General features: G+C 43.2%; 2 protein-coding genes across 2 annotated transcripts; both read left to right on the top strand.

The window, feature by feature from the left end:
• Positions 1 to 38,936: 38,936 nt before the first annotated feature.
• Gpbp1 (GC-rich promoter binding protein 1) lies at positions 38,937 to 87,667 on the top strand. The gene is made up of 12 exons (XM_051183050.1): positions 38,937 to 39,901; positions 53,176 to 53,295; positions 63,897 to 64,020; positions 64,147 to 64,370; positions 68,388 to 68,454; positions 69,436 to 69,495; positions 75,569 to 75,753; positions 76,834 to 76,974; positions 78,275 to 78,442; positions 79,160 to 79,347; positions 81,988 to 82,090; positions 87,181 to 87,667. Exons 2-12 carry the CDS (start codon positions 53,233 to 53,235, stop codon positions 87,337 to 87,339), a joined length of 1,482 nt encoding a protein of 493 aa, XP_051039007.1. The 5' UTR covers positions 38,937 to 39,901; positions 53,176 to 53,232; the 3' UTR covers positions 87,340 to 87,667.
• A 46,816-nt stretch (positions 87,668 to 134,483) lies between these two features.
• On the top strand, positions 134,484 to 134,810 carry LOC127221132 (ATP synthase subunit f, mitochondrial-like). The gene has a single exon (XM_051183049.1). It carries the CDS (start codon positions 134,513 to 134,515, stop codon positions 134,777 to 134,779), a length of 267 nt encoding a protein of 88 aa, XP_051039006.1. The 5' UTR covers positions 134,484 to 134,512; the 3' UTR covers positions 134,780 to 134,810.
• Positions 134,811 to 144,179: the final 9,369 nt, after the last annotated feature.

Here is a 144,179-nt window from a genome sequence, read left to right as displayed (position 1 = left end):
AAAGTCTATGTTAGCATTCAGGCATGCTGACCTGCTCAGGGTCCTGACAATGTCATTAACATTAGCTACACATCAGCTACATTGCTATAGCTACCTCCCCTTTAACAAATGGGGCCCTGCAGCCCGCCTTCTCATCTCCCCTCCCCGCTCTGCCTCTCTCTGTCTGTCTCTCTGTCTCTGCCTCCCTGTCTCTGCATCTCTGTATCTCTTCCCATGAGACCGCACCCCCCTACCCCCAGCACTTCCTGCCCGGCTTTTGGTCTCTCCAGCTGCTGTATAACCCCGTGGACATATTGAAAGGGGCACTGTTAGGAAAGTGCTTTGGAGCTTTGCTGCTTTTCCAGGAAGCCTGAGTTTGATTCCAGTACCTGGGTTGGGCAGCTCATAACACGGTCAGTCCGGCTCCAAGGGATCTGCCGCCCTCTTCTGGCCACTATGGGCACCTACATATGACATATACTCAAAACATTAAAAAATAAAAGTTAGCTGGGCGGTAGTGGTGCACACCTTTAATCCCAGCATTTGGGAGGCAGAGTTCCAGGCCAGCCTGGTCCAGGACATCCAGAGCTACACAGAGAAACCTTGTCTCCAAAAACAACAAAACAACAACAACAATAATAAAGTAACTCTTATTTCTGTATCGTGGCAATGATAAAGTTGCAGCTGTGGGGAAACCCACACACATAAATGTAACATGTGTGACATGTGTGTAACATGTGTGCTTGAGGAAACTGTCCTTGAAGCCTGAACCTGATCTGCACTCTTCAATGCTAACAACAAGCAACTTCCAAGCCTAGCCTGTGTCTTTAATTCATCCCAGCACTGGGGGGGGGGGGGGGGGGCAGAGGCAGAAAGAGCTCTTGAGTTCGAGGCCAGCCTGGTCTACAGCGTGAGTTCCAGGGCTATACAGAGAAACGCTGTCTTGAAAACCCACAAAGAGAGAGAGAGACAGAGAGAGAGAAAGGAAGTTGGCAGTCATCCGCCCTGCGGAGGCTCCGCCACCTTCCCTTCAGGGCCGGGCGCACCTTCCTGCTCACTGTTAGCATGGCCCCCAACTTGTCCTTAGTCCTTCTTGAAAAGTTTCTGCACTCTGATAAGTCTCTCCGCCGATGCAGCAATCCAAATCAGACCAAAGCAAACTGAATTAGAAAAGCCCACGTTTAATGGGTACAGTGCTCCCAAATGGCCTCCCAGCCCCCACCCAGGAAAGAGACTGGAAAACCACTTGTCTGGTTTCTGGGGGACAGTTTGAATAGTTGAGCATCTCTGGGGGAGGGGTCATCATTTGCTGGGGCTTTCTGAGATGCAGCAGCAGAGTTTGGAGAGAGATAAGGTGGGGGGGGGGGGAATGGGACTTCTACCAGAACATTCCAGCCTTTGGGTATAAGGGGCTGGGGTGAAGCTTACACCAAAAACACTTCTGTCTGGGATGTGCTTTCTATTAAAAGCGAAAAGAAGAGAAAATACCCTGCCCACTCCATGTGGGTTGTCTGCTTGCTGGGCAGGGAGGTCTCACCCCATGATCCCCTTATCTCCCTCAGACACATTTAGAGATGAAGACGCTGAAAGGGAGGTTACTCTGCCCACCTCACAGGAGGCATTTGACCTGGCACCCTCTGAGAGCCAGCCCAAGCCCACAGGCATGGCTTGAGATGGAGTATGGACTCGGCCTGTGTGAGGTTCCCTGTTCCAAGTCGGTACCAAAAGTACGCAAACTAACAAATAAATGCACGTAACAAACACCAGACCAGTTTGCAAACCTTCCCCAGCACCACGTTAATTTACTGAAATCCTCACAAGTGCACCAGGTTATTTATTGTAACCAGAATAGAATGAACTCGATTTTAAATTCGTGGCACAAATTTATATTCCTTCGCAATTTAGTAATTACTACCTATTTTCCCACCCCGCACAACCACGGGCCCCTCCTCATTCCTTCACTGAATTTATATTACAAAATAAACATAATTAATGTGTTTTTGACACACTTCTTCTGTTGTTTGAATGAACAGCTGTAAATGTAGACAAAAATGGTAGTTAATTCATGTAAAACCCTTTCCAGGCTGCGTTTTCCAAGAATAACCCCCTGACAGAAGTTAGCAGCAGGGTCTTTGTTGTGGAGTGTTCTCAGGACTCACACCTGAGGGAGACAGGGCTGGGAAGCAGGAGACTAAGACCTGCCATTCAGACCCAGCCGGGGCCTCAGCTGACACCAGGAGCTGTCCTTCAGGTAGATGACTCCAGAGCTGTCCAAGGAGCCTGGGCTTTATCTTCCAACGTTTGTCAGTGACTGGCTGCAGGCCAGCCCCCAAAGGACAGGGACTTAGGAGAGGCAGTTTTGTCCAGTCCCGAGGTCACAAAGAGATGGGCCCTCACAGTTCCTGGCAGTCAGGGGATTGGAGAGGCGGCTAAGATCTTCATTCCTGATCCGGGATCTAGGCAGAACATGACTGTTCCCATAGCAGCTCCCAGCAGAACATGACTGTCCCTGATAGCGGCCCTTTAAATGCAACTCATTTAGTTTCCAAAGTCTAAGAAAGGTCCCATCTCTGCCTCTCCTAATCCCTACACATTTCACTCTTCAAGTCAAGGGACCCCCACCCCAGTCCCTGTTAAATTATTCTGAGATTCTGGGGCCGGGGGACAAATGCTAAGAAGCAGCTCATCCCTGAAGCAGAAGGAAACATATTTAATTGTTGGGTTTAGTGCAGGCCTCTGCAAGGAGAGCCATAGAAGAGTGGACCAAAGCACAGGGGACAGACGGTCTGACAGGACTGGACAGAGCTGCCCCAGTTAGCTCAGGCTGCTCCAGCAAAGGAGAACTGCATTCTGGGAAGAAGCTGAGTCCACCCTGAAGCCCTGGCAGATAGAGTAGGACATTAGCAGGACACCAAGGCTGTAGAGCAGTGGTTCTCAACCTTCCTAGTGCTGTGACCCTTTAATACCATTTTCTTCCTTTCCTTTTTTTTTGGGGGGGGAGGAGAGGGGGAGACAGGGTCTCACTATGTAGCTCTGACTGTCCTGAAAGAGTGTGTGTGCACGCGCGCACGTGTCCACACACACACACACATACATACCCTAATGCGCACGCACGCACCTTGTCTGGGTGTGTTAACCCTTGGCCTCCTAAGGAAGACAAGTGTCCTGCTCTATCACACGTCACCCTAGTCCCTTGAGACAGGCTCTTTCATTAACCCTAGAGCTTCAGTTAAGTTGACTGGCCACCGGAGCTTACTGTGCCTTCTCCCTCCACACCATGCCCCGCACAGCACTGGGGATACAGACACTACAGGCCATGCTTGGCTTTGTTTGTCTGTTTTGTTTTGTTTTTTTTCGAGACAGGGTTTCTTCGTACATAGTATAATAGCCATGGCTCTCCTGGATTTCACTCTGTAGACCAGGCTGGCCTCAAACTCATAGAGATCTGCCTGCCTCTGCCTCCCGAATACTGGGATTAAAGGTGTGAGTCACCACTGCCCGGCCAAGCCTGCCTTTTTTGACACAAGCTCTGGAAATTCTAACTCAGATCCTAGTGTTTGCCCAGCAAGTGGCCACTTCTCAGTAGGCCAGAGAAAGCAAATGGAAAGAAGACCCTGGAGGAAGGGGATGGAACTGAGCAGAGCCTGGTCTAAATCCTCCGGCTGCCTACCCCTGAGGCCATCTGCGATCTTCCTCCTCAAACACCTGGGCCTTCCAGTCTGCAGAAGTGCAGAAGCGAGCAACACTGGGCGTAAGAATGTGTGTACAGGCGTGAGTGACCCCCTAGTGTTTAGAAGCTGACTAGAAGCAGGGGCAATGGTGCTTTCCGAGGTCCTCAGCGAGGGTCCATCTGCAGGGGTCAGCATTGATGTTTTTTTCCAGGAGCCTGGTCCTTGCTCTTATCTGGGAGGTTGTTATCTCCTTCCCAGCTGCAAACCTAGTGTTTATCTCCCTGTGTTCCCAACCTTTAACACTAAAAACTCAGACAACAGAGCATGACTCCTCCCAGTTCTGGATGCCAGAAGGCTGAGCTCAGCAAGGTGAGCGTCTCCCAGAGATGCCTGTCTCTTGTCTTGCAGACAGCCTTTTTTTTTTTTTTTTTTTTTTTTTCTGTCTTCATATCACCTCTACATCTGTTCCTTGTCAAAGAAGGACATCGGCCATGTTAGATGAGAACCTGTCCTGGTGACTTCACATGATCACTGCTTTAAAAATCAGATCTCCACAATCGTGCTCCAAGATATTAGCAGCTCACACTTCAATTTACAAGTTTTATTTATTTGTGTGTTTTATTTTTTTATATTGAGACAGGGTCTCAAACTGACCAGAACTCTCAATAAATAGCTCAGGGTTACCTAGAACTTTTTTTCTTTAATTTTTTATTATTCTTTTTGTGTGTGTATTTTGGTTTTCCAAGACAGGGTTTCTTCTTGTAGTCTTGGCTGTCCTGGAACTAGTTCTGTAGACCAGGCTGGCCTCGAACTCACAGAGATCCACTTGTCTCTGCCTCCCCAGTGCTGGGACTAAAGGTGTGCGCCACCACACATGATTTATCAGTTGCTAGCATGGAACCCAGGGCTTTGTGCATGCTTGGCAAACATTCTACATACCTACATTGCCAGCCCTAGTTTGGGGGTTTTGTTTTAAAACAAGGTTTTGAGTAGCTCAGGCTGCCCTCAAACTTGATATGTAGCTGGACTAGCCTTGAAGTCCTAACCCTAATCCTCCAGCCTCTACTTCAAAGCTGGAATTACAGGCTAGTGCCAGCACACCCAGATATGTAAGTTTTGTGGGATGGAAATTCTCTCCATAGGTTTCTTCAAATGTGACTTAGGGATGCTGAGGCAGAGAAGTGAGTCTTAGGATGGAGGGCTAGCGGACCTCTATCCTCTTCCCATGTCCCTCCGCGTCTTTCTCTCCACGTATACAGAGAGAATATACACGCAAATATATGTGTTCAAATACAAAAGCGGTGTCCCCTACCTATTTCTTCTTCTGCCTCTCTTTTGAACACAAGCTCTTACACAGTAGCCAAGGCTAGCCTTACCAGTGTGGAGTGTGGCCCATCATACTGCTTTTTCCCGCTTTTATGCCTAAGGAGTGGATCCGTCAGAGAAAACACTGTCCGTGACCTATGTCAGAAGACTGAGAAATCTCACCATGCCTGACAGACTCCTCTGAGTTTCCAGTTCGTCGGAACACCATGATAAACGTACAGCAGTAGTAATTATGGCTACTGTCTGTCCCCTTGTGGTCTTTTCCCTCAACACCACTGAAATCCCTTAAAACAACGGCCTACTTGTAGGCTTGGCGCTTCACATCGAATACTGCCCTTACAGAGTTCAGTTGCAGCACCCGCATTCATGTGCTCATAACTGCCTGGGACCCACCAGAGGGGATCTGACACCCTCTTCTAGACCCCTCCACACATACACACACACAAACATAAACACACGCTCTAAAAATCTAAGCAAATCTAATTTTAAAAGCCTGCCTACATTTCACCAACCCTGCCGCATTAAGAAGAGTATACGGGTGAACACACACCCGTATACCGAGTGTAATTTTCTTCTTATTAATTTTGTCTATTGTCATCACAGTGACTTTTCAGAAGGAGAAAGGCAAGTTGTCCCTTTGCCTTTAGAGCGGAACAAGCTTACCTACTGTCAGGTGAGTGTTAGATGACAGACACACAAAAGTCCAAGTAAATTGCCATTTAAAGGTTGGGAAAAGCCCAAGACGATTTGAGTTCTCAACCCACAACATTCTCTTTCTTCAGAATCGTGATGCTCTGGGCAACCAAGGACAGTAACCTGCAGGCTCCTTACCACAAGTGCAGCTTCTCCAGAGACCTTTCGATCACAGCAGACTTCCAAGGCACCTATTTTATTTTTTTAAGATTTAATTTCATTATTTTTAAATATGTGTGTGTGTGTGTCTGCATGTGGCTATGTGCACTTGAGTGTCTTTAAAGTCAGATCTGTGAAGCTGGAGTTACACACAGAGGTGAGCCATCTGATGTGGGTGCTGGGCGTCAAATTCAGGACCTTTGGAAGCTCAGATGCGCTCTTCACTGCTGAGCCATCTCTCCAGCCCAAAGTGCCTAACTTCTGTGACAAATATAACTTCCAAATGGAGAAGGCATTAACACTGCCTGTCAGAGTACATTGGATCTTGAAAAAAATACATGCAGCAGGACGGTGGTGGTGTACACCTTTAATCCTAGCACTAACAAGGCAGAGGCAGACAGATCTCTGTGAGTTCAAGGCCAGCCTGGTCTACAGAATGAGTGCCAAGATAGGCTCCAAAGCTACATAGAGACACCCTGTCTCAAAAAAAAAAAAAAAAAAAAAAGAAAAAAAGGAAAAAAATACATGTGTATGTATAAGTAAAATCAGAAATTAGCCACAGAGTGAATGTGGAATTAGAACAAGAGACATTAGATGGTTTTAAGACCCGTGTCAGGCGTTGGTGGTACACACCTTTCAGATCTCTGAGTTCAAGGCCAGCCTGGTCTACAGAGTGATTTCCAGGACAGACTCCAAAACCACAAAGAAACCCTGTCTTGAAAAACCATAAAAGAAGAAAGGAAGAAAGAAACAAAGAAAGAAAAGAAAGAAAAAGACACGTATCTATCAAAGGCACAGGCATCTATCTGTGCCGTTTATGCTGCTCAGATGTGATAACACAGTACCCAAAGTTAGTCCCTGGGAAGACAGGTATGTCTGCACCCTAGCCTCAGCCTCATGGGTTCAGGGTCTGAGCAGCTTTTTCCATTAAGGCAATTAGCAGTTACTTGTCAAACATTTCAGCCCATTCTGGTATTAGCTACCTGGCTTTTGTTTGGCTTTTTGTTTGTTTGTTTGTTTTTGATTTTTGAGACAGGATTTCTCCGTGTAGCTTTGGAGATTGTCCTGGAACTTGCTCTTGTAGACCAGGCTGGCCTTGAACTCACAGAGATCTGCCTGCCTCTGAGTCCTGAATGCTGGGACTAAAGGCATGCACCACCAGGCTGCTACCTGGCTTTTTACTTGGGTTCTGGTGATCTAGACTTGGGTCCTCTGCTTATATGCCAGACACTTTGCCCTTGGAACGGTCTCCCTCACCTTTATTTTTCATTTGTTTATGGTATGAATTTTGCCTGTAGGCATGTACGTGTACCACATGCCTTCCTGGTGCCTGCAGAGGTCAGGAGTTATCAGATCCCCTGCAGCTAGAGTTACACATGGTTTTGAGTCATCGTGTGGGTGTTGGGAACCAAAGCTGGGTTCTCTGCAAGGCAAACAAGTGCTCTTTAACCCCTTCCCAGCCCCCCTTTTTATTATACTAATGCCACTACGCAGAAGAGGAGGAGTAGATGAGGAACGGGTACTATCACCCAGCCTCCGTTAGTTAGCAACGTTTTACTCATCTTTACATAATTTATTTTAAAAATCTGAGTTTTAAAATGCAGTGTGCGCGTGCGTGCGTGCACGTGCGTGTGTCCATGTCTTGGTGCGTGTACATTAACACCGTGGTGGCTCTGGTATGGAGGTCAGAGGGCAGCTTCACAGGGTCAAGAGCAGCCACCTTCACCCTGCGAGCCATCTTGCCAGCCTGCACTAAGTATTTTAAATATTCGTGTTAATTACTAATAATTAAACGTCAGGAAAGTTTAAAGAAATTTCACATTTAAGAAGATATAGGTAACTGTTCAAAGCGATGAGGATAAGCGGCAGTTTGAACACTCAGCCGTAAGTGGGACATGGGTATCATCCCCTCGGAGCTCAGGGGGCGGCATCAAAGAGCAGAGGGGCTGTAAGAGAGTGCTTTGAGATACTGCCTTCTGGCTGTGCTTACCCATGTAAGGACTGCACCTGCACAGATGCTGCCCGTTGACACTCCATCATGGAGTGAACGGGTTCAAGAGACCCAGTCTGTGCCTGCTGTCTTCAGTGAAGGCTTGGCCGTGGAAGGAGGGTATTTTCTTCAGTGGTGTAGCAACTGAAAATGCCCAGACTGCTGCGGACAACACATCACCCATGACATGCGAACAACCTTAACGAAGCCAACGGGGCAATTAAAAAAAAAAAAGACATGGAACTAGAACGATGGTTATCAGGGAAAAGATGAAGGGGACAAACAGTAATGGGAAGGTACTGTGAAAAAAATAAACACACATGCTAGGTAGTGGTGGCACACGCCTTTCATCCCAGCACCTGGGAGGCAGAGGCTGGAGGATCTCTGTGAGTTCAAGGCCAGCCCGGTCTACAGAGCTAATTCCAGGACGGCTAGGGGGCTAGGGATGTTACACAGAGAAACCCTGTCTGGGGGAGAGGGTAGCTCAGAACACTGAGCAGGACTGAATGGCAATCACTGGCGAAACTAAGAAACTAAGAAGCTTCCAGCAGCTCAGCTAGTTCTAAAATACAGACTAACTACTCTCTGAGTTCTCGAAGCATGGATTCAGTTATCAGGGATCTGGGTCGCATGTCTACAAAAGAAATAAAAGTAAGTAAGGGCTCGCACAGAGTTTCTAAAGAGCAAGTTCATTTTTTTCAGAGCAGAATGAAAGGCCACGGAAGGATGTGCTGTCAGAAAGACAGTAGCTGTCTTAGTTACCGTTTCTATTGTGTCGGAACACCATGACCAAAAAGCAAGTTGAGTAGGGAAAAGTTCATTTGGCTCACACTTCTCCATCTCTGTTCATCACTGAAGGAAGTCAGGGCAGGATCCTGGAGGCAGGAGCTGATGCAGAGGCCATGGAGGGAGCTGCTCACTGGCTTGCTCTTCATGGCTTGCTCAGCCTGCTTTCCCAGCAATGGCATCACCCACAATGGGCTGGGCCCTCTCCCATCAATCACTAATTAAGAATACATCATACAGGCTTGCTTACAACATGATCTTGTGGAGGTGTTTTCTTAATTGAGATCTCTGTCCCTGAACTTGGGGTGACATTTTCTCAGCTAAGCCAGGGAGTCCGGGTCATCCGCCTGTCCCTGCCCCTCTCTGAAAGAGCATTACAGTCATTTGTGGGATGCCCAGTCCTGGTGTCTGAACTCTCAGATCCTCATAATTGTGTAGCAACTGCAGGCAGAGTTAAATGCACAGTAGGAAACAGGCCATGAGCTAATAGAGCTGTTCTATGTGTTTGACTCTGCCTTTTCTGTTCAGAATGAACATGGTAGGGCGTCTACTTTCTGGAAGCCACAGATGAATGCATCCCATACAGCACTGAGCTATGGAGCAATATATTTAAAACACAGCAGGGAACCAAGAATAATTTAAAATGATAATACAAGAAAGCAACCAAATGGGTCTCCTAAGACATACTGGGGCTGTCTCTTTTAATTGTAACAACAAAGGCATGTAAACTTTGGGTCACTAAAAAGTATCGGTCTTTAAAACGAAATCCCAGCTCTCAAACTTAACCATCTCTTCTCTCTTGGGGAGGGGGGCGGATGGGAGGGAAGATGGTTAGATACCATCTCACCACATGCATTCAAGGTTGAGTTCAAATGAAGTTCTTAGGGCCCCTAAGAGCCTCCATGGGTCTCCAGGAAAGCCATACTCCTCCTCAGGGAGAGGCCAGACTTTGAAATGCTCACTTTAGGGTGGCTGGTGGTTCTCTTCATTAAACAGTAAACTCACTCATCAGCATGCCATAGGGACCACATTTTGACACTGGAGATGCTGAAGATGTCCTTTGATAGTCAGGACCTGTCAACACTTAAAATAGGCAGAGACAGAAAAATAGACAGACAGACAGACAGACAAAGCCAAGTGTTCTGGCACAGGCCATTAACTCCAGCACTCTGGAGGCAAAGGAGGTGGATCCTCTTGAGTTCCAGGCCAGCATGGTTTACATTATGCAGACCCTGCCTCAAACAAAACAAACCAGCTGGGCAGTGGTGGCGCATGCCTTTAGTCCCAGCACTTGGGAGGCAGAGGCAGGTGAGTTCAAGGCCAGCCTGGTCTACAAGAGCTAGTTCCAGGACAGCTTCCAAAGCCACAGAGAACCCCTGTTTGGAAAAACAAAACCAAACAAACAAAAGTCAGGAAAACGTACATGTGATTTAATACTCTTACATTTGAGTAACAGTATTACTCCCCCGAAAAGCATAAATGCATGCATACATCCCCTTTCAGATTCTGTTAAGCAATATGAAATCACAAATTTAGGCATGTTTCTGACATGTCTTCTGGAGACTTGAATCTCTTAGAAGCATCATGGGATTCTTTTCTACCAACCAATGCATTCTGGATGGAAAATGGGTATGAGTTGCATTTTCAGAGCCAAATGGCTTCTTAGAGTTGAGGGCTAATCATCTAAAGTAAGACACAGCTGGATTCAAATCCTGCCCTGTAACCTGGGCATGGTACTTAACTAGTGTGAAGCTTGGTACCTTCTCCGCCTCACAGATTCATGAGCAGAATTTTAATTATAGATGACTACATGAAAAATTTCCTGCAAACCTAGTGACTCAAATGGTTTATTTACTCACAAATCAGTGCTCTGGGCTGGCCTAGGTTGGGTGGTTCCTAGGCAGCTGCAGTCATGAGCAGATTCGGCAGTTATGGATGGCTTGAGGATTCTGGCTTACTCACAGCTGGACTGGCCAGAGTACTTGGGCACTGGCTGGGTCAACCTCTTCCCAACTGGTTTTTCCGGTGGGGGTAGCTAGATCGCCTACCCAGAAGATTAGGGTTTTTCCAGTGGGGTAGTACATTGCTTACCCAGAAGATTAGGGCTCCCTTGAGCTGAAGCTGCTGGGCCCTTGAGGGCTGAGCTCTGGAATCTACATGTAATTTTGCTATAATTTGTTGGTCTTTGGGTCATAGTTTTGTCTGACTTCCTGTTTGTGAAAATGACTGAATGTGGCAGCGGCCACAGCGGTGCAGTCATCTGTAGTGTCTCTACTCTGCCTGGCACTGTCAGACCTCAAACTTATGGGTTAAAAATAGTTTTTGAGCCACCATGTTGATGCTGGGAATTGAACTCAGGACCTCTTGCTCTTAACCACTGAGCCATCTCTCCAGCCCAAGTTAAAAATATTTTTTTTTCTCTATAAAGTTGTGTGTGTGTGTGTGTGTGTGTGTGTGTGTGTGTGTGTGTGTGTGTTCTCTGACTGTAGATCAGGCTGGCCTCCTGAGTTTAAAGGAGTGTGCCAACATGTCTGGGAAGTTTTCTGTTTTGTTTTGTTTTTCATTCTTAAGCATCAGGCCAAGTCCAGAAGAAAGAGCCCATGTATTATTATTATGTATTTATTATTATTTTAAGAATTCATGTTATTTTAAATTCTGTGTTACATTTGTTTATGCTGTAGAACATTTGTTTAATGATACGAAGATACATTGCATTCTTTTATGTTACATTTGTTTAACTCCGTGAAGCTGTGTTACTTTGCCTGTCTAAGAGTGGTCTAATAAAGAGCTGAATGGCCAATAGCAAGACAGGAGAAAAGACAGTCGGGGCTGACAGGCAGAGAGAATAAATAGATGGAGAAAGGGGAGGGGAGGTGGGGGGCGGGGAGGACTCCAGGGGTCACCCCGCTACACAGCCAGCCATGGAGAAAGAAGGAAAGACAGATACACAGAACAGAGAAAGACAAAAGCCCAGAGGCAAAAGGTAGAGTGGATAACATAAGAAAAGCTGGCTAGAAACAAGCCAAGCTAAGGCCAGGCACTTATAAGAAAGGGTAAGTCTCTGGGTCATGATTTGGGAGCTGGGTGGCGGAGCCCCCAGAGTAAAGAGTAAAAGCCAAATAACAACATTTTGGCCTTCCGAGTGGGGGTGGAGGAGGTTATAACAAAAGAAAACCCAGCTACAGCTGGAGTTAGCAGTGGCTGTGAGCTGCCTGACCTCAATGCTGGAAACCAGCTCAAGCCCTCTACAAGAGCTCTCAACCTCTGAGCCATCTCTCATGTCCAAGATGGCCTCCCTGCTGTATCACTGAGAGTAACCTTGAGCTGCTGGTCCTGCTACCTCAGCCTCCCAAGTGCCGGAGCTGCTGGCACGTGGAGCTGCTGGCGCATGACCCACCATGCCCAACTCCTTTGTTTCCGTTTGGTTTGGTTTTGCAGTATTGCCACAATTCCTGTTACTTTGGTCAGCTTTGACCTCCATGCATGCTCTGTGGCCCAGGCCTCGAACTCACGGACATCCTCCTGTCTCTGCCTCCCCAACGCTGGCGTTAAGGTGTGCGCCACCAATGCCTGACTTAGATGCTATTTCTAATCACGTGCCCATGTGTGGGAGTGAGGTATATGTGAGTGTCAGTGCTGCTGTCAGTGAAGTCCAGGCCAAGGCACCACACCTCATGTTGCTGGAGTTGTGAGCCACAGTGAGCCACCTAACACGCTTAGGCCCTCTGCAAGAGCAATGTGCTCCCCGAATCAGAGCCACCTCTTCATTAAAAAGGGCCTTGAACACATTGTGCTAACTCACTGGCCCCAAACTCCCTTTTCGTTATTATTAGTTTTCTTTGTTTGTTTTTGTGTGTGTGGTTCTGGGGATCAAACCTAAGGCCTTGGGTATGCTGGGTCCTTGTTCTGCCACTGAGTCAAGTCCTTCAAATACAAATTCTTATTCCTTATATAAAACATAAGTAGCTCTTATTGGAGCCCATTTCCAACTTAAAGTCCAGATCCAAGTTTGCATATTCAAATCCATCCAAATGTTCAACAAGACCAAAAAAAAAAAAAAAGTCTCTATACACAACACACTCTTTCAAATGCCATTGTGACTGAAAAGCTTCCTGATTGACACCTTCCTTTGGGCTGATGGGCTGAGGGTAGGGCTCAATAATAAAGTATTTGTGAAGGCCTAGGTTGGATTCCCAACACTCGTGTACACACACACACACACACACACACACACACACTCACACACCTCCCTCTGCAGTGTACAAAATAGGCAAAGTGAGATTTATAGGAAGCTACCATGTAGGGGCATCCTAGGGCATGGGTTTTATATTTGTAGATCGAGAGTCTGGAGTAGCATGGTAGTTTCCATCTGGGGGCTTCAAACTTAGACAAATCCGGTTTGTAAGGAGTGCTGCGTACCCCACCCAAACACTGGGACAGAGAGTGTGCTGATGCTTCTGTGCTGTGACCAAGTGTAAAGACAAAGGGTTCATGTTGGATTACTGTCTCAGAGGCTCGGGCCCATGGTGGCTTGGCCCCATCTCTCTAGGCCTGTGGTGACAGTACATCGCAGCTATCTGTGTTACAGTAAGGAATGCGATCCGCCTCTAGGTGACACGCCATTGTCTCCTCTCTTAAGAGTTAATCCAGGTGTCCCCTAGGGCCACCTGTCAGGAAGTCAGGTTCACCTTAAGCTATGTTAGAGAGACGGAGCAACAGTTAGCCTTCTAATGAGATAATGTGCCTTTCCCCCAGAATTCCCACCCCCTAGTGCAATCTCTCCAAAGCCATCATGGGCCTCTGCTCTGTCTGTCTGTCTGTCTGTCTGTCTGTCTGTCTGTCTTTTTGGGTCCTGACAAATACCACCTTTCCCTGTTTCTTTTGTCCTTTTCTTCCAGATGTTGGCCAGAGCTTAAGTGTGCTCTCCCTAACACTGGGCATCTTTATTCCAGACTCCCCTCCCCACCACCCATCTGCCTGTCTCCCCATGGCTGACCCCCATCCCTGATTAATGCAAACACTGTGCCAATTTCTCTTTATTTCCAGCTTCCTCCTTTGAGCAGCTGCTGAGATTTACAGCTTATTGCCCTGGGGGCTTTCTTTTTAATTTAAATTTAATTTTATTTTATGTGTATGGGTGTTTTATCCTGCATGTGTGTCTGTGCAGCACTGTATGCCTAGTCCCCATGGAAGCCAAAGGAAGGCACTGGATCCCGTGAAATTGGAGTTACAGGCATTGCTTGCTTGCTTGCTTCCTTCCTTCCTTTCTTTCTTGTTTGTTTTTTGAGACAGGGTTTCTCTGTAGCTTTGGAGGCTGTCCTGGAACTCATTCTGTAGACCAGGCTGGCCTCAAACTCAGAGATCCTCCTGCCTCTGCCTCCCAAGTGCTGGGACTAAAGGCGTGTGTCACTAACGCCCGGCTCTTTTTCAAACTGTTTTTTTTTTTTTTTTTTTTTTTTTTTTTAACATTTTATTTGTATAAGTATGACTGTGTACTGGTTTGTTGCCTGATGCCTGCACAGGCCAGAGCAGAGCACTGGATCCTCAGGTACTGGAGTTATAGACAGATGTCAGCCACCATTTGGGAGCGGAGGGTTGAACCCTGTTCCTCTGGAAGAGCAGCCTCTTAACTGTTAAATCACCTTTCCAGTAGCCACACACAGACACATACCACACACAGATACACATACACAGAGACACACACACACAGACACACACCACACCCACAGACACGCAGACACAAACACACATACATACACACACACACAGACACACACCACACCCACAGACACGCAGACACAAACACACATACATACACACACACACACAGACACACACCACACCCACAGACACGCAGACACAAACACACATACATACACACACACACACCCTCACCTTGGCACTTCTCGTGGTTTAGCATCCTGAGCTTCCCCTTAATCTCACAGGAGACTGGCCTGGTTGCTCACTGGGTTGCCACCAGCTTCCTCTGCTAACTTTCATTCCCCCCTAGCCAAGCCTGATTTCTTCAGTCCCCAAACTGGTCTCTGTGGGACTGTCCCTCATGGGCAAGCAGCCTTCCCATAACCGGGACTGACTGGCCCGCGGCTTTTCTCAGCAGTACAGGAAGCTCTTGGTTGCCCTCTTCTGGGGTTGGGTCCCCAAGGCAGTCATCCAGCTGACCAGCCGCCACCCCTGAGTTCCAAGGACCCAGTGTTTAAGGCTGGAGTCTAGGGGTTGTTCCTTACTTTATTGCATCTGTGGGACCCAGGCGTGGCTCTTTTACCCATGTCTATTGTTTTGTAACCAAGACCAGACAAACCCTGGATCGTCCTGTCTCGGACTCGGAAGGCTGGGATTACAGGCATTCACCATCATGCCAGATTTGTTTTATTTTAATCTTAAAAATTTTGTAGTTATTTTTACTACATTTGAGGACCATTTGAGGAGGGAAGTAATGCTAAGGCCTCTCAGATAATAAAACTTGAAGTGGATTCAATTAAAAAAAAAAGATAACAGCCAGGTGTACACATCAGTGGACCCAGGGAATTCAAGGCTGAGGCAGAAAGAGGCTAAGGATGTGAAGCCAGGCTTGGCTACAAAGTCAATGCAACAGCCTGGGAAGAGACCTTATCATAAAAACAGAAACAGAAACCGCGGAACAGCAGCCACAACTAAGAAACAGATAAGAGTCCGCACTGCCCGTTAAATTGCCTTTCCTCAAAATGTGAAGAAATTAAGTGAGCTAGGTACAGCCCAGGAAGACCAGGGGATAAAGTGTATCATTATTAGGGCTTTGTTTTGTTTTCAGACAGGGCCTCTCTACATAGCCCTGGATGGTCTAGGATTTACTGTGTAAACCAGGCTGGCCTCAAACTCATGGACATCTACCTGCCTGTGCCTCCTAGTGTTGAGATTAAAAGAGTGTACCTACGTGCCTGGCCTTGACATCATTAATAAAAGAATAACAGGCTCAGGAGGAAGCAATCTTATTAGAGCTTTAATAGTAGGCAAGCTTCACATCCCGGCAGCTGCCAGGAGGAGGAAGGTAGAAGAGGCAGAGAGAAAAAGTTGTGATGCTCCGGGTACCAGCATGCAGGTCAGCCACCAGGCAGACAAACAGCCACACAGGGAGAGCATTGGAGGAGTAGTATTTAAAAAACAAACAAGCAAGCAAGCAAACGAGATACAGCCTATGAAAGAAAAAGACGAGAGAGAAGGGAACGGAACGTTTACCCTTCCTGAGCTGACCCCTAGGAAGGTGGGCAGAAGCAACAGACCCTCCTGGCATAGAGAAGCAGGAATCATGAGCCCGGGATGCACATGATCTCATTTCGAGGCTAATTATTGCTCCTGGTTCTTCAGTGTGGCACACTAACCGGTGGTCCCTGAGCCAGGGCATTGACCTGCCCAACTAGACTGTTAGGTCCCCAGCTTAAACCAGGTCCGGTGAAACCACCAAACTGGACCACTCTAGGAGTAAAATGAAAGTTTATTTTATTGGGGGTCAAACTGCCAAGGCTATGAGAGAGGAACACGGAGAAGATCAAAATGGCGGGCGAGCAAATGGATTTTTATGACAGACAACAGGATGGAGGTCTCTGAGCTGATTCAGGAATTTTGGATTGACCTGGGGCTAGAAATTCTTGCCCAAGGTAGCTGACCTTTGAGTTTGGATTAAGGAAGACTCGTAGTAAACAGAAACCCACCTTAGGCCTCCGTTTGTCCAATAACAGTCCTTTTGTTTGCCTAGCCAAAGTCCTTCTGTTTAGGACTTTATCACCAGCACAGTCTTGAGGGGGGAGGTTTGGACCCAGCACCAGCCCTGCCAGAGAGAGATTGCATCTCCTTGACCAGAGGAATTCTGCCATAGTAGGCCTTTACAGCTACCTTCTTCAAAACAGAAAGAAAAATTAAAATAAAAACACCCCATATAGGCTGCATTCCTTAACCATTAATACATATATCAAACAGTTTGTCTAGGGATTGGAGAGCTGGCTCAGCAGTTCAGAGCACTTGCTGCTCTTGGAGAGGACTGGAGTTCAATTCCTACCATCCATGTCAGCCGGCTCTGACATGTTCTTCCAGCCTCCATAGATACCCACATGCATCTGCATGTGGCACATGCACACACACACAGTTACAAATAAAGTGGATTAATAAAACCACAATTAACATATTTTCCAAAAGAAACCTTGTGTTCGCAAAAAAAAACATTTTCTTTGTATTAATTTTCCCACCATAACATCTTCACCCCAAAGCAATGGTTCTTTTATTACTTATTAACAACGTTTTAAGCGAGCCAAGTATATTCCAGCCAGTTCCAGGCGGCTGTTTGCAGTTTCAGTGGCCTAGCTCACTGTCTGTTTTTCTTTACACACAATAGGGTTGTTTACTTTCTCTTCACAGCTTTGTTTTTTCAGGGTGCAAACTGAAATCTGTGATGAATTCTGTAAGTTTACATGACCAAAGACTCAGGCCTAACCTTGGGTGTAGGGACGTGATTGCTTCCTTTGATCATCAGCCTGTTTCTCCACAGGCAGAATCCATGCATTTATAATTCATGAAACTTCCTTGTTCTCATTCTCCATCTTCTGCAAATCTTACATCTAACTAAGGGGAAGGTAGCTTCTAGATTATTTTTGCCTGTTTTTTTTTTTTTTAATCTGTCTCTTTTTGGGGGGGTGGGAGCTTTCAAGAGATTCTCTGTAACAGCTCTGGCTGTCCCGGCACTCACTCTGTAGATCAGGCTGGCCTCGAACTCACTGAGATCTGCCTGCCTCTGCCTCCCTAGTGCTGGGATTACAGGTGTGCGCCATCACCGCTCGGCGTTTGTATCTCTTATTGGAGTAATTGGCAGAATAACCTAAACCATTTTCCCTAATCATCTTTACTGTCTTAACCACCTGTATCTTTTAGGCTAAGTCAGAAAGTTCAATTAAATCACAAACCTAACTAATCACCATTGCTCTATAAAAATCCTCTTCATTATGATGGGCAAGTAAATTGCCCAGTGAGGAGTGGGATTTGTCAAACCATCCTAGACCCTTTCACAGAGTAATCAGGGACGGCCAAACACAGCGGGGCAACAGCAGTAGCCAGCAGAGGAAGCAGGGACGAAGCCCTCGGTGGTGGGCGTTCTGGAGGCAATGCCCCTCAGGCTCGGGCTTTGCCTCTCCAGGGTTTAGCCTTTCTGTTCAGTGAATTGAACTCCATAAACTCCATGGCTGGCTGCAGCTCCCGGGACGGACGTGGCCACCGACACTGACTTGACTGGAAAGGATTGCCTGAGGCAGAAGAGCACAAGGAGATGAGGAATCAACAAAACCATTTCGTGTGGAAACCAACCACAAAGAAACCCGTTGCAAAGAGAAGGAAAGAAAGAAAAGAAAGAAACCTACCCCTTCGTACTAACTAAAAAGAGAAAGACTTGAGTGTGGGGTGAGCGCCTTTTGTTTTTGTTATTTGGAGCCTGTCCTGGAACCCGCTCTGGAGACCAGGCTGGCACAGGGATGGACATTGCAGCAGCAGGAATCTGGGATCAGACCTCAACCAGCTTAGGAGGCAGAGAGGAGAAAGCCATAGATAGGCACTCAAACACTGACCCGGGCAACATGTATCCTCCAGCAAGGTTCTGCAACAGAAAAGTTCCATGACCTCCTCAAACAGCACCAGCAACAGGGGACCAAGCGTCTGAAGATGTGAGCCTAAGGGAGGGTGTCTCTCTCTCTAGTTGCCATGATTTAATTTTTTTGAATTTTTATTTAAATTAGAAACAATCTTATTTAATCTTATTTCCCATACCGATCCCCCTTCCTTTGCCCTCCCATCCTCCCATGACCCCTACCAACCTCCCCATTCCAACCTCCATCCACTTCTCAGGGAGGATGAGGCCTTCCATAAGGGCTCATCAAAGTGTATCACATCATTCGGGGCAGGGCCTAGGCGCTCCCCACACACACACACACACACACACACACACACACACCATGTATCTAGGCTAACAGAGTTTCCGTCCATGTGGAATGGGCTCCCAAAGTCCATTGGTGCACTAGGGATAAATACTGATTCCACTGCCAGAGGCCCCATAGACTGCCCAGGCCTATGGGAGACATTTCTCATCCAAACCATCATCAGAGTACTATTGTAGATATTTAATAGTCACCTCTCTTTTCACCCCTAGAAGCAGACTTTTACTTTCATAAATATTGATGGAGATGTAAATATCTTTAACTCCTTGTTGAATTCCCAGTATTTAGTCTGGCTGCTAGGTCAGAGTAGGCCATCAGTCAGTGTAACGGGTAGATTACCAAATGAGCCATCTGTATATTAAGTTAAAGCAAAAAACAACACAGAGAATCCAAAGAAGATTCTAGGAGTTTAGGTTTCTCTTCCTAACCCTCCCATTTTAATTTCTCAACCTTGCTCTCCTCTCAATCTTTAACCCGAAACTTCTTTTGCCATCAAAGTGATTGTCGTTTTCACCGATTCATTTCCCACTTCTACAAGTTCAGCTGAATTTGTCCTGAGCGGCAGAGAAGGAGACAAGGTACAGGGAGATTTCCAGGGGTCTACTCAGATTCCCTCCACTCTGCTAAAATGAAAGAGCTTATGCCCTGGAAGACGGGACAATTGCGGAGGAGTCATTGTTCCTTTTTCAATTTACTTTCCACAAAAGGCACCCTGCTTCGAGGGGAAACTTCTCCACACACAGAAAGGCGAATTGGCAGATAGCCATGCAGCTAACCCAGAGGGGGAGAAATTCCAGAGGTGTTGCACACACCTTCCGTTGTCTCAGGTGGCCAGATCCTATACCAAAAGCTCAAGGTCTTCCTGGATTCACGTTGGATGTCACAGAGGAAAGAAAACATTGCACAGTGTCAGTCCTTCAAACAAACAGAGGCTCTGTGTCCACAGGCACTCCCTAGAACGAGGGTGACAGAGACTCAGCACAAACAGCAAAGGCTGAGCAGACTTTGTTTGCTTGGATCGCTGTGAAGTCCAGAGGGCCCGGCTTCAGAAGGGATTCCATCCAGTTGCTCAAAAGATGCTAAGGCTCTGATTGTCTCTCAAAATTGTACAACGGCAGGAAAATTTCCCACTGGAATTTCCAGATTTTTTTTTTTTTTCTACTTTAGTGACAATTTCTTTTGGTAGCAAAAGGATGGCTCCTCTATGGTCAATATATGAAAGCAATAGGGAAAGTTTTGATTGGTATAGCCCAAGTCATGTGCCTCCAAACCAAGAGTAGTGCTGTGGAGATGTCCTGTTTTGGTTAGCTGCTCTAATGTCCCTTTCTGCACCTGGATCAGGGTGGATACCGGGGAAACGGTCAGTCAGATGTGGTAAGTCCCACTTACAACTCTCAAAATGAACTCCTCAAGAAACTGGCATGCTAGGGCCTGGGGAGGTGGCTCAGTGGTCAAGAGACCTTTCTGTCCTTCCAGAGGTCCTGGGTTCTGTTCCTAGCACCCAGTCAAACAGTACACAACTGCCTGCAGCTCCAACATAGCCAGCCAGCCATGTGTATTTATGTGCACACACACACACACACACACACACACACACACGCACATGCACACACTTGCACACTGACACGCATACATACACAGTTGAAAAATAAAATAGGGGCAGTGATGGCACTCGCCTTTAGTCCCAGCATTCGGGAGGCAGAGGTAGGCGGATCTCTGTGAGTTCGAGACCAGCCTGGTCTATAAGAGCTAGTTCCAGGACAGCCTCCAAAACCACAGAGAAACCCTATCTCAAAAAACCAAAATATAAAAGAAAAAGAAATCTTTGGAAACATTTAAAAGCCAGGCACTTGGTACACACATAACCACAGAACACGAGAGGCCGAGGCTCCCAGCAAATCACCTCCAGCTGTACAGAGGACACAGCTTAGTGGTAGAGAGCTTGCTTAACATATTAGAAGCCCTCAGTGGGTGGGAAAAGAGGATGAAAGAAGAGAGAGGGGAGAAGAAAGAGAGAGGGGAGAAGAGGAGGAAGGGGCAGAGCGTTTATATTTTTTACTTCGAAGAGAATCTCGAATGTAATTCCTTTAGTGGGAATCTTGACAGGGTTGTAGAGGCGCCAGACTATCTGCTCTGTGATACAAATGTTAGATTTTGCTTTAATAATGGTATAACTACAGGAGTAAGATCAGGTGATAATGAAAAGCTTTGGCTAAAGTGGGTCTGATCTATAGGTTATCTGACGTAATTAGATAGTGGTGTTGCACGTCAGGCATATATGAGGATGTATACCACAGTATCAGCTTTTGCTTTTTTACATTCTGTTTTGTGTGGGGGAGATGGGGTGGGACTGTCTGAAGATGGATATACCAGGTATGTGAATACAGGACGACTTGTGAGGCTGTTCTCTCCTTCCACTGTTCGGGTCCTGAGGTCTTCCGGCTTGGTGGCAAGCACCTTTACTCACTGAGCCATTTCACTGGCCCCTAATTAGCTTTAATAAGAGAATATGGAAGACAATCCTAAAAAACTAATTGATAGCATCAATTATTTAAGTAAACACAGAACACAACTGTACCATGAACAAGTGGCTTTTGTGTGTAATGCAGATCTGCCACGATCATCCAGAAAAGGCAATCGAAAGTGCTAAGTCAAAAAAAGAGAAAAGAAAGAAAAATTAGGCAGTGGAACATGAGTGTAAAGACCTGAGTTTGAGTCCCCAGAACCCAAATAAAAGCTGGATGGGAATCGGGAGTAAGCAGCTGTAATCCCAGATGGGACTCTGGGATGGGAGCGGCCTCAGCAGCTCAGGACCAGCTAGCCTGGAGTACACAGAGGAAAAATAATGAGGAGAGATGCCCAAAGCTGTCATCTGACCTCCACACCTGCTCATGTGTGTTAATCACACACAGGAACACACACACACACACACACACACACGACCCTAACCGCAATTTTATAAGATATCGGCATATATAAAAGGACTTTTGTAGCGCCCGAGCTACGATCTGTTCCACGAATCCGGCGAAGGCCTAGAGATTGAAATAAAGAGACAAGAAAGACAGCAGGTCATTCGTTCAGTGGCAATGTTGGAACACCGGATGCCGAGTGTGTTTATTGAGGGGATGGACCGGGCTTAAATACTGATTTACAGCACAGTGGAAAATAACAGGAATTTTAGGTGTAGCTCATCCCCACGAGGTGTGAGTTGTCACCAGGTGTGTGTTATCAAAACAGGAAGAGTACCAATAACAGCCTTGGGGCAAGGAGTTCCCGCCAACAGCTTCAGGCTTGCTCAAGGTGCCTGGTGGTGGTGGTCCATGCAGGGCCATACAGATTTTCTCTTTGTTATCTTTAGCCAGATTTCCACCACCACCACCCCCCTCAGATGAGAGAAAGTTACTGTGTCCTGGCAAGATGCTAAAGGCACTTGCTGCCAAGCCTTTGACCCGGGACCCATGTGATAGGAGAGAACCAATTCCTAAAAGTTGTCCTTTGACCTTCACACAGGTGCTGTAGCATGAGTGCCCATCCCAAAATACTGTGGTTTCTGTAGTGTAATGGTTACATGCTGGCCTAACACACTAGATAAATAAATAAGCAAATAAATGCAGTGACTTTTTGTAAGATTAATAAACAAACTTGCTCTGTAGCAGAGGATGGTCTGGAACTTCTGATCTTCCTGTTCACATGTCAATTTCTGGGTTTTTTCAGCGCTGGAACCAACCCAAAACTCCTTACAGACTAGGCAAGCATTCAGCTTCCCCCTACTCCAAGTCTCTAGACTTCCTTAAAACTACCTCTCAACTTCCAGGCTCAGTCTTTTTCAACTTCCTTGCGCATCTATATCCAGTGTATTTTATTAAATATTTAAGTTTGATCATGCCTCTTTCCTGTTTATCTACTAAAGCATCTTGTCCTTCCTATTTAAATTAACTGAAGGTCCTTTCCTCACTCAGGGACAGGTCCGAGCTGCTTACAGGTCAGAGTCTTGTCTATCTGTTTTCCTTTCCTTTTTCTGATCACCATTCATGGAGAACCTTCCTCTTCGGATCTTTGTTCTTTCTTCTGAGGCAGGGTCTATGTAGTCTTGGCTGTTCTGGAACTCACAGAGACCCACCTGTGTCTGCCTCCTGAGTGCTGGGATTAATGGCGCTTGCCACCACGCCTGGTTTCTCTCTTTCTTGCTTCATCAGCCTCTCACTGGGCATCTCCTCCAAAACGGTGGTTTCTGGGACATGAGTCACTTAGGGATGACTCAGCTGCATAACTTTCATGGCCAGTGATTGGCATCAAAACAGAGGAAGATTCTAGCAGGTTCCAAAATCAGTAGGTGAGTCAAAACCAGTCCTTTCCTAAACTGTGAGAGCTGGATAGCAGGGAACAGCTTTAGGGCAGCTCCTAAACTGACAGGTTTACTGGCACTTGGGATTTATTGTGGGACTTAGGTTGAATTCTGTTTCCTGTCCCTTTGACTTTGGAATTCAAACTCACTGCATGTTCAAAACTGGACTCTAGATTTCTATAACCCGTTTCAGATTCCTAACTCAAGGGCTTCATTTAGAAACCATTTGTTAGGGACTTTTTTCTTTTTTAAAAAATTATGTTTTTAGTTTCATGAACATTTAAATATAACTTTTTTTTTTTTTTGGTGGGGGTGGGTGGCTGGCAATCAAGGGCCTTACAAATGTCCAGTAAGCAGTCTATCTTTTTTTTTTTTTTTTTGAGAGTAACAGTGTCTTTTACTATGTATCCCAGGCTGGCCCTAAACTCACAAGAGTTCTACCTGATTCTTCCTCCCATGTGCTGGGATTACAGATAGGAGCAAATCTGCCTGGACTTTTTGTTTTAAATTTTATTTATGTTATTGTGTTTGCATGTACATTCTGAGTGTGTGTGTATGCGCTTCCCCCATATCACACCAAGCATACACACTACAGTAAGTAATTGATAATTTAAAAAGAAAGGAAGAAAGAGAATGTATGGTACCGTTCTTCAAGGAGAATTATGGTTTTTAGGAGAAATGGAGATACGGTCCCAGCTTGGATTGTTTTCCACCTTGCTGACGGAAACGCTTACATTCTTTCTCCTTGTTATCTCTTTTGAGAGGGTCACAAGGAAGCCCTTCCTAAAGTAGGAATCCAAGGCACAGCAGCTAATCTACCCAGCAGCAGCAGTGTCAGGGTATGAGCTCTGCCCTCCTGTCTTGGTTCAGGGAGGCCGAAACCTTGGTGTGGACCATCGCTTCTCCTTCATCGGGGAGGCCTTTGGTCTAGCTTGTTTTTATCTCTGCTTCCTTAGTTGTGCAACAGCCGGTAATGGGAAGGCTCTTCCTCCTGGAATTCTTCTCAAACTGCCAGCCTCGACTTTATTGGCTTCCTCTTAACAACTCTGATAGCCCTTTCCGTATAGCACCGTTACAAACCCTTCACATCCCTTTACTCAGAAAATGTGGTATTAATTGAATGGTCCCTATATGTGGGTATGAGAAGATACAGTAGTGAACAGAGTAGATGTTATGTCCGTTCGCTTCTTGGGCTTACTCTAGTCATTTGGAGGATGGGACCTGTGTCTTCATCATTTCTGTAACCCCAACAGCTAGCACAGCAACAGCATCTAAGTCTGGACTGAAGTGAGCTAAAACTCAAGCTCAGGTCTTTCTGCTTCGAAGCTCATGCTCTTTCTACAGCTGTGTGTATTTAAATTAAGATGAGTCCATTAACGTGAAAAAATGGTAACCTATGAGTTGGGCAAAGGAGGCACATTCTTGTAATCCATCCTTACAGTGGCTGGAGTGGGGTTCAGGGTTGTAGGCCAGCCTGGGCCACATTGTGAGGCCTTGTCCAGAATAACAAAGGTAAGCCAGTAGCTTGGCATGGTGGCCACCAACAGTATTCCAGAGGCGGAGGGAGGTAGAAGCTCAAGGTTATACTCTGCTATGCAGGCAGGTGGAGCCCAGCCTGACATACCACATGTGCGCAAACAAGCTAGGTGCCTGGCTCATGGCTGTAATCCCAGCGCCAAGGTGAGAGAGAAAGGCAGTTTGCCAAGGCCAGGAGGCCAGCCTCAGCTACACAATGAGTTCTAGATCTGTCTGGGCTACAGAGTGAGAATCTATCTCACGGAATCAAATAAAAACAAAACAGGAAGGCTGGGAGGGAGGAAGGAATTATTCAGAAAAATGACAGCTTGGAAACAACTTCATTCCTAACTACTATAAAGCAAAACAAAACCGTACAATAAAGGGAGGGCACAACTGCCCCAAGATGTGGGCGAGGAGAAGGTTTCCACTGTGGGGGGGGGAGAGCATCCAGGCTTAGGTTTGGGCAGGGGGCCCGCGTGCGGGACTTAGAGGAGGGTTATGGGAGTCACTTTCCTGTTTCCAAAATGTGAAAACAGTGAGCCATCTCATCCCCTTCAAAGCAATCTCTATCCAAATGGCATCACACACACGCGCACACACACACACACGTGCACACACACACACGCGCACACACACTCACACACGCACACGCACACACTCACACGCACACACGCACACTCGCACACACACACACACACACGCACACTCACACGCCTTCCTAAAGTGTGTATATAATCACAGGGACTGACTAGCAAGAGCAAAATGAACAAAGCTTACTAGCACAGTGGAGCACATCTTTAATCCCAGCTCTGCGGAGGCAGAGGCCCTTTGAGTTGTTTTAGGACAGCCAAGGCTATATGGAGAGACTCTGGATGAGACAAAACAAAACAAAAGGTACTGCTCTGAATGTATAAAAATAGCTTATTTCCAAGACAAAACAACAACAGTAATGAAATATAATTCCCAACTTTAAAACAAACTGCAGAAGTAAACCTGGGCTGGAGTCATTTAACTTTGTGGTTGGGTGTATGCTTAACATGTGTGAGGGCCTAGGTTTGATCTCCACACACGGGTACATACATACACACATACACGTAGGTACATACAGACATATACACATACGTACACACAGAGACAGGGAACTGGGATAGTGGGGCTTGGGTGAGTTAGCACTAGGAAAATAGGGAATAGGAGCTTGTCAATCCAATCAGTTTTGTTTCTGTGACCCACGAGATAAAAGGAGAGGTCCTCTGACCTCTATATGTGATATGTGTGTCCCCCAATAGATAAATGTAATGAAAATTTGACACCTGAAATCACATGGCATAAAAATACATGGCAGAGACTGAGGGAACAGAGCAGAAAACCCCAAAACAAATCCATTTATTTACAGCCAAACCCTTTAGAGAGGATGACCCCTCCCATAAACGGTACTGGGGATGGGCCGTGTGTAAGGGGTAAGGTTTTTCCGCCTGCCGCCGGTCTGGCCCCACAGCCGCGCCAGCCCCAATTAACACACAGAGACTCTGTATTTGATATAATGTTGTTAGCCCGGTACTAGTTTCTTATCGGCTAGCTCTGTCTTAAGTATTAACCCATTTCTGCTGATCTATGTATTTTCACGTGTTCTTCTCTTATCGGGGAGCCGGCCGGCATTCTGCTCTCTCCAGACTCTCCATCTTCACTCTTCCTTACTCCTTCCTCTCTCCTCCTTGTCTCTTATCTTGCTTTCCTATTGGCCAACAGTGCTTTATTCATTAACCAGTATGAGAAACATATACAGAATGACATCTCCCATCATCTCCTCTTTTTTGTCTAAATAAAAGGAAGGGTTTTAACCTTAACAAAGCAAAAATATATAACACAACACTTATCAAGTAAGACTCACAGTTAACAATATTTAGTCCATTAACATTTAGTAAGACTTAAAGAAAACATTCTATCATCTATCCTATCTTTGTGAGTCTAAAGTCTTTGTAACTTATCTTTAATCCTAACTAAGGAAAACTATAACCATAACTATCTGTCTTCAACTCCTTCAAAGACCACAGAAGGATAGTATATAAACTCTAGAAATGACAGAGGCATGTTGCCTTGTCAGTCACCTGAAATTCTTCTGTAATCTTCCATCTTCAGCCCATAGGCCATAGTGTGTCTGGCAGATTCTTCAGCAAAGCAGGAAACTTTAAACTGTCTTCTTGTATTGGCAGTTTGTCAGTCACTTTTCTCTGTGTCCTGTAGACTGTCTGGCAGACTCTTACATGAAGCAGGAACCCTACAGCATTGTCCATCTTGAATCAGCAGTCATTTTTCTGTGGGTCCTGCATGTCCAGTTTATACAGCATAAAGTCAAACAGTCCAGACAAGAGCAGTTTCTTGTCCAAATGGCTTGTCTTTCCATATTAGAAGTAAACTTTATAACAGTTTCTTCAATGTCCATCTTCCTTTCTCCTTTCTGGTGCAGGTGGTGTTGCCAGGAGCATTTATGTCTCACTGTCAAGAAAAACCCTAAACCATTTTAAATGCCATATTCTGTGGGTCTTTGAAAGGTTTGAAGAATGCCTATCTATCTCAAATACATCTCTGTTTATCTTGAAAACCTAACTAACTTAACTCTAAGCTTTGACTATCATAGGTAATTATCTATAATCTGTACTAAATTATACATTACATTTCTAAATGAGCTATATAAACACAATACCTAAACAAAAGGAGAAATATGCATATCACAAAATTGACCTTAAATTATCTCAATAAATGAAAATCCATTCCAAAACAATGTATTCATGTCTATACCATAATTCCCCCCTTTTAATTATTTATTTATTTTATATAACCAAGTCCATTTAAATGAAAACAAACATTTATAGACAATATTTGGGAATTTGGGCGTTGTTCTTTCCAAACTACTTCCTGCTGGTAAGGGGCGCTATCATGGGGGATTCGAAGGAGATTCAGAAATCCTGGCTGTGGTCTGTAAGGCTGCTTTGTCCAGCTTTTTTGAATATAGGATCACCTGGTACTCTGTTTCCGGTGGTCTGGCTTGATCAAACCACATTAGTCTGCCATAATCCCCTTTTTATCTTTAAAAAGAGATTGGTTGTTGTCATTAACCATTTATAACCAAGCCCATTTAAATGAAAACAAACATTTATAGACAATATTTGGGAATTTGGGCGTCGTTCTTTCCAAACTACTTCCTGCTGATAGGGGGCGTTGTCATGGGGATCCTAAGAAGACGCAGAAATCCTGGCTGTGGTCTGCAAAGATGGCTTGTCCCAGCTGTTTCAGGGGGAGTCTGACAAAATACCCCACAAAACAACTAAGGGGAGGAGAGCTTGTTGGGTTCATGGTTTCAGAGGTGTCAGTTCATCACTGCGGGGAGGACAGGGCCGAGCAGAGCGGTTCACAACCTGGCAACCAAGGAGCAGAGAAAAGGGGCTAGAGAGATGGCTAAGCGGTTAGGACCCTGGTTCGATTCCCAGCACCCCCCACATGGGATTCCCAGCACCCACATGGAAGTTCAAAACTGTCTGTGACTTTTAGGGAACCCAGCTGGATAAGGTGGCTCATGCATGTAATCCTAATCCCAGCAGTTTGAAAGCTAAGGTTTATGAGTTCAAGGCTAGCCTGGGCTATAGGGTGAGACTCTCTCTCAAAAGAGAAAGACTTCCAGAAGGCCAGAGCAGTGAGGAGCCACACTCTAGAGGTCCTGCGGCGTCCATTTCCACAGTAAATCCCCTCAGGAGTGAAGAAGAAGCAAGCCAAATTGGAACTGAGTAACAACAGCTGGCATAGATGAACGGAAGGAAAACAGAAGGCAGGAAGGCCCAGGCCCTTTGCTTAGATTTGGGAGTAGTTGGGAAACAGGGCTAGAAGCCCCCTCCAAGGGAGAAAGATCCACAGGGCATCTGGAGATATTTCCCAGAGTCTCTGTCAAAGGGACATAAAGGGGTGGTTGTCCCCACGTGTGCATGAGACTGCTGGATTCCGGACAATTCCCCGGAACCGAGAGAAACCCCGGAGCGAAGCCCTTGATCTGCCCTTAGGGAGACACGGTGCACAGATCCCGGCTACACACCCAAGGACAGAGCCTTGCCAGGTGTCCTCTGTGATGGTCCTGTGTAGCAGACTCAGGACTGCGGCAGCCTCGTTCTCTTTGGGGAGCAGCAATGGGTCCCATCACTTACGCTCATCATGAAGGACCCTCTGGCCACCGGCCGTCTCACTCCTGCTTCATGCCACTGACCCAGGAGACTCCAGCCTCCAGCGGCGGGGGTTCAGCCTTTTACCGACATCCGGCACCTCAATAATGACAATATAGCGCCGGGTGTGGTGGCACACACCTTGAATCCCAGCACCTGGGAGGCAGAGGCAGGCGGGTCTCTGAGTTCGATGTCAGCTCTGCTGGGGTTATGGAAGGTTGCACGGTTAGGAGGCACCATGTGGGTGCTGGGCAACAAACCCACGTCCTCTGCAAGAACAGTAAGCACCCTCACAACTGCAGAGCCAACTCTGCAGCCCCTCTCATACTCTTGATAATAATGTAAAGTAGTGTCATTATTCTGGAAAAAACCGGCACGGAAGTTTAAGAAGCCAAAAGAGGCAGCAGAGTTTCCAGCCTATGGTCCCAGGGTGCGGGAGGTACAAACTGGAGGATCGGGAGCGCAAGGTTCTCCTTCACTGCTTAGAGAGTTCAAGGCTAGGCTGCACTACTGGAAATCTGGTCTGAAAAACAAACCACACCAAAACACAACAAAAGTCTAGAAACAGAACAGCCACATATCTAATAATTCTACTCCAGGGTATACATCCAGTACAAATGAGATCAGTATGCTAAAGATACGCTGGCATACATGTATTTACTGAAGTGTGATTCACAATGGCCAGGCGTTGGTAACAGCCCAGGTGTCAATCAACCGATGGATGGATGAAGAAAACCGTCACATACACAGTGACATACGAAGTCCTGTCACTTGCTGCAACAAGGTTGGAGATCATCGGACAGGAAAAAGTGTGACATCTCTCCCTTATGGGAGCTATGGAAGATGGTCTCACAGGAGCAGAAGGCACAGGGGAAGAAGTTCTGGTGTCTGGTGGGGTGTCTCACAGTGCAGTGGGCATACGGAACCGCGGAGTAAATATTACAAAAGGTAGACGAAGGCTTCCAATGTCCCCATCGGGAAAGAATGACAGCTGGTGAGTGGCTCATCCTGGAAAGGTGCTTGCTGCTGCACAGGTCTGTTAGCCTGGGCTTGTTCTCTAGGACACACGTAAAGATGGCTATCCTCTGACTTTCATACATTACTTTGGCACTTTCTCTCACAAAAGTATGAAGTTTAAAAGAAAGGAAAAAAAAAAAAGGGAACAACAAAGGTTTGGAGGAGATATATATTGGCTTGCTTTGAGTAGTACAGTGTATGCCACTGTGCAATTGCCACACGCCACTTTAAACATATATACATTTTACATTCACATATAATATTTATATTAAGAAACAGACACACGTAACACGTGGTTAGAGAGATGGCTCAGGGGTTCCAAGCACTGCTCTTCCAGAGGGCCCAAGCCCTGTAGCAGCACCATGTGAGGTAGCTCACAAGCACCTACAATTCCCGCTTCAGGGGATCTGATGCCCTCTGTTGGCATCTAGAGGCACTTAAACAAAATGGCAGATATACAAACACACATAAACTAAAATAAAAATAAACACTAAAAACATAAATATGGAAAAGACAAATTTCAGAGTATTTATTCTACATACTATATCACAGTCTTGCTAAAAATGTTCCTGTGTAAATGGATGACGCATACCTGCTTGAGAAAAAAAATCTAGAAGGGTCACAACAAACTTCTAGATATTTCGTTCTGAAGTATATACTAAGACATTACTTTCCTACACATTTTTTGTTTGTTTGTTTTCTCTTTGAGCCAGGGTCTCATGAAGCTTGGGCTGGCCTGGAACTTTTCATTGTTCTGAATCCCAAGGGCTGGGATTACAGATGTCCCTACAACATCCAACACATTTTTGTTCCCCTGAGACAGGGTTTCTCTGTGTGGCTCACTCAGTAGACCAGGTTGGCCTCAAACTCACAGAGGTCTGCCAGCCTCTGCCTCTTCAGTGCTGGGATTAAAGGTGTACGCCACCACCACCTGGCTCCAAAGTGTCTTTTTAAGGTAAGTTTAGACCCAGTCAAGTCGACAATTGACCTTTTATTTATTCATTTTTAGACAGGGTTTCATTCATGGCCAACCTTGAATCCTCCTGCCTCCACTTCCCATGCTAGGATTATGGCATGTGTCCATTTCTATGTGGTGTGGGGGACTGAACCCACCTTACTAATTTAGTGGCATCTCTGGTCCTAACTATCAGTGTTAACCATCCTAACAGGTGAATTATCCTCAGCTGACAGGGGTTATTTGCAGCTCATGGCTGCTTAGGAATGAAGATTAACTTTTCTCTGGAGGAGTGACCACTAGTAGTTTGCCAATACCACAAGGGATTACCATCCCCCACCCCCACCCCCCACCCCGCCCCATGCTCATATGGGCCTCAGCAACCTGACTCAGTGAAATTAAAAAAAAAAAAAAGCTGAAGTTGGGGAGATGTGTCGGGGAGGCCTGGTGGGCATTGGAAGTAGATATGCTAAATATTTATTGTGTATATTTATGAGTATATAAATATATTTCAAGTAATAAATGTTAAAGATTATTTTAAAAAGGAAAGAATAACAATTATTTAACCAAATTTCATATGATAGGAGCTTTCAGAAACAAAAACCCAAAGACCTAGGGAAGTTGTAGTTCCTCCTTTATGTTTTATGTGTTTTGCCTGTATGTTGTGCAGTGGGGTCAAGAAGAAATCATCAGATCCCCTGTACCCTGAGTCACAGAGTTGTGAGCTGCCATGTGGGGGGCTGGGAATTGAACCCAGGTCCTCTAGAAGTTCAGTCGGTGCTCAACCACTGAGCCATCTCTTTAGCCTCCTAACAATGGTAGTTAAAACCCCCAAACCACATCATTCCTGAAATAATTTTCGAAACAAAAAAAAATCTTGAGTTTGTAATATAAATTAGTACTAAATTTTTTGCCTAGCATGCATCAACCCCAGAGCTGCTAAATAAATAATAAATAACATTTAGTAACCATTCACTCCTTTTTTTGTTTTTGTTCTTTTTTTCTGTAGCCTTGGAGCCTGTCCTGGCACTTGCGCTGTAGACCAGGCTGGCCTCGAATTCACAGAATTGTGAGATGGGCCTCCCTCTGCCTCCCCTCCTGAGTGCTGGGATTAAGGGCACGGTGTGCCACCAACACCCAGCCAACCATTCCCTCCTTACAGAGTACGGCTTACTCCAGGCCAGCCTTGGGCTGGGTGCTGGGGATGGATATAGGAGTGGAGGAAGCATGATTCTTCCCTTGTGCGGCCCTCTGAGGGCAGGGACTCACCAAGCAGCTGCGCTTATCTGCGAGGCTTGCCGGGAAGGAAGAGGGATGTGGCAACACCAAGGAAAACTTTGTTTCTGATTTCTCTCCAAGTAAGGCATTTGAGCTCCCGTCTGGATTAGCTGTGGAGAGGTGGGCCCCCAGTGGTGACCTCAGAGTGGTCCCCTAGTGATGGGACGGGAGCTGTGTGGCTACCATTGCTTCTGTCACCTGACTAGTAGTGGCATACCAAGGGTGCTCCAAGCCTCAATCAGTGATAAAACCCAACTTATTTATTAGTCAGGCACGGGCAGGGGGTCATGCTCCTAATCCTGCACTCTGGATTGCCTAGTAAGATCATGTCTCAAGGAACCACCTCATTTTATAGAATACTGCTGTGGGCAGGGAAAGGGGGTGAAATATCCCCGAAAGCTGGACATGATGAAGTATGTCTGTAATCTCTACACTTGAGAGGCGAGGCAGGATTGTGAAGGATAGCTACAGTTACATAGCAAGATCTTATCTCCACAAACAAACAAACAAAAAAAAAAAAAGGCGGGGGGGGGGGGGAGAGGAAGCAAGAGATAAAAAAAAGTAAAGGGGGGGAGAGGAAGCAAGAGATAAAAAAAAGTAAAGTGGGGAGAGGAAGCAAGAGATAAAAAAAAAAAGTGAGAGAATAAAAGAACAGTGTCCCAGAGACTTGTCCATCAGGAAAGGTTGCAAAAGAGGACAGATAAAAATGCCTAGTTTCAGAGGACACTCAAGCTAAATCTTACCCAGTGTTGCTTCGGCCCTGTCTTTGAAGACAGTAGAATCTGAGGAGGGCTGGCAAAGAAAGGAAACGATTCTTGGGTAGTTCAAGGGTAAAGGCAATCCTTAGGACAGTACTCGATTAACACGGACGAAGGTGGGTGTGTTAGTCTGTGCTGTGACCACTGCTGGGCAGGCTAGGGGAAATTTTTATTTGGGTTTGTAATCCCATCCCTAAAGGGGGCAGGCAAAGCACAGCAGCTCACCAGAGCGGCTGGGAAGCAGAGCAGGGGAGACAGGAAAGGCTAGGGCAAAGGCAGCACACGGGACATGTTCCCACTTCCAGCCTTCCACTAAGTCCCAAGAATGGCATTTATCCTATTCATAAAACCATCAATGGTTAACCCATTCATTAGGTCGGAGCCTCTTGATCTCACTAATTGCCCTTACAGACACCCCCAGAGGTGTGCTTCATTAATCTTGTAGGCGGGCTTCAGTTCAATCAAGTTGGCAATTAAAGTTAATCTTCACAGTGGGAAGCCATGCATTCAACAAACATTCCTGGGGAATGTGTGGCATGGCTGGAACTGTACTGGCGGCTGTGGAAACACTGAGCGGTAACACTGTTTCTAAAGGTCTTTGAGTCCACCTGATAAAGATAGGTGAAGACTCAGCAATTAGGAGCTGGCGGGAGGCTGGAGCTTAGGATCCCTTACTGCTCTTGGAGGGGACTCGGTTTCCAGGCCCCCCCCCTTTTTTAAATCCATGTCTTCAAGTGGAGGCAGACAAGGACTTTACAATGAGAACACAGAAGAGGGACACCAGATTTCAAGGGTTTAAAAAGGTTTCCCATATAAATATTCATATCAAATACATATTTTATTCCTTTTAGCTGTTGCACACTTCGGGGCATTTGAGTTTTTTTTTTTTTTATTATTTATTGTGGTGTGTGTGCAGGAGCAGGAGAATTTGTGTGTTGGTTAGAAGACAACTTGTAGGAGCTGGTTTCTTTTCTTCCACAATTTGGGTTTCAGGGATTGTACTCAGATTGGCTGCAAGAGCCTTTATCTGCTAAGTCATTTCAGCAGCATGGCAACTAAGTTCTAAGCATTAATTATAAAATTAGTATATTCAGATATATACTTCATATATTCAAATACATGTACAATAATGTCTAATGCAAAAAGCTCCCCCCCCCTTCTTGTGGGGCTGGGGATCATACTGACACAGTGACTATAAAGGCTCATTAAAACAATCAGTTTTTCATGGTCATGAAGAAAGGTTCTAGACTGCGCATGGTGGCCCACACCTTTAATCCCAGCACTCGAGGCAGAGGCAGTCCGATCTCTATGAATTTGAGACTAGCGTGGTTTTCAAAGCTAGTTCCAGGACAGCCAGGGCCACAAAGAAACTCTGCCTCAAAAACCAAAACAAACAAACAAAAAAGAAAAACAAACAAAACAATGAAAAAAGAAAGGATTTGATAAGGAATCTCTGGCCTCGTTGGAGACCTAGCATTTTAAATTACTCAAACCACATTTGTTACTTCAGCTAGGCAGTCACTGGGGAGTAAGGATGGGCTCAATTTAAATCACGCTGAAGACATAGGCAGGTTACTTACTGCTTTAATGAGATACTGCCCTTTACTTCCCAGAATCCCTACCCCCTAGATCTCTTCCTGTGAGCCATGTCCTTTCTGGTTCTTGGAGCTTTCTTACTCTTTCTCTGGAGTTTCCTCTTCACCGTGTGTTTGAGCTCCATGCTGGCTTCATTGAAAAAGTATGCATTTTTTTTTCCTTAGTAGTTCCATTTTCCTCCAGGGGCTGCAGAGATTAAAGTTTACTTTCCTGGAGGTCTTTCTTTAAACCCTAATAAAATTGTCCTCTCTGAATAAAGTTTGGTTTTGCTTGACTTCCAAATTTGTGCCTTTTAAACCTGTGACTAGAGGAAAAACAAACACATCTTGTGGTCCTTAAGAGTGTCGGTACCCAGGTCTTGGATGTGCTGGGCAAGTGCAGATGCACATTTTTTAGTTTTAAAACCAGTTCTCAGTGGGTGGACATTTCAATTTCTTAGTTTCCACTCATACCTGGAAGTTGGGGGAAAATATATCATAGCCTACACAGCATTGTATACTTGGGCTAATACAATCTTGGGCTATATTAGTTGATGCATGTGGCTAATATCTATAAAGTTACTGAAAGAACTAATTAAAATTTCTTGTAGAGAGCTTGGTTACAGAAATGCAGGTTCTCTCCCCTCAGATGGTATAATGCTATGCTCATTTATAGATTAATCTTGCTTCTGCCTGTGCTGCAGCTCAAGCTGACCAAGACACAGCCTGCGTAGCTGTCGGCAGGGTTTGGGTAAAACTGGCACTTCTGCTTCTCTCCAGAATTTCAGGATAAGCTAATGAAGTGGAGTTAGTATACTTTTACTTATTTTTTCTTTGTTTTAGATTTGCTCACAGGGGTGGGTAAAAAGAGAGTGCTCAGTGAAAGAAAAACACACCTTGGAGCATTGGCGTGGCCTCAAAGGTGGTCACATTTCATTGTCTTTACGGGGTCTCTAGGTAAAACTTTGGTGTGTTTTGAGGTTAAGCTTAAAGACTTGCTAAGGAATTTAAATGAGATCAGAGTGGTTCTTTTTTATTGTTTTTCGAGACAGGGTTTCTCTGTATTGCTTTGGAGGCTGTCCTGGAATTTGCTCTGTAGATCATGCTGGCCTGGAACTCACCAGGTTGGCCTTGAACTCAGAGATCTGCCTGGGATTAAAGGCGTGCATCACCACTGCCCAGTCCACTGAGTGGTTCTTGAGATGCTCTGGGCGGTTACAGTTAAAACCCCAAGTCACTAGAGTTCTAAGGAAAGTAGGGTGTTATCACTGTAAACAAAACAGTAAGCTTTGTTTCAATTTTAGGAAGTGTCTGGGAAAGGATTAAGACCACACTCAAGGTAAGAGCAGAGTCCTTTCACGTTCACATCCTTATTTTAGCTTTCTTCTTCTGAGGCAGTGGCTCCTTTGTCGCCCTGGCAGGCCTGGGATTTCACTCTTCACCAGGCTAGCTTGGAACTCTGCTTACAAAGTGCTGTGTGGGCAGGTGTGACCCGTGACTCCAGGATAGTTTTCATTTTTGGTTTTTGGAAACCGGGTTTCTCTGTGTAGCCCTGGCTGTCCTGGAACTCACTCTGTAGACCAGGTTGGCCCCCAGCTCCCCAGCGTCAGAATTAAAGGCATATGCCATCATCGCCCTGCTGACTCCAGAACACTTCAACTTTCTTGGGATAGTTTTCTATAAAACGATAACCTCCAAGGCAGACGCTGATCCTTGCACTGAATTCTTGGCTCTCAGTGAATGAGAGGGTTTCCTTTTCCTTCTCATGGCCCTATAATTTCCACCTTTTCCTATTCTGTCCAGAACCAGGAACATAAAACCAGGTGTTGTGGCTTTGAAGGGATAAGAATTCCAGGCCTGCCTGGGTTACATAGTGAGTTCCTAGCCCCAAAATCAAAAGCAAACCAAGTTCTCCTTCAATGTATACATTACTTTTGCCCACACAAGACCGGTGTGGAGGAAAAGAGTTTGGATTGAGACCTGGACAGGGCTGGCGTGGTAGGGCATGAATGTGATCCCCGTATCTGGGAAGCAGAGGCAGGGGGGATCAGGAGTTCGGTTATCCTCAGGTACCTAATTCCTTTGAGGTAAGACAGAGCAACAAGGATTCTTGCCTCCCTGCAACCCCGCCCGGCCCTATCAAACCCACCCCAAACAAACTGAAGTTTAAACTTGGTAGTCAGGTTGAGCAGCCAAAGTCCAGAGATTAGTTTGGAATGCTTATGTGAAAAACCAGGGAAGCACACCTTAGGCATCGGTACAAGACTAAAAGAACTCGGTAAGTTTAAAATCCTTCCCCTGTGCACACAGGGACATACACTGCAGCGGTTCTTCGGCGGACTTTTGGGAGCGCCGCACCAAACTACAAGCCCCATCATGCATACGAAGACTTAGTTTCTGCGTGGCTCGGGTGAAGGTAGGGGCACATTCCTAAGTATGCATTTCCCCTCGCTTCTTCCCCTTTCTCAAAGCGAACCCGCAGTTACCACGTCTGGGGAGCGGGACACCATTGACGTTTGCTACTCCCATCCTCTTTCTTTCTTTGTGGAGACACGGTTTCTCTATGGCTTTGGAGTCTGTCCATCCATCTATCCATTTACTGACGTGTGCCGTGCGGATCCCCGGGACGACCCTGCGGCTGCAGCCGCGCCTGCCCGCAGCGCCCGGTCGCCCTCGCTAACGTCCGGCACGCTCCGCGCGGCACGCGACCGCGGCGCCCAATCCCGAGGGCGCTGGCAGGGCCGGCTCCGCCCACGCCGCGTGAGCGCCCGTGCGGCCCGACGGGCGAGCCCGTGCCGGGCGGGCGACGCTGGCCGCCCCGCCGTCCCGCGAGGCAGGGCCGCCCGCCCGCTCCCCGCCGCCCGCTCCCGCGCGTGCCCGGCGCTCCCAGCGTGCAGGGCTCGGGGCTGGAGAGGGGCGCCGCCGCGGGAACGGCCGGGAATCCCCGCTTCCCCGAACGTTCGGGATTGTTCGCCGTCCTCACGTCAGCAGCAGGGGGTAATCCCCGGCTCCAGCCGCCGCTGACGTCACCGCGCCCAGGCCCCGCCCCGCCCCGCCCCCGCGCGCGCGGCCCGGCCTCCGGGTCTTCCTCGGGGCCCCGCCCCCGCGCGCTGGCCACGCCCCTCCCCTCCCCCAGGCGCCCGACGTAGGGGGCGGGGCTTCCTCGGCCGGGGCGTGAGCGGTTACTCGGGCCCGAAGGGCTGTGTGTGTAGCGGAGGCCCCTCCTCCTGCCGCCCCGCCCAGCGCGTTGGCCTGCACGGCTCCTTCCACGCCCTTTCTTCCTCCTCCTCCTCCCTCCTGCCCCCGCCCTCGGCCCCGCCCGCCTCCCTCCTCTCACTTCTCCGCGGCTCCGCTCCCCGCCCCGCCTCGCCACCTCCCACGATCTCGCGAGACTCGGCCCAGAACATTGCGGATCGGGCCGGCGCCATTTTGGGCCTGAGACGGGCTGTGGGGGAGGGAAAAGCGGCAAACGGGGATTATTCAAAGTACCGGAACCCTCCTCCCGGGACCGAGCGCGGCGGCACCCCAGGCCAGGGGCACCTCTGCCGGGGCGGAAGGTAACGCGGCCCCGCGGGCCCCGCAGCGCAGTCCCGGGGCGGGGGGGCGCCCGGAGCGGCGTTGGGGGCGCGGGGCTGCGGGGCTGCGGGCGGCCGGGGGCGGCGTGGGGCGCGGGGCCGCCCGCCCGCCCTCGGCGTCCGCCCGGCCCGGCCCGGCCCGGCGGAGGGAGCGAGCGGGCGGGCGGCGGCGGGGAGAGGCGGGCGGGCGGGCGGGCGGGCGCGGGCCGCGGGGGGGCCCGGCCGGCAGCGGCAGCGGCAGCGGCGTCCGGCTGCCTCGGGCCCCGGGCGCGCGCGTCCCCGGCGCCGCAGAGCCGGCCTGGAGCCCGGGCCCGGGGCCGGGGCAGCCGGGGGAGCCGGGCCGGGCGAGTCGCGGCCGAGCTGGGCCTGCCGCTGCCCCACGCCCGCCCGCCGGCCGCGCCCGGAGCCCTGGCGGTTGCTCCCCAGCCAGGCAAGCGCCCCGAGGGCCCGCGGGCTCCGCTCCGACGGGGCCCGTGCTGGCGGCTCCCTGCTTCCCCCGGGGACGGCGCCGTCCCCGCCGCGCGGCCGTCCGAGCGCGCCCGGCCCCCCGCGCCCGGAGTTTGGTGGGAGGAGATGGGGCTTCGCACCCTCGCCCCGCGGCTGCGCTCCGGGCTGGGCAGCCGCCCCTCGGGCCGATCCCCTCCCACCGTGCGGCCCGGCCCGGCCCGGCCCGGCCCGGCCGCACGGGAGACCCAGGTGCCCGCTGCGGGCTTGGAGGGAGCGTCGTGCTCTTTCCGCCTCGTTCTCGGAGTTACGTTTACCAACGCTCCGCGGCAGCACCACCTGTCCGTTTGTTTTCCTTGGGCGCATGGGGTGGCGTCGGGGGAGATCGGTTGCAAGGTGCTGAGCCACTCTCACGCACGGTTTCGGCTTTTGCTCAGAAAGTTTTGTTGAAGTTTTGCTCGTAACAGCCTCCGGTGCTCTGCCTGCACCCGGTTCCCAGTTCAGGTCGGAACTTCGCTCAGTGGTTCCGCCGCCCACCGTTCTCTGCCCCTGGACTTGGAAGTCCTCATTCAGGAGGCTTTTGCCTAGGGTTAGGAAAAGGCTGTACAGACATGAGTTCGAGACAGGTTGATTTTTTTTTTTTCCCGAAGTGGGGGTTGATTTTTATTTGAAAAATCAAAATTGTAATTTACCTTTTTTTCATAACTTTTACAGGTGATTGAATTATACAGATATGAAGATCATCTTCTAGGTTTTGTTTAAAAGGCCCCGGGTATTTCAAGAGGCCATTTTGGAATTACAGTTTTGTTGTTTTTTTTTTTCCTTGGGGGGTGAAATTTTGCCCCAGAAGTTTATTAAAATTGACAAGAATCATCTCTGAAGTGAATTGATAGTAGTGAACAAATTCAACGAGCTACTAAAAGACCCAGTCATTTCTTCAGTATTTTGGTTCAAACGGATTATATAAGTGGTTAAAGTATTTCATCTGGTGTTATTTTTGTCTCTTCCCCCCTTTCCTGTTGGTGTTTTTCAGCCAAAACTGTAAGATATGTTTGTGTACTGAGTAGTTTGAAATTACTGTTGAATATTGCTGAAGTTTCGTGGCAGTTCTTTTTACCTGTATTGAAAGTTTTAGGAATTTTTCACTTCAGCTCTTTTCATATTACCATGGGACAGCTTTTCTAAATGAAGACATTGAAAGAATACAGTTTTTTTCTTTTTATCTTTTATTTACTTGGGAATGTAAGATGCTCCAGTTTCACACCAGCATGGTAGTATTGAGATAGCTCTTTGTGTCTCTGTACATGCTGATGTTTAGAAGTAGTCTTCAGATGTGAAATTTTCTTTTTGTTTCTGCTTTTTGCACATAAATTGGATATTTCATCTGGAGTGGATAAATACAGTGACAAATACATGGAATAGTAAAGAAGACCTTGCTCTTGAATCCAAGGAACTTGGCTAATTCTGGATATAGCCATATGAAAACTTCAAAACAAATATGGGTAGCTGACTTCAAATAACTCTATGTCAAATAGTCATAGGTTAAGTATCTTCAAAGAACTTGGATATTTCAGAGGATACAAAATAAAAAAACAAACTGGAAAACATAAAGCTTATAGAGAAAAAGCCAACGCCTTCCTGTGCAGTCCTCTTGGAGTTTGTAAGTACTCTTATGGTGAGCATATTAGATATTCAGTTGTAAACTGTAATATGAGTCAAATTGATCTGTGTTATTCTTAGAAACCTTTCAGTATCTTGAAAAGATTTTGCTTTAGATTCAGTTTGTGGGTAGTTTGAAAATAGTCATTAGCTATATATATGTAGTAAATGGATCTAAGGCTTACAAATGTTTCAGACTTACTAGTTTTAAGTCAAAAGTTTTTGTGTTCTTAAAGGCAGATGCATGTGGTCAGTATTCACTTTAGAGTATGAATAACAGAATAGTAGAAACCTAGAAAAAGACATACACATGTCACGTATCTGGTTGGTTTTACATTTTAAATGTCTTCTCTTGATTCCTAGTTTAATTCCTAAATGTGAGTTTAGACCATTACTACACATACAGTTGAGTGATCTAGTTTAGAGTAGTAGACATAAAATAAAATCATGCAGCAGGTTTGATATCTTAGGAAATATTTTCTTTAAGGCACAACTATTCCTAATATTTTAACCCACTACAGACATTAAGGTTTACTTTTTTTTTTTCTGAGACAGGTTTTCTCTATATTGCTTTGGAGCCTGTCCTGGAACTCACTCTGTAGATCAGGCTGGCCTTGAACTCACAGAGATCCGCCTTCTGTGCTGGGACTTAAGGCATGTGCCACCAACTCCTAGCTACATTAAGTTTTTGAAACAATTTATTGAACCAATTTATATTTCACACTCTTCAGTTTCCTAAACATTTTTGAGAAGGAAGCAGAGAAACTGAGCAAGTTGATGTAAAAACCTTTAAACTAGTATAATGATTACATAGCCCCCCCTCCCCCCCAGGAATGTTGTGCTGGCTTAAGTTCATAGTTTAATTCTGCTAACAAGTGTAAGAATTTTTAGTGATAACTGAATTGTTTTAGGGCTGAATGGTTTTTATTTGCTGTTATCACATACATTTTTCAGTGTGTTGGCATTCTGGAGTATTTTTTAAAAGATTCACTTAAGTGTAGTCACACAATTAGTAAATGATTAATATGGCTGCATTTAATTTATTTCACCTAATAACCTGTTCTGAGGTAGAAGACTGTAATTTTTTAACACACTTCCAAAGATTTGCTAACCTTAGTAAGTTGTTTATTTCTAAGCAGTTTTCTCCCCTTACCTGTTGAGTTCTGTTAGTTCCTTTAAAGCAAAAAACAAAACAAAACAAAACAAAAAAAAAAAAAAAAAAAAAAAAAACAAAAAAACAGGAGTCTAGCTGGCCATTGGTGAAGTACGCCTTTACTCTAGTGCTCAGAGGCAGAGAAACTTAGTGTTTGAGGCCAACCTGATCTACAGAGCTAGTTCTAGAACAGCCAGGGCTACACAAAGAAACCCTGTCTCCAAAAAGAAGAAGAAAAAAAGGAAGAAGCAGTAGACTAAATGATGTTGGTATTTGGATATTCATCTTTAACATTTTACTTTCTGCTCTGAAGTTGGGGTTAAAGTTCAATTCCCCATGTTCTAACAAACTGGATTATATGTTTTCTGTGTTAGAAGATCTTAGTAATTTTTAAAAATTAAAACAGAAGTACTGAGGAACTTAATTATTGAGGGTTGCCTGGAACTTGAGGTCTTCCTGACTTAAATCTCAGTGCTGAAGTTCGCCTGTGTGCTGCCATACCAGGCCTTTTGTGCAGTATTTTAATAAATTGATGAGAACATCCACTTAATCACTTGGGATCCGAAAATCTGTATTCCATGCATACCTATTTATTGGCTTTTGAAATTTTTATTTTTGTATAAATGTATGTACATGTAATTGAACTTGGTCCTATGTGGTGGTGTGAGCCTTTTTTACCCCAGCATTCAGGAGGCAGAGGTAGGTTTGGTCTACATCATCAGTTTCAGACCAGTCAACCTGAAAGTACTAGGTGGGTGGGGACAAAACAGACAAACAAACAAAAAACCCCAGCAGAAATTAAATTGATAGTCACCTGACTTTTATTCATAGAAAACCACATGTGCTTTTTTTTTGTGATCTTGAAATTTCCAGTATTTCCAAGCAACAATATCAGGGTAAATTACTTCAGTAACCAGCTTTGGACACTTGACTCCTTGGTGGTGGTGGTGTATTGTGAACTTTGTTTACAGGAATTGGTCAACAACTGATGTAACTGAGGCTGAGCTTGGTAGTGCACCCCTTTAATCCTAGCCAAGGCAGGTGATCTCTTGAGTTCAAGGCTACCAGATTATACAGAGCTGATTTCCAGCCAGGACTACACATAGAAACCTAGTCATGAAAAACAGAAAAACAGAAACAGGGCCTTTAATTCTAGCACTTATTAGGCAGAGACAAACCTGGTTTACAGAGCGAGTTCTGGGGCAGCTAGGGCTGTTAGAGAAACCTGCCTCAAACAAACAAAACAAACAAAAAACAAAATGAGACCCCCAAAAACAAAACAAAAAAGTTCAGGTGTACACACTTCAAAAATTGTAAAGTGTGTCAGTGCTAGTCAAGGCCAGAAGAGGATGTCATCCCCCAGAATTACAGGCAGTTGTGAGCCAATCTGAAATGGGTGCTGGAAATCAAATGAGGTCCTCTGGAAGAGCAGCTCTTAGCCCTGAGCCATTTCTCAAGCCCCATGTAGTCCAGGGTAGTTTCAAAGCCAAAAGTGACTTCAGACTTCTGATGGATTGCCTTTCTGCATCTTCCAGGGCTGCAATCACAAGTATGCACCTCTACTCCCGCAGGTTTGAACCTATGGTTTTGTGCAAGCTCAAGCAAGCAGTCTGCCATCCCATCTGATTTTGACAGTTTTCCAATATTTTACTTGTGGACATTGAACTTTATAGAATCAGTTGTTAGGAATTAGAACATTGCTAGGATCAATTCTCCCCCACCCCGCTCTTCCAGTTTCTATTATTCATGTTTTAATAATTACAGTTACAGATTATGATGTGTCTGCTGTATAATTTTAGGTGATTTTTTTTTTTTTTTGCTTTTTTGAGACTGGGTTTCTCTGTGTAGCCTTGGCTGTCTTGAAACTCACTCTGTAGGCCAGGCTGGCCTCTAGCTCATAGGGATCCACCCGCGTCTGCCTCCTGAGTGCTGGGAATGATACTCATTCTTAACACTGTGAGGAAAGTAGTATAAATACAGAGGTGTAAGTAAGGAAATTAATATTTAGGAAAATTGAGGCTGGAACAGAGATCCAAGTGATCTGACTGTGCTCATATTCTTAAGATCCCTGCCTCTTTTTTATGTTTTGGGGATGAGTCTCTTTCATGCTAGACAAGCTCTATTTTTCAGCCAAATCTGTGCTCTATTTTTTTTCCCCCATTTTTCCAGACACCGTTTTTCTATAGCTTTGGAGTCTGTAGACCAGGTTAGCCTTGAATTTACAAAGATCCGAGTTCTGGATTTAAAAGTGTTCAGTCCACCATCGGGAAAGCCTGCATTCTATTTTGTTTTGTTTTGTTTTCAAGACAGGGTTTCTCTGAAGCTTTGGAGGCTGTCCTGAAACTCACAGAGATCTGTCTCTGCCTTCCCAGTGCTGGGATTAAAAGTGTATCCTGGCTCCCTACCCCCATGCCCACCCTTAATCTGCTTTAAACTCATTTATGCTAGCTCTACCCAGTGGGGTCTATACTCTTGAGTGCTCTGCTTTACCAGCTATCTTCTTGGTACCATTTTTATTCATTATACTTGAACATTTTCCCCTACACTTTGGTTCACCAGAGGTTGGAGAAGCTAAGAGAAGCTGCTGTTTAGTTTTGCTACTTGTTAATAGCTATTTGGACTTTGCTTGGTTACAAATTAAAGTTTGGCTATAACCATAGTTTTACAAATGTGGATCTACATATTTGTTAGGCTTTACTTTCTCTGTGGTTTTGGCCTGAAATTACTACATAGGTTTTGTTTTAAAGGTGCTGGTGGGATGGATGCACAGCAGACAGGAAAATCATTTAAGGAGAAAGACTGAAGGATGGGATAAATGAGAGATACTTGAATACAAGTCAGATGGTCCTGTTTTTTGACCATATTGTCTTGATTTTTTGTGTTCGTGAAATGACATCTCACTATCAGTGTTTGACCTATTTTGCTGGCCTGGAATTGGCTGTACAGTTCAGACTGGTCTTAAAGTTGTGATGATCCTCTTGTTTCTGCCTCCTCAGTTAAAGGAATTACACTTATAATGAAAACCTTGAAGACCGTGTGTGTGTGTGTACATACATACATGTGTTGTCATTTATAATGAAAACATTGAAGACTGTGTATATACATATATACATGTGTGTGCCCATGCAACACACACACGTTCATGTGGATGTCAGAGGCTAGCTTTTGGAAATTGGGTCTTTCCTTCCATAAGTGGATCTCAACTATCCAGTTTAGGCTTTGCAGCAAGTGACTTTATACCTGGGAAGCTATTTTACTGGCCCTGGTGAGACTTTGAGATAATAGTTTGTTTAGCTGTAGGTATGATGTAAGAAAAAGGTAATTTTGAGATTATCAGATACCTAGAAAAAGGAATTGTGATATTGTGTATTTACCCTAATCTTTTTTTTTGCCTTAATTTTTTTTTATTAAACTGGTAGAAACGATAACTGCCAAGTTGAAGTGTAAAATTATATATAATACCAAGAGTTTACTTAATTCAGTTTGTGTGTCAAAACCAGTGTTTATTATATTATAGTCTCTTAAAATATTCTTTTACCTGAATCCCATTTATGCCAAGCTGAAATTGTATCTGACTTCTTAGGCTACACAGCTTGGCTTTCCCATTTCAAATTTTCATTTGCTATGCTATTCCTAGGTTGTCTCCCCCCAACCCCCCAAGGAAGCTGCTAATTAATTTCTTTGCTTTTCACCTTACTCTTTTTAAAAGGCAAAGAAGCCTTCCTAAAACATACCAGGAACAGCTTAGCTGATGCTCAGGCTCCCTTTAGGTATTTTTGTTAAATATGTTGGTGCTAGCTAGAGAGCCACAGTCCACTTTGCTATCCTAGAATGGGTGATCTGAGATGAAGGAAAGGTGTAATGATATATAAACTACCAAGGTTTAATCACTTTCTTTTTAGATGCATGCCTCTAGGTTTAGGAAATTAAGACAAAAAAAAAAAAAAAAAAAAAGGAATCCAACCCATACTTTTGGTCAAAAGATTTATGAACCTGTTTGTAAAGTATATATGGGTGGGAGTCTTTTCACAAAGTCAAAATCTGTCCCACAAAAGTAGAGTGGGTGTTACATAGTTTTGGGGAGAGTATATTCTGTATTTTTCTGGACTTGGTAGGCTTAATAACTTTCCAGCTGCTGTATGATTTGTGGAAGTAAGGTGTTTTATTTTTTTTAGGGGCCATATTAAGGGAACAAACCTAGAGATTTCACATTCTAGACAAGCAATTTATTGCCCAGCTATAACCCCAGTCCTGTTTGGTGTTTATGCTTTACACTGTTTTTCAGTTAGCATAGTAAATGAATTAAAAGGAAAGATTTTATTTTTTTACTCCGTGTGAGTTTTGCTTGTGTATTTGTGTGTGCACCATGTTTGTGTCTGATGAGACGAGGTATTGAATCCACTGGAACTAGAATTCCTATAGATACTTGTGAACTGACATGTGGGTGCTGGGAACTGAGTGCACAGGTCACTAGAAGAGCATCCAGTGCTCTTAATCACATAATCTCTCCAGCCCTCCCCTCAAATTTTTCAAAAAAATATGTGTATGTGAGTGCATGCTAGAGGCCAAACATACCAGATCCCGGAGTTACAGGCAGTTGTGGGTGCCTGATGTGGTGGATGCTGGTGACCTGTCTTTGCAGAAGCAAGGGCTCTTACCACTAGCTGTCTCTCTAGCCCCCAGTTGTCTAATTTGTTCTTTTTTGTTTTATTTTATTTTATTTTATTTTTTTTTTTTTGAGACTGGGTTTCTCTGTATTGTTTTTGAGCCTGTCCTGGCTCTCACTCTGTAGACCAGGCTGACCTTGAACTCACAGATCTGCTTGCCTCTGCCTCCCAAGTGCTGGGACTAAAGGTGTGTGCCACCAACTCCAGGCTCAGTTGTCCAATTTTTAAACAGTAGTTTTGATATGCTTTCTCTAATGAAATACTCTAGTAGAGTATTTCTTTATACTAACTGGGCCATGTGTATATTTTCAGAGAAATATTTAAATGTTTAAGGGAGACAGCCAGTGTTATCCTTTCCTGCCTTGCTTTGTAGCTTTGTAGCCTAGTTTGGCTTGGAATTTATAATCCTGCTGCCTCAGCCTCCCTAGTGTTGAGATTACAGATATATTTTTACCTCACCTTGAATATTTGTCCATTAAAACTTAGTTGTTATAGACAGTCATATATTTTAGGTAATAACCTTGGTCACAGTGAGTGAATCATTTGAGACAGGATCTTATTGCATATCTCAGGCTAATGAAACTGAAACTCAGGTTGACCTTGAACTCTGATTTCTTGCCTCAGATGGGCAGATGCTGAAACCACAGGTGATCACCATCTCCTGTGCAGTGAATAAATCTTAACTGATAAGTACTGTGTATCGGTGTTCATAGCATGTCCTAGGGTATTCCACACCTTTTAAACTGTAGTCCTATAGATACCTGTGTGGGCCTGTTTATTCCCACTTACAGTTGGAAAACTGTAGGCATAGGGATTTTAAACACTATGCCAAGGTTGTACAATTAGTTTTTCTTATGAGCCCATGTGTTTCTGTATCAAGGCTTACAGTTAGTTTTTAAGGTGTTAATGAGAAAAGCAAAACGCTATCATGTTTTAGAAGATAATTTCATCTTGGGCAGCAAATAAATTTTATTTTCCTAGGTGAATGTGGTAACGGTTGCAGGTTGATAATCTTCATTCATGAACATACGGGTCCTGGGAATCATACCCAAGTTCTCTGTAAGGGTAGTAAGTGCTCTTAACTTGTAAATCATCTCTCCTGTCCAGCCATAACTTTGGGTCCTTGTGAACATTAACTTTTTAAAATGAGGTGTCTAAAATCAGTCCTACAAAGAAATTCAGTCCAAGAATAAATAATTAACGGGTTAGGCTACAAAACCAGAATTTGAATTGGTTTTTGTTTTGTTTCCTTTCTCTTTTGAGGTTAGTTTTAGTTGTGATATGGTGGAAACCTCTGTTTGGAATCCCCTCCTCCCCCCACTCCTCCTTTATCTTTCCCTCTCCCCCCTCCTTCCCTCTCCCCAGGCTGGCCTCTGCCTTACTGGGATTAAAGGTGTGGGCCACCACTGCCTGGCTAAAATATAAATATTAAGGGGAAAATATTACCAAGGAAGCTGTCAGTTTTTTTAAAAAAAGATTATATTATTGAGTGCTTTATCTGTATGTGCAACTTTATGCCAGGAGAGTGCATCAGATCCCACTATAGATGGTTGTTAGCCACCATGTGGTTGCTGGGAATTGAACTCAGGACCTCTGGAAGAGCATCCAGTGCTTTTAACTGCTGAGCTATCTCTCCAGCCCCTTAGTTTTACACCCTTACACTAAAAAAAATAATATTTTAAAAATTGGGGCTGGCGATAGGGCTCACTGATGAAGAGTGCTTACTGTACAATGGAGAGGACTTGAGTTCTTGTTCCAGCACACACAAAAGAAGCAGGACATGAGATAAGCTCAACACACCAGCACAAACACGTGGACTGTGTGTACTTGCATAGTCCATACTTACAAACACAAGTTTTAAATAAAAATAGGAAGAATATTGATTCCATTAAAAAATGCCAGCCATGGTAATTTTCTGTAATCTCAGCACTTGAGGCTAAGGCAGGAGGATGAGAAATTTAGGGTTATTCTCTAAGGCTAAGTAGTGAGTTTGAGGACAGTGTGGAAGACATGACCCTGTTTGTTTCTTCATGGAACCACTTTGAACTTAGTTTCATTGACAATCGATGTATATCCAATAACATAAGTGTGTACAATTGAGGCTTTATCAGACCAAGAATGTATAGAATGTTTTTATCAACTAAGAATGGTGGTTCTCATCCTGTGGGTTGCAATAACTTTGACAAACCTGTCTCCAAAAATATTTATATTATGATTCATAACAGCAAAATTATAGTTATGAAGTAGCAATGAAAATAATTTTTGGTTGGGGGTTCTCCACCTTGTGAGGAATTTGTATTAAGGGTTGAAGCCTTAGGAAGGTTGAGAATCACTGCCCAAGAACGTAGTTTTGCTGTACGTTAATTGTAAAGCACAGTCTTTTACATGTATATGATACACCTGTATTATATACTTTTTGCTTTCTAGAGTGCCATGACTGAATTTAGATAAGTCTATTATTATTTCATCCCATCAATGAAGAATTTTTTGAGAGCATATTACCAAGCTGGTCTCTTAATTCACCATGTAGTCATGGAGCTTCCTGATTCTATCTCCACCTCAAAAATGCTGAGAGATTGCAGACATGCCTCACCATGTGTAGCAGTGCTTTTTGTTTTTGTATTTTTTTCCCCAAAACTAAATCTTTCAATATTTGAAACTAATATATAAAGCATCTTCAATGTTTTTTTATGCGTTATTGATAATCAGTGCTAAGAATGTCTATTCTAAGTACATTGCAAAATGGCAGAAATACGTTTTAAGGCCATTTCAGAAATTGTTAGAAACTCTGTTAAAATCTTAAACCAAAGTTCATTTAACAGTTAATTTCATCAGCAGCTAGGTATGGTGCAGATATTGTAATCCTAGCGCTTGGGAGGAGGCAGAATTCAGCTGTGTAGTAAATTGTAGTTTACTTTGCTTTAGTGAAATCTTAAGAAAAAACAAAACACAAACAATGACAAAACCCAGAACAACAAAAAAGATGGGTCAATACTGTCAGAACATAAGATTTATTAAATTTCTGATGAATTATTTTGGTTTGCCCAGAATTGAGGATCCTTTTAACCCTTTTACTGAAGTCAGGTTTTTCGCCACTCCTACATTCAGTTGTATGATTCCATTTGGGGTTGAGGTCCATTCGGAATCTGGGATAGTGGGGTGTGGTGGCTCAGGCCTGAAAGCTCAGCACCTTGGAAGTAGAATTGAAGGTTGGAAGGTCAGCCTACTCTACATGGCAAGTTCAGGCCAACCAGGAAGGACTACATAACTTAACTTAACCTTGTCTCAACAGTAAATAGTTGTCAGAAAAAAATTATACTTTAAAGTTTATTGAAAGGATCTCTGTCTTCAAAGTAGTTTTACACTTATATATTAGCTAGTTAGTTGTTAAAGTCAGGGCTGACTGATCATGTGTGCTTTGTGTCTTACACTGCTTAGCTTAGCCCAGATTGTGTATGTTTCCCATTTAATGAATGAGTTGAGTTGGATTAAATTTTTTCTCAATTGGCCCACCTTGTTTGCAGTACAATTCTAGTTTAAAATTTACCTTTACCAACCCTTAAAACACCAAAAAAGTCCCTGTATACTGACTTGTTGAGTATTAGCCTGCTTCAGTTTTGTGAGGAAACCCAGTAAGTATAAATTTGTGTACTTAAATTTTTTATATTTTGTGATTATGATTGCCATTTTCTTCTTTCCTCTAAATCCTCCCATTCACACCCCTCCCCCCCATTGCCCCTTCAAGATCATGGCCTCCTTCTCATTGTTACAAATGCATAAATATATGTATGTGCATGTATATACTTAGAAGGGAGGAAGCTCTTGAGGCTTCAAAGGGGATGTAGCTCAGTTGGTGGTGTTTGCCCACCATATGTCAAGCTTGAGATTCCAAAATGATCTCCATCACCAAATAACCTGGCTGTGGTGGTACAAAAATGTAATTGGAGCACTTGGGAAGCAGAGGGAGGAAGGTCAGGAGTTCAAGGTCATGGCCATTTAGCTAGTTTGAGGCCAGACTGTGGTAAATGAGACCTTGTCTCAGAGACAAAGCATGAATAATGTTATTTCTTGGTACTAAATTAAAACAAAAACATTTGCCACAAGTGTGAATGCTGGTGGAAGGCAGAAGACGACTTTGGATCTCTCTACCTGTGGATGCAGGCAGCTGTTAGGTGCTCACTGTGGGCCCTGGGTCCTCTGGAAGAGTCCTGAGTGCTCTTAGCCATCAAGACGGCATGTCTTAGCTCCATTTTAGTTCTTTATAAGATTTTGACTTTGTGTGTGTGTGAATTGCTAGTTGAAATCAAGATCTCACATGGTATGTATACATATTACAACTAGGGTTAAGTGTTAGCTCAACTTAAACTGTATTCCCAGTTTATAAGCTATATTTTCAGCTATATGTTTCTATTGTATGTATATTTTGCATATCGCCCTTTCCACCTGTCTCTGCCTCTCGAATGCTGGGATTAAAGGTTTGAACCACCACTGTTCTCCTCTCTTTTAACCTCTTAATTGCAACCATCCATAGCTTTAAAACTCTTTAATAGTATTCCAGTTATGGGCCTTAATTTTTTTTTCGCTAAAGTTAGTTCAGGACTTACCTCTATGTCTATCCATTCTTCTTTTCCAACCCCTATCTTAGCAACTAAAATCCCATTATACACCATACTATCCTTGATTGGTTAAACAGCTATTGAGGTCAAAGGGGCCACTGTTGTTAACAATTTGCATAGTGGTAATACCTAGTGGCTGTGGTGGTTCTCATGGCTAATATTCTACTCTGGGATAATATAGAGACCTGTAAGGCAACCTGGGACTGGCAAATTATTTTCTGAACAGTGTACTTAAACTCTGCTGCACTCAAGTACCTTTGCAGCGTGCAAGTGTGTTGACTGAAAGAATATAGCTGGCAAAATGTCAAGCAATGACACAAACCCAGATGCATAAATCTCAAAACGTAACATAAGAAACCCAGAACCCAAGGCAACATATCCCTGATCCCAAATTACTAATCATACAGTAATGGCATCTAGCAAGAGTGAGTTAGATGGAATTCCAGGCAGAGAATTAAAAAGATTTTTCTTTTCCTTTTTAACTATGTTTAAAGAGACAAAAGAAGACAGTAAGATCCTGATGGGGAACACAGGGAAACCACAGAATGAGGAAGGGAGACTTTGCAAAATAGGAAAGGGGGATTGGTTTTAAAGAGAGAAATATTGGAGGAAAAAAATCTGAAATGCTGTGAATGAAAAACATAAAAGTTTGTGCAATAAAATAGAAATGAATGAGTCAAGGAGAAGATAAAATATCTGAACTTGAAGACAAGTGGCTGAACTGAACTGGAGCAGTCAGACACAGAGCAATGAGAAGGTAATGGTGGGAGTTAGGATGTCACATTTCATCCCCAAAAACCATGTCTAGGAGCGACTGGAGGCTCAGCTGTAATTCCGCTGTAGAGACTATTCCCAGGAGCAATCCAGTTCTGGAGACTAGGTGAATTCATGAGATCCAGGAGAAAACAAATGCACACACAATAAGAAACATAATACTTTAAAAGAAGTTAAACAAAAAAAAAAAAATGTTGTGTGCCATGATTCTTCCTTTTGATGATTGTGATAAGTGCTGATGCAAACATTGGTACACACATTTTAAAGTATGACATTCAGTTCTTTGAGCATACTGAATAAAGATATTGTGGGTAATAGAGTAATTATGTGTTTTAGCTTTTTGAAGGATTGCCACATTGTAGTCTATAGTGGTACAATTTTATCTTCATAACAACAGTAACATACATGGGCTTCAATTTCTTACTATCTTCAATACCACTTGTGTTTCTGCTATTAAAAAAAAAAAGATTATGCGGCTATCCTAGTGGGTGTGAACTAGTGACTCATGGTAGTTTTGACTTAAATTTCCCTAATGGCCATTTTTCTAGTGATGCTGAGGGCAGGCCTTTTTATATGTATATTGAGTAAGTATATCTAGTGGCATTTCATTTATATGTATATTGAGAAACAGCTAGTGGCATTTTGCTTTTTTTTTCCTTTTTTCTTTTTCTTTTCCTGGGAGACAGGGTTTCTCTATGTAAACAGCCCTAGCTATCCTGGAACTACCCTTTTAGACCTGGCTGGCCTCAAACTCAGAGATCTCTGCCTCCCAAGTGCTGGGATTAAACACATGTGCCTTCACTGCCTGGCTGATAATTTTTCTTTCTAATGTCAAAAAATCAGGAGTCATCAGGAACTTGTGTTGACCAAAGTGGAAGGTTGGTGGCATCAATTGATTTAAGCTACCTTCAAGTTACTAAAAACCTGATGAGGCAGTTGTTGCTGTCCTGAATGGTTTGTCAGAGATATCATGTATAGCAAAGCTAATAAGACTATTGCTTAGCTAGGTGATCTTAATATTGGCCATAAAAAGCAAGTGAAGCTAGAGGGTTTAATCAGGTTTTTATTTTAGTATCAGGATTCTTACAATATCCTGTCATTTGAGTCCTTGTGTTAACTTCCTACATATATCCCTCTTTATATTTCTCTTTGTTCCTGGCTGTCCTGAAATTTGCTCAGTAGACCAGGCTGGATTTGACCTCTGCCTGTCTCTGCTTCCTGAGTGCTGGTCAAAGGTGTGCACCACCACCCAGCTTTTCCTATAATTGATTTTGAGTTTTCTGAAAATTGGGATGTGGATAAGAATAAATATATCACAGAGCTGTAGAGATGTCTTTGTGATTAAGTGCACTTGCTGCTTTTCCAGAGGAATTTGCAAATTTAAAGATCTCAACTGGGCCTTATTTACTGTTCTAGAAAATGGGAAACCTTTTTTGTCAAATAGAGAACATGTTCTGATGGACTGAATGTAAGTAGGCTTTATAGATACAAGAGCAGAAGACCCAAACAAGACACAGTTTTAAGAGGGCACAGGGAGACAGTAATAGACAGTCATGCGGTTGGCATCAGGCCGCTTGTTTGGGCAAGGATGAAAGTGAAGGAACAGCATTGTGTGTGTTGAAAATGAAACTGTTCTGTTTAGAAAAGTTGGCTATTATCTTCCTTGATTTTTCCTTTTCTAGTTTTGGACAATAAGTAACTTTTGAGATTGGTGATGTGGAACTTTAGTATGGGAAACTTTGCTTTGAAATTTAGTTTGGTCTGTTGGGGTTTACTTCAGGAACTTAGTTCAAAACAGTGGTCTCCTATCATTACAATTTAGCAATTGCAAATGGAATCTTACAATTTGGTCATTGTAATTTAGTTTTTTTTCTTTTCTTTTTTGAGACAGGTTCTCAGTGTAGACATAGCTGTTATGGAATTTGCTGTGTTAATTGGCTGAATTTGGGTGCCGAAAAGCATGCACCACCGTGTCCAGCCAGTCATAATTTACAGGAGATACAGCATAAGGAAATACATTTGGCCAGAAACCACAGATCTAATTTCTTCCATTTTTATATGACAGGGACTTGCCATGAGGTGTTGAAGCCTTGTTTCGTTGAGTTGGAGAGACTGGACCTAAATGGCGCAGCATGACTTTGCTCCAGCCTGGCTTAATTTTCCTACTCCGCCATCATCAACAAAGGTACTCCTCCCTCCCCCAATCTCTGTGCCTTTCTGTCTGCCTTGATCTTTTTGCTTATGTTGTACAAATATAATCAAAATGCAAAGACTTGGGTTGTGGTTGGAACCCCTAACACTTCCCTAACCTGTCCAAGGCCCAGGGTTTAAGTCACAGTATAAAAGACAGTTTCTATGTTGTTTTTGTTCAAGGTGGTTTTTGTAGTGTTAAGAGAGCACATACATTTTAAATGAGGCCAGTCAGATAATTTGAACTTTTTAAAATAATTTTTATTACTTTACTGCTAAGTAATAATGATAGCATAGCATACATAAGGTACTTAAAAATTTGCAGAGTACTTTGCCAAATATTTAGTTTGGTTCTGATTTCATGAATGTTATATTTTAGATTTATTCCCATGTTTTGTTCCACGAATTTCAATTATTGACCTCATGTTTCTACAGGGAAAGTAAAATGACTGTATTCCAGAGTAAAGGACAGGGGCACTGATGACTCTGTATAGCTGTCCACCTCATTTGATACCACAACTCTGTGCTAGGCTCCATTAATTGCTGGTTGGCTACTGTGTTGTTTTCAGCAATGTCCTGGGGCATAAAATGCTCCTTGTTCTGACTTTTTTTTAATTAGATAAAAGGTGGTTTGAGGCCAGTCTCTGAGGTTTGTTCTGATCCCCAGAAAGAAGGCTCGAAAGAAGGCTCTCTTGGTTGTTTCCTTGGTTTTCTTGTGCTTGCTGCCTCATTGGCTTAGCTCACTGCTGTTGTTGGGAGTAGCCACCACTCTCCTGTGTGTTAACTCCCACACCTCCTACAAAAAAATCTCCATCGTTCCTGAGGGCTCTTTAAACTTTCTCATGCCGTGTTTTAAAGAGTTCCTTTGAGCATGGTTTCTTACCATTGTGAAAATTTAGTAGGGAGCTGGACTAAGTGAAATGGATGAAAAATCTGAAGTGGATTGTTCACTTGTGAATGGGGGTTGGGCAGAGAAAAAGGACCCTGGTTTCATGACGGTCATTTGGAATACAACCTCTTCAGTAGCTGTTGGACAGAATCCTTGTCTGCAGTTACAGAGGGACTGGAGAGTAGGTGGTGCCCGCTACAGATTGTCATAAAACAGTCAATGGAGAAATTGGTTAAAAGTGTTAGAAAATAAGCATGCAACATCTCTAAAATTTGTTCTAAAGGCACATAGAAAAGAGGTTTACAAACATGAAAGATTTATAAGAATGTTCTCTTCTGATTACTGGCTTAACTTTTCTACTTTTTCAATCACCTTGAAGACTTTTTTAAACTAAGCAGGATTGAATCATGACTAATACTTTGGGAATATGAAAAAAATTTACATAACTCACTAACATTGGCTTAGTTAATAAGATGGTATTAATGTTTGTTAACACTAGAGATTTAACTGGCATTGGAAGTAGCATCGTGTTTTTTTCCCCCTTTTTTCAAAATATGATAAGAAAATTCTCGAGTGTTAGGAATCCTTAAAAGGTGTGGGCCACCACTGACTGGCAAAATTTTCATTTCTTTTATGTGTGTGTATGCCTACATGCACACACACATAAAGTTTATTTTATGTGCCATGTTTTGCCTGTATGTCTGTCTGTATGAGGGTGTCAGAAAACCTGGAGCTGGAGCTACAGGTGGCTTTGGGAATTGAACCCAGGTCCTCTAGAAGAGCAACGGATGCTCTTCACTGCTGAGTCTTCTCTCCAGCCCCAAGCCAGGTTCTCATGTATTTTTTTCTCTGCTTCCCAAGTGCTGGAATTACAGGTGTGTTCTATCACATCTAACTTAGGTGAAGTTTTGTTAACTGTTTTCCTGCTTGTTTCCCCATACATAGTGACTGCATTTGTGCCAGGCTTTCTCAGGCCCCTGCGTGCTGTAACCTATCCAGCTTATAGCCAACCTCCCTCACATCCCCAAGGCCAATTTTGGAGTCTATGCATATGGATTTCTTGCTTCCCCTTCAATTTCCTTTTCCATTTTGTGCAAAGTAACATAAGCTTATTCCATTTGTAAAAGAGTCTTATGACTAACATAAGCATACTACTGAAAGCTGTTTGGAAAGTGAAATTGCGGTAACAAAAGGTTGTAAGCTTGTCAGTATTTAAACATTAATAACCCACAGTAAGTGCTGAAGACTAACGTTACAGTATAGTAAATTCCTAGTGCTTTTCTAGAATGGGGAGTATCATTAGAATCATCATGATAAACTCTGCCACTGAGCTGGTGCTTTCTTCCATCCATCCATCCATCCATCCATCCATCCATCCATCCATCCATAAGTTCAGATTGACCTTTGAATCTCTGTGTGGTGTATGACCTTTGAACTTTTGAACCTGCTTTTTCCAGAGTCAAGTTCTTGGTCTTTATTTTGGGACAGGGTCTCACCATGTTGTCCAGGCCTGCGTCAAACATTCCTTCTAGTTCAGCTAACCTTTGCATTTGCATGATCCTCCTGTTTTACCTCTCTAGTAGCTGAGTTTTCAGCTCCAAGTTTTCTCACCAAAGCTGTTCTCAAGTGGTTGTTAGTCTAACTCAGTGGCTCTCAAACTTCCTAAAGGGACCCTTCAATACAGTTCCTCATGTTGTGACTCCCCCCACCATAAAATTGTTTCATTTCTTCTTCATAACTAATTGTGCTACTGTTATGAATTATACTGTAACTACACGGTTATGTTTTATGGAAGGTGAGGTAGGTGTGTATGTGCGTGTGCATGTGTGTGTGTATACATACAATATAGTAATCAATTATTAATATTTATTTTTTGGTTTTTTTTAAGATTGTATTTCTCTGTGTAGCTTTGGAGCCTGTCCTGGAACTCACTCTGTAGACCAGGCTGGCTTCGAACTCATAGAGATCCGTAGTGCTGGAATAAAAGGTGTGCGCCATCAGTGCCTGGCTTACTATTTTTTATAGTTCTGGCTGTTTTGGAACTCACTGTGTAGACCAGGCTGGCCTTGGGCCTTGAACTCAGATCTGCTTGCCACTGCCTGTGCCAACACTCCTGGCCCTAGGAATTTCTTTCTTTCTTTCTTTTTCATTTTTAAATTATAACATCTCAGCCTATTTTTTTTTTTCATCTTCAAAATCACCAGTCTTAGATTTGTTTGTAATCAACTGCTTGTTCTCTACTGAGACTTGTATTGTGCATGCCTCTGCTTTTAATCTTGTCTTAAATAAATGGAACAAGCATTAATCATTATTGCATTCTTTAGTTCACTATAATGATAGTCTTCAGCTTTTGTTTGGAATGATGTATCGATAATGAATTAAGGGTAATAATGTTATAACTGCACTTTCTAAGATGCGTAGTATTTTAGCACCATCATGTGGTCAAAGTATAAACTACATGCATCTGATTATGCCTGTGCCTTAGTAGTGTTCATTTACATAGTGTGTTTTGCATATGCACAGGTCTAATTAAGTTTCATTTGACTTTGTGCACTAGTTCATTTTAATTTTTCTCCCCAAGGCAGAGTTACTCCGTGAAACAGTCCTTGATGTGCTTGGTAGACCGGGCAGGCCTTGAACTCAAAGCCTCTGTGTTTGTGTGTGTTTTTGACCTTGTGCATTGTGGGTCTTTCTCTTACCATGCGGGTGTGGTCCCGGTCTCTTACGCTGGGTCTAATGGTGTTAGACCTGCACTCGTCCCTGTAGACACTTCACTTAAGATTCAGTCTTTTTTTGTCAAGGGACCCCTCGCCTTTAATCCCAGCACTCAGCAGGCAGAGGCAGAGGATCTTTGTGAGTTCAAGGCCAGCCTGGTCTACAGAGTGAATTGTAGGACAGCTAGGACTACATGGAGAAATTGTGACTCCAAAAAAAAAAAAAAAAATAAATAAAATTAAAAAAAAAATAAACAAAAACAAAACAAAAAACCCAATTTGTCCTTTTGGAGAAGTGGTTCTAGAGTTTAACACCACGATTTTATGTATGCTAAGAAAGTACTCTGTTAGTAATAGACTAACACCCAGTCCTGTTGTAAGGTTTTAATGAAACAAGGAAGCTTACGGTCACCTATGCAGTCACATCCTAAATATTATGCCTCATTTTGGAAATAGAATATTACCTATACAGTCAACATGTCCTTACCAATTCACTTTTTATAGTCCATTTCCCACCTTGTGTCTTATACATTGGGTTTATGCTTTATTTTTGTTTCTGTAATTTTTCCTATATGGGTTGCAGAAGTACATACAGAGGCTCATCTGCTCTTGTACGTTATCTTCAGTGTTTTTAAAGTTAAATTACCATTTCATTCTTGCGTGTATTTTGCTATATAAATTATAGTACCATATTACTGTTTTGAATATTTTCTAAAATTATGGCTTTAGTAATAATATAGCTCATGTTAAAACTTTGTTGTGGGTGTTGCTTTTCTTATTGTGACTGGGTATTGAACCCAGAGCTTACCAAATGCTAGCAAGTGTTCTGCAGCCACTAACTTATGCTTTAGTCCATTTTGAATTTTTTAAAATGTGAATAATCACATTTTTGAATGTCAACTCTGTGTCTCTTTTCAGTCTTACGATTCTTACTTAGATTTTACTGCACTGACAACTTTTTAGGAGGCTTTGAAAGCCCCTCCCCCTTCTATTTCTTCTAAATCAAATAAACCTGCCTTCTGCTTTGAGACTTAGGTTAGAGACCCTTAGGTTAGAGACAAGGCTATGGCTGATGACAGCAAACAGGCACTGGCTCATCATGCTTCCCAAGGCTTTTGGAGAGTAACGGCAAGAGGGGTGACTTTAGGTGGGTGCTTTCCTTTGCACTGAGTTTAGGGAATCGGTTACATTTTAAACCTAGCAATTGGGAGACAGAGGTAGGTAGCTATCTGTGAGTTCCAGGATAGCCAGGTCTACACAGAAAAATCTTTCTGTCTGAAAACCAAAACCAGAACAAACAAAACAAACCCACCAAACAAAACAAATCCCATTCTTTGTTTCAGAGGAGGCTACTGCTTAACCCACTTAACCATTGATGTTCATTCTCCCAAACTCGACTGTAAGAAATGGTCCATGCAAAAAACAGTAGTGGCATTGCATTTTTGGCACATAAATATTTTTGTTGGTGATTCACAGGATAGCCACATGGTAAATTTCCTCTCCCAACTTCTACTCTTCAGCCCTTAATACTCTGGACTGAACCTGAATTTTAAAATGTTGTTCCACTTTTATTAAATGCTGATTGATTGGGAGTTGCTGAAACCAAACCCATTTAATTTGTCTTGTACAACATGTAATTAAGGCTACTGCCAATATTCTTAGCAGCAGCAGCAGCAGCAGCAGCAGGCAAGAATTCACCTAACTGTGGAAAAGTGTTGGATGGTGGAGATGTGTCTAGACAGACAAGGCGGGCTTAGTGTCATGTATTACCAATTAAAGATGCTTAAAGTAACCCAGTATTTGGCGCTATTTTTCATATTATAGGCTCAGTACTAGGATCTAGAAGAATCTTTGGCAGGGGAAGGGGAACTGGAGGAAGAAGGATTAAGAGATTGATTCCATGATTCCCATATGCAAATACCTTAATGGACACTTGTCACTACGGTTTTGAGGACTTAGGGAGGGGTCTTGTAAATGATGATAGGGTATGTATCTAATAGGGTTTTGTTCTGTTCTTTGAGAAACTATTGAGAAACTATTCTTTATTCTTGAGAAAGTTACAGCATAAGCATGAGTCAGAAGGGGCTTGGCTATAAAAGGGTTAAAACCTTGTGCTTTGGGTGTTAAGCAGGGAATATACAGTTTCTTTGGTCCCATGGTAGATTGTCCCTCTCATGAGCTGTGTGACTCATGAGCATATACGAAATGTAGCTGGTGATGAATATATTGTCCTTTAAAGTGATCGTCTTTAATAGATAGACCTGTACCTTTTCAACTAGCATGCCAGATGTGTTTTGCGTTTGTTAAGGTGCTGTTTACAATTATAAAGAGATAAGCTTTTTTTCTCCTTTCCCTGAGATGGAATGGACCCCCCCCCCCACCTCTACTCAGGAACTATATGAGGTTCAAGGCCCTGAATGTATGGTAGAGCTCAAGTTTAATCTCACCATTTCAGAGGAAGAGGGGCAGATGAATCTCTGAGTTCTGAGTTTGAAGCCAGCCTGGTATAGTTCCAGAACAGCTAGAGCCACTTAACAGAGAGACAGGCTCAAAAAAAGAAGCAAACTAAAATGTTAAATGTAGCTGAGTCTGGTAGTGTAAATGTACATCTGTAATCAGAATAAGGCTAGGTGACTTCCAGAAGATTCAGGCCAGCATGGCCCTGTCTTTAGAAGATCCTAACTTAAAGAAAACAATGGGAAGTGAAAAACTGATTGAGATTTTTATTTTCACCCTGGTCCTAAATGGTTAATTCCATCCCTCCTCAAGGCTCAGGGAACCTGTTGCTAAAGTTGTTTGCCATGGTCCTCTATGAAAAAGCAGCCAGGTTCTCAGTAGCTGAGCCAGTTCCCCTTGCTATAACCTTGCCACTTCTTCCTTTCCCCGTGCTTTTATTTTATTTTATTTTTGAGATGGTCTCTCTGCATAGCTGTCCTGGACAGTCTGGCCTTGAACTTTAGGTGATGTGCCTCTGCCTTCTGGCACTGGGATTAGAGGTGTGTACTACCAAACCCAGCTTGAGTTACTGGATTTTGTTATTAAGCTTATACTTTATAAGCTGTTAGACTTGTAATTTGACTTCAGTTTTTTTCCTCTTTGTTTGAGATGAGATCTTGCTATGTAATCCATTCAGGTTTTGAATTTACCACATAGCACAAGCTGGTCTACCTCAGTCTCCCTAGTGCAGAAGTTACAGGTGTTTGTCACTACATCTGACTTTGGCTTCAGAGTTACTGGTTTTCTTTTTACATCTTTGACAGTTGTTTGTGAAGGACATAGCTTCATCATTGTTAATACAGTAGTCACCCTTCCATGAGCCAGTTTCCTTCAATATGAACTAATGAAATTTAACGGGAACTACGATTCTTTCAATTGCCTAATAGCTACATGTACCCATTAGCAGCTTTGGGACGTTTTGGATTTTTTTTTTCCTCCTCTAAGATGGGAAATGACTTAAGTAATGAAAAATGAAGGCTTGTTGATGGTTTTTCTTTCTTTCTTAGAGAATATTATTTTTTTCAGTCCTTATTTCTTCAGACACAGCTTTACACTCCTATTAGTAATATATAAATAAGGTCAAATCTTTTTTAAAGAAACAAAAGTAATTTTTAAAATCCTATATGTGTGCACAAATAACACCTGAATTAACATTTTCCATTCCTACTGTACTTTGCTACCTCTATGTACTTGAATTTCCTTTCAATTTTTTTTTTTTTAAAAGGTCAAAGGGTGTTTTTCATTGTGTGGTGTCAGGTGTCATGTAATTTAGATTTATTAGTTACCCTATTGTTATTTGGAAATCCTTCACCCTTTTGGGGGGGGGGGTGAATGGTGCTTGTGGTAAGGTGCTATTAGGTGCTGGGTAAGCCATTTAGCAAAAAGAAAATCCTTAGGTTTGCTTTTTAAAAATTATTTATTTTTTTTACAGTGTTCTGCCTGCACGGTAGAATAGGGCACCATATCTCATTATTATAGATGGTTGTGAGCTACCATGTGATTGTTGAGAACTGAATCCCAGACCTCTGGAAGAGCAGTAGGTTCTGTTAACCTCTGAGTCATTTCTCCAGCCCCTATTCTTACTTTTGTACTTTAAAGTTTTCCTCACATTGGAACTCTAAATAAAGATTGAGTGTGTCCATGTGCCTGGGTCCAAGTCAGTCCATCCATCTTTGTGTATGTGGACATGAGTGCAGGTGCTTACAGGAGCTAGAAGCTTTGGATCTCTTGGAGCTTGCACAATAGGCACTTAAGAGTTGGCAATAAAATTCATGTTTTTTGGAGTAGCAGTTTATGCTCTTAACCACTGAGCCAGCGTTCAGCCTATTATTATTATTATTAAAACCTAGCATGCAAAAAACTGTTACTACTTCTACTGAAATTACTTTTCTGATTGTGGTCTTAGATCACTTAGACAGAAACATGAATGTGGTAGTAGAGGTTAGAGTGCTCAGTGCATGGATACGAAAGCTTGAGTTCAGACCCAGAGACCATCATAAAAGTGGGAGGAGAGAACCTTCTCTATCCCTCTATCCCCTAATAATAATTATTGAATAAAAACAAAGTTAAAAACCCTGAGAGACATCAGTGCATTATCAGAGAATGCAGATTCAGGAGTCATAATGCTGGGATCTAGAGATTCCACTGATAGAAAAGGAATTTCTTTGAGAGAGGTAGAGGATAATGTTACTTTAAATTCTTTCAGGTTTTTAGGTACTATTTCCATATGAGTTTATGTAATCTTCAAATTTGGAATAATGGGGGTATTTGTATTTTTTAAAACATACCAATAATTAGAAATTGCTAAAGCATTGTTAAATTGCATGGACCCGGTTACCAACTAACTTCATCATGTCTGCAAGTAACTTTAGTCTGTAAAAAGTATTGCTGTTAAGTAAAAGAATGGTTTGTATTGTATACCTGTTTCCAGACTAGCACTTTCACTTCATGTGATGAAAGCATGATCACTTTTCAAATTTTGTCTGTAACCTGTAGAATACTGGTTTCTTTTGTCAATTAAAAATGAGCATTTAACCCAGTTCTTCAATGGAAGTAGGAATTTAGATAGAAGTAAGAACAGTAAAAGAAGACAATAGAGAGAGCAAGCATGTCAGAATTTTCTAATTCCCTTATTACCTGATAGATGTCAAGCAAATTTGGTTAGTCATGCATTTAATACCTCCACTCTAAACTAATTAGGTATTTACTTATAGGTTAGTCTCATGTTTGTATATATTGTAAAAATATGTGTTCTTTGAATATGACAGCTGTCCAATTCATCATAATTGTGTAGGCATGTCTTATCCTCTTAGCAGCCATATACAGGATGCCAAGTTTACTCTGTATCACTAAATAGTTTCATTTGATGTACAAAAATATATTCTAGTCTTGCCATTTTGTTCTCCTTTGTTTTGGTTTATGGTTTGTGGGAGTCATTTTCTCATCGCAGTAGTAGTTGGAGACAGGCTGATTAGGATTCCATGGGCAGATAGAGTGAACAGAGAATGAAGTGGAGTTGTGCTATGAAATCTAAAGTGGGTTGTACCCACTCCCTCCTGCAGCAAGACTTACCTCCTTAAGGTTCCAGAACTTCCCAAACAGTGCCACCGTCTGGCAATTTAAGTGTTCAAGCACATTCATGCACAACATTCCTCTTCTGAACACTACACAGGCCCATAGCCATCTCATGCAAAATGGATTTGTTTTACTTTGCAGAGTTTCCATAGTCTTTAACAGTCCCAACACTATTCAGAAATTTACTGTCTTTTCTGAGACTGAAGGTAATCTCCCTTTAAAATAAACAGTTACATGCTTCAACTTATAAAAGCACAGAGTAAACATTTCCATTTTAAAAGTGAGGGATTGGAGACATAGGCATACCAAGGGAAAATCAGACAAAGCCAGTCCCAAACCCTAAGGGCAGTTTTGCAGCCCTGTGTCAGCATCTCGGACTTAAGACACATCTGGATCTAAAGGGACTAGGCCACTCTACCACTCCATATTTCCTCCTGTTTTTAACTCTTCTCTTCATATTTCTACGAATAGCTTTTTGTAACTATTACTTATTTTCCATGTTAGTTATCCTTAGTTTTTTGTTTTATTATAGCTTATTGTATCTCTCAGTTTATGTATATTCCTTTATTTTTACTTTTAATTTTTAAAAGAGGCCATTTCTCTTACAGCCAGCCTGGTCCACAAAGGATACATACTGAGAAAAGACATGGCACTATTATATCAATTTTTCTTTTCTGAGGACACATAAAGCCCTTGATTAAAGTTAAAAAAAAATTGTAATTGTTGAGAATTACATATGTATATTAAATAACCATTGTAAATCCCTTATCCTTTTAGTTCTCATTTTTGAAATACTCTGTATTCCTTAACTCTCTTTTGCTTAACTATTTTATGAAGAATCTAGGAAACTTAAAAATGCTTCACACTTGATAATTTTTCTTCTCTTTTCTTTTTTTTTTTCTTCTTTTTCTTTTTTGGTTACAGACAGGGTTTCTCTGTGTTTCTTTGGCCATCCTGGAACTCACTCTGCAGACCAGGCTGGCCTCAAACTCAGAGACATGCTTGCCTCTGCCTCCCGAGTGCTGGAATTACAGGGATGTGTGCCCCCTCCCCGATATTTTTATCCTTGATGCAGGAAGAAAGCAGAAGGAAAAATATTTATATCAAATAAATAGAGAGTAGTGCAGAGTTTTATATTTTGATAAAAATGTCACATTTTAATGTCCCTTTCTTGGGATATTTTATTGCTATTACTACTATTGGGAAAGTAGGTGTAGTTCTTGAATTCTTTGAGGTTTTATTTATTTTGGTAAAGCAGAAGGAAAGAAACGAACAATGTGGTTAATTTTATACATATTTCAATAGCTTGGAAATAACTGCATGTTTTCTTAACCATTTAAACTCCTAAAAGCAAGTTGGCATGCTATTAGTAATAAAGTTAAATTTAGGGATAATAAAATGTGTTTGTATAATTTCTTTCAGTCATCATTGAATTTTGAGAAGCATTCTGAAAATTTTTCATGGACAGAAAATCGTTATGATGTGAGTCGTCGACGACACAACTCTTCCGATGGCTTTGATTCTGGTATTGGACGTCCTAACGGAGGTAAAATTTGCTAAGGAATGATAGCATTGATAGAATTCATAATCTTTTTAGGATGTTTTGATTGCTATTCAGCCGTTAATTGTAACTGTCTTTGAATTTATATTACTTTACTGTTATCAAATAAAGGTAATTTTGGGAGGAAAGAAAAAAATGGATGGCGTACGCATGGCAGAAATGGTACAGAAAACATAAATCACCGAGGGGGATACCATGGTGGAAACCCCCGTTCTCGTAGCAGTATTTTCCACCCTGGAAAAAGCCAAGGACTGCATGAGAGCAGCACCCCGGACAACGAGCCTGGGAGGAGAGAAGACAGACGAGAGCGCAGGCAGTTTGAGGCCGAGGACTTCGTAAGTTTCTCACACTTCATGCACATGGCGTCCCTGCAAGTGCCATTTCAGGGTTTGCTGTTCACTTTTATATTAGTGCAGGGAATTTTCTGTAGTCATCCTAACTGCTGCTTGTCCAGTGGGGTGGTTTTGATTGAGTCGGGGTTTCATGCTTCAGCAGAGGTGGAATTGAACCCCAGTGTGAGTCACTATGCCTGGTTCTGTCTGCTTTATTTTAAACTGTTTTATAAGGAATGTGTAATTCCTTATAAATGTGTGTATGTATTACCTTTAATGTATGTGTGTGGTTGTATGTGTGTTGGTGCAGGCCACAGTGATTTTTTTGCCGCCTTTTGTTTTATGGAGACTGGGTCTCTATGTAGCTCTGTACTTCTGGAACTTGTTCTCTTCTAGAACTCCCAGTTCTAGAGAGGATTAAAAGGGGATTAAAAGGGGCAGAACTCATCCTGGATGCGTGCAGGATGGGCTTGGGGTCAAAATGGATTAAAAGGGGAATCCCCCTTTGTTTCCTGCTCCTATGATGTGAATTTTTCTGTTGCACAATGACTGTCTCATTCCCGTAAACTGAGCTTTCTGAAACTGTGCACACTAAACATTTCCTCCTTTCTGTTAATTTTCTAGGGCAAATGCAAACCTGGCAGTGGCGCACACCTTTAATCCCAATACTCGGGAGGCAGAGGCAGGCGGATCTCTGTGAGTTCAAGGCCAGCCTGGTCTACAAACAAAAAAAAACCCAGGCAATTATAATATTTTGCTGTGCAATTAATGAAAGAAAGCATAGAGTATGGCAAAGCATTATTCTTAGTACTAATATTTTGAGATGGGGTCTCCCCATGTAGTTCTTGCTTCCCTAGAACCCACAGCATAGACCAGACTGGCTTTGAACTCACAGTACCTGTCTCTCTACCTTCCCAAGTGCTGAGATTAAAAGCATGGGCCATTCCACACAACCTCCAGAGGATAACTCCAGGGATTTGGTTCCTTTTCTACAATGTGTGTCCAGGTGATAGAACTCAGCAGGCCTTTATCTCCTGGGCCATCTCCACTGGCCACTCAAAAGGGATCTTTTTGGTCACCAACTCTTCCTTAAAGCAGTTCCCTTTCTCCTAGTAGTCTCTGCCCACTTCTTCAAGAATCTTTTAGCATATTTATGTTGTTTTCACCCCATATAGGAAATTGAGTACTTTCCCTTAAAACTAGTAGCCTAATGAGTTTAATGGCTTATTTACAAGTGCGTTCCCCCCCACCTTCCCCCACTCTCTCTCAAAGGCACTTTGCTGATTGGTAGATTGAGACAAGGTTTCACTATGCTCCCCATGCTTTTTTTGAAGTTGCGTACCCATGTGATCCTCCTGAGTTTTTAATCTCAGTATGTGTGTCGTTACAGAAAAGTGACCCAGTAAAACCCCTTACTTTGGATTTTACAGTTGTGTTAAGGTCTTGTGTTGCCTAGACTGTCCGCAAACTTACAATGTAGCTGAGGATAGTCTTAGTTCCTGATCCCTGTCTTTACTTCCCAAGTGCTGGGTTTATATTGGTATAAACCACTGTGCTAGGCTCTGATTCATTGCTGATATTTTGTGCAAGTAGAGAATCAGCACTTCCTTTTTATGTTGTTATTATTTCTTACTATGTATTTGACTGGCTGTATTAGTCTATTGCTGTTCATGGCATGCAGAATATATAGTTTAATATGGCAGGCAGAATCTTGGGTTCTCATTGAGCTATCCTAGTGGAAAGACTCAACATGAAATGAAAAAGTAACTTGTTTTTGCAGAAAATTCAAAGAGGAAGTGACTGAGTAGTTTAGGGAAGTCAAGAGAGGCTTCTTTGTAACATTGAATCTGGGACTTAATTCATCAAAAGAACAAACCTTGTCAGCACTAAGAACTGGGAGTGTGTTGCTCAGAGCTAGGACATGTGCTTTTATATGTACAGTCCTGGGTTCATTTCTCAGCACCTCAAAAACTAAGACAAAACCTAGGGGCGGGGGGATACTATAAATTTTAGTTTCTAAATTACTCTAGTAATGCTTTGTGAACTTTGATAACCGGAGATAAGGTATTTGGCAATGTTAGGTTGTATTTCAGGTAGTTCAAGGGAAAGAATTTGACAGATTGGATTTAGGGAAGGAGAGTGGTTAAGAAAAAGGGGGAATAAACAATTTGTTTTAGGTGTTATTATCAAGTAATATTGGTCATTTCTTACCTTAACAGTAGAATGGTCTGTTTTTTACTTGAAAATTTGACTTACATAATCAAAATGGGGGTAATAGTGTACTCTCATGGAGCATTAACAGTAAGCTCTTTTAAAAAAAATATTTTTTAATTTTGGGATTATATTATTTCCCCGTTTCTTACTCCTATAAAAACTGCCCTCTTTTTCAGATGCATGACCTTTTACGCATGCATGATAAAAAAGAGGGAGAGAGAGAGAAACAGGGAGGGAGGGATCCTAGGTATATAAATACATATAATATTACCTGTATCATTAGTTTATCCAGTACTAAATGGTCATCCCTGACCGTATACATAGTAAGCTCTTAATAAAAACTAATGGCTGCCTGGTGTGGTGGCAGACACAGGCGGATCTCTGTGAGTTTGAGGCCAGCTAGGGATACAGAGCTTTGGAGGGGGTTTCATCACCCCCTCCAGAAAAAACCAAAAACAACAGCAAAAACAACAAACAAAAAACAACAAACAAAAAATAAAACCCACACCATCCTAATTGTTGCTATTTTATTGTCCCTCATCTCCAGTCCTAAGATAGTAGTAATCAGTTATTGTGACTTTGGACTTGGAATATACACACGCTCACATGTGCATACATATATATGTATATATACTATGTTATGTTTAAATTACACAGTTTATAATAGTACATCTCATACCATCATATAATTATGGAAAGCATATACAGCCAGCAAATAGGTTTAATTCTATTTATTTTGGAATTAGTTACATGGGTGTGCATATACTTATGGGGCTTTATAGTAATGTTAGTTTCATGCTAATAATAATTTATTTCTGTGCATAATTAAAGTACTTCGTGGATTTATTTTTTTCCCTATTAAGTATTAAGGGTCTTCCTTTTACAGGCTGTGTTGCCGGATAATACTGGTATACTCCAAAAGAAACTGTCCAGGGTCTAGAATTTAAACAAGATTAGCTTTTGAGTATCATTAGTGCTTATATCTCTCTAGAATAATCCTTAGCAACTTTTGAAATAAATTTCTTGCTTTGCTTTGGGACTGTGTGTTTCTGTTTCGAGATAGGGTTAATCAATGCAAGTTACAGAAAAAGTCAAATAACATATAGTACTATTTCTGTTGTTTCTTTGAGACAGGCTCTCACCAGACTGTCCTTAGTCTCATGTACTTGGGATGGCATTCCAAATTCTCTTGCTGCATCCTCCCTAGTGCTGAGAACGAGACTGCTAGCAGAAGCGCTCCATTGATACAGTACCTTATAGAATTGGTGAAGAGTCTAATTGTCATCTCTTTGGTCAAAACTGTATACTGCAGAAAGCATTATACTTCTGATTGGGGGTTTCGATTTGCTGCCATCTTTCTCTGCTTAGAACTACTTGACTAAAGCCATTGTTTCTTATCCTTTCTCAGTAGCAGCTACTATAGGGCCAGTCTTCCTTGGCTCTTGTCTTTTGGTGGGTAGTGTTAATTACTTAACTCCAGGCATGGCGTGTATTAGATCGGCACTTTACCACTATGCTGCATTCCTAGCCTGTGTGTACGTTTTTTCCATTGTAATCCAGATACTCTTCAGTTAGATGAAGGTCAAGAGTCTGTCTCCAACTAGCAGTGAGAATAAACAGACATTTTGATGGCTAGCAGAGAAAACTGAAAGCAAAGTTTATAGAGAACTAGTTATAACCAAGAGCCAATTGTACCTTGTTCCTCAGTGGAAAGATGTGTAAACATGTGATTGTTTTAAAGGACCTTTGATAATGTGAAACACTTGCAACGCCTTGTTACATATTTTCAATTTAATTTTCTTTCAGCCATCTTTAAATCCTGAATATGAGAGAGAACCAAATCAGAATAAATCTTTAGCTGCGGGTGTATGGGGTAAGTAATGTTTTTCCTATTTTTTTTTTTTTTTTTTTTTTTTTTTTTGAGGGGCAGAGTATTGTATTTGTAGGTTGCCTTTCAAAAAAAGTATAAAATAGGATATAGTAAAACTCTTTAATTGCATTTGATTTTCTAAGCTGCTTTAAAAGGAAGGAATTTAGGGCATACATTTGATTTGCAAAACTTAATTTATACATGCAAGTGACAGTAAGTATTGTTCTTTTTGAGAATGATTCTAGGTTACTGCAGTTTTGAGCAGCCTCAATAATTTTAAATAACTCAGTAGATTAAATTTTTAGTTTTTTTATAATTGAAATTTGGCTAACTGGGAACATAAGTACTTTTAGTCATTGTAACATGAAATTAATCTTCTGTATGAAAATGGTTATATATAGACTGTTACACTAATTATATAGCTTTTCCTTTGATCAGTTGATATTTGAAAGTATTTGATTTTTTTAAAGTTTAATGAAAGTTTCTGGTAAATAAACTCCCTTTAAAACTGTTGAGTTTAATTTGATAATATCTTACAGAAGAAATTGCACTCATAGTACAAATTAGAAAGCTGTTAAAAGATTTAAGTGAAGTTTAAAATAATGAAAATTTTATAATTCTGAAAAATAAACTTGAATTTGATACCAATTTAAAAGTGCTATCCATTTAAAAACTTGTACACATGTTCATTTGTAATTTTTTTAATTGAAAACCAACAACCTACTAAACAAAAGGATTGTGGCTTGCTTGCTAGTCCTAATGATAACAGCATTATTTTAAACTTTGCCACTTCCTGTGCTGGTCTTAATTGTATTTATGGGGTGAAATTGGGGAATTATTTTATTTTCTTTGGATCTCCCTTTTAATTTATTGGCTCTTGAGGGCGGGGGAGGGGGTGGTCAGACATTTTTTTTTTTGTTAGAACCATGTGAATGGCATTGTTTTTTCTGTATTGCAAATTAGTATTTCTACCACTCTCCCCAGGCCTACACGCCCAGACACACACATACCCAACCAAAAAAATCTCCCAAGCTCCTCTCTTAGGTATGTTTCCTTATTATTCAGTTTTTCTGGGAACAACTGATTGCATAAGAATATAGAATCTCCTGAAAAGTGTTAAATAAATAGAATCTCTAAGGAATTAGGGATGATTTGGATTTTAGTGGAATGAAAGTAAATTCTAAAAATCAAGAATGTCAGCATTTGTCATATAAACTATAAGATGCTAATGTGGTACTGTCCTTGGTTCACTCAATCTTAGAAATTATCAAAGACAAAGACAGTTGAAAACTAGACTAAAATGTGTTAGTATAAAGATTTGGTTCTGCTATTTCAGAGTTTATTTAAGGATTTTGAAAAAATATTTAAATGGGAGGTAAGCTATTTGTTTAGGTAAACTAAGATATGTGTCTGCATTAAAAACAAAAGAAAAGGTTAATTGTGGAATGGTTAATTGTTAAATTTCTAGTACTTCCCATAGGAATACAATGAAGCTCTTCATTGTATCACACTTCACTATTCCTTTCTCATTTTACCCCTGGGTTCCCAAGTATGCTTTCCTCATAGCAGCATTTAGAATAGCTATCTATCTTCCTGAGGACGAGGAGGACTGTAGCAAAGACTTCAGTAGAACTTTTCTAGTGACACTTCCAGGTAAGCAAAAAGTTTACTAACAAAGTTTAGTGGCGTTTAAAGGAAAAAAGTGTGCTCCCAAATCCCAACCTTGTCAACCATACATGGTCCTACTCTTAACATAATACTCCAGCTTAAAAAGAAACGTGAAGGAAATTAAGTCATTTAAAATAGTTACTGCTTAAGTTTGTTTTTAGTTAGGATTTAGCTGGCTTTATTGGGACTGCCTTCATCCAAGCTTTGTATACCTAGGACTTCCATACTGTTTTTGTCTTAACCAGGATCAAAGCTATTTGGTACAAAAGATTAATGTCTATTAAGTGATCTCTGTGTTTTCAACAACATAATGTTAAAATAGCAATTCAGGATACTTGGCAGTGTGTAACTGAGAATTTAAAAATTTTGTTGCTTTTTTATTTGAATATTGAAAAAGAGATGAGTGTTTATGTAAAAAATCAATGAGATAGTAGCTATTGATAGACTTGGAAATTCTCAGAAGTACTAATAGAGACTATGCTAGATGCATATCATCAACATTCTAACAGTGCTTAAGATATGAAGTGTTGGAAGAATGTTTTAATTAATATAGTCTTCTGGTCAGGGTTTATATTTGTTTGTATTTGATAGTCTGATGATCTTCTGGTTTTTGCTCATAGCTGATAGTGTTTTTTGTTTTTGTGTTTAAATAAGGTACATTATTAAAATATTTTTGTTTAGCCTTCTAAACCAAAGCATGTTAGTACCCAGTCCCCTACTGTCAACCCCCCACCCAATTTTTTGTTGGCTAGAGAACTGTAACATAGCTAGCTTGAACCAAACAGATTGAGAAATGAAATTGCACTAAATGAAGTATAATATACTGAAAACGAGGGAGGGACGTGCGTATGTATGTATGAATGAGAAACTGGATCAACAGTATTGTGGCAGATAGTTTTGCTTGAGTATTGAAATACATTCCTTCACTGTCTTGTATAAAAACAGTAAAAATAGTAGCATCATAAGAAAAGTGGAAGGCAACAGTTTTAAGACTGAGTAGGAGAAATTAATGGAGTATGAGTAAACAGCTTGAGGGAAATAAAAACTTGAGCTGGGGACATGACTTCCTTAGGTGGGTGTGGTGGTACACAATTATAATGCTAGTACCCAGGGAGCACAACCAGGAAGGATAAAATTGAAAAAGAAAGGCATTTCAGTTCACACCATAGGAGGAGTTTGTGTTTGCAAAGTGGCGCCCCCCCCCCCCCCCAATGCAGGTCTAGAACTTGAATTCTGGTCTTCCTGCCTTATTTGCCAAGGTCTGGAATTATAGGCATATGACATTACACATGGCTTGTAAAGTATCTTTAATCCTGTTCTTTATCAGAATAAAGCTGGAGACCTCATAAAGGAAAGGAAGGCGCTGTGGCTGTTGATAGGAATGTAAAGTTAACATTGTTAACTTACTTGACTACCCCAAATTACTTAAATAACAAAATTCAGTGTCTGATTTTTTTTTTTCTTTGATTTTTTTTTTTTTTTTTAAATGAAATAACTTTTAGCACATTGGGTAACTGAAAACTATATAGTGAAAGACAGAAAAAAGAGATTGAATCAGTGAATGAAGGTGTTCAAGCTCTGTAGCCAGGTTGTCATACAATCTTCAATCTTCCTACATGTCCTTTTATTATTTGTAGCATTATTCTAATTTTTCTCTGAAAAATCAAGCCAGTATTCACCCTACCAGTAACTTTGATTTTAAGAAATTTAAAAACTATTTCTTGTATTTTAGGTAGACATAGGGGAAAAGGCATTCACAACAAGACAGCAATGAAAAGTCATTTATTGTAAAATGAGTTACTTTGGAGCCTAGAAGAACATAGTCTTGAATGGAGTTAATTAACAATTAATGAAAGATCTTAGATGGTATTTGAAATCTAAAAACTTAATTACTTACAAAGATGTATAAGAATTTAGAAATAACCTGAAGAGACAAATGATAAAACCCGTATAAAATGAATGTAAATAAAGGAGGCGTATAACTTACTTTGGCTGTTACTCATTCCATCAGTTATAGGTCATTATTGCAATAAGAAAGAGCACCCCTGTCTCTGTGGGACTATTTGACACAGGGTCTTACTTTGTAGCATGGCTTGGCCCAAACTTGGCCACTGAGGCCGGAAGAGAATGTTGGGCTTCCACATTATTTGGTTGAGATGTGTTGTATCTCACAAACGGAGCAAAGCTGGCGTTCAGTGAAAACCGGTAGTTCTCCTAGCTCTGCTCTCCACAGTGCTGGGGCCACAGGCACAAATGGGGCCGCACTGGCTTTTATGTAGGGGTTAGGGGGTTGAACTTTGGTCTTTTGGTTGCACAGTGACATGCTGGCCCACTGAGTCTATCTCTCCAATTCCTGAGAAAACTTCTTAAAAAATTGTATTAATTACTTTGTGGTTTCATGTTAACAAATGGCAGTAGCATGTGTGTAGAGGTCAGGGACAACTTGCGAAGTTACTTTGTTCTTTCCAACATGAGGATCCTTGGGGATTGAACTCAGTTTGTCAGGTGTGGTGACAAGTGTCCTTACCTGCTTAGCCATCTCACTGGCCTCAAAATTTTCTTAACTGGGCAACCTTTGTATAGTTTATTGAGTATAGCTTTATAGGATATACTGGTCTTTACAGGTTTCTCTTATTTTTTTCCTCTTACATGTTAATGTTGACTTCCAGGAAAAGCATACATTTTTGAGTTGTTACTGTGTTGAAAATAGCATATGCCTTTTTTATATATATTGAATAAGTTATTTAAATATCAAATTTATAATGATTATGAGAGAAGACAGCATTTTATAAGTGAAAAAAAAAACCAACTTCTATAAAGTTGTGCAATAAGTAAGGCTAGAGCTACTTGGAAGTTAGTATTAGTTTGACAATCATGCACAAAATCCTAATTTCCTGAATCACGATACTTTAAATGCTTGAAGCATGGCACGATATTTGCTTCTCTTCACTCTAATTCCCTGTCATCTTTCTTTTGGTACTTTGGTCATCTCTTTTGCTCCTTACTCTTCTGAGAGTGATTTCTTAGGCTTCACCTTTCTTCTTTATAGGGCATTCCATCATTCTTTGCACTGAAGACTTCATTGAAGAAACAACCAGAGTATTTCTTGCTTCAAGGAATCCAATTTTAGGAAAGGTGAAATTTGTAGTCAGAATCTACTTGAGGCTCAAAGAAACAAATAAGTGTCTTCTCTGCCTCCTACTGTTCTATACCACATGCCCTTTTCCAGTTGGGTCTCATCAGTATGTGCATGCTCCCATCTCAAGTTTTCAGGCATGCATCACCATACATACCTAGTTTCTACTTCTAAAATTCAGAGTTTAATGTATAAAAAAATTATATTCTTCATATCTCTTCAACCTGTGTCAAACCCATTTTCCTGCTGTTCAAATACGTAGAATAGATTGTGAGTTATATAATTTTGCTTGGGAAAAACTTTTCTTCTTCTACCATATCTTGATGTTTTAATTTCTTTAATTGTTTCTGAGAGTCTACGGGGCAGATTAGATCATTCTCAGCTGTTAGCGTTTCTCTGTGCACATTCTAAACTGAAACTTTTCCTTTTATATCTTCATCTGGCAATGTATATTGATCACTCCATTTCTGAGAACTCTACTTCTACACATGTTATTTGGTTTCCTCCTCCATTACAATAACTTAATATAGAAGAATCTATGAGGGTTGCTTAGCCATCAGAAGTCATCAGTCATTTAATTGTGTTATACTGATGAAATGTTCCTGTTTCAAAGCCTGATGTCTGCAATTATATCTTAAAGTTATTTTATTACCTTTTGTGTTATGCCTCAGATTCCTTGATGTTATTTAAAGGCTAAGACATGTCTTATATTCATTTTTAAGTCCCCCTTACTCTATTGAAAACACTGAATCCTAACCACTGTGTTACCAGGGATTTTTTTCCCCTGTTGTGAGATGAGATCATACTGTGTTCCTGGAGAGTTTTGGTCCTCCTCGGCACAGGCAATCTCTCTCATCCATCCATCCATCCATCCATCCATCCATCCATCCATCCATCCATCCATCCACCCACCCACCCACCCCATCCTCTCATCCTCCCATTCAGTGTTGGGACTATAGTGCCATTATGTATGGCTCCGAGAACTTTTTGTGAGGAGGAATCACGTAGGGTTTCAGTTTTAGCACAATCAGGCCTCAAAACTCACTATCTTCCTGTCATGTCTACTTAAGAGCTCTTAACTATTATATTTGTACTAAAATCCATTAAAAGTTCTAGTGTCCTTCATTGTTCTCTATTTTAGATCTTCATTCCTACTTTGGTTTACTTGACTTCAAGGTATAATATCTTCATTAACACTATACATTGATGACATACTTTGCTTTGTTCTTGTGTGCTTGAAGTTTTATTTTTTAAGCTATTAGGCCTAATTTTAGATAACCAAATCATGGCATATTTCCCTAGTAACTCAATACATACTTAGTTTTGGTATGGTAACCATGTTTTCATTTTGTTGTGAGTCCTTATTCTTTTACTGTAAGCATGGCAGTTTTATGTTTTGGAGAGTTTGATGTCTTAGATGAGAACTGAGTCTTTCCAGGGTTCCCTAGGAGTAGTTATAGTTTTGTTAAAATGTTCTAGCAGGAAGGTGGTAGTTTGCAGCTCCAGGGTATCAGCACATACATCTAGCCAGCTTATCAATTCATAAAGTATGCCACTAATATACTGAGCTAATTTAAATTTAGATTTTTTTTCCTAGAGATTTTTGATCTGAGTTAATTATTATAAACTTTCTAATTATGTAACTGATGCTTTCAAAATTTTTTGTAAGGGATGAAGGATAGACTTCATTGGGACAATGATGAGCATAAATACAAATGAATTAAATTCTGGGGAAAGTGCTTCATATTTGTAGCAAGTATAATAGTCTTCAAAATGTCTTCATTTAGCAGTTATTCCCAGGACTGGCTGTAGAAAATTGATTGAGTTGGTTGTCCTGACCTCACATGGTGCCTTAAGTTATAATTATAGAGACTGTAAATATTTGAATGTATAATATTCAATAAAATAGACATTTGGAAGTATTGGGATTGTGGGTCCTTGCTCAATGATTGCAAATTGTTTATTATATTGAAAGTATTGAAAAAGAAGAAGACATTTATACTTTTTAAAGACTCGCTTAAGTGGGAAACTAGAACTGTCAGATTGGAATGAAAATATTTTAAAGTGAAAAAATTGTATAGATTTTAATTCTTGTTTTCCAGTTATATATGTTTTAGCCTGTTGTCATCTGTATTAGGAGGCATTGCCCAAATTCTTATTATATTTTAGATTTATTTCTTAAGCTGGAATTTGGCTTTACTCAGATTATTTCACCCCAAACCAGTTGATAAATACAGTTAAGGTTTTTGGGGGTTGTTTATCCTAAAATTTGTAATTGTATGTAACATATATTTGTGCTTTATTTGTATGCAGAATATCCCCCGAATCCTAAATCTAGAGCTCCAAGAATGCTGGTCATTAAGAAAGGTAATACAAAAGACTTACAGCTATCTGGATTCCCAGTGGCAGGAAACCTTCAGTCACAGCCAGTTAAGAATGGAACTGGTCCAAGTGTTTATAAAGGCTTAATCCCCAAACCTGCTGTTCCACCAACAAAAGTAAGTTCTTGCATTTAAGCCAAATTTGTTACAGATGCCCACGGGTGAAGTGGCACCCACAGTCTGCTATATTCTACACACACACAATTTTTTTTGTTCCTCTGTATTTTAGGAGTAAATAATTTTTATAATTTTTGCTCTATTGGATGTACTAGGATTTGTTTGCTTGGCACATGTATTAAACTGTTTGTTTGGTGCTGGGTTTTAAGTTTTAAAATGCTCATGAGTTTTATTATAAGACAAAAAGAATCCCCTAAATTTTGAAAGTAACAGTGATCTAGATTTACAAAGTTACTGTGTTGTATGTGCAGGAGGAGGCCAGAGGACAACTCCTGGGGTCTCCTGCCTGTAGGTTTGGAGGCAGATGCCCTCATTCACGGAGCCATCTTATCTTGCCAGTCTCCTTTATCGTCATCAGCATGGTCATGGTCGTCGTCATCAGCATGCCATTGTTTAGTGTTGAGATAGGGTCTCTGTGAAACTGTAGCTATGTAGACTTGCTGTGTAGAGCAGCCTGGCCTCAAATGTACAGAGACCCACTTGTTTCTGCCTCCAGAGCGCTGGGGTTAAAGGCATGTGCCAACACACCTGGGTTCCGTTTATTATTTTTAAATGTTTGAATGTGTGGGTGTGCAGGAGCCTGAAAAGACTAGAGGTTTTACAGGTGACTGTGAGCCAGCTGACTTTGCTGTTTGGGAGCTGAACTTGGATTGTCTGCAAGAGCTGTTGAGCCATCTCTTCAGCCCCAGATTTAGTGTTTTTTATTGTATATGAAACCTCTATTCTATTTGAATGAAGAGAAGATGCACAGGGCCATATGTTGTGGTTCACACCTGCAGTCCTAACACTGAGGGGCTTGATAAGGAGGATAGTAAGTTCTAGGCCAGCTCCTAGGCTGTATAAATAAATACTGTCTCTCCAAAACAACAACAAAGAAAAAACCAGTAACAAAAGTTATGAAGGTCAAAGAACCATGGGGGAGATCATGAAATAGTATAAAATAACTTTTATGAGCCATATGTAATCATTGTTTAGTATGTTCACTTATTCTTTGTTTTTGCTTCTTGTGTTTTTCTTTAGCCTACACAATGGAAAAGCCAAACTAAAGAAAACAAAGTTGGAACTTCTTTTCCTCATGATTCTGCATACGGTGTTGGCAACTTTAATACCTTTAAGTCAACAGCCAAGAGTATTAGTCCATCAACAAATTCAGTGAAAGAGGTATGCTACTGAACATTTCTTGAGGAATGTAACACATACCCACCCCCACCCCACAACAGTGTTTCACTGTTTAGCCCTGACCTTTTAGCTTCTTGATTTATGGCTGTGATACCCACCTGACAAACCCTGATAGTATAACAATGTTTTAAATATACAGCTTCATTAAAGATGAGATGCTACAGTTTTTTTCAGTGAATTTAATTCAAACACATGTTAAAATAATTGCGGTTTATTTGATGTTTGTGGGAGATTCACTATAAGATTAAACCTTGGCCTTGAGTGAGGATTTGTACAGTCTTGTGGGAGTGATGGGATATTTTATTAGTAAGAGTAAACTAGAGAAGAGGAAGGAAAGGTATGTGTGATTATGTGGTAGCTCTAATAGTTTTATTTTTGAAACTCTGAGTATGGAGGTTCTTGAGTAATCTAGGATCAAATATTGTTGGACTAAAAATTGTTTTAGGTCCCATATTAGTATTTGAAAACCAATTTTTATGTCCTCACCTGCAGAATTATTGAGTTAAAAATAGAACCAGTATTTATAAATGGTTTGTTCTCTAGTTAATTCTGATACATACTTTAATGTCAGCAATTAAGCCTTTATAATATATTTCTGTGAACTAAAAAATTATCAGCGAGTTTTAGCATTCAGATAGTTTCTTATCTACTACTTAAACATCAAGAAAAAACAAAATGAAAAGTCAGTATCATTTTCCCCTTCCTCACAGAAATCGCTGGGGTAATCCAATGCAAAGACATTCTATTTGCAGAAATGACTACAAAATTTTATTGGGGGTGTTTCAGAACCCTAGGACTCCGTTGCATGGCTAGAAAAAAATTTTTTTAATGTGCTGTGTAAATATTTAAAATTAGTATTATCCTGATTTTAAGTTTTATGTTTTAAGTTCTGTTTGTTATCTGAACTTCATTAGTTCTGGAATAAGAATGTTTTTTGAGCTAACCCATTTAATGATAAAGAAAAAGATGCTGGGCATTGGTGGCACACCTTTAATCCCAGCATTCGGGAGGCAGAGGCAGGCAGATCTCTGTGAGTTCAAGGCCAGCCTGGTCTACAGAGTGAGTTCCAGGACAGGCTCCAAAAAAATACAGAGAAACCCTGCTTGGACGCACGCACGCACGCACGCACGCACGCACGCACGCACGCACGCACGCACTTATTGTGAACTGTAGTTTGGAATCAGTTCCACCTTTGAAAAGTATGAAAAAATGTGATAATTGTGAGCTTTCTTTTGACATTATCTAGTTACATGATGACTGGTATTTCTGTATTTTCCATTAGTGTAATCGTTCAAATTCTTCCTCGCCTGTTGACAAACTTAATCAGCAGCCTCGTTTAACTAAACTGACACGCATGCGCAGTGACAAGAAGAGCGAATTTTTGAAAGCATTGAAAAGGGACAGAGTAGAAGAAGAACACGAAGATGAAAGCCACGCTGGCTCTGAGAAGGTAATTGAAATTGCAGTGATGGCTTGTTTTTATTTGATGTTAACATATTTTTAAACAGTGGGTAGATATTTAGAACTTTAATAAGAGATTCCCTCTCTATTGATGATCTTCATGGTTTCTTCCCCTTTCTCTTGAGACTTGTTGGTGGCCTCCATCCTTAGGGGTCCCCTTATATCCACACAGTTGGAAGTAAGTCCTCTAGAAACCTATTTTGGAATTGCAGTTAAAAAGTAATCTCCCTATAAAGAACGCTAGCTAGCTTTTTTTCTTCATTTTGTATTCTTCATTTTCTATGCAAAAATACATGGATTTTGTTGTTTTGTCTTTTTGGGGGCTTGAGGGGGGGAGAATAAGGTCTTAAATAGTTTAGGCAAAAATGTAAGTTATGATCCCTTGTCTTCCTGTCACAGTCAGATACTTCTTTTTAAGCCTTTTCTGGGCACTGTGGTACGTGCCGATAGTTCCAGTACTTTGTAGATTGTAGCAGTAGGATTGACTGATGGGAGATGGAGTCAGCAGGGACTATAGCTGCATAATTTTATACTTTTTTCTTTTCCTTTGTCTTTATCTTTTTGGCCTCATGTATTTTTGTGAGAATGCTTTTGAAATTTAATGATGAATATTGTAGATTTATGTATTTTTCATGAGAATCTAGATAGGTTCTGTCAGTAAACTGTTCTTTAGAACTCTTTATTTTTTAAACTCCTTAAAAATCAGGACGACGACTCATTTAATTTGCATAACAGCAATAGTGCTCACCAAGAAAGAGATATAAACAGAAACTTTGATGAAAATGAAATTCCACAGGAGAATGGCAATGCTTCGGTGATTTCTCAACAGATCATTCGTTCGTCAACTTTTCCACAGACTGATGTCCTTTCCAGTTCACTCGAGGCAGAGCACAGGTTAGTGATTGCTTTTACTTTTCAACTGGCATTATATTTGTTCAGAGTTTTCACATTTAAGTAATTGGTAGACTCATGTTTTTGATACTAGGTACTGGATCTAGGTTCTCACTTGTTTTTCCTGTTTTTGATACTGGGTCATACCATGTATGTAGGCCAGGCTGGTCTTGAACTGTGCCTGACACTGCCTCCTGAGTACTGGCATTAAAGGTGTGTGCCACCATAACTAGCCCTAATTTGTTTGCTTTTCACATGTTTATTAAAAATAAGTTTGACCCATTTTTAAATGGGTAGACAGTTATGATTGCATTTATAGTTGTATTTCCATTGTGGTTTAATCATTTCACACTGATTATATAATCACTGATCTGTTTTCTATATTGGTTTGACTTAGGATTGATTATATCCCTGCTCTTTCATGCTGGCTTTGATTAAGCTTATTATCATTTTTGTTTTAGGGTAGGTCAGTACCTTGTCCCTTTATTTATTGCTCAGTAGTATAGTGTATGGCTGCACAACTTCAATTCATTTTTAAGATTTATGTGTTAAGTGTTTGCTTACGTTTCTGCCTGCACCACCGTGTGTACAGAAGGGGACATTGTATGCCCTGGGATTGGACTAAGAGTCTCCACTTAAGTATAAACAAAGTATACATTTACAAACATTCATGTAGAAGGGCTTTTTTGGGTGTGTGTGTGGGCGCGTGCACGAGCATTTACGAGCATTTAGTAAACATTAAGTAACCGCACGAGCATTTAGTAAACATTAAGTAAATAATTCTTTGTTAGGGATACTTACTACTTTTGTCAACTCATTAGATTATACATAAAGAAATGAAAATAATGACTAGCGCACATTGAGATATATGAACTACATTATTCATAGGAAGATTGATGGTAGATTCTATGTAAATACTGTTGATAGCAGAATATGCACATCCTAGATAGCACAGGATAGAAATTTATAAAAATAAGTCCATTTAGTTATTAATGTGGGACAGTCTTTGCATGGGTGCAAGTTACATGTGAAGGGCAAATGTAAAGTGCCCTTTTGGATTAATTAAAACTTCATATTTGTTTGGATGTATGTGTGTTCACGTACAGAAATAATAAATGTATATATGCATAGGCGGGGCTTCTTTGTTTTTTTTTTATTAAAAAGATTATATGTACTCTATGCTTTTCATTGACTTCATTTCTGTTTCACAGAGGAGCCAAGTCAGTCAATTGTATAGTTAACATTTAAATCTAGGAAATCTAAACCTAGAGCAAATAAATTATGGTCATTCTTAACCTCTCTTTGTGGGGAGTTGGGAATTGAACCTGCCATCCTAGGCAAGCTTTCAACTGCGGAGTCCTATATCACAAGCCCATAAAATACTGCGTTCTCTAAGCTCACAAAGTTATATTTAAATTTCCTTTGTTGCTTTAGATTTCAGTTTTAATATGTGAAAAAAGATTTCATAGCTTAAATTTTTTTACTTAATCTTCTTTGCATTTCATAAGTACATATAACCTTAAAGAAGATGCATTTTAATATTAATCATGTATATCTTAAGAATACTTGTTCCTGTCTCCATTTTCTTTTATTGTTGTTGATTTGACACAAAGCATCACAATGTTTTGTCAGTTCTTATAAGAAAAAGAAAGAAAAATGGTCATAGCAAAAGCAGTTAAGTTTTATTAGTCTTAGTTTATGAGCTTTGGTGATACCAAATGATTAGGATAAGTAGAAATGCCATTTCTAAGGGCAGCCATCTATGTTATAGTCAAGACAGTGTGCTAGATGAGCCACTGAATAGAGATCAATGAATTAATTAATGCTGACTGAACTATTGTTTTTAAGGTTAACAGTTCAATGAGAAACATAATAATTCTGGAGGCAGAATATTAAAATTCTTATTCTCTTTAGCTGCAAAATAAGCACATTGTTTTACCTAAATGACCCTAATTCTTCCTCTGTAAAATATGAGTAGTATGTTAGATATTTTTCAGGGTTCATGAGTACTATTCTTTGTTTTTAAAAAAAAATTAAATTTGTTAAAGATAATCAAAGCTACTGCTTTATGTGCAGCATGCTTGTCCAACAAATCAAAATGCTTAGCTCTCTGTAATTTTTCATTACATATAGTTCTACATTGAATTGGATTGCATTTTCCTGTTATTATAGAACATAATGCCTCTTCAGATTGAATTGTATACTGAGGATAGTTTTCTACCAACTTACTGGTAGAAGAATAAATTATAAAATACAAGACAGGGCAAGCTTTTGCAGCCTTTCCTTTCTAAGTAGAAAAACCTAATGAGAAGTCAAGAATATGTTGGATTGTGATGGTATTTAAAAAAAAAAAAAAAAGGCAAAAATAGCATTGTTACTACTTTTAGTACAAGGATTTGCCATGTTCTTTTAGTCTTCATAAGTTTCCAGCATAGATAACCTTGACCCTGAAGATTAAGCAGTGAAGCAGTTCATTTTTATACCAAATAGGGTTTACTTAATTACTCATTTTTAAAAAAATATGCCCAGAAGTTCCTTTGTATCTTGAGGTCTGTGGATCATGTTTTCCTGTCCATGATATAAAGGGAATGATTGCATTGCCCAGATGAAGCTGTAAGTTGAATTTACGTCCCTTCTTTTCAGACTATTAAAGGAGATGGGCTGGCAGGAAGACAGCGAAAACGATGAGACGTGCGCTCCCTTGACTGAGGACGAGATGAGGGAGTTCCAGGTTATTAGTGAACAGGTAAGGGGACGACTAAGCTACAGGTTAGACACTGGCGGCAGGGGCGGCCTAATGATTTCACTTGTTCAGGAATTTACTAGCCATCTTACATACCACAGGCCAAATTCCCTTCGAGACAAGTCTGTAATGACTGTGTATTCAGTGTCTAGGTGAAGGAAATACTTAAGTTTTTGTTATCCAGATTGTAATTTGGTTATTGATTTGACATGGGTGACAAGTTTTAATTAACTTTGGCTTTTGATCCTTTAAAAAGAACATTTAATATTCTAAACCATCTTGTTTTAGGTCTGTATACTTTCCTTTCTGAAAGAGTACTAGGAAATATTTGATACAGCATCATTCAATTATTTTTCTAAATCTATTATAGACTTTAAAAACTAGTTCTGGTAAAAGTAAAATTTGTATTAAAACCATTTAAACCACATAAAATTTACTAATTTAACCATTTCTCCTACCCCTCACATTCAGACTAGTGGGTTAAATGCATTCATATTGTTTGACAACCGTTACCTCAATCCATCTCCTCAAGGGGAGTAGGGGGAGGAAGGAAGGATGGGTGTGTGCCACGGGCACGCGCGTGTACGGGTGTGTGTTCGTTCCCAAACATTAACCTAGTACCACTAAATGATAACTTTCTGATTCTCTAGCTATAGAAACTACCATTCTGGTATCTGCCTGTATGAACATGATGGTTTTCCATGCCTCATATCAATGTAATCATATACTATGCCTTTTTGTGATGGCCTTACTTCTCCTGGCATTATGACAGAGATATATATCTCTCTCTGAGATGAGCCTGAATAGTGTTTCATTACTAATGCTGCTATGAAAGTAAATGTAGACGTTTCTGATTTCAATTTGGGGTTGTACGTATCCTTAGTAGAATTGATACTGAACAAAAGTTGTGTTCAGGCGGTGATAGCTCAGCAGGTCAGCGCACTTAACACCAAACTTGACAAGCTGACTTTGACCCTGAAAACCCACTTGGTGCAGTGCTGGAGGGATGCTCGGCAGTTAAGAGCACTGGCTGTTCTTCCATAGGACCTGGGTACAAGTTTTAGCACCCACAAGGCAACTCTCAACTTTCTATAACTCCAGTTGCAGGAGATCTGGCATCCTCACACAGATAAACACGCAGGCAAAACACCACACAAAGCAAATCTTACACGTTGAAAATAAATGCCTAAAAATGAAGTTTGATAGTCGAGCGAGTGTGTCCTTTTTGTATGATGGAGTGGTGGTGTTACCCTTTGGGTGTGTATGCCTGAGAGTGGCGTAGCTATGAAGCGAGCAAGCTGTGTTACTTAAATGACCTAACTCTTCCTCTGTAAAATACGAATAGCATGTTAGATACTTTTCAGGACAAATACATTCTTTGAGACTTTGGAAAAAAATGTTTGAAATTGGTAACACGTGGCACAGGCAAAAGAGTCAGTACAGCACGTGTACAGGTTCCTTGTTTGTCCCTTAAGTTTGTGGGACCTCTGTGAGCCTGGGGTGTGTGTGCTGTGTTCTTGTAGTGTCCTCATCCCCTCTAGCTCCCACCACTCTTCCTCTTCTGCAAGGTTCCCCTGGCTCTGCCTGATGTTTGCCTTTGGGTGTCTGCATCTGAAACCCTTGGATGACCATTGGGCTAGTACAGATCCATGCCTCGTTAGGAATTACTTCACTGCAGACCGCCCCATCCCTCCCTCCCTGCATGCATGCATGTCTGTTTGGTTCTGTCTATCCTGGGTCTCTCTGGGCTGCTGTTGTTCCCCAGTGTTGGAGGTGAGCTCCCTCTTGTGGCTTGGTTCTCAAGTTGGACTAGACACAGGTTAGTCACACGCACAAGTTCTACACCCACCCTTGCCCCAGAACTTCTTTCAGGGTGGACAGATTGTAGCGTTTAGATGTTAGTGTTTAGATTTTTCTGTCTATAATAGTGTACAGTAATGATTCAATTTGATGTGGAGGCAGCACACTTGAATGTGATCCTCAGGACCCTTTGGAAGGAGAGAACCAAACCCATTCTTGCAGGTTGTCTTTGACCTACACATGCATACACACTTCACTCTAATAAACAGATACACAAAGGGCTTTCTTTCAAGGCTCTCCATTTCTTTGGTCATTTTCCTTTTAAGATAGCACTGGCTGCCCTTTGCTCTGTAGCCAGGTCCCTCAGATGTGCTAGGTCAATAGCTGACCTGGTCTACCGTGCCTGCCTAGTTCATGTGGTGCTGGGGATCGTTAGGTAGCGTTGGCCAGACGTACTTTACTGTTTTGATTACTGTGTTTTTGTGGTAAGTTTCCTGGAGAGTCAGGAAGTATGGCCCTCTGATTTTGTTCTAAACAATTGTTTTGTAGTTCCTTTTTATATTTATTCCGTTTACGTTTTAATACGGAATTTTCTTTTGTCTTTATCTTAAAGCCTTTTATATTAATGTATATTAATTGAATAATGCTTTCATTGTGAGATTTTATACATGAGTGTAGAGAATTTGATCATATCCTTTATCCTCATCTCTTTTCTTGTCTACTCTTTTTTTTTTTTTTAACTAGAAGATTATTCCTCCCCACCCCCCAAACAAATGCTATTGTTATTTCAAACGGGATTGCATTTTATCTGTAAATCATTTGGGGTAATATTAGCATCTTAGCAGTATTAAATCTTCCAAACCATAAGCACGAGATGGATATTTTTCTATTGGTGTGGGTTTGTCTGTAACAGCTCCTGGAACTCGCTCTGTAGACCAGGTTGGCCTCAAACCACTGTCTCTGCCTCTCTGGGGGTTAAAGGTGTGCGCCACCACTGCCCAGAAATGCAGTGTTTTCTTTTTGAGTTGTTATCAGTGTTCATTATCTTAGAAACAGCTGACTTTTCATGTTGGTTTCTGTGTACTATAACCTTGGTATATATTAAATTCACAATGGTTTTTTGGTGGCTTGGAGTAGTGTTGTGGGGATTTTGTTTTTAGCAATTATTTTTACTATTTATTTCTTCGCTCCCAGTTTTTTTTTTTTTTTTTGTTTTTTTTTTTTTAAAGTTCAAACTTTTTTAGTGCACCATTGTTTCAACGAGTTGGTGGCTGTAGATAATAGTAGTTTTGAAAGACTTACTTTTTTTGTTGGGCACGTGCATAATTTATATATAACATTTCACCTTAAATGGTTAAATTATGTTTTACTCAGTTGTATAAACTGGTTATAATTGAGAAGTTTTTCATTTGCCTTTGTATTCATTGGTCTTTACTCCCAATTCTGACCCTGGCGACCATTTTCCAATCTGCTGTCTGTCCTTAGGAATTAGCTTTATTGGAGTAGTACATGCTGTTAAGCAAGTGCTCTACCACTAAGCTGTCCCCAGCTTGAATGACTTATTTTGAGTTTAAAGAAGTGTCATTCAAAAAATTCTGAGCACCATTGCTATAACATCATTCCAAGGAACAGTGTATACATTAACAAGATAATAGACTTTAAAAGCATGCGATAATTGAGGCATATAGCTAAAACCTTATTGTTACTAAAATACCTGTCACAAAACTGTAAATTGGAAACTAGTGGCATACATAAGATCTGTTATATTTTTTTGAAGTGATGAAGGCATGGATACATTTATATTGAGTGTTATAAAACACTTGATATTTAGTTAACAAAACAAAAAAAAACATTAAAGATATTTTTAAAAGGGTTTCCATTGTACCTGGTAACAAATAACAAATTGGATATTACTGGTTCTGCTTTTAAATTCTACCTCTCCAGCAAACATGCACTGAGTGTTTAGATATGCGCACATATCCAGAGTTGAATCTTCTTCCTAGCTAGCAGTTTAGTGAGAGTATATAAGTTCTGCTATAAAGCAGATTGTAGTAATAATAATTCTAAATGTTTCAGGTGAGTACCAGAGATGGAATGAGAAATGCAAAATTAAGAATTTTCTCTTAGAATTTACTCCCTAGTGGTTAATGTGGAGGTAATAACTAAGGAAAATTTGATTAAGGACATGGATTTAAATTGGCCTTTGACAGGTAGGATGAAAGAATGATGTTGTTGGAACAAGTTGTAAATCAGGCAAAAGAAAGAGATTTTGCTCAGGGTCATAGTAGCAGGAAGAATTGGGTGGAAAGCTTTTAAAGGTCTTGAGTTAAAGTTGGACTCCACAATGTATTGTTAACATTGGCTCATAATTCCTACTAAGTACCATGTTAAATGCTTTCTTAACCATTGTATGATGTAGGTTTATTAATACTGCTGAATAGACGAGAAAACGACAGTTTCTATAATACAGTTGATGAGTAGAGCATTTAGAATTTGAGCCCAAGTTTTGCTGTATTGTTTCCTAACTTTTAATCATGGTAAAGGGGTATGTTGAAGAAAGTTACACTGAAGTCTGAATATGTCTTGTCTTTTATTTTTAAAGATAAGAGGCACTCTTAAAAGTGTACATTGTAGGTATATTTCTTAAGAATAGACTTGTGATGATAAATTGGGAGTATGTAGCAGCAGTTAGTATTGCAGTGTACACTGGAGAAAAGTTAGATAAAGAGTTTTCGAGAATAAAATATTTGAAATACAATCATTAAGATTTTGAAACACCTGAATGTGATAGCATATTTATTATAAGTAGTGTAGAAGGAGAGAAAAGCTGATTTTAAGAAAATCCTTAATATTTAAAGTTAGATGTTCCCGAGGATTGCAGAGGCTTATAGACAGTTTAAGGAATAAAGGCATACATTTGGAATGTTTTCAAAGTATGGGTTTTATTTTTCCTTTTTGTTTGCTTTGGTTTTGTGACAGGTTTGCTGTGTAGCCACACTGGCTTAGAACTCTTCTATGTAGCTTAGGGATCACCTTGACCTTAAGATAGTCATGCCTGTCATGTGTTGGGATTAACAGATATAGGCCACCATGCCCAACTAAGACTAGATTAATTCTATTAGGAAATATTTTGTTATAATAATTGGTTAATTAAGCATGACTATTGAAATAGCTTATTTTGGGGCCATAATATAATTTTATCTGGAATTTTAGTGGTAAAAAACCAGTGAATTTTATTATAAATCGTGGTTTTGCTTATTATAATATTAACTGCTTGTTTTTTGACATTTTAGTTACAGAAGAATGGGCTGAGGAAAAATGGTATTTTGAAAAATGGCCTGATCTGTGACTTGAAGTTTGGACCCTGGAAAAACAGCACTTTCAAACCCACCATTGAGAATGAGGACACAGAGACAAGTAGCAGTGACACATCAGATGACGACGATGTGTGAAGGGTTTCCTAACCGCGTTAGAAACTTTAGTGTGACACATCTCTCATGCAGTTTGGGGTGAAATGTAAAAATGAAGAACTATAATTTATGTAGTGAACTACCCCATTAGAAGATGATTTTTTTGGGGGACTTCAATATGAAGAAAACCAAGAATGTTGTGTTGGGCTGTGTTGAACATTGTTTCTTTGTAAATGAATGTTGTAGAAATGAGGACTTTGGTTGATCCAACATTGACTTTCTTCATCACTGCAGCATTTCTCTGACTAGCAATGTGACGATGTAACAAATGAGATTTTCTCATTTAATAATAAAAAATTGTGTAATGTTTTGCAAAGCTTCTGTCTTAAAATGTTCAGGTCTTAAGGTAAAAGGCAGCTTACAGTTTTGCTTGCAGAGTCATATCTTTTTCAAACAGTGGAAATCTTCAACTCTACCTTGTGCACCTCCTCACCCCACTTCCCCCTCAAACAAGACAAAACCGCAAAAAGGAAAATGTAGCATGTTGGCTAAAACTAGAGCAAAGTACACCAAAACATTAACTTCTTGAACTCAAGTCTTGTATTATGTCACCTATCAGAAATGGCTCTTTAGCTGTGCATAGTGCAGTGATCTGAGAGGGGACATGCCGGGTGTTTCTCCCAGCTTTAGGAGGCGCTTGTCCAGAGCTTTATTTGGTGTATTGTCAGATCAGGATTTTCAGAGCTGATTGGAAGAGGTGTGGGGAACTTATTTTGATAAATTATTACACATGCAGAAAACCTGATCACACTGACTGGATCTGTCCACGACATGGAAAATAAACTGGATTTTCAGAATGATGTTGTTCTCTGTAGTGTTCAAGGTATCGGTCTCCAAGTACAACATGCTGTATTAATTTCTTAACTTTATACTTTTCTTCATTAAAAATGCAGCTCTTGAGGTTAGTAAAAGAAAGCTTAAATTTTTATCAAATTCACAAAGCTATTGAATGAACGTCGACTATTTTCATTTACAAGGAAAATTTAGAATCATTTGTTTTGATGGTGTATTAGACTATCATGGTTCTGTATATTTGTAACCAATTTTTAAGCTTCATTTTACCTTCATTTCCTTGGTTGTTCAATCCCAAATCCATTCATGTCCATATATTCTATTTTTTAAAATACTTTTATTTTTTACGTGTTTGTATATATGTCTGTGCACGAGGCGGACAGAGAGTTGTCTGTTCCCCTGGAGCTGAAGTTACAGGCAGCTGTGAGCTGCCTCATATGTTGGTGTGGGTTTAGATCTTCATCTTGGTTCCTCTGCAGAGCCAACTCTTCAGCCCCAGCATATTCTGTACAGAGAGAAGTCTTAGACCAAAAGTGTCACGCCTCACTGGTCTATTTGTTTTCTTGGAAAGTGGCAATGTTTTACTGTGTCAGTCCCTAGTGTTTCCCAGAATCTAGGCTTTATTTATTTATTTATTTTTTCTTGTTTTGATTCCCACGGAGACTGGGGTAATGGAGACTTTAAACCAGAAAAACCCCACATTTTTTTTTTTTAAACCTCCATAAAAAATTTGAGGCTGTGTTAACAAAGTATTAAGTAACCTTTTAGAAAGGGAGAGGTTAAAAGTGTCAGCCACGAGAGTACCTAAGCGATAGCATGACAAAGTTGCCAGTGTCACATCGGGTGGGTGTCTTTGGAAAGTGCTGTTTGCAGAGTAAGGTAATTAGTCATTATCCTACTATGTCCCAAGATCATTGGGACATCTTTATGTTCAGGCAGTTCTTTTGCCTTAATTCCAATCTAGACAGCATTTAGCTACTGTTATTATACTTTAATAGAATTACTATTTTATGTGAATATGGTGAGTTATAGCAATATACTTATATTCATCAAGTGACAGCATGAACATATTTGACTGTTAAGGGGATGGAGACACATGGTTATGGTTAGCATTTTATTTTAACTTGGTATCTATAAAGAATGGGCTCCTAATAAAAGTTTGGGTCATATTGGAAGGAGAGTCTACAAATGCACGTTGGTTATGTTGCAGATCTAGTGTGCAATTATTGAACAGAATTAGCTTATGGTTGTTGGAGGGGGGGGCCCACACTGAATACTTTAAACTCATTTCATTTTTTTGCACAGCAAGTATTTTATTGAGGTATACATTGGCATAACAGCATGCAGTTACTATGACCAATGTAATGAACCTTAATACATTGCCCTAAATTTCTGGGGACTTACTCTTTGTAAGTTCTTTGACTCTTCACTCCCACATTTCTTGTATTAGTTGTAATTAATAAGCAAAATCCTTATGGTAATGATTTAGAGTAGTTTCTCAAATGTATATTGTTTGAATTTAAGATGATTTAGAATGAATTTAATTTCCGTAAGTATATTCAATTTACCTCAAAACTGATTTTATTTGAAAATATTACAAATCTCACTCTAAGCAAAGTTTCCTTAATTTCTGCCTAAATTATATTTTAAAACCACTTTTATAAAGTTTTGAAAAGATTTATGGAATATCCAAAGAAATTCTGATGTTGGAAGCCATTTTATTTTAAAGATTTCTAGAGTTTTCCATTTTATTTTTGGGAGTACAAGGTTTCATGATGTAGAATAGTCTGGCTCAAAGTCGTGGTCCTTCTGCCTCAGCGTTCTGAGTGCAGAGATGACACACTGCCACTGTGCAGCACATCCAGCTTTCGAACTATTCCTTGTCAGCAAGGAAACTCAGCTTTAACTTGATGCATCATCATTTTTTAAGTGTTACATTCGTTTGGTTACTATTTTATTAAAGTTCTTTGTATATGTATTCATATAGATTGTCTCACTTTGCTTTATGCAAGCCTTTTTTTTGGCCCTAGTCTCAAGGTCTTATGGACCTCCTACATTGGAAAGTCTTGCCTTTGGTGTTTTCCCTACAAGAGTTGTATTCTATGACCCACAATGATTTAACACTTTACACAGACTCACTTGTGAGGCCATTTGGGTTTCTGGGAATGGGCATCAGCTTTGATTCAAAGTTCTTTGGTGATCAGAGAAGTATGGCTTCCCTCTTTCTCACTGAGGATATTTGGATGGTGTCTTATCACAGTGTTATTTATTCACCTATTTGGATGGTGTCTTATCACAGTGTTATTTATTCACCTGCCAGATTTTACATTATTGGGAAGCCATTTTTTTTAAAGTCACAGAAAAACAATTTGGCATATCCCTAAATTTTAAATGAATGTTAATATACTAGCCTAACTTGCAGCAGTCTAAATTTTAACACAAAACTGGTGTCATAAAGCAGTCTGGTTATGTTGGGTTTGAGTCTGATATATTTACAGTAATTAGAAGTACAAGCAGTTGGAAACTGGATGCTTGACTTTGGGGAAGTTATGATTTCCTGAATTCACAATAGCGACTGGGAAAGGCGATGGGCAGAGGACTTTTCATGCAGTAGCAAAATCTGTAAAAGACCCAGGTGGTGCGTTTCTTTTTCCTGCTTAACATGTTTCTTTGGGTGAGGTTGAGTACTGGGAATTAACCCATAGCTATGGTTTCCAAGGAGAGCTGTGATTGGTTTAACCTAGAATTTTTAGTTCAACATTTGAGAATGTATAAACTTAGCATAGTTTAACAGGTTTTCTTGTGATTTTGTTTATTTACTGGATATAATTTATATATTTAGGATATTTTGTGATATTCAGTGCCTTTTATTAGAATACATTATACATAATTGATTTTATTACATTTCTTTAATGGATGTACAACATTTGGTCATATGCCCTTCCCATCCTGATATTACCCCCAAGTCTTGTTAGTCTCACTTCCCAAATTACACCTGCATCTATTGACTTCACCTGGCTTCATTTATTTATTGTGGGACTTGTGTTGAGTTGTTTTGGGTTAGTTTTGTTGATCCGGTGAATTTGCTGCCGTTTACTGAAGCCTTGTTTGCTGTAGGCATCCTACCAGTGGCTACAGCCCTGGAAAGTTTCTTGCTCCACTGCCAACCCTCAGTTAGCTTATGTGTGTAATTGCTCAGGAAAGGGCAGGAGCCCTGTGAGGCCCTCTCTCTGCCCGTACTGGGTGTGGATGGACCCAATCTTCAGAGCCCTTCCTTACACAGTGTCTGTGTGATCCTCTGTGGCGTTGTATTCTTGTAGGAGCAATCTAGCAGGATGGCATTAGGGCCCTGCCATGGTGTGTTCTGAACAGCAGATCCCTGGCAGGATGTGCAAGAGTGTTTTAGTAGTGCATCTCAAAACTGCATGGTGCTGTACTGACTAATTTAGGATGACAGTTATTGGTCGAGTCACCCTCTCAGCTTTATTAGATGCTTGTGGCTTGGGTGTCGGTTTTAAGTTCTTGCTAGAACTCCAAAATTATGGGCACACAGGTGTCAAGTCCATGTAGTTTGAAACTTTGCCCCCTTAAGAGTTGTGACTTTAACCCAGATACTTAACTCTAGACATGGATCTGTCCCACATGGGGTTATTGTGAGAATTAAGGATAATTTCACATACTTGGTTTGACTCCTAAGCCATAAGTTTTAGCTGTTCGTTTGAAACACAGACAGGGTTTCTCTCTGTAGCCCTGGCTGTCCTGGAACTCACTTTGTAGACAAAATGGTTTCTAAACTCACATCCACCTGCCTCTGCCTCTTGGGTACTGGGGTTAGAGATGTGCACCCGCAAAGCTGTTGCTTTACAAACAACCTTGTTCTGTATTTAAAGCTACATTTTAAACAGCCACTGTTGTGACCCTATGGAGTATCCTGAGTCCTCAGTGAGTTACAATAGCCGTCACTTTTGCTTCACTTATTTGACATGCTCAGTTGTAAGTTGGCAGTTTGATTTTGTTCGGTCTTTAAAAAGATTGGCTTTTGACAAAGTGCCGTCATTGGATTTCAGTAGTAGAATGTGTGTGTGTGTGTGTGTGTGTGTGTGTAGATATAATTGAAAGGTTAGGTTTCCATACCTGAAAATGAAGCTATTTCAGTTAGTAACACCACTTAAAACTTCGTGGAAATAAGGTAAGTTTGGTTTGACTTGCCAACTCACTTTTTGAAGGTTCGTTGCTTTCTGGAATGCTAAAGGTATAAGGGAAAGTAGCTGGAGAATCCACTTGTACTGCATACTTTGGTATCTAAGTTTTCCAGGACTAGGCGACTTGCATATTTTGAGAAAATTAGGTTGTAGGTGTCAGCTCTTGAGGCTTACTCTCTCTACATTTAAAAATAAACTCAGATTCTAGTGTGTTGTTTCTTAGTAGGCAGCTGTGTGCTGCTTGGTTTTCTAAGTGTGTATATGGATATGAACATATTCATGCTCATATCATGTAGGTGTCTTCAAAGACCAGGAGGCTGTCTCACATCCCCTGGAGCTTGAGCTACAGGTGGTTGTGAGCTGTCTGTGGGTGCCGGGAACCCAGCTCAAGTCCCCTACAGGAAGAGCAAGCACTCTTAACTCCAGTCATCTGTCTAGTTGCCAGGATTTTTAAAATTTTATTTAGTAACCCAAAACTGGCTTTGAACTCATTCTGAAGCTGAGGGTGGTTTTGAACTTAGAGCTATCCTCTTGTCTTGGTGTCTATAAAGTAAGAAGATCACAATCTGGTATGCCACTATGCCCAGCAACTTAAAAGTTAATAGTTTCTCCAGTGTCTAAAGAGAAAGGGAAACTCATTAGCAAGTAAGTTGAGTTCTTTAAAGTTAGTATGGTGAGGTAAATAGGCATTTGTTCAGGTTTAGTAGTTGCTTTCCTGAGGTCTGGATATCTGGCTATGTATTCAAACGTGCCATTGTATCTCCAAAGATACACTGCAGTGGAGTGTCTAACTGGGCAGCAGGCTGCTGGCCCCTGTTGGGAATCTTATAATTTACACCTCTGGAAACTTAGAAATAAAAGTTTAGTGTTTTTAAGTCTTTACACCACTGCTTGTGCTTTTTAAATGTCTTAATAAGCTTTTTATAAAGCATTTATAAAGCATCTGTAATGCTGTACTTACCAAAGATAAAATGTATTACATTCTAAATTAGTGAAATTCAGCATAACATAAATCAAGATTTCCTGAGAAAATGGAAAATCTGGTGGAATGTGGGGGACAGTTTTAACAGACCTTCCCATTCTGCAAAAGGCAAGATTTTTATTTCGGACATAGTCTTGCCATGTAGCTCCAGCTAGCCTGAATTCACAGAAATCTGTCTGCCTCTGCGTCTAGAGTGCTGGGATTTAAGGGCCATCACACCCCTGCTTCGAGATAATTTCTTGTCTTCTCTGCAGTAGATGTTTTGTAGGGGACACAGTGATAGCGTAGGTTACATATTCCATCCTGGAAGTTACATGACATTTTATAGTCAAAGTCCCAGACACATTTTCAGTCACAGCATTAGTTAGGTAATGCCTGGTAGTTGGAAAGTAGTTTACTACGTTACAGCATCCCGAGGTTTAATGAATGAGTAATGTTAAGGGGATGCAAGAATGGAAGGAACTTGTAGGCAAAAGAAGATTCTGCAAAGGTGTATGACAGAGCTTTCGGGTTCAGGAGAATTCATGGTGTCCCGGACAAGTACAGAGGAATGAGTCAGGGTTAACTAGGCATGTGTGGTGTATTGGAATCCTAGGGTTTGCCAGGTAGAGACCAGCCCTGCTTACAGGAGGACAAAAAAGCAAAAGGGCAGGGACAAAGTTGGTGAGCCACAGCAGCAAGCTTGTGAAAACTGAAGCGCTAGACTTAATGCAGCTTCCATTGAAGTCTGAGCACCTTTATTTCAAAGTCTGTATTCTTGCTCATAAGCCTGAAATTGCTCCCTTCACACATGACTAAAGCCATGTAGAGGAGCATTTTAACCCTGGAAAGCTTCCTGGACACTGAGATGGAGGAAAGTACTAAAGTTGATGAACTGTGTATAAAGCCCTGGGTTCCATCCATAGGACATTCCTATAGTCACAGCTGTTGTGGTGAAGTAGCAGACTCAGGAAGCCCATGGTCATCCTCGCCTATCTGTTGAGTTTAAGGCTGTCCTGGGATTCATTTAAAAAAAAGAAAAAAGAAAAAAAAAGTTGGCCAAGTCAGTTCATCAATAATACCCTTACACAATGGTCTCCATAACAACAGTAACTACAGTAATGACAGCAGCAGTAATAGGGACATACTAAAAACAATTTGCCTTCAGTGGCGCACATCTTTAATCTCAGCACTTGGGAATAGAGACAGATGGATCCTCTTGTGAGTTTGAGGCCAGCCCGGTCTGCACAATGAGTTCTAGGACCAGTAGTAGTGTTGCATAGTGAAAACTTGTCTTGAAAAACTTAACAAAAAGTTACTATTTGTCCATAAGATAACAGTGCGTACTGAAAGGGTGTGTATGTATGTATCTGTCAGTCAGTCTGTCTCAAACTTTCTATATAGACAAGCAGACAACAGAATTTTAAAACAACGTAAAGTTTTAAAACAATGTAAATCGGCAGAAAACATGGAACTCTGGTGCCCTCAAGTGGCATAATGTCGCAAAACATCCCAGAAAGACTACTGTTTTTTTTTTTTTTTTTTTAAATTAAAATTTGAGCACACTTTAGCTAGACTTGGGTTGCAATTTTGTGTTAATAAAGATTTTCTACACTATATGATAAACTATATGAGTTCTATCTCAACATCATCTTTCATTTTGATAGAAGTTAAAATAGCCCTATTCATGAGATAGTTTCACAATAAACTTGTTGACAGTGTACAATATTTGTGCATTACTTATTCCTCAAGAAAAATTAGTGACTTGTACTATTGTAGTTAGTGCCTTGTCAAGGAGGAGCAGGTTCTATGCTTGGCAGGGTGGTTCAGCAAGTTTGGGCTTGTCTTCCTACCCATTTGCCATCACATTCCCTACAACTCCGCCTTTCTTTTGAGAGTAGATATTTATCTCATTTAGAATGTTAAGGGCATTTGTGTTTCTATTTACATTTATGCCTCTTAAAATACATAAATGTTTGTGTCAAGTTGTGGGTTCATGAACTTCAAACTAAAAGTGAAGGAAACTTTACATGAGACTCATAGGGTGACGTGGGTCATTGTCCCTATTACTGTTTGGAATCTGGCAAATTTGAGAACATGCTACAGGTATAGTGAGCTTTCAGATCACTGGGCCTCATGATCAGTGAGGTCGACCCTCTCTCTACCTGCATGTTTTCATGTGTAGATTCAATCAACTATGACTTGAAAACCTCAGAAAAAATGTGATTATCAGAATGCACGCAGCCTTTCTTAGCATTTTTAAAGTAATACAATGTGACAGTTTATATGACATTCACACTGTTGATATATAATAAGTGTGTTAATATTTGGGAGGATGTGTGTAGTTTACACCATTATATATATCCTGAGTGAGGGTCTGGATTTTACTATCTTCCGGGATCCTTAAACCAATACCTCATGAATAGATAGCAATGGACGAGTATGCTGAGAAATGCTTGCTTGTCCTAGGGATGGCAGTTCAGGGCAGTGTGCCTCTGGAGTTCACCTAAGTACCGAAAGGGGGAGCTTGGAAGAATTTCAGGTCTCTGAATGTCTGATGGGGAGATCAAGGCCACTTTTCTGTTGTACATTTTGTTCTTGAGGCAGGGTTTTATGCAGCCCACATTGGCCTCTGGCTTGCTATGTAGCTGGGCTGGCCTTGATCTTGCACCCCTCAAATGTTGAAATTGCAGGCATGTGCCACCATATCCAGTCTATAGTTTTCATTAAGTGGAAAGATTTGAGCCAAGGAGTTAAAGATGAGCCTGTGCAACTTTGGGAGATACTGTCTCAAAGACATTAAAAAAAAAAAAAAAAAAGCTCAATAGAACATTTACATTAAGAGATATTTTTCATACATGCTTTTCAGTATCTTTAATTTTAATGATCCAGAGGGGAAGGTGGATCTCTGAGTTCAAGATCAGCCAGGGCTACAGAGTGACTCTACCTGGGAAGGGAAAAGTGTTCATTTAAAAAACAAAACATTATATGGTATATGTGCATGGTATGTGCGCTCGTGTGCATGCGTGTGCGTGTGCCTGTGTGTAGGTGTGGGGTTACTCAGGCCACGATATGTGTGAAGGCCTGAGGACACCTTGTGGGATCAGTTCTCTCCCTTTCTATGGATTTTGGTGAGCAGACTAGGTTTGCAAGCTTCTGCTGTAACTGCTAAGTCACCTCACCCTGGCCAGCAGTTTCTCTCTCTCTGCCCCTCCTCCCACCTTCCTGTCTTGTCCTATCTCTTCCTCTTCCCAGCCCCTCTTGAGGTAGCCTTGGCTGTCCTAGAGCTGCCTGGAGCTTGCTCTACAGATTAGATTGGGATTGAACGCAGGTGGATTTGCCTGTGCTTTCTCCATGCTGGGAAGTAAAAGTAAGCTGCCACACCTGGCTTATATCTTTTTAAAAGAATACCTTTTGTTTATTCTTTGACAGTCTTATACAAGCACACAAAGTGTCCTGACCACACCCTCCACTATCTCCTCTCTTCTGGATTCCCTCAACACATCTCCTTCCCTCCTCCATTGTTTCCTTCCCTTCTACACCTGGTCTCCTTTTCCTCCCCCTACCCAGTCTGATCAGTGTTGCCTGCTGGCCTTGCTAGCTTGATCTTGCGTAGGTAACCATAGCTGCTGTGAATTCACTCATGAGGATAACTGGCATGTTGTGTCCAAAAGACAGCATTCCACAGCATCTTGATTATTTTTTCCCTTTTTATTTATGCGTCTGAATGCTTTGCCTGCATGTTTGTATATGTAGCACATTCATGCCTGGTGGTATGGGCGTGGAGATCAGCATGCTTGACCAGTAAGATGAAGTGAAGTTTATTAGGAGAAAATACCTTTCACAGGAAACAAGTGACTTTTGCGTCGCTGCTGCTCGAGGGATGCAGACCCTAACCCTGATGCTCCCCTCACCTGAAGGGGGCCCCAAGTCAGTCCTTTTCTGGTTACATTCTATACTGATGCAAACAAATCAGGTGAGGCAGGACATACATCAGGAAATACAAGTAAAGTAGTTCAAAGCCCTTATTATAACTCTGTGCAAAAGGCAGAATTGCATTCTACTTATGGATTTTACAGAACCTCTCAATATAGTTACCGACTCTCAGTATGCAGAAAGAGTCATCTTATACGTTGAGACAGCTGAATTTATTCCTGATGATACAGAATTAACTTCATTGTTTATACAGTTACAAGAAATAATCAGGAATAGGACTCATCCTCTACATATAACACACATCAGGTCCCATAAGGGTCTGCCAGGTCCTCTAGCACAAGGCAATGATAAAATCCGTCATTTATTAGTAGGAAATGTGCTGGAAACCTCAGAATGTAGGGACTCCAGAGAGTGGTTGGTGTTTTCCTTATAATGTGTGGGATGACCCAAATAGTTTTACTTATGAATTTGATTCTCTCACTTTTGGGATAGTTGTTGCTAATCATTCCCAAAAAATTACCAATTTGCCAAGATTCATTATCTTTCCATAAGGAGGAAGTTTCCTCATTAGTTAAAGGTTCTATAATTTCTGTTGGGTTCCTTCCTGTCAGTCGATGAAGTCTTAATTTTCCTTTTAAAATCAAATCAGAAATATATATATATATGTATATGTATATATATACACACATATATATTTTAATTTTTAATTCTGTTTATGTGGTAGAAATATCCATTCTAATATCTTCCCTCTAGGTTAAGTGTATTCATAACTCAACTTCCTCTTTATCAGATCTCAAATGTGCCCATGTCTGTCCAACTGTCTGTCCAACTCCATGAGATGGAGCTCCAGATGTGGAAGATGGGAACCAGATTCTTGAAGCATGAACTCTACTAACTTTTGCTAAATTGCCTTCAAATGCAGGGAGAAGCTTAGCAGCTCTGTGGGTTGTTATGTGACAGAATTTTCCCTGGGGAGACATGCCCTACATGTCTATTCACCCCAGACAGGGATCCCATAACATACCAAAGTACAGATAGCAGCAAAGTGAGCCAGTGAGTGAACCGATGAGTTTTAGTGGGGAATATGGGTGAAGGGTTACTTACAGGAACAGATGTGGCTCAAAGACGGCCCTCCAAAGCCCATCCCAAGAGTCCTGGGGCACACTGCACATCCTGCAGGCGTCTCAAGCCAGGCCCGGTGTCTGTCCTCCTGCTGTCTGTAGATCCAGTGTAGAACTCCCAGCTCCCTCTCCAGCACGGTGTCTGCCTGCCTGGCACCTGTTCCCCGCCATGAGAACGCACTAAACTTGTGAAACTGTGGGTAATGCCCAATTCAGTGCTTTTTTTCATAAGCGTTTCCATGGTCATGGTGTCTCTTCACAGCAACAGCACTGACTGAGACAGAGGCAAAGCGCATCCCTTTGAGTGAAATGCCTACTTTATTCCTATCTCTGTCTTGGTCTCATGTAACATGTAGCCTTCTTCCTGTTTTCTGTTCATTTATATGGATGTGTATGTTCCTAGAGAGAATTTATGCATTTAACAGTATATGAAACCGCATTGTAACTATGATATATTTTTCTACTCCAAAGCTTTACAATTTTAAAAATGGTATTTGTTTACTAATTTGTGGGTTTGTGTATTGGTGTGTGTCTGTGTCTTTGTGATGTGTGCAACACTGTGAATGTGTGGAGGTCAGAGGACAACTTGCATGAGTTAGTTCTCTCTTTCCACCAAGAAGGTCCCGAGGATTGAACTCAGGCCATCATGCTTGGGTTCGCACCTTTACTCTCTGAACCATCTTTCCAGCCTGTCCTTTTTAAAGGAAGAGTCACAGTCATAAAATATGTTAATTCCTGAATCAGAGAATAAACATTTAAAAATGATTTTAAAAATAGATTCTATAGACATGTCTTTATTTAATTTTATGGAATTGCTTTTAAAAGAGGCTATACTAACTTGTATTTTATAGTTCAAAGGATGTCTTTAAATTTTTATTTTACGTGTGTGTGTGTGTGTGTGTGTGTGTGTGTGTGTGCATACATGCACGTGCATCGCCCCTACATGTACCTGTGGAGGGTAGAGGTCAATGCCAGCTGTCTTCTGATAACACTTCCCACTTTTTTTTTTTTTTTCCTTTTTGAGGCAGGGTGTCTTAGTTACTGTTCTGTTGCTGTGAAGAGATATCATGACCAAGACAACTTACTTAATAAAGTATTTAATTGGAAGCTGGCTTACAGTTTTGCTGGTTAAGTCAAGTCTGTGAAAGGAAATGGCCCCAAAGGGAAAGGCACCATGGCCTTGTTGGAGGAAGTGTGTCACTGCGGAGGTGGGCTTTGAGGTCTCGTATGCTCAAGCTACCTCCCAGTGTCCCAGACCACTTCCTATTGCCTGTGATATGTAAGAGTATCAGCTACTTCCCAGCACCATGCACATTACCATGCTCCCTGCCACTATGATATTAGACTGAATCTCTGAACTGTAAGTGAGCTACACCAATTAAATGTTTTCCTTTATAAGAGTCATGGTGTCTCTTCACAGTAATAGAAACCATAAGACAGGTTGGTAGCAGGGACTGGGGTATTGTTGTTACAGGTCTGTTTTTGTTTGAAGGAATATGGACTGAGAATTAGAAAAGCACTTGAACACCTTCAGTGCTGCTTAGAGGGCCATCCTAGTAGAAACATGGAAGACTGTGGCGCTGAGTGCGATTTGATGGACGGTGGGAGGCTGGCTCAAGAGGTTCCAGAGGAGAACACTAATATGTGGCCTGGAGCTTATTCTTACAATATTTTTGTGAAGAATGTGGTCGCCTTTTGATCTTGTCTGAAGAGTCTGCCTGAGGATAAAAGTTTTGGATTAATTTTATTGGAAATCTCCAAACAGCCTAGCATAGATTCTGTGTTGTGTTTATTAGTGTTAGCTCTGATGGAGATTTATAAAGGAACAAGCTGTTAAATTTAAAGAGAAAAGGGACACCGAAAAGTGGGATGGAGCTAAGTCCTGTGTTCAAAGAGATAAATGGATTAAGAAACTGAATAAAGGGACCAGTGACTTCAGGGAAAGATTCCTTGGAGCTGGATATGGTGGTGCACACCTTTAATCCCAGAGCTCGGATGTCAGAGGCTGGGTGTGGCCTTGTTGGAGGAAGTGTGTCACAGTGGACGTGGGCGTTGAGGTCTCATATATGCTCAAGATGCAGCCCAGTGTTCCAGGCCACTTCCTGTTGCCTGTAAGATACAGGAGTCTCAGCTCCTTCTCCAGCACCACGTTGTCCTGCATGCAGCCATGCTCCACCATGATGACAATGACTGAACCTCTGAGCTCTAAGCGAGACTCCCCTAGTAAATGTTTTCTTTATAAGTGTTGCCATGGTCATAGTGTCTTTTCACAGCAACAGAGACTCTAAGACACCATCACGGTGGGAAGCGTGGCGGCAGGTGTGGTACTGCCACAGTTGCATCTCATCTGCAAGTTAGACAGAGAGAGGGAGGGGAGGGAGGGGACGGAGAGGAGGGGGGAGGAGGGAGGGAAGGAGGGAGGGAGACAGACAGGGAGACAGGGAGACAGGACGTGGGTGGGTTTTTAAAACCCCAAAGCTCACTCCCAGTGACACAACTCCTCCAATAAGCCTCCTAATCCTTCCCCAAACAGTTCCACCAGTTAGGGATGAGCATTAAAATATATGAGCCTATGCTGGTGTCTGTGTGTCTGTGTGTGCATATGTGTGTGTGTGTGTGTGTGTGCGTGTCTGTGTGTGTGTGCGTGTCTGTGTGCGTGTGTCTGTGTGCATGTCTGTGTATGTGTGTGTATGTGTGTGTGCATGTCTGTGTGTGTGTGCGTGTCTGTGTATGTGTGTGTGCGTGTCTGTGTGTGTGGTGCAGCTCATTCAAACCACCACTCAGGGTCTCTTATGAAACCTGGAACTCATTGATTGGCTGGACTAGCTGGCCAGCAAACCCTGAGATTCTCCATCCTCTATCCCCTAGTCCTGGGCTTACAAATTTATGCTGTTGCGCCTGGTTTTTTATGGAATGGTGGGGTTCGAACTGCTGGTACAGCCAGAATTTTGCCCACTGAGTTAGTCTCACTGTAGCCAGGTTGTCTTCAAATTCACGATTGCCTTGGCTCAGTTTCACAGGTCCTAGGATACATGCATGTGTTATGCCTGGATGGAGGAGATTAAAAAAAAAAAACCCATGAAAGAATAAAATATTATCTAACTTTAAAGACCAGTGTATAGTGTATGTAATTCCGAACAGTGAGAATCCACAGGGTACGTTGGAGCTACCTGTGCCCCAGATACACAAGAGACACCAGGTAGGTAGGTTCTCACCAGTCCGGGTTCTTTGCCAGGAGGGCCCTTGGCTGAGCAGAAGTTGGAGAAGGTAGCTTTAGACTGTTTTTTTGAAGGGGGAGGTGGCGACTGGATGTTTCAAGACAAGGTTTGTCTGTGTAGCCCTGACTGGCATGGACCTCAGAGGTCCACCTGCCTCTGCCTCCTGAGTGCTGTGATTAAAGGTGTGCGCCACCACTGCCCAGCCCTTGGTATCTTTAGACTAAATACTCATGAATTCCTAAAGGGATTCTGTCTGTACGGCCCCTTGAACTTAACTGAAAAGCAAGCAAAAGTCACAAATTTTTGTTTGGTATTCAGTCTGTAGATGAAGCATTTAGAGAAACACATCTTGGAGATTTGTGGAATTATTGGTTGAGAAAAAAGAGACCATTTAGGTTCACAGAAATGGAAAGAAATAATTCCTTTTCTGACATGGCAGCAATTGTCAAGTGTCTGAAGAGTTAACGGGACATCTATATCTATGCCATCTATCTGTCTGTCTATTGTCTGTCTATCTATCTAATCTCAGAAATTTCAACTAATGAATTTGCTAGCTTCAAATTACCTTGGGTATTTTTTGAAAACAAAAACAAAACACAAAACAAAAATCCTCCGAACAAAAACATACACATCAATGACCAGCAGAGGGGGCCAAAGAGCGACTTTGTACCTAAGAAGTATCACAATTTTCATTTTTCTGAAGGGAGAGAGGTTAATTTATGCATATAATTGCACAGGTGTGTTGTTGCAGGAATCCTCAGAGCTGAGAAGGGAAACCCTTTTGCATACAAAACTACAGAATGATTCAGAAGACATTGTCCCTTCTCCAATTCCAAGCTCCAGAAACAGCCATTTTGGGAAGATGACTTGGGAAAAACATCATGCGTGAGCCAGCCATTTGACCACTGATGGGAAGACCACTATGTGTTTGTAAAGTAATTTGAGGACAGTTTTCTTTCCCACTGTATCTTTAGCTTTTCGCTAATGTCCACCTTTGTAGGGCAGTTTTTTTTTAAAACTGTGATACAGAGATTTCATGTTTGTTTTTAACAAATATAATAATGCTAAAAAAAAAATATGATACCTCCACATGACTGAAAACCCAAAAAACCTTTTCAATAGAACTTCAGGAGCCCCATCTTTGTCCCTCAGAGTTGGTGTATGAATCATTTATATGGTTTATCAGCAGAGGCATTGGCTGCTGCTGGTGTCCAGGGACAGGCAGAGGTTTCTATTTACGTTATGACAGATGAGGCTTGACTTGCATTCTTCATCCTCACTCCCTAACTTTCCTATTGTTGAGCCCTCCCCCTCCCCCATCAAGGCTGAACACGATGGCATCTCATCATAGGGAATGGGCTCCAAAAAGCCAGTTCATGTACTTGGGATAGGTTCTGGTACCACTGCTAGGCCCCGCCCCACCAACAGATCAAGTCACACAACTGCCACCCACATTCTGAGGGCCTGGTTTGGCCCCATGCAGGTTCCCCAGCTGTCAGTCATGTGAGCTCCCACCAGCTCATGTCAGCTGTTTGAGGTTTCCCCATCATGCTCTTGCCGCCCTTGTTCATAAGATCCCTCCTCCCTCTCTTCGGCTGAACTCCAGGAGCTCAGCCCAGTGCTTGGCTGTGGATCGCTGCGTCTGCTTCCATCAGTTACTGGATGTAGGTTCTATGGTGACAATTAGGGTCGTCACCAACCCGATTAAAGGGGAAGGCTGGTTCAGACACCCTCTCCATTACTGATAGCAGTCTTAGCTGAGGCCACCCCTGTGGATTCCTGAGACTTTCTCTAGCACCAACTTGCTCCCTAACCCCTTAATGGCCCCTTCTATCGCGGTATCTCTTTCATTGGCCTCCCCCTCCACCCCTCCCCCAACTCAGTCTTCTTGATCCCTCCCACTCCCATCCCCCATCCCCTCCCTTCTGTCTCCTGCCCCAGTTCACCCAGGAGATCTTAACTGTCCTCCCTTCCTGCTCTCCATGTGTGATCTCTTAGGGTCCCCCTTGTTACCTAGCTTCTCTGGGGCTGTTATGCTTTGCTTTACATCTAATATCTACTTACGAATGCACACATAATGAATACATACTGTGTTTGTCTTTCTGGGTCTTGGTTATCTCACTCAGGATTTTTTTTTTCTGCCTGCAAATTTCAAGATACCATTGCTTTGTTTTGTTTTGTTTTTTGTTTTTCCCTCTGAGTAATACTTCACTGTGTAAATGTACCACATTTTCTTTATCTTTTCTTTGGTTGAGGGACATCTAGGTTGTTTCCAGGTTCTGGCTATTACAAGTAATTCTGCTATGAACATGGTTGAGCAAATGTCCCTGTGATATGATTGTGCGTGATTGTGTATATGCCCAAGAGCGGTATTGCTGGGTCTGGAGGTAGATTGATTCCCAGTATTCTGAGAAACCACCAAAGTGGCCGTACAAGTTTGCACTCCCACCAGCAGTGGAGGAGTCTCTCCCCTCCTCTCCCCTCTCCTCCCCTTCCCTCCCCTCCTCTCCTCTCCCCTCCTCTCCCCTCTCCTCTCTTCTCCCTTCCCCTCCCCTCCTCTCCCCTCCTCTCCTCCCCTCCCCCTCCTCTCCTCTCCCCTCCTCTCCCCTCTCCTCTCTTCTCCCTTCCCCTCCCCTCCTCTCCCCTCCTCTCCTCCCCTCCCCTCCCCTCCTCTCCTCTCCTCTCCTCCCCTCCCTTCCCCTCCCCTTCCCTCCCCTCCCCTTCCCTCCCCTCCCCCCCCTCCTCCCCCTCCCCCCCCCCCCCCTCTCCCCTCCCCTCCCCTCCCCTCTCCCCCCTCCTCTCCCCTCCCTCCCCCTCCCCTCCTCCCCCTCCCCCCCCTCCCCTCCTCCTCCCCTCCCTCCCCCCTCCTCCCCTCTCCTCTCCTCCCCTCCCTTCCCTCCCCCCCCCTCCCCCTCCCCTCCCTCCCCTCCCCTCCCTCCCCCTCCTCTCCCCTCCCTCCCCCTCCCTCCCCTCCCCTCCCCTCCCCCTCTCCCCTCCCTCCCCCTCCCTCCCCTCCCCTTCCCTCCCTCCCTCCCCCTCCCCCTCCCCTCCCCCCCTCCCTCCCTCCCCTCCCCTCTCCCTCTCCTCTCCCCCTCCTCCCCTCCCCCTCCCCCTCCCTCCCCCTCCCCTTCCCTCCCCCCCCTTCCCTCCCCTCCCCTCCCTCCTCCCTCCTCCCTCCCCCCTCCCCTCCCTCCCCCCCTCCTCTCCCCTCCCCTCCCCTCCCCCCCTCCCTCCCCTCCCTCCCTCCCTCCTCCCCTCCTCTCCCCTCCCCTCCCCTCCCCTCCCTCCCCTCCCTCTCCCCTCCCCTCCCTCCCCTCTCCTCTCCTCCCTCCCTCCCCTCCCCTCCCTCCCCTCCCCCTCCTCCCCTCCCCTCCCCTCCTCCCCTCCCCTCCTCTCCCTCCCTCCCCTCCCCCCCTCCCCTCCTCCCCTCCCTCCTCTCCCTTCCCTCCCCTCCCTTCCCTCCCCTCCTCTCCCCTCCTCCCTCCCCCTCCCCTCCCCTCCCCTCCTCCCTCCCCCTCCCCCTCCTCCCCTCTCCTCCCCTCCCTCTCCCCTCCCTCTCCTCTCCTCTCCCCCTCCTCTCCCCTCCTCCTCCCTCCCCCTCCCCCTCCCCCTCCTCTCCCCCCCCCTCCCTCCCTCCCCTCCTCCCTCCCCTCCCACCCCCCTCCTCCCCTCCTCCCCCTCCTTTTCTCCCACCCCTTTATTTTTTGTTTTTTCTTGACAGGGTTTCTCTGTGTGTCTGCTCTGGCTGTTCTGAAACTTACTTCGTAGACCAGGCTGGCCTCCACAGAGATCCACCTGCCTCTGCCTCCCCAGTGCTGGGACTAAAGGCGTCTGCCACCATCACCTGGCTCAGAAATCTTTCTTATAGCATCTCTTGGTACTACTTTTTCAGAAGCTCTGGGGACAAGGATCTGTACATAAATCAATAGTCTTTAGATGCCTGTTGTGGTTGGGAAGCCCCAGGGGCAGTGAGGACTTCTCACTTAGAGAGACCACCATGTCAGAGTAACCCAAGTAGTGACGTGTAGTCTGGCTTTATCATGTCGTCTTTCACGTTTCCTTCCTGCTTGTGGGAATCACCTCGTAGCTCAGCTTTGTGGGTGGTGCCTAAAGGAGAAGGAAAGTGTGTTTGTAACATCTTCTCTTAAAGTGCATAACACAGGATTATTAATTGCAGAGGGTTTATACATGGGATATCAAGAATGCACACATCACACATAACCAAAATTCTCTACTCAGGAAGGACATTTACGTGATAAGAAGTTGTCATATGATTGTTAGATTTTAAAGCTATTGTTTTTAAATTGCTACACACATTTTTACATATTTATCAGTCACACGATGTCTTGATAAATGTATATTTTATGTGATAGTCTTCTCAAGTAGTTGTCTTTTTTTGACGCCAGAATTCAAAACCTTTTACTCTCGCTTTGTTTTGGGTTGTAAGTCATTGTTGCTGTGTGCACTCAGATGTCTGTCTGTGTTACATTTTTATACAAATATTCACGTGTACCAGGCATGGCGGCACATGCCTGTTTCCAGCGTTTGGAAGACTGAGGTAGGAAGATTGTGAGTTCAAGGCTGGGGTGAGCTACAGAGTAAGATCCTGTCTCAATCAACAACAACAAAACTTGTCTAACTGGACATGGATGGTGATTTAATCTGGTGATTCCAATGACACTCAAGAAATCGTTACCTTCTGGGAGACTGGCAGGGACAGAAAGGCCAGATTCCCGCTTAAAAATAAAGACTGAACACCAGGGGGCAGCAAAACACTGTCAGCAAAAAACTCACTCCCGCCCAAGACTTTTCCTGAAGAAAGGTGTGTGTTGGCTAGCTCCTACAAAGGGTTCCCCTGATTTGGAAATGCTTCTGTCTACACGATCTCACTCAAATCCGTGTGCTTTCCCCCATATCACCTCCGTGGCACCGTGATTTTCTCACGAAGTATACGTCACTCGCTGTAGTCAGGTTTCTGCACACTGATCCCTTCAGGGACTTCCTCTCTGGAGACTTCGAGTGCTGGTCCTCTGAGGGCACACCATGTCTTCTAGGGAAAGGCAGCCTCTCCACCTGTTAATGCAGAGTCTACCAAGACCCTTCCTTCCCTCAGGTGAGAGCCCTGGGGGTCATGTGAGCATGCTCATAGCAATGACCTGGTCTTGAAGGATGTCAAAAGCTAGGCTGTGTTTGGCTTTGCTTTTCACATGCTTTATTCTAGCCTTCTTTCATCTGCGTAAGATGGTACTAATTACCCAGGATATCTTCTCAGTCAATTCTTCCAATCCTCCATCCAGGTTGTGGGCAAAAAGATGTGCTACCCCTGGCTGTGTGAGACGGCCAGATGTTCTCATTTCTGGCAGGGAGTGGAACTTTCTATTTGAGACTCAAATGGCCTTGGTGCTGGGTGATGTTCTCTGGTAAGAACTTCTAGTGGAGGTACCAGCAGGGCCTGGAGTACCGGGTTACCATGGCGTCTCTCAGGCGTTGTCCAACCCCGAGTGAGCCCTGTAACCTCTTTTGCCTCATTTATAAAGTGAAGCCACTCTAGATATTGGTTCTTAAGCAAAATTGTGCCCCTGACTCTGATTTTAAGGAGATCTCCAGCTTCACCTTCTCGTACGGAGTCTCACATTTGGTGCTGGAGGTCTGTGGTATGTATTTGGTTATTGTGGTAGAGGAGGAGTGTAATTCTGGTTTGCTTCACAGGACATGGATATCTATGTTAGGCCATTGCTAGTATTCCCTTCCACTGTTGAGAGAGAGAGAATATCACAGCTATATAGTAGCGTGAACTTGGTTAGCTTATACTGTCATCATTACTCACTTTCTAAGCATCCTTGACTTGACCGTATGTGACAAAATGAGCCTCACCTGCAGGAAACAAGATCTGAGGAATGGGTGAAATTTACGCAAGTGGCTGAGTGATAGATAGGTGTCCTGGAAAGAATGTCCCAGCGCCAGCAACTGTCGCCTACTGTCAGGCTGATGTGGGTGAGGGAGTTGGCAAGGCGTTTCATTTCCTGTCCCCAGTAATTGCTACTCTTCAAAGGGAATTACGGAAACTCACTGCTCATCCCTGGGCTGAAGACTGGGGTTCAGTGAGATGCATAAAGCTCTGTGAACAGCGTGAAGAGCAATGCCACCTACCACAGCTTCAGTACCTCACCTAGCACATGGAGCCGGTCAGTGAGAGTTCGCGGCCTGGGAATGAGCTCTTGGGATTTTCTCTTTCGCTTTCGGAGGACTGCAGCCGCGTCACGCTTTAGTTCTCCAAAGCTGCCGCTCTGAGGAAGCGTCCATCTTAGTAACGCTGTCCCCTGTGCCTGCAAGTGTAAGCTGGGCTTCAGAGATAAAGAACTTCCACTCCGTTTACTTGGGAGTGGCCTTCTAAGGAAACGTGGGGTGGGGGTGGGGGAGGAAGACAGGGAGGGAGGGAGAGAGAGGGAGGGGTATGCAGAAACGCTGACCACCCTGTCCTTGTCGCCATGCCCCTCCCTCCACGCCAGGAGACTTCCTAGCTCTGTCTTGGGCCTCAGATTAAACTTTGAGACAATTCTTTGTATGTCCGGATACCCTGCTTCCTTTCCACAGCAAGGGGCAGGTGTTTATGAAGGACAACACTAACAGCTTATTTACTGAGGAGGCCTGGGATCACACTGACCTAGGAAATGAGTCTCACTCTACTCTCTCTCTCTCTCTTTCCTCTCTCTCTCTCTCTCTCTCTCTCACACACACACACACACACAGACACACACACACACACACACACACACACACACACACACACACACACGAGGAGTCTGGCATACTGACTCAAAGGAAACAGACAAGCTCTTCAGGGTTACTTGTAGTGCCGACATTTTATTTATTAAGGTAAAAATCCACAGCACAGCCAGGCTAAGAATGACTGTTTGGACACTACTCTCTCCACCGGGCCTTACGCTTACATTGGACTTCGCCTAAAATCCAGCATCGAGGTGAGACGTCTTTGTTCACACCGTGAATCCCGTTCCTCCAGGGGCTTCTGATGTAAGAGCTGTTTCTGAGCGTGCCTTGATTTGAGCTTGACATAAGGCTGCATGGTGCTGTGTCAGGGCCACCTTCTGCCCTGGCCTCTCTGTGAACACACAGGGGTAAACAAAGCTCTGTAAGGAAAGGACAGTTAACGACACACGGAGCTCTTACTTTTGGGTGGGAATTCCTGGGTGCCTTACTCGAACGTTGCTGGGTTCCGTCTGCTGTTGGCTTAGGAAGCCACACAAGGAGTAAGGACTCAGCATGCAGAGTTGGGTATCCGCAGCAAATGCCGATGAGTGCCCGTGTCACCGGGGCCCCTGCCCAAGCCAGCGCTCTGCCCTTCCTACGTGCTGGCTGACTACTCCAGTCCCTAGAGTCCTGACCGAGCAATTGGAAGCTCTGGTCCTTGTACCGGGGATGGATGCCACACTGCCACGCTGAGCAGTTTTTGTCTCATATTCGTCAGAGTCCTCTACAGTTTCTCTTCTGTCAAAATTTTAGCACAGTGCTCAGCCTGAGCCTCGTTGTGAGGACAGTGGGCAAAAGATGCTACTGTCCCCTACTCTGTACACCTTGAGACAGGGTTTCTCTGTGCGGCCCTGGCCGTCCTGGAACTCACTCTGTAGATCAGGTTGGCCTCCAGCTCACAGAGATCCGCGTGCCTCTGCCTCCGGAGTGCTGGGATTAGTGGCCAGCTAGTTTTTCTGTGTGAACAATGTAGTAACTAACCACTGGTGTTGAGTTTGTGTTTTGACATAGGCAAACGGGAAGGATTTAAATATGGAGTCACGTCAGTTGTATGGATTGCAAAGTTCCTTTTTGAAGTGGCTAAATGCTCCGTTTTAGCTTCCTTCAGGCATGATGTGTGCCACAAGGTCTGCTGTGGTGTGTAGGGTCACTTTCGAGACTGTCATGAAGATCATCACCTTGTCCAACTGAGAAGGGAAGTCACCCAGGACCGGTCTGTGTCTGGGCTACTCTTTCCAGGTTTCTGGGCGTCTTGTCAATCATGTTTGCTGTCCTCATTGTGTCCCTGATATATTTACAAACTCTTGTATTGCATCCATTTTGTCCTTTTGTTCATTCTGTTTCTTCTGATTGATCTTCTAGTCTGAGATGTCTTTCTTCACCCTGACAGCATCCAATCACTGGTGTTTATTTTGATTTTTGTATTCTCCAGTTTCTGAATTTCACTAGTTCCTCTCCAAAGGCTGTGTTGTTACTGACTGCCTTTTCTAAATCCCTGGTGAATTGTTTCGATCTCTTTGAATGCAGTGATCATAATTTCAAAGTCTTGTCTGCAAATGTCATCATTTGGACTACGTAACTACACATTTTATCATTTTTCCTTGTTCACATTTCCCTGTCTCCTTGATGCCTTCTTGTAATCATACCGTTTCGTATATTTCTCTAATGAGCTCTCACTTAACCCAGGCTAGTCTAGAATGTGTTGTGTAGTCTAGGTTGACCCTGAACTCATCATTCTCCTGCTTTTGCTTTCCAGGGGCTGGAATAGAAGCCGGTGTCCATGCCCGTGTGCTGGACACGGGATTTGAAAAACTTGCAAACATGATTTGAGACTTAATACAATATCTTTTTGGGAGGGGAGTGCTTTCACAGGGTGCTTGGAGGTGTTTGGACACAGAATCCAGCATCATGTTAGTTGAACTGAGAAATGGAGACCCTGCAGGGAAGCTTCGAGCTGAGCAGGTTCAAGTGTAGTCTGTGCTGGTTTCCAGAATGCTGCCCTCAGGAAGCCCCCGCCCCCCAGCACACTGCCACCTCCCTGGAGGCTCTGGACTTAGACTACCTTTCCTTCCTGTTATCCTCATGAAATGTCAAAAGCTCTGTCTGCCTTTTGTCTGCTTCTTAGGGGCAACCACAGCCCCAGATGTGGGTCCAGCGTCTCTGAATTTCCAATTTTCACTAGATCTCTGCCAAGTCATTCCTCACTCTCTCCATAGCTATTTGATCCTTTTATGAAAATATTTTCATATGTTTCATCTGACTTTAAAAGTTGTCTTCAGAATTCTCCAGTCTGATGTAAATGGAAATAGAGTTTGGGAGAAGATCTATGGAGGTTGGCTTGTGTTTGTTTCCAAGGGAAAAACTTGCTGTTGCTTTCTCCTAAGCCCATCAGAAGTCAGCTCCGAGTTCACCAGAAGCCCCCTAACTTCCCAGAGCCTTGCTGTGACACAGGAAACCTGCCACTGAGGACCTGTGATCCCAGGGTCCTATGTCACACAGGCAAGGACAGTGCATCTTAGCGGTTCACAAGACAGCCTTCATCATGGTGCCCTAACTGTCACCCTGTGAGATGTGAGGAAAGGACCTGCTGGAGTTTGCACGCACGCACGCACGCACACACGCACGCACGCACACACACACACACATGCTGTGTCCTCGCCAGACCTGAGCTGGGGCGCATGCACACACTCTCTCTCTCTCTCTCTCTCTCACTGTGTCTCTCCAGACCTGAGATGTGAGGAAAGGACCTGCTGGAGTTCACACGCACGCACGCACGCACTCTCTCACACACACTCTCTCTCTCTCTCTCTCTCTCACTGTGTCTCTCCACACTTGAGCTGGGGCACACACACACACACACACACACACACTCTCTCTCTCTCTCTCTCTCTCTCTCTCTCTCTCACTGCCTCGTGCTAAGACCATGGGTGGTTATTTTTGAATCCTTGCAAGTGTTTCTTCCACTGGCGCCTGCTTTAAAGTTCTAGCATGCCATGGGTCAGAGCAGAGGGAGTTACATGGACTCTTGGTCCCACCTGGGCTGAATACATTTGGGCTGGAGCCTGGGACTTGCGTTTCACACGCGTTCCCAGGTGGCCCTGCTTTCTCCAGCCTACTCTGGGATCTTGGGGGTGGGAAACTGTAATACACCCACCTTGGTTTTCCACATTAACCAGATGCTCAGCACAGTGGGTTTTCACACTTACGTAATGCGTGGTTTTAATAATATAGATTTTGTTGTTCCTCTTCCCTTTCTTGCGCTGGGGATTGAACCCAAAGCTTCACCCACACCAGGTAAGAACTCTGTCACTGAGCTCAGTCCTAGCTCTCTATTGCTTTTGATATATTATTTACTTACTTATTTTTGACAGTTTCATCTATGTTTGGTGTGTTTTTATCCTACTCATCCACCATTGGTCTCTCTTATCCCTGCTGCTTTTGTCGTTTTGGACACTGGAAGCTCCCATAGTGCACTGCGTGCCTCATGGTGCCTCTGCTACTCACACTCAGAATCATGGAACCCTCAGTCTGTAGTTTCTTCTTGTCCCAGTCGTGGAAGAGGAGGATTCCAGGTCCTGTGATTGCTGTTGAGGCATTCCTTTGTGAGGATGATTCTTTACTTTGCCCTTGAGAAATGAGCACTCTCTTTGGGCAGCAAGTAACGGTATTGGCCAGCCTTTAATTGAAGACTACTAGAACTTAGAGTGGTATATTTAGTCTAATTTAATCATGGTGTTGCAGTTAGGGTTACTATGGCTGTGGTGAAGCATCACGGTCAAAGGCAACTTGGGAGGAAAGAGTTTATTTCACCCATAATAGTTGCAGTGCATTATCAAAAGCAGTGAGGATGGGAACTCAAGCAGGGCAGGAACCTGGAGGCAGGAGATGATGCAGAGGCTGTGGAGGATGCTGCTCGCTGGCTGGAGCTGATACAGAGGCTGTGGAGGATGCTGCTCACTGGCTGGAGCTGATGCAGAGGCTGTGGAGGATGCTGCTCACTGGCTGGCTTGCTCAGCCTGATTTCTTATAGAAGCCAGGAGCACCTGCCCAGGGGTGGCCCACCCACAATGGGATGGCCATCCCTCATTGATCGATAATTAAGAGAAATAAGGTTTGCCCTCAGCCTGATTTCTCAGTTGAGGCGCCCTCCTCCTCAGTGGCTCTAGCTTGTGTCAAGTTGATAAAAAAAACTAGCCGGCACACATGGGGCTAAGTTGCTATACAAAATGATCAGGAAAATAAGAAAAAAAAAAAAAAAACCCCTCAAAACCAACCAAACAAAAAACCCAAACCCAAACTAAAGCAAAAACAAAACAAACAAACAAACAAACAAAAAACCCCCACCAAGGTCAAAACATAAAAGGAGAAAGAGCCTTCAGAGTCTGACTTTCAGAAGCAAGCGGCCACATAAGACCCCAGGCTCTGGTTGAGTGTCTGAATAAACACCCACAGGGGATTTGCACGTGGGTAGGGTGGGGACTAGGTAACCAGCACTCGCTGGCTGGTCCGGTGTGTGGGACCTGTATTGACAACCTTGCATTCTCCTGATGCAGAGAGGGTCCTTCCTCTGTGTGGAGATGCTCGGTTAGAAATGAGGGTGGAGGTGTCTGGTCCATGCCTGACATCTCTGGTGAAAGGGCAGGGGGAAAGGATACAGTTTGTGTCATTATTCTGTTGGGAGATGCGCGGCAGTGGCGGCGCGGCAGTGGCGGGTGGGCAGAGGGCGAGGGTACACGAGGGAGTGAGCTCAGAGCTTTTAAGTACACATCGGGACACTCAGTGAGAAGATGCTAAACAGTTACACAGGAGAGTGGAAAGAAGACTATGGGTCACTCTGTCTTATAAAGAGTTACGAATGCAGCGGAAAAGAACTGTTTAATGCATCCTAACCTGGTCTCAGTTATGGCTAGGGGCTTGGAACACAGCTCTAACGGGTTGCTACTTAGTGGAGGATTGCTTGGTTGAATCTTTTTTGAATTTGTTTTTTCAAGATTTCTTTGTGTAGCTTTGGCTGTCCTGAAACTTGCGCTGTAGACCAGACTAGCCTTGAACTCATAGAGATAGGCTTGCCTCTGCCTTCCGAGTGCTGGGAACAAAGACGTGCACTACCATGCCTAGTTTGCTTGGTTGAATCTTAAGTATTAATTGTTGCTGTTAAAAAAATCAGGATTGTGTAAAAAGAAGCAGCATTTTTTCCCAAATGAGCCTGTTGGTGGGTGGAAAGTGTGCCGACTTCCGGGAGTGTCCAAAAGCCCCCAGTTCATTGCATTCGAGATGCACGTTGCTTATGTAGCTGTCAATCATCTGCAGAGTGCCATTGTTAGTTTTTGTCAGCCTGATGTGAATCTAGACATACACGGGAAGACAGAATCTCAGTTAGTAATTGCTTCTTCGGACTGGTTTGTGCATACCTGTGGGGCAGTTTTCCGACTGTTGATTGATGTGGGACAGCCCAGCCCACTGTGGGCGGTGCCATCCCTGGCTAGGTGATCTTGGGCTAGGTGAAAGCAGGCTGAGCTAGCCATGGGCAGCAATTCTGTAAACAACATTCCCACATGGTCTCTGCTGTGGCTTCTGCCTCCTGGTTTCTGCACAGCTCTGGTTTTCCCTGATGTTGGATTGGAACCCGTAGGAGGAAACAAACCCTTTTCTCTCCAGGTTGCTTGTAGTCTGCTTTATCACAGCAACAGAGAAAGCAAACTAAGACACAGAGGCCACAAAAAGTCACCTGCAGGTTCAGAATTCTTTGTATCAGGAGAATTAAAGGTCAGTTGATTCTATCAGAACCCTTAGTAGCTTGCACTGAGCCAGGTTGATAATTAATTCAACTGCAGGCTAGAGGACAACAAATCTCCTTGCACACCTCTAAATATTTAGAGAAAGTTAAATTACTATGCACTGGAGCTAAACTCTGCATGGGCTTGTCCTTCCCTCACCCCGCCTTTGCCTTGAGCTCCCTCTTTATTGCTAGCCTTCCTTCCTAATTGCCAGGCCTGAGTTTGCTTCCTCACCTGCAGAGAGTGCACACCCTCCTGGTAGCAGAGCTGCACAGTGACGGCTTATATTTTGCTACCGTCTTGGGTACAGTTTCCTGCAAATAAGGACATTTACAATCTTTGGGAGATGTTGAGATAGTCCCCAAACAGCAGACATACAAACTCTTCCCCTGATTAGCTGAAAACTGATTAAAACATATGGTTTGTGGACTGAGTTGCCAGTTTTATGTTTGGATGAAGTGCTGTATGGTCTTGTATAATGAGGCAAATGCGGGATCTGCGGTTTGGGGAACAGTAAAGGCTGTGGCGTTCAGAGGCACAGGACAATGGGCTGTCACATGAACACAGCCTTTCGCGTTAGGACTCACTATCATTCACTCTGGTAAGCTTCCCATACAGCATCATACCGGAGTCTACCGTCTTTAACCTTATAGCGGGCATGGTTGCTGAGCAAGCCCATGAGGAGGGAAGTTTTCTTTTTACTGTTTGCACTGCTAGCTCAGCGCTGAGGGTCGCATCGCGTTCCTGGGAAGATGTGTTGGATTTCTGATTCGCAGCACCTCAGAGTGGAAATGCATTGATGGTGGGTATACTTTTCATTTGGGATGATGTTAACCTGGTGTGGGCCGGGGGAGGGGGGCCCTAATCCAATGTGACTGGCGTCCTTATAGAAACAGCTGCACATGGAGAATGCCCTGTGAAAACAGCCTATTGGGACGATACATCTACATGCCAAGGGATGCCAGCGGTGGCTGACAAGCCAGGATGAAGTTCTGCATACCTCCCAGAGGAACCACGACCCCGAAGCCTTCAGAACTGAGACAATACATTTCTGTTGTTAGAGGTTTGCTATGGTATCCATGGAAGACAACAACTGGTCTGTCTGGGCCAGTGATCTCTGCCTCTGGCTGCTTCGCTCACAGAAATGGCTGAAGATGACCTGGACGGCATAATATGGATGATGGAAAGGGGGCTGATTGGGAAGGCAGAGCAGCCATTCTCCACACTTGCTGGTTCTTTTGCCTGGACCGTTTTTCCAAGATGTCCTTTGTAGCGATGCTGCTCAGTGGCTTTCTTGCCACTCCCTCCCTCTTTGTTTCAGCCCACTTGATGATGGACGGAGAGATGGAGGGGTACTTAAAACTCTGAAGTAGCAATGCTAATGCACACTTGATCTCCCTGAGCAATGACACATCAGTCCAACAGCTCCCACCCCCAAACCGCCTGTGTGTGTGTGTGTGTGTGTGTGTGTGTGTGTGGTGCTGCTGAGCTTGGAACCGTGGCAGCCATCAGTGTATTGTTTCTGCACTGAGGGAGTGCAGCATCTCTGATATCGTCATCAGAAGCTCATGTTATGGTAACCCTCACCCAGTTCTGGCAGGTCTGGCCTCCACCATGGCTATCTCCCAGCTCCAGGTGGCAATGTATTCCTTCCTGCCATTTCCAACAACCCACACACACTGCAAATCTTTCGAGTGAAGAGTTTGTTTTGCTTCAATTTCGTCGTATAGATCCCTCTAGAATATAGGGCAGTGATTTTTCTCTTTGCATTTTGTTGGATCCATTACAATGTAAGTTTCTTGAGTCAGGAGATTCATTCTGTTTCTTTATTTTCTTAGTCTTATGACTGGATGGCATTTGAGACTCTGGTTTTGGGAATGGAGATCCATTGCTGTGTGTGGATAACCAGACCATTTCATAGTAGCAGAGCTCTTAATGGAAAGTTATGGTAAGAGCTCTTGCAAGTGGCGCTGGCCAGCCTGGGCAAAGCGAGGTGGGTGGCTCAGGCCGGCCCACCTTCTTACTTTCCCTCTGATGAAGCCTGCAATGTAGCCTCTGTAGAACTTTCTGGGTTTGATGGATCACTCTTTGGCCTTAATAGAGTTTTGATTTTTCATGCCCAGGTCCTTTTTCTTATAAGGTGACCATAAGAAATCAGTCTCTAATCACACACACACCCTCTAGGATCTTGGTGACAGGAACAAGGAGGATGATACATATGGCCCTTCTAGCAGGATCCATGAATTTCATAACAGATGTTGCCCTTTTAGGAATAGAACCAGCTCAAAGTACTCAGATTTGACCAAGGTTTATATGAGGGAAACCCCCCTTACCAGCTATAATACCTTCCTGGTTGTGCTCTCCAACTGCCCACAGCCACCATCAGACTCTGAATATCCTGTGTCAACCATTGCCCTGTCACAACAGGATGAAGAGCAACGTGGTAATCTGACCTTCTTCTTTTTTTTTTTTTATGGGGAACATTTTATTTTTATTTTATTTTTTTATTTTATTTAATTTTATATAACAAAGTCTGATTAAATGAAAACAAACATTTATACACAATATTTGGGAATTTGGGCATTGTTCTTTCCAAACTACTTCCTGCTGGTAAGGGGCGCTGTCATGGGGATCCTAAGAAGATGCAGAAATCCTGGCTGTAGTCTGTAAGGCTGCTTTCCCCAGCTGTTTTGAATGTAGGATCACCTGGTACTCTGTTTCAGGCGGTCTGGCGTGATCAAACCACATTAGTCTGGAAGGAATCCACATCTTTTCATTTTCTGTGGAAACAAAAATAGAAATCCTTTTCCCCAGTAACTTGTCCTTGAACTTAAATTTTGGAGTCAAAGCATTTTTTTTAATTTAATTTATTATTTTACATGTCAATCCCAGTTCCCTCTCCCTCCCTCCCTCCCTCCCTCCCCCAGCCCTCCCTCTCTTCTTCCCTCCCTTTTACCCTCTCACATGCACTCTAAACACCCTCCCCTCCCATCCCCCCACCCCAATTCCATACGTAGGGGAATGCCATCCAGTTGGGGTCATGTAGATCTGACAGGTCCTGTGAAGTAGGGACTAGGGCTTCTCTCCTGTCTCTAGATTAAGGCAGTTATCCCTCCATGGGGGATATGTTCCTAAGTCCTTTTGTGGACCAGGGATACATCCTGGCTCCACTGTCTGAGGTCTCTTAGACTGCTCAGTCCTTCTGGCTGAGACCCATATTCAGGGGGCCCTGAGTCAGTCCCATGCTGGCTTCCTAGCTATCAGTCTAGTGGCCGTTAGCTCCTCCTTGTTCAGGTAAGCTGTCTCTATGTGTTTCTGCCGCATGGTCTTGTCCTCTCCATCTGCTTCTGGGTTCTAGTTCGACTCAGTGTTTATGTATGGGTGTTTGCTCCTATTTTCAACAGGCATTAGTTGAGGGCTCCATGGAGAAGTTAGTTGTTGATCTCACTCTCCTGGAAGGGCATTTATGATAGCCTTTCCACGGAAGCTGAGATTGTTAGTTGGGAGCAGTCTTGTAGTTCTCTCGACCTTTCTTTGTGTTCAATTTTATCTTCAAACCAATATTGGGGTAATCTGACCTTCTTACACTTAAAAAAATCAAGGATTTTGAATTACCTCATTTAAAAAAAGTGTTATTGATGCCATAAATCTCCTAGTTGTTTGCCGCAGAAAACTCAAGCACACAAGAGCATTTCTGTGTCGTGTCACCAAATTAACCCTTTAATATTCTTGATGTCAGCAAATAAGCATGCCTTAGGTCTGCCAGATCTGTCAACAGGAAGATGGCAGAGCTCACTAGGGTAGGGAGGACATCTGAGCTCATGTGACACAGTACAAGTCCAAAAGCACCAAAGGAGACCTATGCAATAACACAAGCACACAAATTACAGACAGCAGACTGCAAACATGGTATCAGTTACCATAAGAAATAATCACAGTTGACACACCATTTAGAATGTAATGACAAAAATCAACATAAAGGGAAATTTTAATAAGACTTAATGAATGTCAAGGTGGAGGAGCCTTGCACCTCTAACCCAGCACTCAGGAGACTGAGGCAGGTGGATCTCTATGAGTTTGAGGCCTGCCTGCTCACAATACTGAGTTCCAAGACAACCAATCACATAGTGATACTCTGTCTAGAAAAAAAAATCAAACAAACCCAGATAACCCCCACTTCCAGAAAAATTTAAAGGCAAAACAAAAATGTATTCCTACTAGCATGTGTCTAGAATCCCACCCCCCAGGAGGATAACGTAGGAGAAGAGTGAATCTGATGATAAACTACAGAGTAGATTTTTGCCGATGTTTCCATGCTGGCTAAAGGGACACTATTCCTGCTGCTGATTCCTATATCGAAGGCAACTCAGCTGGGCTGGAAGGAGGGAGGGCTCAGTGATTGAGAGCTTGTACTGCTCTTCCAGAAGACTCGAGTCTAATTCTCAGCACCCATGTCAGGCCACTAAAACTAAAGGTCATCTGTAACCCCGGCGTCTAGGGTTCCAATCTGTAACCCCGGCTCCTAAAGTTCCAATCTGTAACCCCGGCGTCTAGGGTTCCAATCTGTAACCCCGGCGTCTAGAGTTCCAATCTGTAACCCCGGCGTCTAGAGTTCCAATCGGTAACCCCGGCATCTAGAGTTCCAATCTGTAACCCCGGCGTCTAGGGTTCCAATCTGTAACCCCGGCATCTAGAGTTCCAATCTGTAACCCCGGCGTCTAGAGTTCCAATCTGTAACCCCAGCGTCTAGAGTTCCAATCTGTAACCCCGGCGTCTAGAGTTCCAATCTGTAACCCCGGCGTCTAGGGTTCCAATCTGTAACCCCAGCGTCTAGGGTTCCAATCGGTAACCCCGGCGTCTAGGGTTCCAATCTGTAACCCCGGCGTCTAGGGTTCCAATCTGTAACCCCAGCGTCTAGGGTTCCAATCGGTAACCCCGGGTTCCAATCTGTAACCCCGGCGTCTAGGGTTCCAATCTGTAACCCCGGCGTCTAGGGTTCCAATCGGTAACCCCAGCGTCTAGGGTTCCAATCGGTAACCCCGGCGTCTAGGGTTCCAATCGGTAACCCCAGCTCCTGGCGTCAATGCTTCTGGTTTCCATGCGTACCTGTATTTATGTGCACATATTCATACATATGTAGATAATAGAAACTAAAAGTAAATCTTTTAAGCTCAGCAGTGTAGTCCATTCTTATGCATTTTAAAATATGTAGACAAATGTGAAAGTCTAGCTTGGCATTGAGATTGCTGTAGTAAGAAGATGGATGCCAGGTCTTAGAGCATCTAGTTTAATATGGATTACCTACTTTGAAATTATAAACTATATGCTATTGGATATCTGCTTTTTAATTTCTTAGAAAGTAAAGATAGAATTAAAAAAATTTTTTTTTGGAGACAAGGTTTCTCTACACAGCCTTGGCTGTTCTGGAATTCACAATGTAGGCTATCCCGAATTCACAGAGTTCTTCCTGCCTCTGCTGCATGAGCTACCATACCTGGCAAGATAGAAAATTTTCATTTTTACTTTGGAGAATTCTGATTCTTTTCATATTTGCTTTAGATACACTTTGAGAGTCAGTGATCTACACTTGTAATGCAAACTATTTTTCAGATATTTCAACATGGAAATAAGTGAGTGAAATATACATGTTTCAATAAAAAATCAGCCTGTATCCTCAAGCTGTCATTGTATAGGAGACAGATGTGTGTGGGACAGTCAGCTTTGCCCTCCACCACCAGGAAATGTCCTTCCAGCTCATCTTTACATCTTTTACAGGGGCATGCTGTCTGATTATGGGAACACCCTGGGGTCAGGTGACCTCTCAGATGATTATCTAATTATCATTGATTTGATAACTGTGGTCGCACCGTTGATTTATTAATAGTGTTTCAAGTCAGGTGTGGTGGCGCACACCTTTAATCCCAGCACACTGGAGGCAGAGGCAGGAGGATCTCTATGAGTCTGAGGCTAGCCTGGTCTACAGAGTGAGTGCCAGGACAGCCAGGGCTACACAGAGTGTTTCTGGTAAAGCATACAATCATCATACTTAACTGATGAGACCGTGTTGATTTCATTAACACTGAAATGCATGAAAAGCTACATTGTTTTCAAGAAGAATAAGCTATATTGATATCTTTAGCATTTTTCTTTTCTTTTGGTTTTTCAAGACAGGGTTTTTCTGTGGCTTTGGAGCCTGTCTGGGAACTAGCTTCTTGTAGATCAGGCTGGCCTCAAACTCAAACTCACAGAGGTCCACCTGCCTGTGCCTCCCGAGTGCTGGGATCAAAGGCATGCTCCACCAACGCCCGGCTAGCATTTTCCTTCTATGGTGCATGCACATATTACCCTGTGTGTGTCATATATTACTGTATATATGCATGCTATCCTATATTATGTGCATGCCATTATATATCACAGTAGTATGTATACTACAGGTTGTACTGCTGAGCCCTTCCCCCTCCCTGCTGTCTGTCCCCTTTGTCCTCCTACACAGTTCTACTTTCATGTCACGTGTGTGATTTTATATGTTTATAAAATCTAGGGCGCACAGATGAGAGAGAAAAAATTTGCCTTTTTGTGATTGGCTTAATTAGCTTAATATGATTATTTGCAGTTGTATCTGTTTTCTGAAAATGATATAACCTCATTTCTTTATAGCTTAAAAAAACCATTGCGCATACACGCCTTATTTGGAAATGCGGTTTGGAGATAACCCTTGCAAGTTGGAAAAAACCCAGAGTGGCATTGATTGGGCACCAACACGAAGGACTCCCAGGGCAGTGAGGAAGGTAGGCCGGGTGTCCTGGCAGCAGCTCTTGGCCCCTAACGAGGTCCAAGTACAGCACTCTCTACTCCCATTTGGGGTCCTCCCCAGAGGAAGCGAGCCCACGGTCCGTGGAGCTATTTGAAAGCCACGAAAGAACACATGGCTTGTGTGTGAGTGTCCACGTTTCTCCCACTTTGATGAGAACAGGGTGCTACAGGTGGACCATTAGTCACCAAATTTTAAGGTGTGGGAGTCCTGTCCTGGTCATCATGGAAACTTCTGGAAAGAACCAGACTCCTAAAGGCTCCCAGTTCAGTCTCCATCTCTTTTCTGTGACCTCGATCTGTCTCACCCACACTACGATACTACGGAAGTTCTGGTGTGTATGGGGCTTAGTAGGCCCCGGGGGGAATTTCTCAGCACGGTACTTTAATTCTTTAGGGGCCGATTATCAACTTAAAAAAGTCAAAGCGTGAGAAATTTGGCTAAAATAGGGATAGGAGATGGTTTTAGATGTATATATTTTAAAACACGCTTAAAGGAGTCATTGGACAAACACGTGACCGTCGGTGAGGAAAAGCTGTTCGTTTTTTAGTTTGGGCTTTGGGTGGATTCCGTTCATTGTTAGAATTCAGCCTGGGAGGTTAGGACAGAGGGAAGGCCAGACCTGTGCCTCGATGACCCTGTTGGCCTCTGATCTGACCCCAGTAGAGCACAGGGATAGTTTCGCTTGCTGTTTGTCCCTAGCTTTCTTTATTAGTGGTATTTTTTTTTGTTGTTGTTGCAATAAAAAAACACACAACATAAAACTTAGTATTTTCACCATTTCTTTGTGTACAGTTTAGCAGTGCTGTGAACATGACATCACCATACATCTGCCCTCCAGAACTCTTTCCATCTTGCACAAATGAAATTCTATATTCAGTGAATAATTCCCCATGAGACTCACTCCCCACTCCCGGGATGTACCCCTCCACCTTCTGTGTGAGTGACCGGGATGTACCCCTCCACCTTCTGTGTGAGTGACCGGGATGTACCCCTCCACCTTCTGTGTGAGTGACCGGGATGTACCCCTCCACTTCTGTATCTGTGATCTGGGTAACTCGAGGCATTGTGCAAAAGTGGGACTATGTCATGTTCGTCTTCTGCAGCTGGCTTGTTGTGCTCAGTGTAATCTTTGCATTTTATCCACATCACAGCATACCAACTTTCCTACCTTTTTAAGGTTAATAGGACGGGGATTTTAAAAAGACCCCTGGGAGCAGACTATATGGAGGGTGTGCACTCATCCATCCTTCTTGACTGCTTTGGATGTTTCTGGCAATGTTCCTTAAGGTCTTTTAGCCAGTCATGTCTCCAGGTTTCAGCATCAGGACCAGTGTGGATGTTCCGAGGATACGGATGGGGAGCACCAAACAGCCCTGTTCAGTGTGCACTAGGTCCTTGCTGGCCTTTTAGAGAGTCATGCGCTTTTAACTTTGAGTGGTGGTGATTCTGTGACCCCGCCACTCCTCCAGGGGACAGTTAACAGTATTTAGTATTTGCTATAACTCCGAGAGGGTACCCTTAACACCTAATTGGGGGGAGGGTCAGGATGCTGCAGGACACTGAACAGTTTGCACAATTACCCAGTCCAATGTCAATAGTGCTGACGTCAAGACGTGCTGACATAGACCAAAACTCATGAAGGTCACACAGTGTATGGAGTGTGACCTATGGGGAACTTCTAGTCTTTCTACATACGGCTGATTCTTCCCTTTCAGGAGGCCTGGCTTATCCTGAAATAGAACAACGTCCATCTACGTCACATGCACGGAGTTGATAGAAAGATCACATCAACAGTGGTTTCTTACATAAACACCATTTGTCAAAACACAAAGCTCTGTGAACAGCTGGCATTTGGGGAGCAGAGTCTCTGCCCTGCTAGACTAGTTGGGAGCCCCAACTAGAACATGTCATGCTAATGTAAACAGGACAAGTCCCATGAGCCTCTGCACTGTTTACCAGGAACCTGCTAGAGTAAACAAAGTTGTTAAGTTTAATTTAGTGAGCAGCTGTACTCACGGCCAGCCCTGCATTTGCAGAGCAGCAACAACTAGGGATGAGGTGAGGTGGGGTGGGGTGGGGGGAGAGACAGGCATTTGACAGATGCCATAGTCCAGGTTTGTCTAAGGAGGGGGAGGGCTTCTGAGTGTTTTCCAAGGGGAGGCGGATGATGGCCAACTTCCTTCCCGAGAGGGAAGAGCCAACTTAAAAGCCAAAGAAGCTGGTGTCAGCATCCGTGGTGCCCTGAGCCCCCGAGGCTGTGTTTCAGGGTCTGTAACAGCTGCGCACGAAGTGCACGAGATTTAGAGATCTGTCTTCTCCCCACAGGTGGAAATCACACTCCTCAAAATTGTCCAGGGCTTTTGCTTGTCAGTTCGAATCTCTTCTACAGAAGCGCAGGCTGAGTGCAGCCTCTTAGGGGACAGTACAGCTCCGTGGCATCTCCAGAGAGTCCTTGCTGGCCTGATAGGAACAGGCACGCTCTTGACCAAGCACGCTCTGCTGCAGGACCAGCGTGGAGTGCATTTTTCTTTATTCTTTGGCAGGGCTTGTTGAGTGGGAGAAAGCTCGTGTTTAAGTGCTGGGACTAGTCCACAGGGAAACAGGGGTGAGTTTTGTCCTCTGGGTCCAAGTCCAGCTGCAGCTTCCCATTATTTCCTTCTACCTTCTGCCCCACCAACCCCTTAAAAGTTACATCTGGTCCTCTATGTAGCCGTCCAGCATCCAGACCATTAACCGCCAAAGCTCTCAGGTCTTGGCTCTGGCACTCACAGGTTGGGTGTACTTGGGCAAGTTGCTTGACCTTTGTGCACCTCATTCACTCGTAAAGCAAGGAGGGAAATAGGTATACCTGCTCCAAATGGCTGTGTGGATTCGAACAGCTTAATATTTGCAAGGTTACATAGGACAGTTTCAGGTGGACGGCGGATACTTTATTTGCCAATAAACATGTGCTACCTTAAACGGCAAGCTGAAAATTCATGATTGAGGATGTAAATTTAGCAGCCTTTGCTGTGGGAAGCTGGTATCCTAAAGCCAGCGCACATGCATCAAAGCCCTAGAGTCCCAGAGCTGACTCAGCTTCAGTTACAAAGGGTGCTTTCCTTTCAAGGAAGGCCTGCACTTTTGAGGGCCCCATGTGTCCTGGAAAGTGTCCCCCGAGCTGACCACAAGTCTGTCCTACTGTTGGGTCAATATGATCTTGGGATAGCTAGTCCAAATTGGGTCAAACAGAACTTTTGAGGAGCAGGGAACGGGTGTGTCTGGAGACAAACCTTGTAGTTCAGTGGTTCTCAACCTTCCGAGCTCTTCAGTACAGTGCCTCATGCTGTGGTGACTCCAACCGTAAAATTATTTTATTGCTACTTAATAACTGTAGTTTTACTTAGTGTTATGAACAACAATGTAATTATCTAATTTCTAATAGTCTGAGGTGACTCCCGTGAAAGGGTCATTTGATCCCCAAAGGGTCCTGACCCACAGGTTGAGAACCACTGCTGTGGATCCTCTGATGTGAAAGGGAGTTGAAGCCATTTTGGTGAGAGCTGCAAAGAGCCCGGGTCAAGGGCTGGGATGCTGTGTGAGTGTGTGTGTGAGTGTGTGTGAGTATATGAGTGTGTGTATGTGTGTGCGTGCGTGAGCGTATAAGTGTGTGTGAGTGTATGTGAGTGTATGTGAGTGTGTGGATGAGTGTGCATGTGTGTGAGTGTGTGTGAGTATGAGTGTGTGTGTATGAGTGTGTGAGTGAGTGTGTGTGTGAGTGTGTATGTGTGTGAGTGTGTGAGTGTATGTGTATGAGTTGTTGAGTGTGTGTGTGAGCGTGTGATGTGTGCATGAGTGTGTGTGAGTGTGTGCATGTGTGTGTGTGAGTGTGTGAGTGTATGTGAGTGTGTATGAGTGTGTGAGTGTGTGTGTGAGTGTGTATGTGTGTGAGTGTATGTGTATGAGTTGTTGAGTGAGTGTGTGAGCGTGTGAGTGTGTGCATGAGTGTGTGGATGAGTGTGTGTGAGTGTGTGTATGTGCGTGTGTGAGTATGAGTTGTGTGTATGAGTGTGTGAGTGTGTGCATGAGTGTGCATGTGTGTGAGTGTGTGTGAGTATGAGTGTGTGCATGAGTGTGTGTATGTGCGTGTGTGAGTATGAGTTGTGTGTATGAGTGTGTGAGTGTGAGTGTGTACTGCAGCATGCACATGGAGGCAGGAGGACTAATGTATGGTTGTTTTTTTCCTTTCAACTGTGGAATCTGGGATCAAGCAGGCTTGGGAGCAAGCATGCTTACCCATTGAGCCATTTTGTTGGCCTCAGTTAGGAACTTTCACACTGGACAGTGTCTCCTTTGCCTCTCCCCACCAACCCACAGGCTCAAGCCCAATCTCTAGGATTGGCAAATAGGGGCTTATTTGGAAATCAGTGCTCTGCAGATGCCACGTATTGTGGTTCGGCTCTTAGTTTTGGCCCTGGTCTGACGAAAAGGGGAAACTCGGATGTAGGCACACCCAGGGGAGGCCGTCGTAGGACACAAAGGTGCATTTCAGGGTGATGGTGCAGGGACAACAGTGATGGCCACCCAGCCACCAGACTCCAGAAGTCCCCAGAAGGAATTAACCTTGCCGCGACCTCTATCTTTGACCTCCAGTCTCAAAGCTGAGATGCTACCGTCTACTGTTTAAGTCTCTCAGTCTAAGTGCTTTCTTATGTCCACCCTAGAAAAGCAATTGCAGTGGGAATGTTGGGGCTCTCTGGGAACAAACAGTGGCCTCTCCCAAGCTGACTGATCAGCCCGACACCATCCACACAGTCCTGCTGTTATTGCCAATCACGTTTCATACAGCGGCCTGTGGTCACATCCTGCCCCAGATTCCTCTATATTTCTCCAGCGGAACATTGCCTTGCTGTTCTAGGCTGTGTATGTGGGGGCCGAGAGTAGAGCTCTTTGTTTAGAATTTGCGTGGTATACATAAATAACAGCTATGAGCATATGGAGAACGTTCAAGCCAGAGGCATTTCAGAATCAGGCAAGGAAAGAGAGACTTCGTTTGTCAAAGACATTTCCTGCTCCAACTCATCACAAGCTTCCTCACAGCCTCCCTTCTTGGCCCCACCCCCACCCCAAATATGTAAAATACTTTCTTAGCAGCGTAGGCCCAACAGGATGTTAGGAGAAATGGATTAAAAAAAAAAAATAGTACACCAGATGAATGGAAAAAACCCGCTTCTTCTGTGTTTAACTTCAGAATTATAAGAAGGAAATATGTAAGATATGTAAGACTTTTTTTTTTTTTTTTTCTTTTTGCAGGTGGACGTGCTGTGAAGTGCACACAAATTATATGGCGAAGGTTAGCCTTTAGGGGAACAACCTTCATTGTTTCCATTTAGGAAGTATAGGCATGAAATTCCACCTGCAGGCTTTTTATGCAGATTGCTAGATTGCTAGCAGTCTGTGTGCTTATGCCTCAGCTCTGAAGCAGGTGAAGCCAAGTTCAATGTCTACTCCAAGCCAGCTGGCTCCAAGGTTGAGGGAGGCTGGCTCAGGGAGGTGATTTCCGGTTCAGGTTCCGGGATGCTGGGTGTTCCCACTCAGTTCCCACTGCCTCCTGTGTTTTGGGGGATGCTCCGCAGCACCTTAGCTACTGTCTCTGGAAACGCCTGCCTCTCGGATGAAAATATTTCACCAGCTGCCGGGGGAATGGCCGGAGAGCAAATGTGGGAGCAGGCAGCTGCACTTGCTCGTGTGTGGGAAGGTTACGTAGTGGTACCCTGGTTTCACACCCCATTTACAGGGTGTTCCTCAGGTTTCTCCCTTTCCACCCAGGCCACAGCCCTGGGGGTGTGCCAGCCTTCCAGTTGCTCCTGGCACAGATAGTCATGGCTTAGTTAAAGGGAGGGAGGGAGAGGGAACTGGGATCGATATGTAAAATAAGGAAAAAAAAAATAATTGAAACTTCAGGTTAGCATATAAATCATGGGTCCATTATGGATTTTCATGTGTGTAGTATTATTGTACTTTGCTCTCCTTTGTTTGTCTCCCCCCTCCTCCCCCCATGCCTTGGCTCCACGCCCCCTCCCACCTCCGTCTCCTTCCCTTTCTTACCATAGTCAGACCCTGTTGTCTCTTCGAGTGTGTTTTATTACCCTATCTATCTCCTACCTCCCTAAAGATCTCTTCCTTCCCATTTGTCATCTCTTTTCTAGTTCCACAACTCTCTCTCTTTCTCACACACTTTTAAAATTTTGTTCTGCTTATAGGAGTAAACTCTCAGGGTTTGCCTTCCTGAGTCTGGGTTTTCCTTCCTGCCATTAGGATTACCAGTTGCATCTATTTCCCTGAAAATGTCATGCTATCATTTTTCATCCCTGTTCTGTGAATGCAACATGTTTCCTGTATCCATTCATTTGTTCATGAACATCTAATCTGATGTGTATCCCAGCTATTGTGAGCGCTGCCCCTGTCATCACGGATGTGCAAGTATGAGCTGAAGTGGCTGCTTACATCAGCATCTGTGTCCACATGTAACCGCAGAGATAAATGTGCACAAGGGTGTATAAGGATCTCCAAGTATGTATAACAATGTATAAGGATGTATATACATCCTTATGTAAGGATGGCCTTGTGCTTCCAAGGAGGTCGACTTCTGGACAAACTTTCTCACAACTCTCTTTATAATTTGCTAATTTTAGAACCTAAAAATAATGGTCATATTCCTAATGCTCAATTTAGAACGTGTCCCCCCAAACCGTGCATGGGATTGTCTCCTCCAGGGCAGAGCACTAAAAGGGGTCCACTCGGAGGTGCTTGGGCTGTGCCTTCACGGACGGACTGGCGTAGACTTGAGAAGGACTAGAGTTCGCGTTTGTGCTGACCCTTTTTCTTGCATGTTCTGTTGACCATCTGCCTTCTGCTGCAGGCTGCTGCATAGCAATCCATTGACCTTGGACCTCTCGGCTTACAGTGCTCCTAAACCTTGAACAGCTGTGTAGCGTGGTCCTCTTGTGAGACTCCGAACAGTGGGAGCAGAGGCTGTCTCTGACTCTTGCTGGCTTTTGGGACCCTATTCCCCATACTGGCTTGCCTTGCCCAGCCTTGGGAGGCCTGCCTGTTTCTGAGCAGAAAGGAGGAGGAGGGGTGGATGTGGGGGAGGGGAGGGGAGGGACTAGGAGGAGAGAGGGGAGGGGAAACTGTGGTCAGGATGTAAAATAAATAAATATTAAAACTTTATAAGCTACCTTTGTTTATTTAGCGCATGCACACACATATGTGTGCATAACAAACACGCACATGTAAGCCATAGCACCTATGTTGAGGTCAGAGGACAACTTGAGGAGTCTTCCTTCTACCATGTGGTTTGCGGGGATTGGGCTCATGTGACCAGGCTTGGTGACAGGTGCCTTTAGCTGCTGAGTTCAATTCCCTTTTCTTTTTTCTAAAGAGACATCTTTCCATTGTATAGCCTTAGCTGGCCCGGCATTCACTCTGTTGAACAGGCTGGCCTCGGGCTCACAGAGATCCACCTGCCTCTGCCTCTCAGATACTGAGATTAAAAGGTAGGGCTGTGGTGCCTTTAACTACTGAGCTTTCATGGATGATCTGATTTTGAGCTTTTAGTTATTGAAGCACAATATCTGTGTGACACCTCCTAGCGCAAATACGTGTTTGGTGGTATGGTATGAGTGAGAATGGAAACACAAAGCATAAAACTAAAGAAGTCAATTTTGGTTTAAATGTATTTAAGATGTACAGTGTGCTAGGAAACACACTATTCTTTGTTCTGTATTTGTGTCCTGGGCATGGGATGGGAGTATGAATTAGAATCATTTTCAGAATTTATCCTGAATCACTGTGTTCACATGAATGTGATGAAAGGCTGAGTTAGAGTTTGAAGGGTAGCAGGAGGAAGGTAGTTATCCAAAGGAAATAAATGAAATAAAATAAACCCTGAATCTAGCCAAAACATTTTTTCCTGATTTGCTGAATTGTCTAATCCCCTGAATGTTTTCAAGGTCAAGGTTCAGCCATGCTTAGAAATAATTGGCTTCTTGCCTCAAGTCAGGGGTTGGGCTTCAGAGCCAAACACTCTAATTGGAAACAGCTTTAGGGGAGCTTTACTGTCCCGGTCCCCAGTCCAGCACAGCTACTATGACCTCAAATACGTTTGTGCCACAGACGCCTGGGGAGTCGAGCACTGGGTGAGTAAGGTGCTGACAAGGGAACGTTGTGGGAGCTGAGTGCAGCAGGTGGGTCCCTGTCCCCTTTTCCACTTAAGGGCGGTGCGGAGGGACTTCTGTTATTACAGCGGAGAGAGCTATGACAACAGAAATACAAGTTAGGCCATAAGCACAAAGGCACCTTGGTAAGAGCTTCAGTGAATTTCTTCCTGAAGTATCCATGGCAACAGAAAGGTCCCATGACCCCTGGAGAAGAAAATTTGTTCCTGTGTTCCCTTACACGTCCATCTATTTATTACCTGCCTGGAGACAGAGCAAGACCGATACCCAGGCTCCTTTGCTTGTGGTTGAAGCACTCTGCCTCTGTGAGTCACTCAGATCGTGGTTCCTGAAGCATGCTGTAGGATAAAAGGGGTAAATGTCAGCTAGCAGTTGGTTAAAAAAAAATCAACAACAAAAAACCAGAGATCAAGAGAATGAACAAAATAGAAATTTAAGATGTTCTGAGATAGTGACCATGACATGGACAGGGGCCAATATTCCCAGCAAATGTCATGTACTTCATGGTCCAATATGGTGGCTTAAGCTCTGGGTATCAAGCCTACATTCTAACAAGGAGAAAAGAAAGGCTGGGATATTCGTGGCATGAAAGCAGAAGGAAGAACTATTTGGGGGAGGGGATGGGGGGAGGGGTTAACTATTTGGGGGAGGGGGTGGGGGTGGGATGAACTATTTGGGGGAGGGGGTGGGGGAGGGGGGTGGGGGAGGGGGTGGGGGAGGGATGAACTATTTGGGGGAGGGGTGGGGGAGGGATGAACTATTTGGGGGAGGGGGTGGGGGAGGGATGAACTATTTGGGGGAGGGGGTGGGGGAGGGGTTAACTATTTGGGGGAGGGGGTGGGGGAGGGATGAACTATTTGGGGGAGGGGATGGGGCAGGGCTGGCAAGATGGCTCAACTAACTGTCCAAGGTTGGATTCCCATCTCAGAGAAGGCTCCAATAAGAATCGTCTTGCACCCTGCTTGACTTTCCTCTGGGTTTTTCCAAAGAGCTTGATTTAATTTTGAAGTTTCAAAAGTAGTTACAGTTTCACAGACGCCAGAGACATTCACTGGAGTTTTAGGGGTGGCCCCGAGTCCACAGGGGCACAGTGTTACTTCCACACGGGAGTTTGATGGACAAATATACTTGGAGGCATTAGGGCTGCGGCTTGAGAACCTATCCGCATTCCTACAAAGTTCACTCATGGTGGGATGGAGTGGGCCCAGACCATGATCTGAGTGCAGAGGGCTTAGAGAAGGTTCTGTGTGGCCATCTGAGCTTTAGCTTCTGGTAAGGCAGCAAGGAAGAGATGGGTGAGGGAGTCAGCGTGTCATGGGCTCTACCTACCGTTCTCTGGGGAGTCTGTGAAAACACAGGCTCGGGGAATCCCAACAGTGAATTTCTATGTGGCAGGTTTACAGTGGTGGGCAGAAGTCTGATTTTCCTGACAGGCTTCCTGGGTGATTTCTGCTGAGGGTGGTCAACTCACTTAGGGAGCAGTGTCTGGGCAGTGTGAGATCTTGGCCATTTGGATCGTAAGCCTATAAGTATGGTGTCCTGGGAATTACAGAATTTCAGTTATTTTTAGACGTGTTGCTAATCTCCATGTCTCAGAAAAATTGCACTGAAGCCCCCTCCTCCATTTTGGAGAAGAGGCCCCCCCCCAGGAAGTTTGAGGGTACCTTGCCTCAGATGCCATAATAAGATAATATTTATTTCTCATTGTTCTGGGTGTTGGAAGCCTGAGACACTAGGGATTTGGGCTTAAACATAGGGATTTTGGGTTCCATATTCAGTCCATAACAGAGCTTCTGTGCTATTGAATGTGGTACTAGTGGGTTAACTAGAAGTTGATGAGGATAAAGACAGATGTGGGGTGCAGGAAAGGCAGAGCAGGGGAGATGGGAAACGGGAATGCTCAGCATCTGTGGACAAGGGTCGGGAGATGGAAACTAGAGTTCTCAGCCTGCATCTATGGACAAGGGTCGTGCTTGCCATTGCATGGGTATTACTTCAGCATCCTCCTCAGGGTCGCTTGTGAGACCACAGGGGCTGCTTCATTTCGCCTCGGGCACTGGTTTAGTGTCCTTTTTTGGCAGTATTATAGATGGACCCAGGGTCTTGTGTGCCAGGACTTTGTGTAAGTTAGGCAAGTACTTTCCTACTGAGCTGTGCCCTTAGCGCTTATATTCTTTAGACTACATCCAACATGTGATTGACAAGGATCGGGGAAAGAAATGCCTTTTTAAAGAAAAACCTTAGTAATCCAGGTATGCTTTTCATTTCTTTTTAAAAATCACTTTACTTCGTTTTTGTGGCCTGCAAGACAGTATTTCTTCTTTTCCGTTGTTGCCTCTGCATCAGTTACTTTTCTGTTGCTATGATAAAACGTCATGACCAGAAGGACCTTACAGAGAGATGAGTTTATTCGGGCTTATGGTTCTAAAGGGAGGGTCCGTATTGGCCAGTGAGGCCTGACACCAAGCAGCAGGCATGTGGACAAGAGCAGAAGGCTTAGAGATCACAGTTGCACCAGCAAACATTAAGCGGAAAGAAAACTGGATGTAAGGCGAGGCTGTGGAGTCTCAGAGCCCATCCCCAGTGATGTGCTTCCTCCAGCCAGGCCACGCATCCCTCCAAACAGCTCCTCCCACTGAGAACCTAGGTCCAAGCACCGGAGCCTGTGGGGGACATTTCTCATTCAAACAGCCTACTTCCCATCTCTAGCTTCTCATGACCGCTCCATCTTTCACTCCTCTGCTTTTATAAAGTCTAAGTGACAGGTGGGCTTCTCTGTCATCCCTTTCGGGGGTCAATACCTGTCTCTATAGCTTATTTTTTCCCAGGTGTCTGCAATCAGCCTGGGGCTCGGACTAGCCTCTGATTGCCGATAGCTCAGATCCTCTGGTGACGGTTCTCTTGGTATTGAAGCGCTAGCTGGTGGATGGCTAGCTCATCGTCTGACTGCTTCTCCAGGGGACAGACTCAGTAACTTCAGGCCCTACTTGCTAAAGATGAAACCATTTAGGTTCTGAGGAGAGAAAGGGATGATGCTTCTAGAGGCACACTTCCCCCACCCCGTGTTTCCGTAGATTAATAGAGCTGGCTTAGGAATCGGGGACAGCCACATTCTAGAACAGGCCGAGCCTATCCCCTGACTCCAGAGGGTCCTTTTCTTTTCTTTAATGGTGCTGGAAAATATTTTTTTTAAATTTTCTTTTAATTAAAGCATATGCATAGGATTCAAGAATAAAAAAGTAGATTATAGTAGCATTTCCCCTCTCTATTCCTAGTTCCAGTGATTTCGTCTCTTTAGCTATAGCCTTTGTTTGCCTTATGATGGCTTACTAACAGATGTACTTCAGCTTTTTCTTTAAATTTTTGATGAACTGCAAGCTTAATTAGGGTAATTTCCAAGAGTATGAATGGGGGTTTTACAGAACCGTGAACAACTCATGGTCTTTCTCTACGAAGGACTAAGCTCCATTTCTTTTTTGTTTTAAAAATATTTAAATACTATACTGTGTATTATGTATATGTGTGTGTGGAAATGTACGTGTGAGTGTAGGTACCCATGGAGGCTGAAGAGAGCATAAGATTCCCTGGAGCTGGGGTTAGAGGCAGGTGTGGTCAGCATGATGTGGGAGCTGGAAACAAATCAGGTCTCTTCAAGAGTAAGCAGTATATGCTTTTAACTGATGAGCCACTGTGTAGCCCAGAGGCTACGCTTCTAACAAGGCCACCTCCTTGACAAGAGGACATCTAGTGCAATCGTTGAATGGGTATTTCCTGTCCTCTGTCCACCAAAATTTGTGGAGGTTGATGATGGTGTGTTCTGGTGTAACAGAACACTGACATTTCGCATAGGACAGAGTGCTTCAGAGAAACAGAACAATACATAGCTTTATATCTATCTCATCTATCTATCTATCTATCTATCTATCTATCTATCTATCTATCTATCATCTACACACCTGTGGTATTGAATTACATGGTTTTGGAGGTCAGGAAGTCTTATCATCTGCCATAGAATGAAAGTATGAAAGTTGCAGAACAGAATGTTACTGGTGCAGTTCTAAGGTCTGAGAACTCAATAACCGGCAGCATAGACGTGGGTCCTGGGACCTGAAAGACTGAGGCCTCTGCTCAAGCAGTTCAGCAGCTTGAAATCCATGCTTCCTCTTCTTCTCCCTCTACTAACTTTATTATTTATTATTAATGTATACATGGTGAGGTGTGTGCGTGTGTGTGTGTGTGTGTGTGCATGTGTGTGTGTGTGTGTGTGTGTGTGTGTGTAAAAGCCAGAGAACAATTCAGGAGTCAATTCTCTCTTACTGTAGGTTCTGAAGATTGAACCAAGCATGGCTAACCAGCTAATCAGTCTTAGGCTCTACCCTTCTTTTTATTCTTTTTTGAGACAGGGTCTCATTTTGTAGCCCTGGATGGTCTGGAACTCACTATGTAGATCAGGCTGGCCTTGAACTTGAAGAATCCTCCTGCCTCTGTTTCCTGAGTGCTGGGATTAAAGATGTACACCGACGTATTTGGCACCTTTCTCCTTCTCTGTTGTTTCCAGGCCCTCAGAAGATTGGTTGAACATGTTGTTGAGGGCCCTCTGACTCCCTCAGCCCCCCAATTCAAGTGATTATCTCTCCTGACTGCGCATCTAGACACAGAGAGAAACGTGCTTAAACAGTTCTCCAGTCAATTCATTCCCTGGTGAAGTTGACACAGAAAAGTAACCATTACATGGCTGTAGGTATTTACAATTTTCTATCTATTATAAATCTTTGATGCCTTAAAAGTCCTTTCAGGCTGAGGAGAAACTGCCCCTCCTAGGGCTGCTGATTCTTAGCCTAGCAAAGATCCCAACAGAGTATGCTTGAACTCCAAACTATCCACACTACCAGCCCACATCTATATTGCATCCATGTAACCCATGGACCAGGCAACTAGATACTGTCTGTAGAAATACAAACCTGGTGAACACTTTCCTAGTAGCAGTGGTCACTGCTCTGTGTCTTTGCTACCGAGAGAGTCCTGACTTAAATGACTTCTTCTGTCCCCTGCCTCCCCATCACGCTGAAGTCATTTTGTATAAGCCTATGTGGCCTGCTGTGCCTCTTGTGTGGAGGACTGTACTGGCTGGCTTTGTGTGTCAACTTGACACAAGCTAGAGTCATCAGAGAGGAAGGAGCCTCAGCTGAGGAAATGCCTCCGTGAGATCCAGCTGTAAGGCATTTTCTCAATTAGTGATCAGAGTGGGAGCACCCTGCCATGGTGGGTGGTGCTGCTCCTGGGCTGGTGCTCCTGGGTTCTGTAAGAAAGCAGGCTGGGGGGGTTTTGCGGACTGCGGGTCTGCAAGATGGCGTCAATCGTGCTACTGAAGGAGAAGAAGCTCATGGAGGTTAAACTTGGAGAGTTGCCAAGCTGGATCTTGACGTGGAATTTCACCCCCAGTGGCATTGTGGGAGCCTTCCAGAGAGGTTACGATCGGTATTACAACAAATACATCAATGTGCGGAAAGGCAGCATCTCAGGGGTTAACATGGTGCTGGCAGCCTACGTGGTTTTCAGCTATTGCATTTCTTACAAGGAACTTAAACATGAGCGGCGACGCAAGTACCACTGAAGAAGGGTCGCTATGGATGGCACTGCACACTTGAGCATAACCGCCTGTCCCACTCCCATCCATGAAGAACTCAACTGTGGCTGAATCTTCAAATCCTGACTAGGAATTAGTGTCTAATAAAAGGTGACTGACTGACCAAAAAAAAAAAAAAAAAAAAAAAAAAAAGAAAGAAAGAAAGAAAGCAGGCTGGGCAGACCATGGGGAGCAAGCCAGTAAGCAACTCCCCTCTGTCTGCTGCTCTGTATCAGCTCTGGTCTCCAGCCTCCTGTCCTGTTTGAGTTTCTGCTCCAACTTTCTTCAGTGGTGAATAACAGTGCAGAATGGTAAGCCAAATAAACCCTTCCCCATAACTTGCTTTTTGGTCATGGTGTTTCATTGTAGCAATAGAAACCCTAACTTCTTAGGACTTAGGGGCCTAGTGAACTTTGTACTCCTGGATTGTTCCTGTGACTACACTTGCCTGATTATCACACAAAGAATGAATAGCAGCTGACCATGGACTTAGGATTCTGCATGTATAACTTGGGACCATGAGAACTCAGGGGATGGTGTGCCTGTTGTTACTTCTCTGACTGTCATCACCCCAGACTCAAACACCTTCTTCTTCTTCTTCTTCTTCTTCTTCTTCTTCTTCTTCTTCTTCTTCTTATTATTATTATTATTATTATTATTTTTAAAAATCTGGGCCATGTAGCATAAGTGTTTTTGAAAAATTGCTTCCAAACTCTCGTGACAAGCACGCTTGTCTTTGAGGATAGGTAACTCCCTCATGACAGATCAGAAAGTTGTAACAAATGGTAGAGCCATTGCTTTCTTTCCACGTAATAAATATCCTATGAATAATTGAAGCTTGCTGAATTAGTTTGGCCACAAAAGCTTCTTCCTCCTTTGCTGGGAATACAGCCAAAATTGTGTATTAAAAGACGTGCACATATGCTCATGTGGAACAAACTCCCTGGCAGAAAGCAAGCAGCGGAGGAGTTAGAAAGGTCCAGAAAAATCAGGCAGCAGAACCAGAGACAGAATGCACAGGGAGAGACAGAATGCACAGGAAGAGACAGAATGCACAGGGAGAGACAGAATGCACAGGAAGAGACAGAACGCACAGGAAGAGACAGAACGCACAGGAAGAGACGGAACGCACAGGAAGAGACAGAATGCACAGGAAGAAACAGAATGCACAGGAAGAGACAGAATGCACAGGAAGAGACAGAATGCACAGGAAGAGACAGAATGCACAGGGAGAGACAGAATGCACAGGAAGAGACAGAATGCACAGGAAGTCTCCCGCAGGTTACACAAGATGAAGGCAACACCTTTCCTTGGGGGAGGGATGTTGTGTTCACCCTTCTGCACCTTTTCTTTTCTGGATTCAACTGAAAGATCAGGGAAAGCTGACCTAGGGATTTGAGCAACACTTGGGGTAGCGATGCCATCTTTGTCCACATCTCCCCAGTGTTGGTAGAAGCTACCTTCTTGCCTACACAAAAACAGGGCTAGATTCTGTGTAGCCAGGCTGGGATTGGAGGTGAAGTGCAGAGATAAGTCTTTTCAATCAATTCAGCCGGCTTGAGTCGGGCAAGAGTCGCTATCCATACACAAAGGCACACTGCAACGTTTGGGTCCTGCTTCCTTGAGAGACCAGGTGACTTCTTGGAGGCAGTCCAGAGGAAGGGGGAAGAGGGAGGCCCCGAAGAAAGATAGAGGAGTCACAAATCCTGCTTGTTCAATGACCCCAACACTGGACATGGGCTGGTTCTACTGTCGACTTATCAAAGGAGCCAAGGAGCTTTGATTTTTGTGGGAAAGTAGTACAATAATAGACAAAGGAATAGACAAATTTAACAAAAATGACAAAGGACATCTAGGGGCTGGGCAAGTGATGATGGGAGAGGAGAGTCAGACATGATACACACAGACATATACACAGACACATACGTTCTCATATACACACACACAGACACGGATACATAGACATAGATAGACAGATTCCAACATACCCCATGCAAAACTGCTGAGGAATCAAATAAGGGATGGAGAGAGAGAGAGAGAGAGAGAGAGAGAGAGGGAAAGGGATAGAGAGAGAGGGAGAGGGAGATAGATAGATAGAGAGAGAGAGAGAGAGAGAGAGAGAGGGCAGAGGGTGCAGTGCTCGGAGATGAGTCTCCTTTGGGTGGGAAAGTCAGAAGAGGCCTCAGAGGAGGTGATGGGTGAGCTGACAAAATGTGGAAGAGTACTTGATTTTAAACGGGGAAGGGCATTCAGTCTGGGTAGTGAGTCACATGTGTAGAGGTGTGGAGGAAATGGGCTGGGAACACAGGAGGGATCCCGATGCACTGGTGTTGGGGAGTTCAAATGAGCTGTTCCAGAGCCAGGTCAGGATGAGGTGGGTAGGCCCTGGTGGGGAGTTCAGGGTTTCTTCCATGTGATGTATTAGAAAACATATTGGGCAGGAAAATGATATCTTATTTTACTTCATTTAAAAGTAAGTTTATTTTATTTTTAACTGACACAGAATAATGGCATGTATATCCTACTGATCAGTTCCTCTTACTTCCTTGTCCATTTTTATGCCTTCTCTGTGGTGTAGTTGCTCTACTCATAAGTCCACAGTAGCTGTGGTTATCTGCATAAGACCTTTAGAAAGTTAGGCTCCTCAACACTTCATTGTGGATGGCTCCACCCCCCGAAACTACGGGAAATTAACATCATAGGGGAATGGATGTCATTTTCTTCAGTGGTGTAGTCACTGACAAGTTGCTCTTGTCCCAGCAAATATTCATCTCCCATCCACACTTAGGCAAGAAACTGTAAACTCAGTGGACCTCATTCAGATGAAGACGTGAAGGTAGGAAGAGGTTTGTGGAGAAAAAGGATTCCAGTAGGAGAAGGAGGGAGAGGAGCGTGTGTGTGTGTGTGTGTGTGTGTGTGTGTGTGTGTGTGTGTGTGTGAGAGAGAGAGAGAGAGAGAGAGAGAGAGAGAGAGAGCGCGACTACAATTAATCTGTGCTGTCACTTCTGACCCTCTGTAGGTCGGGAATACAAAGTAGAAAGAGTGAAGTCTGATGGTAGAGGACTTCGCCTGGTGTTCATCACCGAGTGTGTTCAGGCATGTTGGCTGTTGTTACCGGTCTTCATGCAAAGCTGCCTTGGAAGCTCTGAGCCTATCTCATTCTAACATGCCTGAATCAAGATTCCTTTATTTTTTGAGAACTTTAATATATATATATATATATATTAAATGAAATGTGAGAGTATGACTGTATCTGCCTCCATTTCCACACTGTCTCCTTCTATGCCCCCTCAACATTCCCTTTCTGACTTCATCTTTCTCTCTTTGATAACTCATTACATCTGCTTGGGGCTGTGCATGCATGCATGCTCACACAAACACACATATATATACACAGACACCGCAGGGGTGTGGGGCTACCCAGTACAGTGGCCACACCCTAAAAATAATGACCGATTCTCCATGTGCAGAAGCCACCCAGTTCCAATACACCACTCATGAATGGGTGAGGGCCAGTTTTTAATCTACCCCATCTATGCTGGAATTTTGACTAGCTAGGTCTTGTGAAGGTCACAACAGCTGCCATGAGGGCATGATTACATTAGCTGTCCTGGCCAGAAGACATTTCACAGTTCTCCTCCCCATCTTAGGATCCCATGTGTTGATGGAGACATGCTTTCAGTCTGGACTACATTTGTGAAGACTCCATCGTTAAGATTGTAAAAAAAAAAAAAAGACTTAAGGTCTGCTAGCAGGCCATGCACCCAAAGATGGAAATTGTTCAGGCAGATGGAGTGACTCTTAAGAGGCAGATGTTGCTTTATGGATGGGTGCTACAGTTCTGTAGATGTTGCCCTGGATTCTCTTTGGTCAACTGTCAGGTCCTTGATAGCTCCCTTCCTCCCTCTTCCCCATACTCTCTGCACCACACTAAACATTCCCATGTCTGGTGCCTTAGTTGACCTTGTCCAGTGAAGAGGAGGCCCCAGGTGAGGGAAAGAGGGAGGAAGAATGGGGTGAAGGGTCATCTTTGGTTCTTTCCTGGTGGCCTGCCTAGACTGCTGGATCCTTCCATTGAAGTTCATCATGCTTCCCAAGTTAACCTCTGCCCTCTCCCTTTAGGGTGTGGCAACTCCTCCCCACTTCTCGTTTGGCTCTTTTCATAATGGCTCCTCCACAATTAAAGCCACAATTGCCATGCTCTTCTGATGGCTCTCCACAGCTACAAGTAAATCATATTATAGCCCTTTTTTAAAAAAGGTAGTCTTTTAAATTTATTTTTTAAAATGTGCATTGGTGTTCTGCCTACATGTATGTCTGTGGGAGGTGTTGGATCCCCCTGGAACCGGAGTTACAGAGAGTCGTGAGCTGCAATATTGGTGCTGGGAATTGAGTCCGAGTGCTTTGGAAGAGTAGCCAGTGCTTTTAACCACCTAGTCCTCTCTCCAGCCCAGTCTTTTATCTTTTGATATTATAATTACATAATTTCCCCCTTTCCTTCCCCCCACGAAGTCCTTCCATGTACCCCCTCACGTCCCGCCCCCTTTAAATCCATAGCCTACTTTTCTTTGTTACACACATACACACACACACACACACACACTCCCAAACACAACCTGCCCAGTCTGCATAATGTTTCTTGTATGTGTATGCTTTCTGGGCTGACCATTTGGTGTTGGCTGATTAATTGGTGTGCTCCTCCCTGGGGGAGACTTTTTCTTCTGCTCTCAGCATTCCTTCATTGCCTATATTTCTTGTCTAGGGCTGAGGTTCCCTGAGCTCTCTCCTTTCACGTTTTCATGTCTTGTGTAGGCAGCTGTGTTGGTGAGGCTTTACGGGTGTACTTCTGACATTTCCAGGAGACGCAGTCTCACAGCAAGCTCCCTGTTCTTCTGGCTCTTGCAGTCTTCTGCCCCCTCTTCCTCAGAGATCCCTGAGCCTTAGGTGTAGGTGTAGGGGTGTATGAGTATCAGTTGGATTTGGCTTCATAACTCTGCATTTTGATTGGTTGTAGCTCTATGTAATTATCTTGGTCTGCTGCAAAGAGAGATTTCTTTGATGAGGGGTAAGAACTGCACTTACTTGTGGGTATAAGGGCAAATATTTAGAATGTAGTTAGGGGTTACATTGGTATAGTAAAGTGGTTGTAGGTTCTCCTCCAACATGCACCACTTCACTAACCCTGGATATATGTTCCCGGGACCAGGCGTGAATCCCTCTTGTTGAATGGGTCTTAAGTCCAATTAGAGCCCACGTGAACTCAGCAATATGAATTACAAGCTATGAACGGCACCATTACCCTTGGAGTTACTGTGCCATGCTGGGGGTTGTTGCGGCTTAAGACGTGAGAGCTGGCAGAACTGCTGGTTACTCCTCTCTTTTAGAAGCTACCATGAAAGCTAGTCCTCAGGGAGGAAGCTTTCAGTGTGGATCCATTTTGGGGCCTCTGGGCCCTGTGTCTAAAGTGTATGGTGTCTTTAGCAACAGGTACTTACCTACCACTTCCAGGAATAATACTAGAACATGCATTGCATATGCTGAATTGTGAATATTATATATATACATGTATATGTATATGTATGTGTATGTGTATATGTATATTATGTGTATATGTATATGTATATGTATGTGTATATGTATATGTATATGTATGTATATATATATATATATATGTAGTTAATAGTATGCTTCCTTATGACTTTTTCAGACATTTGTTATTTTGTCCTCCTCCCTCCTTCTGTGTATACCTCCTGCTCCCTTCCCTAGAGTCCTCTCCATTTCCCCCCATTTACTCCTTCAGATCACTTGTCCCCTCCTCCTATCCCTACAATGGTCCCTTTTAACTTTTCTGTTTCTGCTGTTACTCCTGGTTATGAGTTCATATATGAAGATTTGGAGGAAGGGCTCAGATGAGACAGAACATGTGATGTTTGTCTTTCTGAGTCTGGGTTTCTTCACTGAGCATGGTCTTTTCTAGTTCCACCCATTTACCTGCAAAGCTCATGATTTCACTGTGTGTGTGCGCGCGTGAGTGTGTGAGTGTGAGCATGTGAGTGTGAGCGTGTGAGTGTGAGTGTGTGAGTGTGAGAGTGTGAGAGTGTGTGAGTGTGTGCGTGAGTGTGTGAGCATGTGAGTGTGTGTGAGTGTGTGTGTGAGTGAGTGAGTATGTGTGTGAGTGTGTTTGAGTGTGTGTGTGAGAGTGTATGAGAGTGTGTGAGAGCATTTGAGTGTGAGTGTGTGAGTGTGTGTGAGTGTGTGAGAGTGTGTGAGTGTGAGAGTGTGTGAGTGTGTGAGTATGTGCGTGAGTGTGTGAGCATGTGAGTGTGTGTGAGTGTGTGTGTGTGTTCCAGCTGAAAAGCAACCTAAGTATATGTGTACTGCATTTCCATTATCTGTCATCCAGGCTGTTTCTATTTCCTAGCTATTGTGACTAGAGCAGCAGTGAACATCTGTGGGGTAGAATGTCAAGTCCTTTGGGCATATGCCAAGGAATGGTATAGTTGGGTCATACGGTAGATTTATTTTTAGATTCTTGAGGATTCTGCACACTGCTTTCTAGAGTGGCAGGACCAGTTTGCAATATCCTAATAGTGAATGAGGGTCCCCGTTCCCTCACACCCCCTTCAGGGTTTGTTGAGCTTTGCCATTCTGAGTCAGGTTAGATGAAAACTCAAGGTGGTTTACTTGCATTTCCCAGATTGCCAAGCATGGTGAACTTTTTTCTTCTTTTGAGAACTCCCAGTTCAGATCCCAGCTCCCTTTTCTGAATGTTTCTTTCAAGTGTGCCACTCACTCCCCCTAAGAACCTGACTGGTAACGGGGGTCTGGTGGGGATGTCATCCTTTCCCTCATGTGAAAGCGCTGCCTGGCTCAGTCTTGTTCTGCCCCTTCTGTGCGTGGGCCTGGTTTCCAGGAGCCAAATGCAAACATGTGACAATGATCTAGCTCTTTAGCCCTTTCTAGGTGAGCAGTGATTTTCCACGGAGCATTGAGTTTGGATATTTGGCACTCTGGGTCTGTGAAAGAGACGTTTAGGAAGTGTGTTGTTGGCTTTGGTGTGCATCTGCATAAAATCATTGAGTGCCATCATTTCTATATCTTTCAATCTTTAGTTTCCTCCAATTCTTCCAAGAATAACAAAATTAGAGGTAAATTTAGGCTGAAGTTAGTGCTAAAATCTGTGTTTTTCCCTCTTGCTGGGGACCTTGATAACAGCACACGTTTTTCAACAGTGGGTTTATCTTGTCAAACAGAGTTAGATTTTAGTGTAGTGTAGTCATAGATGCCGATGACAGCCAAAACCGAGTGGGTTGCTGAGGACAGCTGTTGAGATGGGACACCTGCAGGTTCCCTAGCTCTGTAATTAGGAAGTGGTGTGCAGCCTGTGCTGTGACCCGAGGAGGGGCCGCGGCCGCCCCTGGTGCTGATGTGGCAGAGAGAGGTGGATTCACTCTTGCCCACACTGCCTCTGGCCTTTCTGAAAAATCTTATACTTTAGCTTCAAGTATCTGATCTGTAGCCTTGCTATTGCCTTTATCTATTTCTATACCACAGCTCAGTGGCTCACCACAACGGGTGGTGCTGGAAGGTCCTCCGCGGAAACCTCAGTTTTGGAGCATCGCGGTAAGGGAAAAAGCACGGGGTCTGGTGTCTGGGAACCTGGGCCCATCCTTGCTGGGAAACCATAAGCAGGTTCCCCCCAGGCCTCTCAGAACCTCAGACTTCTTAACTGCACTACACGGCTGACTGGCTCTTTTGTAAGTTTCATCCGATGAACAATATTACACATCTAAAAGAACCCGATCCACAATACATGCCGAGTAAATATTAATCTATTCATACAAAGGCAATGGCTATAAAAGTGAAACACCTCCTTATAATACTGTTGGGTAGGAATTTATAGAAATATTCCTAGGGGAACCTCTGAGGCACCAGCTTATAACTCTCTCTCTCTCTCTCTCTCTCTCTCTCTCTCTCTCTCTCTGTCTGTCTCTCTCATTTTTGGGACATGATCTCATGTAGCCCAGATGGTCCTTAAATTCCCTATACAGCCAAGGATGGCTTCCAGTTTCTGATCCCCTTGCCTCCACTTCCCCAGTTCTGCGGTTATAGGCATGTGCCACCACACCTGTCTCAACAGGTTTTTTTATTCAGCAAGAATTGCTTGGGAGTATTAAGAGACGTTTATTTGGAGTGAGCCATCTGCATGAGGCATTCAGCTGCAGGGCTGAGGTGTCAAGGTTTGCATAGTCCAAACTTGTTCCTGGGTTTAGTTTTTCCCTCCCACGTCTTGACTTTCTCTATCTCTAGACAGAGCCTACTGGTAAAGAGGCTTCCTTTTGACCTTGAAAAGCTACCCCAGACCACATTTGTGTTTAGAAAGAAGTCTGAGAGAAGTGGGAATCTTTCACCCTTATCCCAAGTGGCACATTGCACATGCCTGCATCCAGAACCCATCTCACCCGGTGTCAGATATAGGAGAAACGACATTAAGTTGTTGTTATTCATGGCAAGATGGGTAGCTCAGTTCTGGCCACTTCTCAAAGACACTGTTCTCTATGGTGCTGGGACAGGCAAAGGGGAGGATAGTGTAAGGAGGGGTTGATTTGAAACGTCATCTCCTGTATCCTTCATCTTGAAGTCAAACTTTTCAGTGTTCTTCTATGATTCCAGGAGCCAAAACAACCAAGGAGTCTAGCTCCAGCCGCAAGGCTTCCAGGAATAATAATGCTATCTTCTGTTTGTGTAGTGCCTTTTGCTTTGGAAGCGGCACTGGAATCTCACTTGACCCTCAAGTAAACCCAGTGAGGTAGCGCTTGGGGAGGCATTAATTTCTTTATTTTACAGCCATGAAATCCAAGGAGATACTAAGAGTCTCGCCATGATCTCATCGTACATAAGTGATTCAGCCCCCACCTCCTGGGGCCCAGTAGAGTATCCTTTACTTACATTGCATCTTTTCCAGTGTTCATACCCTTTCAAAAGTTTGTAATGGGATCTTTAATGGATATGCAGTCTGTGTTTGGTTTGAAATTTGAAAAGTTACAAAAGATGAAACAGCGAAAACCAGATTTCTTCCCTCTTCTCCTTCTCTCTAGCAACATAAAACCCCGGTATGCTACCAGTGTTAGTATTCTTGTGTTTTCAGATTTTTAAGTTATTATTAGCATGCATTAATTGTATATAATAATGGGTTTATTATGACACTTTTATATCTGTTTATGTCACTTGTTACAGTTCATAGATGTTGTCGTTGACTATTGGTTTCTTCCTTCCTTTGGAACCATACACAGTAACTCTGGTACCATGAAAGCTAGTCCACAGGGAGGAGGTTTTCAGCTTAGATCCAATTTGGGTCCTTTGGGTCCTGTGTCCAAAGTGCATGGTG

This window comes from Phodopus roborovskii, unplaced genomic scaffold (genome assembly GCF_943737965.1).
Source record: "Phodopus roborovskii unplaced genomic scaffold, PHOROB, whole genome shotgun sequence".
NCBI lineage: Eukaryota > Metazoa > Chordata > Mammalia > Rodentia > Cricetidae > Phodopus > Phodopus roborovskii.
The sequence above is the reverse complement of the archived record's forward strand: the minus strand, read 5'-3'. Positions and strand labels throughout refer to the sequence as shown.

Excerpts from the sequence above, each read along its gene's own strand:
- Gpbp1 (XM_051183050.1), top strand. The coding sequence starts at position 53,233 with ATGGCGCAGCATGACTTTGCTCCAGCCTGGCTTAATTTTCCTACTCCG. Across the intron at positions 69,496-75,568 it reads CTCCCAAGCTCCTCTCTTAG|AATATCCCCCGAATCCTAAA; the intron begins GTATGTTTCCTT and ends ATTTGTATGCAG. Across the intron at positions 78,443-79,159 it reads GCCACGCTGGCTCTGAGAAG|GACGACGACTCATTTAATTT; the intron begins GTAATTGAAATT and ends CTTAAAAATCAG.
- LOC127221132 (XM_051183049.1), top strand. The coding sequence starts at position 134,513 with ATGGCGTCAATCGTGCTACTGAAGGAGAAGAAGCTCATGGAGGTTAAA.